This window comes from Staurois parvus, unplaced genomic scaffold, assembly GCF_062004578.1.
Source record: "Staurois parvus isolate SC_StPar_1 unplaced genomic scaffold, SC_StPar_1.0 ptg000188l, whole genome shotgun sequence".
NCBI lineage: Eukaryota > Metazoa > Chordata > Amphibia > Anura > Ranidae > Staurois > Staurois parvus.
Window position 1 is genome coordinate 967,802 of NW_028317984.1, and position 144,179 is coordinate 1,111,980.

General features: G+C 44.1%; 1 protein-coding gene across 1 annotated transcript; it reads right to left on the bottom strand.

Moving 5' to 3' along the window:
* Positions 1–22,160: 22,160 nt before the first annotated feature.
* Positions 22,161–116,743, bottom strand: LOC149462014 (platelet-activating factor acetylhydrolase 2, cytoplasmic-like). Its single transcript, XM_089677573.1, has 10 exons — positions 116,556–116,743; positions 116,310–116,460; positions 110,227–110,323; positions 108,136–108,204; positions 82,205–82,340; positions 67,500–67,613; positions 28,931–29,022; positions 28,668–28,838; positions 26,461–26,609; positions 22,161–22,370 (listed from the first exon to the last, which is right to left on the bottom strand). Exons 1-10 carry the CDS (start codon positions 116,643–116,645, stop codon positions 22,273–22,275), a joined length of 1,167 nt encoding a protein of 388 aa, XP_089533699.1. The 5' UTR covers positions 116,646–116,743; the 3' UTR covers positions 22,161–22,272.
* Between the last annotated feature and the right edge of the window lie 27,436 nt (positions 116,744–144,179).

Here is a 144,179-nt window from a genome sequence, read left to right on the forward strand (position 1 = left end):
TTGGTTTTGCCTTCAGCAAGTGAAATGCATGCTCAATTGGGTTGAGATCAGGTGATTGACTTGGCCATTGCAGAATATTCCACTTCTTTTCCGTCAAAAGCTCCTGGGCCTGTGCCTGTCTCCAAATAGACCCGTCGCTCCGCCTGGGGGTCCGGCGCCCGCCGCTCCGCCTGGGGGCCCGATGCCTGTCGCTCCGCCTGGGGGTCCTGCGCCCGCCGCTCCGCCTGGGGGCCCGAGACCTGTCGCTCCGCCTGGGGGTCTGGCGCCCGCCGCTCCGCCTGGGGGCACGAGACCTGTCGCTTTGCCTGGGGGTCCGATGCCCGCCGCTCCGCCTGGGGGTCCGATGCCTGTCGCCCCGCCTGGGGGCCCGATGCCTGTCGCTCCGCCTGGGGGTCCTGCGCCCGCCGCTCCGCCTGGGGGCCCGAGACCTGTCGCTCCGCCTGGGGGTCTGGCGCCCGCCGCTCCGCCTGGGGGCACGAGACCTGTCGCTTTGCCTGGGGGTCCGATGCCCGCCGCTCCGCCTGGGGGTCCGATGCCTGTCGCCCCGCCTGGGGGTCCGATGCCTGTCGCCCCGCCTGGGGGTCCGGCGCCCGCCGCTCCGCCTGGGGGTCCGATGCCTGTCGCCCCGCCTGGGGGTCCGATGCTTGTCGCCCCGCCTGGGGGCCCGATGCCCATCGCCCCGCCTGGGGGCCCGATGCCCGTCGCCCCGCCTGGGGGCCCGATGCCCGTCGCCCTGCCTGGGGGCCCAGGGCCTGCTGCTCCGCCTGGTGGCCCGGTGCCTGCTGCTCCGCCTGGGGGCCCGGTGCCTGCTGCTCCGCCTGGTGATCCGATGTGCCTCTGCCCGGAGTCCAGCCCGATGTGCCTCTGCCCGGAGTCCAGCCCGATGTGCCTCTGCCTGGAGTCCAGCCCGATGTGCCTCTGCCCGGAGTCCAGCCCGATGTGCCTCTGCCCAGAGTCCAGCCCGATGTGCCTCTGCCCGGAGTCCAGCCCGATGTGCCTCTGCCCGGAATCCAGCTCGATGTGCCTCTGCCCGGAGTCCTGCCCAGAGTCCAGCTCAATGTGCCTCTGCCCGGAGTCCTTCCCGGTGTGCCGCTGCCCGGAGTCCTGCCCGGTGTGCCGCTGCCCGGAGTCCTGCCCGGTGTGCCTCTGCCCGGAGTCCAGCCCGATGTGCCTCTGCCTGGAGTCCAGCCCGATGTGCCTCTGCCCGGAGTCCAGCCCGATGTGCCTCTGCCCAGAGTCCAGCCCGATGTGCCTCTGCCCGGAGTCCAGCCCGATGTGCCTCTGCCCGGAATCCAGCTCGATGTGCCTCTGCCCGGAGTCCTGCCCGGAGTCCAGCTCAATGTGCCTCTGCCCGGAGTCCTTCCCGGTGTGCCGCTGCCCGGAGTCCTGCCCGGTGTGCCGCTGCCCGGAGTCCTGCCCGGTGTGCCGCTGCCCGGAGTCCTGCCCGGTGTGCCGCTGCCCGGAGTCCTGCCCGGTGTGCCGCTGCCCGGAGTCCTGCCCGATGTGCCGCTGCCCGGAGTCCTGCCCGATGTGCCAGTCTTTGATATCCCGCCAGTTACCAGACCCGGGCGGTGGAACATTTTGCCCAGCTAGGACTGTTTGGAGCGTCCTGAGGCCGCTCCTTGAGGGGGGGGTACTGTTAGGAATGGACTTGCCAGTAATGGTGGGACTCACCTGCCTTGTGGGCTGCAGTACCAGGGCTGGCCAGCGGGTGCTCCCAGCAATCAGAGACTCAACCCTGCAGCCAGCCAAACACCTGAAACTGCTTATGCAGGTGTATTTAAGTGATGGCCAGACCTGCAGTCTTTGCCTTGGTGTGTGTGTTTTTCCTGGGCCCTGTATCTTGTAATCCTGCATTCTTGTTCCTGTTCCTGTGTTCCTGCTAGTACGTTTCCTTGTTGCCAAACTCTGCCTGTTCTGATTACGCTGACCCTCTCCTGCTCTGACCCCGGCTCGTTCCTGACCATCCCTCTGCCTGACCCTCTGTACCACGCTGCCCGCTACCCGCTGAATCTTGCTTGTGACCCCGACCATTCTCCGCTTGCTCCCCCTGTACCTACCTGCCCGATTGTTATTGACCCGGCCTGCCTGACGACGCTTGCATTGTATGTACTGTTATCTGTGGGTGGTTTGGTTTGGTTTGTTTGCACTGTGTTATGTTTTAGTATTGCACTGCGTTTATGTTTGTATTGTTAGTGTTAATAAATTATATTGTTTATAACATATCTGAAGTCTGCGTTTCCCTGCGTCAGTCACATACCTCTGTTCATACCCTGGAGCTCTGACAATCACATAGGGGACTTTGTCCCCTATGTAATGAAAAAAAAATTAAGTGTTTTAATTGTAAAAAATGAAAGTTACACCTAAGCACATAACATCCCTCTCCCAAAAAATTAAGCACCCCCACATATACGCACGTACAAACATAAATGCACACATTGGGGCGCCATACCATGTAAACGTTGATTATGATACACATGTTGCATATCACCATGCACGCCAGGATAAGAGCAATAATTATAGCACCAAAGCTCCTCCATAACACTAAGCTGATGACCTATAAGGGGCTTTAAAAGCATCACCTATAGAAAATTTAGGGTACTGAAATTCGTCGCCATTTCTCAAGTGCGCGCAAATTTAAGGTTTGACATGTTGGATATCTATTTACTTGATGCAACCTCATCTTTTATATTTTTCCAAAAAATAGGGTAATTTATTGCTTTTTTTTGTGCCGTAAAATTTTTACAGACATTTTGCAGTAATATCATGCGACATAAAAAATTGGAACTACCACTTTTATTCTCTAGGGTCTCTGATTTCAGAAAATATGTTAGGGGTTTTTTATGTAATCTTCAAGCCCAAAATTATTTTTTTAATATTGTACAAAAAAACACAAAAATGGCTCTGGCATCGAAAGGGATAAAAGATAAGCCCGGCACTCCCTTTCTTGAGGAGCAGCCAATCGGTGTTCATTACACTGCAAGGTCTCTCTCCTCCCTGCTAGTCCCCGGATGTGGTGCTGGAGACAGGTGAGGGGAGAGGAGGAGATAAACAATGCAGATGTTCAAAATGTTACACATTTAAGTCGCCATAAAACCCCTTTTGTTTTTGAAACAGTCCTAAAATCTGATTTAAATATGTTTTGGTTAAAATTATTATTTTGTTCATCTGGACAAGTAGATTGTCACGAAGGACAAGTAGATTGGCGCACAGATTTAGTCCCTGGACAAGTAGTTTTTTTGGAAAATTTCCACAGTCCGTATATATATAATATAAAGTTAAGATATATGCTTTTGAAGGCTAGTGTGAGTGTAATGGAGGTAGTAGTGCTGTGCATGTGTCTATAGTAAATGCAACCCCTCTCATTTACAACTCATTCTGAATTCTTCAACCTCAGGAGAAATTCATACAGTATATTTTAATCTAAACAAACTTTGCTAAATCTCTGCAGTTGACCTGAATTTTTTTCCTTACTGTTACTTACTCTGGGATGTTTCTTGTAAAATGTCATTAATACACAATCACATTATGCCTGCAGCTAAATCTAATTTCAATCAAATTAACACAATAAAGGATTCAAATTAGCTTCACAACTTTTGGGAGAGTCTCATGAGGCTGGCCATATATTATACAATTTTCTTGTACAATTTTTCTTTAGATTTACCAAAACCATATAATATGAGGACAAACCTAAACACTTTCAGCTTGTATGCAATCAGGCAGGCCCTTGCCCTACACAGTTGAATATAAACTGAAAGGAAATTGAATAAGAAAATTGTATAATGTATGGCCAACCTGACAGTGCACCTATCTATGCCATCTCTGAACCTACAATTTGGCACTTATTTTAATAAATGCCAGCAGCTTTAAGGTAAATCCTCTTTTCTATAATTCTAATCAATTTTGTGATGTGTATGTAGGTGACCTATTTTTTCTTCCTTACTGTTTCTTTGTATATTTTGCTTGGAATAAAAAATTGCATGATGCATTTTTGCCTGTAGCCAAAGTCAGCTTCCATGTAACTCCATAGAAAACGTCTGCATGTTCCTTGAACAGGTCATTTGGAATGGTGTACAGTGATTTAATCCTACGCAGACATCTGTTTTCTGAAAAAATTAAAAGGAGTAATGAGGCAGCACAGAGCAATGGTGATGTGCAAAGTACCGTAACCCAATCAGAAATTAGGTTAACTGACTTCAGTAAGCTGAATTTGGATTGGGCTACCCCCCTCTACACATCCCTGTTGCTGTTTTTATAATAATAATAATCAATATAATAAAGCTGAACATTGATTAAAACAGTTTTGACCTGCAGGGGATACAGCAGTCACTAACAGTTGCTATGGCAAAGTTACTCCAGCGGTTCTGATGATTAAAAAAAATAATAATAAAATAAATATGTGGGAAAAATAGTCCATACATCCTATAATTACTTACTAGATCTAGATAAAAATGATGGTGCACAATTAGATCGTACATTCTTGGACAGAAATCTAAAATGAGTGTTGGCTCACCTATTAGTGATGTCATTCTTTATTGACCGAAGATCATAGATTCCTTCAATTAAGATACTAAATTTGGAATATTAGTGTAAAGTAAAGTTTGGTTTGTTAAATATTCAGTTATAAACCATTTACAAGGCAATATCTCACAATATTTGTGATCTGACATGCCTTATTTCTAAGTTTAAGGGACCTGTTTACAATATTGAATTTCATGTTTCAGTGCATTTTATTGCCATTCATTTTGAAAGGCACCCTAGTATACCTTCATACTGTACCTGCATTGCAGCGCACTACAACAAGATGGTGCACTACCAGGGGAGGACTGACAACTCATGGGGCCCCCGGGCAATAGGGGATAATGGGGCCCCTGTGTCCTTGCCCAAACTCAAAAAAGCCTATGAAAAAGGTAACAGGGGCATCTCATGGGGCCCCCTACTGACCCTGGGCCCTCGGGCAGTGCCCAAGTTTCCAAATGGTCAGTCCACCCCTGTGCACTACTGTTTGCTGGGGTGCTTTGCATCAGAAAAATCTTTCAGTCTGCATACAGTCGACAAGTAAGTAAGTGGACATTACTTCACACCTTATTTAGGATTGCTGACATATTATAGGGCTGATGTCTGTGAAACATTTAGTATTGGTTCTTTGCAAAGACAAGGTTGTTAATAATGATGGGCTGCATGTTCGAGTTGAACGCAAGTTTGAGTTGAACATGGGCTGTTCGTGCATTCGCTGAACACACAAACGGTATGGCGTTTGGTGGGCTGTTCACCCACTGCACCCTAACAGTGCATTGTAATTGACCAAAACATTGCACCTGACCACAGGTCAGATGCAATGCTTTGGCCAATCATAAGGCATGATGACATCACAAGGGGCAGGGGTGACCCCGCCCCTTTGTGATGTGATCACTCTATTTAAGAACTGTCATTGCAGCGCAGCTGTCAGTGTTGAGGGCGGAGCAGATTTTTTGTTTTCTTTTTTTGGGTCGGTGGTGGCGGCAGGCATCGTAATTGACGTCGGATCTACCTCAGGAGGCATTTTTTTTATGTTTATTGTTAATAAAGGACTTGTCAAAGACTGTATCCTGTCTTTTTTTACACTACACTTTTTTTTGTTAATGGGTAGTGGTACTTTTCCTGACTTGCCAGGCTGCATGCTCGGATAAGGGTCTGGTTTTGGGGGGGACCCCCAGGCCATTTTTTAAAAATATTTTGGCATGGGGGTTCCTCTTCAAAATCCATACCAGACCAAAAGGGTTGGTATGGATGCCATGCTGGTTTTTCTTTTGTAATTTTTTTAATTGTTGGGCAAAGGCAACAATTCTTTTGACATTCAGCTGTCAGCAGGGAAGCCCACTGACAGCTGAAACATGAATGAATGAACATGAATGGATGTTTCACTACCAAAATACTGCATGACTTAAAAATAACATTCATGCAGTATTTTAGTAACTGAGTGGTATCTTACCGCATACTCAGTTGCGGTAAGATGCCGCTCAGTAAATTGTTCCTGTTCGAAGTTCGCGGCAGCTAAAAGGTTGTTTCAAATTTAAGTAAAATGCATGATGCATCCTTCTGAATGGAACTCTCATCAGTGTGGTGTGGTTTGGAAAAATGATGTTAAAAGCATTGGAAGTGCTTCTAAAAGCTACATAAATATTGAAATTATTATTATTATTATTACATCGAGTTTATATAGCGCCAAAGGGTTTGCTCAGCGCTGTACAATAGGGGGGACAATACATGGTACAGTACAACAAAAACAGACAGCGTACGAGGGGTAAGAGGGCCCTACTCTTTCAAGCTTACAATCTAGGAGTGAGGGGTTAGTGGAACAATAGGAAGTGGCTGAGGGGAATGAAGTGGCTGAGGGGGATGAAGTGGTGGGAGGAAAGAGGGAGGATGGCCGTTAGGTGAGGGTGGGGTAGGCTTCCCTGAAGAGATGGGTTTTGAGGGAGTGCCTGAATGTGGGGAGGGAAGGCGACAGTCGGATGGATTGGGGCAGTGAGTTCCAGAGGATACGGGAGGACCTGGAGAAGTCCTGCATGGGAGGAGGAGACCAGGGAGCAGGATAGAAGGAGGTCCTGTGAGGAGCGAAGGGTACGGGTAGGGTGGTACTTGGGGATCAGGTTGGTGAGGTAGTCAGGAGCAGTGTTATGAACGGCTTTGTAGGTCAGGATTAGAAGTTTAAATTTGATGCGTTGGGCAATCGGGAGCCAGTGGAGGGAGAGGCAGAGGGGGGTGGCAGAGGTGGAGCGGGTGGTGAGGTGGATGAGTCTGGCCGCTGAGTTCAGGATGGTCTGGAGCGGGGAGAGCCTGCACTTGAGTAGGCCAATGAGAAGAGAGTTGCAGTAGTCAATTAATGTAAACCCAACCAATGAACTTCTATTTGTTCCATTTTGGTTTTGTTTACCTACAATAGTTGCAGACTTTGGTTGTGTTTCACCCCCCCCTCCCCAAAAAAAAAAATGTCATCATTGTACACAGGATGTCTCCCAGTCTGTCTGTCCAGTCACCCTGCCTGTTTGCCAGGATCTCCTCCCCCTCTCCCCAGTAAACAACCATCTTGGATTAATCAAAGCTGGCATGGTTGTGTACAAAGAGAATGTTGGCAGCTTTAGGCCCCTTTCAGATGGGACAGACCTGTCAGCAGATCTGCCTGCTCAGCAGGGGGTCTCTCAGCTGATACCTGCTGAGTAGGTGGATGACAGGTCTATGTCCGCTCTGCTACTGCAGAGCAGACACAGCCCGTTGTTTTTTATGGGAGCCAGAGGTGATTAAATACCACCAAAATAAAGCTCTATCTGTCACAAAAAAAATGATAAAAATTTCATATGGGTACAGTGTTGCATGACTGCGCAATTGTCATTCAAAGTGTGACAGCGCTGAAAGCTGAAAATTGGCCTGGGCAGGAAGGGGGTATAAGTGTCCTGTAGGCTAGTGGTTAAAGGGATAAAACACAAGGAAATGTGCATGTACTGCATATGTTTTATTTTAAATTAAAACACATGTAATCCATGTTATACATAAATTATGTGAAAAAAGATCATGTTGGAAGTATATGTAAAATGCACCTTGATTAGGTTAAAAATGCAATAAAAGTATACCAGATTTGGACAATGTAACATTCACATGCAAACACGCATTAAAATGCAAATAATTTCAAATATATGTACATATTTTCAATTTAAAGGTCTGGGCTTGGTCTGTGAACTGCTTGCCCTCTTTGTGAACAAGAATACATTTCTGTATGGTCTCCTTAGTTAACACATAATGCTGTAGAAATCCTTTGTCGTTGCATCAAATGTTTTTTCATCTAAGCATCTAAGATCAGAGATATCACTTTCATGGAAACTGAACAAATAAGGTTCCTGAACAAATGCTACATGTTCCCTCCCTTTGTAAGGAAATGATTGAAATATGTCAATTAATATTATTATTATTATAAATATTTATCAACAGTTACTTTGTAGGTTCTAGGTATAATGCTGCAAAAACAGTCTTTTAACCACTAGGGGACCGCCCACAGTACATATACTGTGACAAAGCAGCCCCTGTGCGCAGGATCACGTTTATAAACGTCATCCTGTTTACATGCTAGGGGGCGCATGCGACCGCCCTACCCACAGCACCGATCGCGGCCGTGGGTGTCAATCACCGGGTCCCGGCCGGTGATTACCCGCCGGAGCGCGGCGATTGCCGGCAAACACTGACAGGGAGCACAGCTGCATTGTTTTCAACGCAACTCTCCCCCCTGTCAGTTTCCAGCACACTGTTCCGGAGAGCAGAGCTTAGCTTTCCAGGACAGTGTGTAACTGTGAAGCCCACACGCCGCCCCCTAGTAAAACACTCCCCTCACACAGTTAACCCTTTGATTGCCTAAAAATGTTAACCCCTTCCTCCCCAGTGCCATTAGTACAGTGTCAGTGCTTTTTTTTTGCACTGATCACTGTACTGGTGTCATTGGGGATGTCAGTGACCCCAAGTAGGTTCCCCCCCAGTGTCAGAATGTCCACCGCAGTCCCGCAGTCCCACCATAAGTCGCTGATCGCCAACATAAGTCACTGGTTGCTGCTATTATTAGTATACAAAAAAAAAATCCAGTATCTATACTGCCATTTGTAAATGCTATAACTTTGACGTAAACCAATTAATTTACACATGTTGGGATTTTTTTTTAGCAAAAACATGGAGCAGAATACATTTTGTCCGAAATTTATGGCAAAATGTGATTTTAAAATTTTTTCACTGGACATGTTTTATAGCAAAATTCCAAAATATTGTTTTTTTCTCAAAATTGTTGGTCTTTTTTTTTATAGTGCAAGTGCGAAAAATGTAAAAACTGCACAGGCGATCAAATACCACCAAAAGAAAGCTCAATTCGTGGGGAAAAAAATTACGTACATTTCATTTTGGTGCAGCGTTGCATGACCACGCAATTGTCAGTTAAAGTAACACAGCACAGTAACACAAACCGCTTCTTTAACCGCTTTCTGACCGCCCTATAGTGGAAATACTGCTACAGGGCAGCACGGGTGCGCAAAATCACATATATGTATGCGATTCACGCTCCCGTGGTTTTCACGCCCCTCCCAGATAGCGTCAGATTGCCCGTCAGTACACCAGTAATCACATTTAACCCCCTGATTGCCAGGAACATGCTCAATACACAATAAACCTCCATTGCTAGTATAGTGTCTGAACGGATCAATATCTTTGATCAGATCAGCACTATACCAACATTCACATTAGTATAGCGTCCCCAAAAACACAGCGTTAGCAGGATCAGCCCTGGCACCTGCGTTTAGCCCCCACATTTACCTCCCCCTTCTCCACCAGCAAGTGCAGTGTCAGTAGGTCACTGTCACTTGATACATTGCTCACATAACCGCAGTGTTCGCAGAATCAGTCCTGATCTCTGTTAGCACTTGTCGGTAAGTTTTGATGACTCTCATAAGCAGCAGAGTGCCAGTACTAGTGTCGCGCTACCTTTTGGTGAACTGTCGAGTTCTAGTGGCCTAGTACATCCTGGTCTTTCACATACATCTTAGATTGTAAGCTCCCAGGATCAGGCCCTCCTACCCCTCTTGTATTGAACTATATTGTTGCTGTATTGTCTCACATTATATTGTAAAGCGCTGAGAAAACTGTTGGCGCTGTATAAATCCTGTATAATAATAATAATAATACCAGCACTGCAGTATGACTTGGTGACGTGACGAGTCCCATAAGTGCAGTACAAGCTGGTGCTGTGGCAAGCACAAGTATTGTCCAGCATCCACCAAGAATTCACACACAGGCCCGTAGAGCCCCTAGTATCCTTCCGGATGTGCTTGCAAATCCAGATTGGCAGCCCACAAATTCTGCAGCATCGGTACTTCCCCCTCCACTGCCCCACCCGGAAATCAGGTGGAAGCAGCAAATTTAACTACTCCCCTTGATTTTTTGGAGCTGATTTTCACGGAAGATCTGTATGCATTGATTGTGGATCAAAGAAATTTATATGCACAACAATTTATCGCCACCAACCCAAATTCAAACCTTGCCAAACCATTCGCATGGAAACTCATTACAGTTTCCGAATTTACATTTTTTTTGGACCTCACCCTCAACATGGGCATTACTAAAAAAAAATTAATGCTGTTGTATTGGTCCACAGACCCGATTCATCATATGCCCGTGTTCTCGGCTGCCATGGCCAGGCATAGATATTATAGTAAAATGTGTTTTATGCATTTCAATGACAATACACTTTGTCGTCCTCAGGGTGATCCTGAATTTGACCGGCTCCACAAAATTCAGCCCCTCACAAATTACCTTAACCAAAAATTTGCAGATGTCTATACTCCCCAGCAAAAAATTCATCTGCATTGATGAATCCCTCATTAATTTTTCTGGCCGCCTTGCATTCAAACAATTTCTCCCCTGCAAGCGTGCCAGATATGGGGTCAAGATGTAGAAGACCTGTGAGAGGACAACAGGCTATACATAAAAGTTTTGGATTTACGAGGGAAAAGATAGTCACGTGGAGCCCCCCAGATGGCCAGACTACATGGGGAGTAGTGGCAAGATAGTTTGGGACTTGGTGTCATCCTCTTTCCATATGGGGTACCACTTATACGTGGACAATTTTTATTCAAGTGTGCCACTATTTAGACATTTGTACAATCTTGGAACTGGCGCATGTGGCACCGTGCAACCTAATGTGTGCCCATCATTAGAAGTGGGTGGATGCAGGGCGGTATATTCTAATGGTGGGCATACCGCACACTTTTTCTGGCCGAGATTTCTTCACTTTTTTCAATCAGCCCACAGGCTGCATATAAAAAAAAAAGAACAGAACATATATACCCAACAAGGATCAGTGATGTACTGGTACATCCTTGGACTTTGAATGGTTATACCAGGATGATGCCTACAGGTACAGGCATCATCCTGGTATCGTTTTTTTTCAGCCGGCAATTGACTTTCATGTAGAAGCAATCCTAGTGTCTAATTAGCTGCAAGATTGCTATTACAAGCAGCGGGAGATGATGTCCCCCCTACCCCGCTGCCTTCCACGGCCTTCTTAGGCAGTCCTCTGCCCTCGGGGGAACCTGAGAATGCAGCCGGTGTTTCTGCCAGCTGACCATAGAGCTGATTGGAGACCAGAATGGTGCCAATCATCTCTATAGTCTAAGAAATCGGAAGCTACGAGCATTTCATCAATTCAGTTTCACAGGATATAAACAGCACCATTTGTAAATTGGGAAAGCATTTGATCACACCGATCTTGGTTTGATTAGATAAGGTAAGGGCAGAGGAGAGATCTAGAGTCTAGTATAGCAAAAAAATTGCATAAATTGCAGTATCTATACCATAGTTTGTAGTTGCTATAACTTTCACACAAAGCAATCAATATACACTTTTTTTTTTTTTATAATTTAAATATTTATTCATTTTCAAATAAATCAATACAAAATTCCACAATAAAAATACAACATAACAGGATCTCATAAAGACACTTATTTCGTATCATTTTCTCCCCCTAATTCCCTTTCTTTCAGCCCACCCTCCACCCCACCCTATTTCTTTAAAGCCCTGACATCTATCTGCTCGACTAACCTCTCACATCTTCTGGATACAAAGATTTGAAAGAAGAAAAAAAAAAAAAAAAAAGAAAAAACGAGAGTGACGAATTACTATATTTTCTCCCTTTCCTCTTCCTTTCCCCTTTTCCCCTCCTATCTTCTCGTTCTCTCCTTCTCTTTACGTTTATTCACTCAGTACCTTCTTTTACCTTTACCTTAGACTTAAACTCCTCCCATTTCTCCCATTTTATATAATATGCCACCATTCTATCTTCCTGTGTATAATAAAGTTTTTCCAATCTAGCAATCTGGTCTACTCTATTCATCCAATCCTCTTCTCTTGGTGCCTCAACTTTGCGCCAAAACCTGGGAATCAAACTTTTTGCTGCATTTAGGTAGCACCATATACCCAGCTCTTTATATTTGTTTCCAGATATTATTGAATTATGAAAAAGGCAGGTTTCAGGGTCCAGTCTAATCTCCATTCCAGTAATAATCCTAATTTGATTTATAACTTTTTTCCAATATTCTTGTATTTTTAAACATTACCACCACATGTGGTACATCGTGCCCAACCCTCCACACCCTCTCCAACACCAAGGTTGCTTCTCCTCACTCATCTTGTGCTCTATCATCGGTGTAACATACCACCTTGTCAAACATTTAAAATTCATTTCCACCTCACGCATGCTAATATTTTCGTGTACCATTCTATATATTTTCCTCTGTGTGTGCTCTTCCCACTCCACTCCTAAATCCCTTTCCCATTTTTCTATATACTTTAATTTAAACTTACTATCTAAATCCGTGAGAGCTTTATATGCTTTAGCAGTGCTGTGTTTCCCATCACCTCGGTCTTCTAAGTATTTCTCAAATTCATTCCACTCTTTCCTAGCTCTAAGGGGCTTCGTCAATTTCTCCACAAATTGTTTCAATTGATTATACCTCCATATATCTATCCTAGTGAAAATCCTTCCCTCTTCCCTTTTCAAATCCTCCAGTGTTCTTAAGTTTATCCCCTCCATTACATCTCTCAGCTGAGCGTCTTCCTTCATAATCCATCTACCTGAAATTTCCTCTTTACCTGGGGGAAAAAACTCTGAATTTCTTAGTGACATTAATAGTGAATTAAAATCCCATTTCCTCTGTTTGTGCATTTTATCCCACTCCCTTATTAAAATCCTCGTGTATATACTCGTGCTCTCCTCTAATTCTCTGAACTGTGGTGGCACCCATACACTCCTACTCAGATCCTTTCTACTAAGTGTATTTTCAATTGTGACCCAATGTTTACTCTTTGAGTTATGTGTCCAGTCAAAAATTCTTGCTAAGATGACTGCCCTATGGTATCTTTTAAAATCCGGTACTCCCAACCCCCCTTTTTCTTTATTTCTGCTTAGCACTTCATATGATATCCTAGGTTTTTTATTTTTCCATGTATATTTAGTTACTATTCGCTTAATTGTCCTAAAATACACCTCTGGAAGATTAATGGGAATCATCTGGAATTTATACAGTATCTTAGGGAGAATTACCATTTCTATCAGGTTAATACGACCTAGCCAGGAAGGATTTCCTCCACCCATTTTCTTCAATTCCTCCCTAATCTCGTTTAACAATGGGATATAATTAGCTTTATAAAGATTTTTCTGTGAGGGAGTAAGTTTTACCCCCAGGTACTTTATTTCTCTATCTTTCCATATAAAAGGAAACTCTCTCTGTATATTTTCTTTTTCGCTCTTTGGAAGATTTATATTTAATATCTGTTTTGCTCGGGTTAATTTTTAGATTTGACATTTCCCCATATTCCTTCAGTGTTTTCATTAGGTTAGGAAGTGTTATCCTAGGGTTTCCAACATAGAATAATAAATCGTCCGCAAAAGCGGCTATCTTATGTTCTGTCTTTCCAACATTAATTCCCCTTATATCAACACTTTTCCTAATTGTTGATAACAGGGGTTCCAATGATAGAACAAACAACAGTGGGGAAAGTGGGCATCCCTGTCTGGTTCCATTTGACATAGAAAAAGTCTCTGATCTCTCTCCATTTACCATTACCATCGCGGACGGTCCTTCATACAACTTTCCAATCCACTTTCTCATCCTACTACCCAATCCCAGGACCTCCAGTGTGTCCATCATGAAACTCCAGTTAACCCTGTCGAACGCCTTCTCCGCATCTATCGAGAGCAGCACTACTGGATTTTTTTCCATTTTACTTTTCTGTATAAGCATCAGGGATCTCAACCCATTATCTCGACCCTCTCTTCCTCTAACAAAGCCTCCATGTCTCCATGTATCCAATCTGGCATCAGATCTTTTAACCTATTTGCCAATACTTTTGCATACAACTTCGTGTCTACGTTCAATAGCGATATCGGTCTATAACTTGAGCAGTGGGTGATATCTTTACCTTCCTTATGTATTAGAACCACCTGTGCCAGAAGGGATTCCTGTCTTATCTTCATCTCTCCCCCCAATGCCTCCATATATCTCTTTAACTTAGGTAACAGTAAATCACTATATTTTTTATAATACCTCACGGTGTACCCATCTGGGCCAGGGCTTTTTCCCGTCATAAAGCTTTTTAATGCTATTTTTAGTTCTTCCTGTGTGATTTCAGATTCTAAGGAGTTTAATAGTTCTTCACTTAATTTTGGTAATCCTGCATTTCTTAAATAATCCCTTCTTTTTTCAATATTTATCATTTTATCTTTATTTATAACATCCTTGGGGGCAATATTATATAATTTACTGTAGTAATCTTTAAATACCTTTGCAATGTCTTTGGTTGAATGGACTAACTCTCCCTTGGAGTTTTTTATTTTATCTATGTAGTTCCTATTCTTCTTTCTCCTCAAGGCTCTCATCAGATATTTTCCTGATCTATCTCCCCATCTATATCTTTCACCAATGATCTTATTAAAAGTTCTCATTTTTTCTTCCTCCATTACTTTCTCTAGTTCTTCCCTCTTTTTTTATCACTCTTTGCTCTATCTCTTTCCTTATGTTATTTTTATGTAGGAGTTCCATCTCAGCTATTTCCTTCAAAAGCCCACTAATCTCTCGTCTTTCCCTTTTTTTCTTTGCCCCAATCGCAATAAGAATTCCTCTTACATATGCTTTATGTGCCTCCCACACTGTAGCTAGTGATACATCCCCTGTTTCATTTTCCTCAAAGAACCTCTCTATCTCCTCCCTGATCTTCCGGTCAGTATCTGGATCCATGAGGAGTGTCTCATTCAACCTCCATGATAGGCCTCCTGACAACTTTCCTCCCCATCTTAATTTCATTACTACAGGTGCATGGTCCGAGAAAGTTATTGCTTCTATTTTTACTTTAACCAAATCCTCAACGAGTCGATGGTCCACCAAAATATAGTCCAATCTAGAGTATGTCCTATGTACACTAGAGAAGAAAGTGTAATCTCTATCTCTTTTGTTGACAATTCTCCAGCTATCCACCAGTTGACACTCTTTCATCACCTTTTTCAATAATCCCATGGACCTATTTCCCCCTCTCTGTACTACAGATGTTGTATCTATTTGTGGATCCATACATATGTTAAAGTCTCCCGCCACTATTAAATATCCCTTTCCAAAGTCCATCAATCTTCTCATAACCCCTTTCAAAAACATCTCTGGCTTCCTATTAGGGCAATATATGTTTGCAAGCGTACATTCTATGTCCTGTAGTTTACCTTTCAAGAACAAAAACCTCCCCTCCGGGTCCATCTTTCTATCTTCCAATTCAAACCTAATGTTTTTTGCAAATCCTATAGCTACACCCTTCGCTCTCTTAACTGGGGAATCTGCATAATACCATGTCGGGTGTTGTCTAGAGTTTAGCTTAATATTTTTTTTTAACTCTAGATATGTTTCCTGCAAAAATACAACCGAGGCCTCTCTATGTTGTAATTCTCTATATAGTCTAAATCTTTTACCTGGGCAATTTAATCCATTTACATTATGGGTTACAGACCATATTTCCTCCATATTTTATTTGTCTTCTTCCTATTTTACCATTTCCTTTCTTCTTCCCTTTCCCTATACCTCTTCTTTCATACAAGATGTCAGTTTTAAAACTCCCTATCCCCAGTCCCACCTCAATTCTCTCCCTCCCCTCCACCCCCCCTCCATCCACTTCCCCTCCCTCCCCCTCCCTCCTCTCCCTTGTTAAATACCCCTCCCCCCTGCCCCCTCTCCCCTGGTAGGCTTTTTGTTTGCCTATAAATCATTTGTGGAAAGAGTCCCACTTTTGATTCCAACCTGGGGGCTCAGCTCCGTCCATGTACAGCTCACCTTCCCCCCCTCCTCCCCGGTGTCCCTCTATCTTTTTGCTCTCTATTTTCTCTTCTAACTAGCTGCCATTCCTCTTTTCCCAACATATATGACTCTCCCTCCTCCTCTTCCCATCCCGGGATCTCTATTCTCTGCAGTTCAAATTTGTTACAGAAGTCTTTCATATCTTCAGGGGATCTCAAAAATGCTGTGACTCCATCTTTCCAACCGATTAAACATGCTGATCAACCCCATCTATATTGCACATTGTTTCTTCAACAATTCCAATAATGGTTTCAATGATCTCTTTCTTCTCAGTGTCTCAGCTGCTATGTCTGCAAAGATTTGAATATTTTTCCCTCCATATTTGATATTTGTTCTTCCTTTAATCTTCTTCCATATCTCATCTTTATCTCTATAATTATGGAATTGAACGATTATATCTCTTGATTTTTCTGGGCCTTTTTTTTGTTGGAACTTTCCTATCCTGTACACTCCATCCAATTTAAACATTTCCGCACCAGATCTATCCATTATGGAGTTCAAAATTTTTCCTGTGGTCTCCTTTAGGTCTTCCCCCTGTAGCAGCTCTGGGACTCCTCTTATTCTAATGTTATTTCTCCTATCCCTATTTTCTTGATCCTCCATCATATAAAGCAGTCTTTTCTGTTCCTTCCGAGTATCTATTATCAGTTTTTCTAATTTTGGGATAATTTGGGTGTGGTATTTAACTGTTTCCTCCGTTTCTTCCACTCTAGTTAACAACTGTCCCATTTCTTTCCGAATTATCCCCATCTCTTGCTTTATGGATTTTTCTAAGTTTTTAAACATCTCCGCCATTTCCTTTTTATTTGGTATTTGCAGTTCTTTTTCAGTTTCTCCCATCTCCATACTTTCCAGTGTTTGTTGGCTATTGTTAACTGATCCCAGGGAAGATCTTAAGCTATTATCTAAGCTTATTTCCAGTTCACTCCTATCACTTATTTCCTGGGATTTTACTGGAGTTAATTTCCTCTGCGACGTGTATTTTTTATTGTTCCAGTTTGGGAGTTCTTGGACATACTTCCTTTACTATTTTTTCCTTTCATGTCACAAATAGGATTTTTAGAGCTTTTTAAGACTCTGGGATATATACTTAAACTGTCACTTCTTTCTTCCAATCCTTCAGACCCTCTCTGGGAATTCCCTTCTTATTCTTTATGCTGGATATCAGATAGTCAGTAACACAGTCTGAAAAGCTAACACTTGGGCGGACCCACAGCTCTCACTGACCCTCCGCTATGGAGCAGCTTCCGAGTTGCAGTCCTGGGTTGCCCTTTCTCCTGCAGCCGTGTCCTCCTCTTCCAGGGAATTCCCTTGGGTCTCTTTTTCCTCCTCTGCTTATACCCCGAGATATCCCTGGAGACAGCTCTGCAGTGACTGTCGGCGCTTCCCCTGCCTCCTAGGACACCGGCCGGTCTCTTCCTCTCCCAGCTGTCCACCGCGGCAGCCCACGTGGTAACGCCACTCCTCCTCGTCGCCCGGCAACCCCACGCTCTCTCCGGGATCACCGCAGGCAGACCTCAGGAGGAAGGCAGACTCGACTCTCCGCTCCCCGACCGACCGCCGCACCACCGCCGGGATCTCCCCCTTCTCCAGGTTGGTCTCCAGCCAACCTCCGACACAGCTAGTTAGGCCCTCGGGACACCTTAGGGAGGATAGGTGGGGGAGGCTATCGGTGAGTTCCTATTCCCCGCTCTCCTGTGCCGCCATGTTCGGGCTCCGCCCCCCAATCAATATACACTTATTAGGATTTTTTTGTACTAAAAACATGTAGCAAAATACATTTTGGCCTAAATTTATAACTAACTTTTAGTTTACTATATATTTTTTATAGCCGAAAGTAAAAAATATAGTTTTTATTCAAAATTTTTGGTCATTTTTTTTGTTTATAGCGTGAAAAATAAAAAGCGCACAGGTGATCAAATACTACCAAAAGAGAGTTCTATTGGTGTGAAAAAAAGGCGTAAATTTAGTTTTGGTACAGCATTGCATAACTGCGCAATTATCAGTTGAATTAGTGCAGTGCCGAGTAGCAAAAAGAGGCCTGGTTATTAAGGGGGGTAAATCCTCTAGAGGGCAAGTGGTTAAAAAGGGTCTTTATCTGTAGAGACAAAGCTACAAACATGGCTGCTAAATAGCACTGTTACTAAAGACCACAGACACCTAATACATTATAAATATTTTACTGTAGGGCTTTAATTGGGACTTCAGTTGGTACTTTATCAGCTGCCCCTGACCAAGCCAACCACAAGGCATTTGTCTTCTTCTGTCTTCTGGTCCCACACTTCCAGCGAAATGGACCATCCCTTGGAAGTCAACCCCTCCAAAGTCAGCCCTGCTCAAGTAATGTGGTTTTGACTAGTGCCAGTGCTAAATATTGGTGGCTTATTTATATTGTACATGTGATACCTCAGAGGTAGTGAAATTGGAGAATAAAAAGAATACATGACACTGTATGTAGACCTTTTAGGTCAACTTGCCAGCTTGTTATTTATGTTTCTGTATTAAACTTGTGTTTATTTTATTGTTCCCTAAAAGCCTGTACATTTTACTTTGAAATTGTATTTACAACTTCAGCCATTTAGCACAAATGGTGAGGCTTTGCATTGTAAAATCACCCTCAGTCAGCTCAATGCTCTCTGCTTCCGACAGTAGACACCTAATGCATGCATTCACATAAAAATGATTTCAAATTATGTACCTTTTTCTTTTTTTTTTTTACTAGGTGTCACTGTACAAACACATTGAAAATTTAAAAAAAAAATCTTTTATCTTTGAAAGATGTTTCTATTTTATTGTTTACTTGCTCTACATTGCAATGAGGCACTTCTGCTGAGAGCAAAATGACCCTGTATGTGTTTATTAAAAGCTAATTAAGGCCCTGAAGTGCCAAGGCACCGAAATACCAAATTAAAATTGTATTGAAAAATAGGCTTAAAAGGAATTTGTTTTTGTGTAAAAAAAAAAAATATGGACTGCTTGCTCTGCTGAAAATAACTGGAGTTTAGCTATGCTTACAAAAACACTTTTTGTACACATTTTTATGAAAGAAGTCAACATTCTCAGATTTTTAAGACAATGACAGTATCTCTGTATTCTTCCACTAAAAATAAAGGACATCAAGGTTCTCCATATTCCATGATTATGAGGACAAGATAGTTCAAACTTCATGGATTGTATGAATGCTGACATTAAAAATATGTGGACACTTTTTAATGTATATAGATCCATATAATAAATCTATTGCACCCTTTTGACCTTTTAGCAATAAATCTTACTTTCTGAAAGTGTTGAACTGTTTCTAAAGCTCTTTAATGCAAACACAAATTCCTGCCGCTGAAGAGCGCTACTGTGTGTGTTGAACCCTCTGTATAACCTGCCTGCGGTGACAGTGGTATACAGACAATTATTTCAACCATCATAGTGTTATTGCTAATATTGCTGAGTTTCCTCTTTCTCTGTACAAAAAGGTGGTGGTGGCAGTGTGAAGAGTTAATTGCGTAATTAACCTGACCCAGTAACAATCGCGCTCAGGCTGCCGGTACATCGATTGTGGAAAATCATTGTGCAGGGTGCAGCTGGGCGTGACATTGTTACGCACGTGACATCGCGGTTTTAGATTGGCTAGTTCTTCGGTCACGAGTTTGGTGTGAAGGGCTGGGATCTGACGTCGCGATCGTCACAACTCCAACTCTTTATAGTTACACATTTTCCAGTTAAATGCTCTACCACCAATTAGAAAGCTGCCAGACCCTCAAAGGCATTTTGTTTTTGGGCTAATTAACATAACTGAATGCTTTATAGAAAACTATAAATTTTTTATATAAAAGATGAATATGAGGATGAGGAAATTCATTCTCCCTGAAAGTCTAGACAGTATAGAGATAAACACATGATTGAATATTAACCTGATCCACCAATCAGAAAAAAGGTTACAGGGCCAGCTTTCTAGAGGCTTTTATGAGTTGTGTTGTTTGCAACCATAAAAAATAGCAAGTCAGGTGACAGATAAGAAACTGGATCTGAGCATCAGATCACACCTCATCAAGAGAGGGATCATCTGACCATCTGACATAGTTCACTGAGGTCGGGACATACAGCTACAACATAGCTAGATGCTAGAAAACTACACCCACTGGCCAGCCACCATTTTGAAGGGTCTGGTTGACAGCCATGTTAAGGCAATCTATTCACAGCGTTCCACTCTATTGCTTCTGAGGGTAAATATAACGTATTATTCTCCTGTGATTTTTGTTTAGGCCAATTGTAATAATCCATGATATAACTTAGTATGTCTCCCACGATAACATGCATTAGACTGTTTTTTTTAAATTTATTTTTGTTATTTTTTTTCCCTCTGAGGCCACAATGAAGCACACTTTTAGGTATTTCAACACCTATTCTTTTTGCAGGAGAATAACAGAAATCTGTAAAATGCAGATGCCAAGTAGTTATAAATGGTTATGCTGTCCCTGAGGGGAAATTAATTATAGAATTTAAAGGATAAGTTCACCTTGTGGACAAAAATAATAAATGCAATTCATTGAAAACTACAAGCTGACAGCTGCTAAGCCTGCTGGGACTTGTAGACACTCATTCACAGAACACTGTGAATGAATGATGCGGCTCTGTGGGCGGGGCCCTGCACAGCCGCGCTGTTTTCAAATCTGACAGATAGTATGGGGAGAAGTTCCCCTGTACTATCTGTCAGAGGGAGGGTGGGGGTGTGGGAGTGGCAGGCGTGGCTGCAGCTATGGGAACATGTTACATGTTCCACCCTAAAAACGGGTGGAACATGTAACATGTTCCAGAGGTGAACTTATCCTTTAATCCAATATATATACTCTGCTGTAACAGATAATTTTAGAACGTCATTGCAAATATCATAGTATCTATGCATATCTCAATCTGACTATTATTTATAGTGTTTCTAAAGGGATTTCTGTCAAATAAATATTAATTTATTTTTCAAAGTCTCAGTCCATATTCACACCAATCTTATTGTGTTATTCAAAGAATTTCTGCATGGGCAAAATAACTCAGTAATAATGAATTCAGCTTAATTGGTTTTTATAAATTATTTTCTTATAGGAGGCATTGTTGGTCATTAATTGATTAAACAATTGATATAGCTGACTAAATGATTTGTTCAGATTGTTCTCAGATATCAAACTTGCAAGCAGATAGGACCTTTACTGCAGAAGTGTGTGTTCTTTGGATGGGAGTGGGTTGTAGACCAAAAAGGAGGGAAGTTGAACAAAGTGAAACCAACATCAGGTGGGCACAAGAACAAGGCTTTTCTGGCAAAAAATGGTAGTAGCAGGAACTTTACAGTACTTGATTTTAGACTTGTTGAGTTTTAGTTTTAACTGCTAAAACTGACTTACACATTTGCTCTAAGAAAGTACAGTCGATTGACAATATAGCAGCAAAGAAGGGAATTTAAATTGATCACCTATGTGAAAACAATATACAAGTCCGGTATTTTAGGTAGTTTAACAGCAAAATGCACCTAGCATATTCTGATCATCAATAAGATTTGCCAAAAAACTTCTACCCCCAGATATTATATATCTATGATAAGAAATTCTGGAATGCTGCCTCTACTGTACGTCTTTGAGAGATCATTGCAAAATTGAAGTGCGGCCGTTTTGAAAACCTTTTTTATTGTGCTAAGAAAACAGTTATTCATATTAACTGCATTTTAGGATATGGCCACTCATAGTCACAAATCACAGTGATTATGAATGATTAGGTAATCAGTAAACAAATTAAATACGATTATAAGAATTAACACTAAGTGGTTTAGTTGTAATGAGGGTAAAATACATGCATGACATGTGGGATGTGAATAATATGTTTAAATGAGGTTTATGGCATGAAGAGTACTAAATGATTTCAGTTTCACTCTAACTGGTTTCATTAAACATTTATATATTTGGCTACATAATCACATAGCAAATGATGTTTGGTGGCATCAGTATGCTCAGAATGAATCAGCAGGGATTTTCTGATTGTTTTACACACAATTCCCAGACATTGCATTTTTCTCCCTCTTACATGTTACCTCCCCTCCCTTCCCCAGTGCTTATATAATACTGTTGCACAATTGATGATGTTCTATGTTTGGCACTCACTCAATACGGGCAGCATGTCCTCTGCTTAGGATGTAGCTGTCAGAGCAATGAATGCAAGGAGTGCACGCGGCAGCTTCTCCGGGGCACAGAACGAGGGACATTGTACTAACACAAAATCTCTGCCATATCTTTATCAACAGTGCAGCATTTATTTGAATACAAGAGATTCTTAGTGCAACAACAAAGCACCATTCTCCTATTGTTTCCCTCAGACACAATGCCCCGAGAATGGCATAGTTTCACAGCTTGCTGGTGTTTACCACTGGGAAATCGAAAATTACATCAGCTTGGATCTCTTCACTTAGATTTTCCAATTTAGGACAGGTTATATTCAGGTCTGACAAAGAAAAACAACATATTTTTGTAAGTGTATGCTGTAAAAGATAAATGCAAACAATATAATAAACTGGCACATCTATTGGCTTAATCAGTAAACTGTTTATCCTAAGGGAAAATAGCAGTGATATTTCCATTTTGCATGAATCAAAGAGGTACATTAACAAATCCTATTATACAAAAAAATGTACATTTTATATTCCAAGAATTTGCCTAAGAATGCACTCCAGCACAATGTAAGAGGGAATTTGAGTGCCCTGGAAGGCAGCAGTGAAGCACAGTTTTTATTTTTCCATCATGAGCTGTCTTTTCCCACTGTTCTTTACTTGGAGGTTGGTCCCCCCGCGTGGCCTGCTTTAATTTTCAGCTTTCAGTGCTATCACACAATGAATGACAATTGCGTGGTCATGCAACACTGTACCCATAGGAATTTTTAGCATTTTTTGAGACAGATAAAGCTTTATTTTGGTGGTTTTGAGAAAAAGTGTTTTCCTTTAAAATTTTGCAAATAAATATTTCATCATAAATCTTGGCCAAAATTTATTCCGTTATCATTTTAATAAAAAAAAAAATAACCCAAATTAGTTTATAACCAAAAATTATAATTTTTAAACTTTTTTTACATTTTTCTTTTTTTTTATATTATATATTATATTATTATTTATGTTTTTACAAACTGTCACTCTAGCAGTACAGTGTCACCATGGTGACACTGTACTACTTGTGGGGGGTGATGAAGATTTTTTTTTTTTTTACACCGATTGCTTTTACATAAAGGCTGTAAAAGCAATAATTTCTCCTCCTCTCTGGCTGCATTCTTGCAGCCATTGAGAACTACTGTGTGAGCTGTGATTGGTCACAGCTTGTCACATGGTACAAGGCTGTTGTGAATAGCCTTGTACCATGTGACCTCTGTGATCATTCACAGATTTCACTAGTAGTGAGCAATGATGTCAGAAGTGACATCTTGCTTACTACTCTGCATGTGATCACTGATTGGCCAATCCCGTTCAAGAGGAGTTGATCTGTCGACACATCTTGAACAGGACCGTTGGTATATTTTTGTTCAACCAGCACCTGCAGCCAATCTGATCAGTGTATTCTGACAGCGCAGAATACAGTAACACAGTGGGGAAGGTTTCTCCATGCACTTCAAATGTGTGGATGGGGGAATCTGTTTCTTTGTTGTTTGTGTTTGGCTGGCTGATCACAAAAAAACCCAAAACATCCATCTATGGCCAGCTTCATACCTAAAGTAGTTTTTTTAGGTATTTAAATAGTAACTCCACTTTTGTTAAGAAAAAAACATTCCCCTCTGGGTGATCTATATACATAGTAAAGATTTTAAGGTGACTGTGGCCGAATTAGTGCACTAGTAGTAACAAAAACAATTGAGTACTATCACTGATACTTTTTAAATTGGTACTAACATCCAAATTTACAGGACAAGCTTTCGGGCTGTGTCCCCTTTTTTAAGGTTACTGCAGATCCAAGGATACTGCTTGGACCTTGAAGAAGGGCTTACACCCTAAAAGCTAGTCCTGAAAATGTGGCTGTTAGTGAAACTAAAAAAAAGTCTCAGGAATTTTAAGAAATGTTGTAGATTCCTATATTTTGTTATTCTAAAGAAATAGCTGTTTGCTGGTCTGTGTCCACATGCAAAATGAATGTGAATGGAAGTGATTTTATAATTATCAATCAGCTGTTGCACTTGCAGGGTTCTAATGAGGTAAATGGCAGGATCAGCAACCCTTTAGACATGACTACCCTTTGGGAGTATTTAAGCAAAACACAGAGTGCCTCCAGGCTGCCATACTGCATTCCATTTAAAAAAAAATTACAGCATTGCACATGGAAATATGGAATTTTTCAATTCATATTACAATATGACTTGTGTAGCAATTGTATATACTATATTGTGTTTTATTTGCTATGGTTTCCCATGAAAGTGGAGTTACCCTTTAAAAAATACCATAGTACCAACTTCATCTGGGTACTTCAGTAGGCTAGGTGAATTTAGGAAACGTTATCGCAGTCCATCAATGTTATATTGCATTGATAAAATGGTTTAAAATAGGTGTAAGTGGCTGTTTTGTCTTTTTGTTATTTTGACATTCTTTAGCTCCAAGAAAGAAATTTCTTTAACTACTTGCCGACCGCAGATAGCCGAATGACGGCTGCACTGCGGCCGGCCAGTTCTGAGTGGACGTCATATGACGTCCTCCCAGAACGCGCTCTCCTGCGCGCCCCAGGGGGCGTGCACCCGGCGATCTCCGTGATCGCTGTGTCTTATGGACACAGCTGATCACGTGATGTGGTAAAAGGCCAATCACAGCGGCCTTTTACCACCTGATCAGCGGTGTCCAATGACACGCTGATCAGAGGGAAATGCAAGTGCCGGTTCTCGGCTGCACTTTCCTCACGCTGTCAGATCGTGAGGAAAGTACTGCCGAGAACCGGCAGTTGTCAGAGCGGGGATCGGCACCGATCATCAGGGCACTGATGATCAGTGCCCTGATGATCGGTGCCCAGCAGTGCCACCCGCAAGTTCCGCCCACCTGTGCCCAGCAGTGCGCCCACTAGCTCCGCCCACCTGTGCCCTGTAGTGCACCCACCTGTGCCCAGCAGTGCACCCACCTGTGCCCAGCAGTGCAACCTACCTGTGTCCAGAAGTGCCACCTACCTGTGCCCACCAGTGCCACCCACCTGTGCCCACCCACCAGTGCTGCCAGTCAGTGCCACCCACCAGTGCAGCCCAGCAGTGCTGCCAGTCACTGCCACCAGTCAGTGCCCAGGGGTTGTGCCAGTCAGTGCCCAGCAGTGATGCCAGTCAGTACCGTCTATCAGTACCCATAATCAGTGTCACCTATCAGTGCCACCTATCAGTGCTGCATATTAGTGCCGCCTATCCGTGACACCTCATTAGTGCTATCAGTGCGGCCTATCCGTGCCACCTCATTAGTACTGCCTATCAGTGCCCTTTAGTGCTGCCTATCAGTGCCGCCTATCAGTGCCCATCAGTGCTGCCTCATCAACGCACATCAGTGAAGGAGAAAAAATACCTGTTTGAAAAATTTTATAATAGAAACAAAGAAACTTTTTTTTTTTCAAATTTTTTGCACTTTATTTATAGCGCAAAAAGTAAAGCGCCCAGTGGCGATTAAATACCACCAAAAGAAAGCTCTGTGAGAAAAAAATGATCAAAATTTCATATGGGTACAATGTTGCATGACTGCGCAATTGTCAATCAAAGTGCGGCAGCGCTGAAAGCTGAAAATTGGCCTGGTAAATAAGGGGGTATAAGTGCCTGGTAGGCAAGTGGTTACTCAAAACTTTCCTCCTGTTTCTACCACACCTTTGCCCACTTTTGTATCGACTTGCATTGAATGAGTAATGGGTTTTATCATATTACTAGAAGACATAATTTCAGTATATTTTTGCTCTCTTGAGTCTAAATGTTAATGATGGCTGTTAATGTTATCCATAAGCACTTCTAGATGAGTTCTTTGTGGACAAGCTTTAGGCCCCATGCACGCTGGGACTAAAAACTAAATTTTTTCAGCCTGTATTCATTTTTTTTTCAGTCTGTAAAAGCACCTCTATATAAGCCTGTGTCTAAGCGACATATGCCTTTACAAGCATATTAGAAGAGGAGCGTTTCCAGGCTGAAAACATCAAAAGCATGTTTAAGAGAGGAGCTGAAGAGCAGCAAAAATGCTGAACATGCCTAAATGCGTGTAACCATATCTAAACGCTAGAGTCTTGAGTGTTAATGCATTCCAGTGGCCAGAATAAATTAATATTCTAGCCATTGGAATCCATTAACTTGCAAATGATTGACGTGCCTTACACTTAAATGTGCCTAAACGTGTGGAATATACAGGTTTGGGTGCCTTTTTTAGCAGCTGTTCTGCTGCCAGGAGCTCTGGCATTTAGAGGAGCAAAGCAAAACACCCTGTGTGCAAGAGGCCTTATGGACAAAACTTTTGATATAGTTGCAATTGTTTCAATATCATTACATGGACATTTTATTGAAATGTGTACTGTAATACTGCAAGTCACTTGTCTTGTCATTCTCCTCAGCCTCTTACCCAGGTGCCTGTTGAGAAAGTGCAGTGATGAAAGAACAGAAATCTCCAGACAAGTTTTCGGATCCATTGTCCCTTGTGAGTTCAGAAATTTACTTGCCAGATAGCCACTCAGGAAAGCTACATCAGTTTGGCTACTATGGACACAGCCTCTAGCAGAAAAAAAAACAATGTTTGTATTTCTCTCCATCCAGTCCTAAGATTTGCACAGTCCTACTAGACAGTACAGCCCTGACTTCTTACCTTCTGACTTCTTTATTAATTGAAATTATAATGGTTTGGGGCTCATTTTTCATAAAGTTTATAGATGTGTGTTTATACATATACACATATATTTTTTGTTTTACAAATATCTGATACATTATAAAGGATGACCATTACACTGCAGGATTTCCAAGGAACAGCACAGTTGTTTCCTTTAAAACACTCCTTCTCTAACTGAAATAAAGCTGTAGAGGAGTGAGCATGAAGAAGATAAGACACAGTCCTAATTCAGTTGCATGTTGAAATTTCAGTTTGAGCTACTGAGCTCTGTACACAACAAGCTCCAACAAAGCAGATAAGAAAAGTTTTAAACAACATGTGAAACAGTGCCTATAACTCCACTTATATATGCATATATTTTAGTCTGGATTATATTGATCCACATATTGGTCATAATTTTGGTGAAGGTCTGAATTTCACACCATCATTTAGGACAATATTTGAATCAATAAAGAACACTGTCCTATATCTGATATGCAGCATGCAATTTATCTTGGCTGATCCCCTATTACACTGGTTTTCCACACAATGATCAAGGACCATGCTTGAACCAATAGATAGCATTGTCGTATATTGGATATACAGCACAAAATGTATCTTATTGATCTGCTACAGTGGTGCGTTGCCAAATATATTGGTTAAAATATTTGTTGCTGTATAAGTCACTATATGGATCATACATACTCTGAGTATTCAACATCAACAAAAGGGATGACTATAACTCCCTATGAGGATATACCTCTTATTAGGAATATTAAGACTATCTTGATGGAAATGGATCTGCAGAAGCGTTATACAAATTAAATTGTGCACTTTAAGATGGATTAAATATTGACTTCCAATACATGGACAGGGATTTGCATATGCAAGAGAATAATATTTGGTGCAATGTCTCCTTATTGATAAAGATAACATAGATAACCAGTTTCAGGTTTCTAATAAAATGTATGTTTTAACTTTTTCCTTTTTTGTGGTTGTAAATCTTTTTATGAATATTCCTTTTAAGAAAAACTTCTAGTTCTATAAAATATTTTACATCTGCTGGAGTTGGGCTTCTACTCTAGGAAGACTTCAAAAGTTGTGAGGGAAACAATTACTACCTGAGCAACATGAGGCTGTATCTATAAACAACTCCCCCACATACTCTTCATTTTAGTCTGGGCCATACAGTATCACTATTAAATCTGTTATGTTACTCTGAAATATATTTACAGAAAGTGTTTTTCTAATGGTGATTAAATGTCATCAAGTTAGTGAATAAATAAATTATTGTTTTATAAAGAATAGCTGCCATAGAAATAAATGTTGACCTAGAAAGTCCAGCCACTGGGGCCCATAGATACCTCTCCAGCATGAACAAAATACTGAAGCATCATTGTGGGGTTTGTCGATCTACATTTGTTTTCAGAAAATAGGACCATCAAAGTAATTACAGACATAAAATGATGGCAGGATAACAGCTAGACTATCTATTGGATATGAATATTTCAGAGTGTGCAGAATATCTCAGACGTCTGTGTTAGATATCAGTGGAAAGACTGCCTTCCACATGGAAATGTGGGTAAGCATGCTTCTGTGTTGATGAGCTTTTGTTCACTTGAAGTGGGTTTTACATTCCCTTACAAGTCTATAGGAATGCAAAACCAACTTGAAGCAAGTCAAAGGCAGGTCAAAAGGAAGTCAACTGTAGGTCAAATGCACCTGTAAATGAAAACTGAATAATCTCAGAAGCCTCTCAAACTGATGTCATTGACACAAGCACATAGGCCGCCCATACAGGCCTAAAAAAATTCAGTTGACCGAAATTGGAAAAGATACCTTTAGCAACCAATGAGATTTTTCTATCACAATTCCAGTGCATGTTTGTGAATGTAAAGAAAAATTGTACTAGCAAATAGACAGGTATGAGGCTAAGGAATGGTTTAACCACCAGTGCTGAAACGTACTTTACTGTCAAATACTTCAGCTCTGCTCCTTCTGAATTTAGTCTCATAATTTTCTGGATACTTTGGTTTGTCTGGAAGGTTTCAGTGTTGATAGATAAAATTGGCTTCTGAATGTGCTGGTAACAAGTGTCTTCAAGGGGAAACATCCAGGCATCTAATACCACTGCACACCTAAAAGTAGGAAACATATTGTTAATAATAATAATAATAATAATAATTATTATTATTATTATAAATTAATAGTGTATTTACAGATTACTTGCCTGAAAATGTCATCCTTCATCAGACTCAGTAAGGCAGTTGATCCTCCAAAGGAATGACCCATAATAGCCACTCTGTTAAAGTCTATCCTACCCTAACAAAAAAGAGGTTAAGCAATATGAATATTGTAGAACAGCACAAGCAAAAGAATAATGGTCACATAACAGAGACATATGGGGTTATTCAGGATTAGTCAATAAACAGTGCATGGAGCAAAACACACTAATGCTAGGCTCACATCTATGCGATTGCGATTGCCATGCCATCCATTGTATACAATTGTGTTGTTAGCTGTGACTGATCAAAGCAGTCACATGCTACAGACAGGGCCAATCACAACCCTTCCATATCTGAGTCAGTTTCATTAACAATGATTGCAAATATCAATTAATTACATTGGTATTAGCAATCATAATCTGTAAAAAAAAAAATCCTGATCACTTGCTAAAAGTAGTTCAATGCTACTATGGTAACATTGTATCGCTTTGGTCACAGTGTGTGGCAAAAAAAAATTTGTAAAAAAATTATGTAATAAAAAATTAAAAAAAAATAGAAAAATTAGAAAAAAAAATAAAAATAAATTATTGTTTTTATTTTTTTTACATACTGTCACCAGTGTCCCTGATCACCACCACATCAGTTATATAATAACGCTGCACTAGACAACATGTTATAAAATATGTTTAAAAAAAAATAGATTTTTTTTAATTTCTACATTTTCAAAAAAATTGTAACAAAAATTTACAACCTCCAAAAAACTCACCATGCTTCTTACTAAATAACTTGGACTTTCTATTTACCAAAAATGGGTAATTTGGGGGGTATGTGCACTATCCTGGCGTTTTCAGGCCTAAAGAAACTAGATGGACCGCCAGTACATCAGGATTGATCGACTGTCAGATATATATACCATGGTTTGTGGACTCTAACTTTCCTACAGACTAAATAATATACACTAATTTGGGGTATTCTCACCAAAGAAATGTAGAAGAATACATTTTGACCTACCTTTATGAAGAAATGTTATTTATTTGCAAAATGTTATAACAGAAACAAAGAAAAATGTGTTTTTTTCAAAAGTTTCGTTTTTTATTTTATAAATGATAAAAAAATTTGTATGGGTGCAGTGTTGCATGACTGCACAATTGTCATTCAAAGTGCGACAACATTGAAAGCTGAAAATTGGCCTGGGCAGGAAGGGGGTAAAAGTGGTTAAAGGTTGCTTACCCCTGCACTAAGGCTAAACATCTGAGCTGCAGCATACCCAAAACCCACAGTAGTGTGTTGCATTCCTGAAAAATATCATATGCAGTTTTTTTTCTCTAATCAAGTATTATTTTAATTCTTTTTTTTACCATTTTGCAAAAAAGAAAACACAACAACTGACAGTTTTCTCACAGTGTACTTTAGACTTTGTAAATTTAGCTGTAAGATGCTGCATATGCCTCACCTCTTTAATTCAATTCAATAAATCTTGTATAGCGGGGGGGAAGGGGGATTGTTACATAGTTACATAGTTAGTCCGGCTGAAAAAAGACAAAAGTCCATCCAGTTCAACCATAGAAAAAAAAAAGTTATAATCCTATACCCACAGTTGATCCAGAGGAAGGCAAAAAAAAACCCCAGCAAAGCATGATCCAATCTACACCTGCTGGGAAAAAAATTCCTTCCTGATCCCCCAAGAGGCAATCGGACACTCCCCGGACCAACTTTACCTATAAATGTTAGTATCCAGTTATATTCTGTGTATCTAAGAAAGAATCCAGGCCTTTTTTGAAGCAATCCACTGAGCTGGCCAGAACCAACTCTTGAGGGAGTCTATTCCACATTTTCACAGCTCTCACTGTGAAGAAACCTTTCCGTGTTTGGAGATTGAATTTCTTTTCCTGCAGACGTAAAGAGTGCCCCCTTGTCCTCTGTGTTGACCTCAGGGTGAATAGCTATACACCGAGTTCACTATATGAACCACTGATGTACAGCCAGGTCCATAAATATTGGGACATCGACACAATTCTAACATTTTTGGCTCTATACACCACCACAATGGATTTGAAATGAAACGAACAAGATGTGCTTTAACTGCAGACTGTCAGCTTTAATTTGAGGGTATTTACATCCAAATCAGGTGAATGATGTAGGAATTACAACAGTTTGCATATGTGCCTCCCACTTATTAAGGGACGAAAAGTAATGGGACAGAATAATAATCATAAATCAAACTTTCACTTTTTAATACTTGGTTGCAAATCCTTTGCAGTCAATTACAGCCTGAAGTCTGAAATGCATAGACATCACCAGACGCTGGGTTTCATCCCTGGTGATGCTCTGCCAGGCCTCTACTGCAACTGTCTTCAGTTCCTGCTTGTTCTTGGGGCATTTTCCCTTCAGTTTTGTCTTCAGCAAGTGAAATGCATGCTCAATCGGATTCAGGTCAGGTGATTGACTTGGCCATTGCATAACATTCCACTTCTTTCCCTTAAAAAACTCTTTGGTTGCTTTTGCAGTATGCTTTGGGCCATTGTCCATCTGCACTGTGAAGCGGTGTCCAATGAGTTCTGAAGCATTTGGCTGAATATGAGCAGATAATATTGCCCGAAACACTTCAGAATTCATCCTGCTGCTTTGTCAGCAGTCACATCATCAATAAATACAAGAGAACCAGTTCCATTGGCAGCCATACATGCCCACGCCATGACACTACCACCACCATGATTCACTGATGAGGTGGTATGCTTAGGATCATGAGCAGTTCCTTTCCTTCTCCATACTCTTCTCTTCCCATCACTCTGGTACAAGTTGATCTTGGTCTCATCTGTCCATAGGATGCTGTTCCAGAACTGTGAACACTTTTTTAGATGTTGTTTGGCAAACTCTAATCTGGCCTTCCTGTTTTTGAGGCTCACCAATGGTTTACATCTTGTGGTGCACCCTCTGTATTCACTCTGGTGAAGTCTTCTCTTGATTGTTGACTTTGACACACATACACCTACCTCCTGGAGAGTGTTCTTGATCTGGCCAACTGTTGTGAAGGGTGTTTTCTTCACCAGGGAAAGAATTCTTCGGTCATCCACCACAGTTGTTTTCCGTGGTTTTCCGGGTCTTTTGGTGTTGCTGAGCTTACCGGTGCGTTCCTTCTTTTTAAGAATGTTCCAAACAGTTGTTTTGGCCACGCCTAATGCTTTTGCTATCTCTCTGATGGGTTTGTTTTCTTTTTTCAGCCTAATGATGGCTTGCTTCACTGATAGTGACAGCTCTTTGGATATCATCTTGAGAGTTGACAGCAACAGATTCCAAATGCAAATAGCACACTTGAAATGAACTCTGGACCTTTTATCTGCTCATTGTAATTGGGATAATGAGGGAATAACACACACCTGGCCATGGAACAGCTGAGAAGCCAATTGTCCCATTACTTTTGGTCCCTTAACAAGTGGGAGGCACATATGCAAACTGTTGTAATTCCTACACCGTTCACTTGATTTGGATGTAAATACCCTCAAATTAAAGCTGACAGTCTGCAGTTAAAGCACATCTTGTTATTTATGGATATTTATGGACCTGACTGTATTTATACATGTTGATCATATTCCGCCTTAATCTCCTCTTCTCAAGAGAGAATAAATTCAGTTCCTCTAATCTTTCCTCATAGCTGATCTCCTCCATGCCTCACATCAGTTTGGTTGCCCTTCTCTGGACTTTCTCCAGTTCCCCAATGTTCTTTTTGTGAATTGGTGCCCAAAACTGAACTTCATATTCCAGATGATGTCTTACTAATGATTTGTACAGGGGTAGTATGATATCTCTCCCTCTGGAGTCTATACCTCTTTTAATACAAGAGAGGATTTTGCTCGCTTTAGAAACTGCAGCTTGGCATTGCATGCCATTATTAAGCTTGTGATCTACCAAAACTCCCAGATCCTTCTCCACCATTGATTACCCCAGTTGTACTCCCCCTAGTATGTATGATGCATGCATATTCATAATCCCCAAGTGCATAACCTTACATTTATCAACATTAAACCTCATTTGCCACAGTTGACCAATTAAACAGTGCATTGAGGTCAGCTTGTAAGTTGAAGACATCCTGTAAGGACATTATTCCACTGCACAGCTTGGTGTCATCTGCAAAGACTGAAATGGGATTTTTAATCCCAGACCCTATATTGTTTATAAATATATTAAAAAGTAAGGGTACACCACTGATGACCCCAGACCATTCAGAGTATGAATCATTAACCACTACTCTCTGAATACAATCTTTTAACCAGTTTTCTATCCATTTACATACAGATTTTTCCAAGCCCGTTGACTTTAACTTACACATTAGCCGTGTGTGGGGAACTGTGTCAAACGCTTTTGCGTTTATAAAGTAAAAGTAAGTAAGTAAAAGTATAAATATTTTTTTTTTCCAGCAAGAACTCATTTATGTCGTCTTTTATTAAAGTCTCCAGTATCTTCCCAACTATAGAAGTTAAACTAACAGGCCTATAATTACTTGGTAAGGAGTTTGACCCCTTTTTAAATATTGGCACCACATTGGCCTTATGCCAGTCCAGTGGTACTATGCCAGTCATTAAAGAGTTCCTAAAAATTAGAAACAATGGCTTTGAAATGACAGAGCTCAATTCTTTAAGGACCCGGGGGTGTATGCCATCCGGACCAGGTGCTTTATTCACCTTTATACTGTCTAAATAGTTTTGTATCATATCAATTGTGAGCCAATGTGGATCAGCTGGAGCTGTGTCAATACCATGCCCATTATGGACAAGAGCTCCCCCATACTCCTTTGTATACACAGAGCTGAAGAAGGTATTAAATAAATTTGCCTTCTCTTTATCCCCAGTCACCCACTCTAGATTATTTTGTAAAGGGCCTACATGCTCGGACCGGACCTTTTTACTATTAATATATTTGAATAATTTTTTGGGGTTGGTCCTGCTATCTCTTGCAATCTGTCGCTCGTTTTCAATTTTTGCGGCCTTTATTTCCTTTTTGCATATTCTGTTATATTTTTGTAATCTTTAAAGATAATAGCATTCCTTCGTTTTTATATTGGATAAAAGCTCTTTTCTGATTATCTATAGCCTTTTTAACTTTGGCCGTAAGCCACATAGGTTTGATTTTTAGCCTTTTAAACTTGTTGTCCATGGGAATATATTATGCAGTGTGTTCACATACAGTCTTTTTGAAGAACTCCCATTTATGTGTTGTGTTCATCAATGCCAATATTCCCTCCCAGTCTAAGTCTTGGAGAGCAGCTCTCAGCCTTGGAAAATGACCTCTCTTGAAATTGAGTGGATTTATTTTTCCCGTATGTGCTTGCTGTTTACAGCTAACAATAAATGAAATCATGTTATGGTACCCAGATGTTCTTTTATATGGACATTCGTAATAAGCTCTGCATGGTTTAAGATTACCAGGTCCAGCAGAGCGTCATTCCTAATTGGGGCCTCTATGAACTGTACCATAAAATTGTCCTGTAGTAGGTTTAAAAATGTTTGCCCTTTAACTGTTTCTGCAGTACCATTACTCCAGTCAATTTCCGGGTAGTTAAAATCCCCCATTATTATCACTGTCCCAGCCCTTTCGATATGTGCAAGGAGCTGAGTCTCCACCTCCTCATTAACACTGGGAGGCTTATAACAAACTCCAATTATTACCTTTGTAGTACGCACCCCCATGTGCAGTTCCACCCATAATAATTAATATAATATAATGATATGTTTGTTGTCTCCGTTTAGTGGGGAACAAACGTCTTATCACTGTATAAATATGGGACAACAATTTTTTTAATTTTTTTTTTCTACACCTATTGGGAGACCAAGCAGATGTTTCAGTGATTCAAGTGGAATGGAAGTTTCTGCTAGTTTAGACAGCAGGGAATTAAAGCGGAGCTCCAGTTAGCAGCTACAAAAACTAGAGCTGCTGACTTTTAAAAAACAGCCACTCACCTGTCCAAGGATCCAGTGGTGTGTTCACACCAGCTGGGTTCACTAGGTACAATGCTGTAGAGCAGAGTTTCTCAACCAGGGTTCCGTGGATTTCTGCTTCTCAGATAAGTTCCAAGTGACACCATTGATCCTTTTAGCTACATGTAAAGGGGTTATTCTTTCCAATGACCACAAGTGTAAGGAGCATTCTTCCCATTGACCATCACACTAATGTATCATTTGTTGTTGCTATAGTCATTTATAGCAGGGGTTCCCTGAGACTGAAAAGTTATTTCAGGGGTTCCTCTGTGTTGAAAAGGTTGAAAAAGGCAGCTGTAGAATGAACTCTACAGAGTTGCTGCCCCTCGTACATACAACACTAATTAGGCACCAATTAGGACAACAGGTCACCCCTTTAACATATGCTAATTGATGAGACCCAGTACTCAACACCTCAGCTTTAGAGTGGAGCTCTGCTTTAACTTTACCCCAAAAAGATACAATGCCTGAGCAGGTCCTCAAAATGTGATACAATTTCCCCACCTTATTGTACCTTATTGTACCTAATTGTACCTTACAGACAGAGGGAAAAAGTACAAAAACTCAGGAGTACAATACCAACACGATACTATTTTGTATGCATTTTCTTTATAATTTGTACATATGGAGCTCTTATGGGCTTGTGACCAGATTGTTTATGATGTCTCTATAGAAAGTTTATGTCCCAGAACTTTTTCCCACTTCAACATATACTAAATGCTAAACTAATAAAATGTGGGCAAGTTTTAAAAATGCCAAAATGTTTAACAGTATGTTTTCTATACTAAGTCAGGATGGGCTACAATTGGGCTTAGGGTCCTTTCACACGGGCATTCCGTTTTTTTCATCAGTTCAGTCAAGTTTTTCCAAGAAAAAACAGATCAGTTCACATAGGTTTTTCATCAGTTTACATCTGTTTTTTGTCTGTTTTCATATCTGTTTTTCATCCATTTACATCCGTTTTTGTCTGTTTACATCCTTTTTATTGTCCATTTACATCCATTTTTCATCCGTACCATTTTTTATTAACAGAAGAAAAATAGGTTAACCACTTCCTGTCCGGACACTTTTACCACCTTCCTGTCCAGGGCAATTTTCAGCTTTCAGCGCTATCACACTTTGAATGACAATTGCGCGGTCATGCAACACTGTACCCATAGGAATTTTTTAGCATTTTTTTAGACAGATAAAACTTTATTTTGGTGGTATTCACCGCTGGGATTTTTATTTTTTTTGCTATGTAAATGAAAAAGTCCAAAAATGTTGAAAAAAAGTGTTTTTCTTATAACATTTTGCAAATAAACAATCTTTCATCATAAATCTTGACTGAAATATATTCCATTATCTTTTTAGTAAAAAAAAAAAATAAGCCAAATTAGTTTATTATAACCAAAAATTATAATTTTAAAAAATTTCTTCTACATTTTTATTTATTTTTTTATATTATTATTTATGTTTTTTTTTTTTTTACATACTGTCACCCTAGCAGTACAGTGTCACCATGGTGACACTGTACTACTTGTGGGGGGGTGATGAAGATTTTTTTTTTTTACAGTGATTGCTTTTACACCCATATAGGATGTAAAAGCAATAATTTCTCCTTCTTTCTGTCTGCATTCTTGCAGCCATTGAGAAATACTGAGTGAGCTGTGATTGGTCACAGCTTGTCACATGGTACAAGGCTGTTGTGAATAGCCTTGTACCATGTGACCTCTGTGATCATTCACAGATTTCACATGTAGTAAGCAATGATGTCATCCATTTACATCCACTAGTCCATAGAAATACATGGGTGTCCGATTTTCATAAGTAAACGGACAGATGAAAAACAGACATACCAAACACCCGTGTGAAAGGAGCCTTAGAATATACAATGAACATGAAAGGAACTGATCAAACACATCCTATTCAAACAATACATAAGATTTCCTTACACTCTGGTATGTGCACTCTGTCATCCACTACCAAAGCAATAAATGGGACATATTTTGTGTGATTCAGTGGCATTTTTTGGAGAAAGCATTGTCCAGAATAAAAGAAGGTTCCCTCAAAGGGAAGTAGATTTCACTGTGGTCTGAGCCATAAATCCTGGAAGGTGGGAAGATTTCAATGTGAAGTGACTCGAGTGGCAGCATTTAATGGTACAACTTTTACATACAGTGACAAGCTGAAGGGCAGGTAGCAGAGGATGCTTTAGCAAAAGAGGGGTGCAAAAAGGGCAGGACCTGCAACTTAGTTCAGCTCCCAGCTTCAAAGTGGAAGTGATGAGGCGGCTCTATAGCCACCAATCACTTGCACAGAACGGGCAGCAAACCTGCTCTTTGAAAGTGAAATCTGACAGCCCTGTCAGACTTTCGCTTTCTTGGTCAGCGCTGCTGGCTATAGCCTGCAACGCTGACCAGTGTATTCTGATGACATATGTCAGAGTACAATAGCTCAGCAGGAAGGATTCCCCCATCCACAATGAGTATGTGCATGGGGGAATCGTGTCAGTGATTTTGATTCAACCATTTGGTTGAACGAAAAAACTCATCCATCTATGGGCCGCCTCTTAATATGTGATACTGTACTTGCGGAGTCTGAAACAGGGCTAAAATACTTTGCTCCCATGATACAATGGGAGCTAATTATAGTGTGCCATTAGCTACCTGAGTAGCCAGTGAGCATGCTGCAGTGGAAAGGAAGAGTGCGGACACATTACTTAGGCTCCATGTACACTGCAGCTGATAAACTCACGTTTAGGAGCTGTTCAGCTTTTTTCAGCAGCCCCTGAACTCACCCTAATGTTTTCCTATGTGTCCATGTACACATCTTTGTTTACAGTTATTTACAATTGTTTTTTTGAATGCAGAAAAAACTTGCATTCAGCGTTTTGAATGCAAAACGCTTGTAAATGCATCTAAATGCGGCAAATCGCACTTACAGTGGGGATCGAAAGTTTGGGCACCCCAGCTAAAAATTTGTATTAATGTGCATAAAGAAGCCAAGGAAAGATGTAAAAATCTCCAAAAGGCATCAAATTACAGATTAGGCATTCTTATAATATGTCAACAAAAGTTAGATTTTATTTCCATCATTTACACTTTCAAAATAACAGAAAACAAAAAAATGGCGTCTGCAAAAGTTTGGGCACCCTGCAGAATTTATAGCATGCACTGCCCCCTTTGCCAAGCTGAGACCTGCCAGTGTCATGGATTGTTCTCAATCATCGTCTGGAAAGACCAGGTGATGTCAGTCTCAAAGGTTTTAAATGCCCAGACTCATCTGACCTTGCCCCAACAATCAGCACCATGGGTTCTTCTAAGCAGTTGTCTAGAAAACTGAAACTGAAAATAGTTGACGCTCACAAAGCTGGAGAAGGCTATAAGAAGATAGGAAAGCATTTTCAGATGTCAATATCCTCTGTTCGGAATGTAATTAAGAAATGGCAGTCATCAGGAACAGTGGAAGTTAAAGCAAGTACTGGAAGACCAAGAAAAATATCAGACAGAACAGCTCGCAGGATTGTGAGAAAAACAATTCAAAACCCACGTTTGACTGCACAATCCCTCCAGAAAGATCTGGCAGACACTGGAGTTGTGGTACACTATTCCACTATAAAGAGACACTTGTACAAATATGGTCTTCATGGAAGAGTCATCAAAAGAAAACCTCTTCTACGTCCTCACCACAAAAATCATTGTTTGAACTTTGCAAATGAACATATAGACAAGCCTGATGCATTTTGGAAACAAGTTCTGTGGACCGATGAGGTTAAAATTTAACTTTTTGGCCGGAATGAGCAAAGGTACGTTTGGAGAAGAAGGGGCACAGAATTTAATGACAAGAACCTCTGTCCAACTGTTAAGCATGGGGTTGGATCAATCATGCTTTGGGGTTGTGTTGCAGCCAGTGACACAGGGAACATCTCACGAGTAGAAGGAAAAATGGATTCAATAAAATTTCAGCAAATTTTGGATGGTAACTTGATGCCATCTGTGAAAAAGCTGAAGTTAAAGAGAGGATGGCTTCTACAAATGGATAATGATCCTAAACACACCTCGAAATCCACGGGGAATTACATCAAGAGGTGTAAAGTGAAAGTTTTGCCATGGCCTTCACAATCTCCTGACCTCAACATAATTGAAAATCTATGGATAGACCTTAAAAGAGCAGTGCGTGACAGACAGCCCAGAAATCTCAAAGAACTGGAAGGCTTTTGTAAGGAAGAATGGGCAAAGATACCTCAAACAAGAATTGAAAGACTCTTGGCTGGCTACAAATAGCGTTTACAAGCTGTGATACTTGCCAAAGGGGGCAGTACAAGATATTAACTCTGCAGGGTGCCCAAACTTTTGCAGACGCCATTTTTTTGTTTTCTGTTATTTTGAAAGTGTAAATGATGGAAATAAAACATAACTTTTGTTGACATATTATAAGAATGTCTAATCTGTAATTTGATGCCTTTTGGAGATTTTTCCATCTTTCCTTGGCTTCTTTATGCACATTAATACAAATTTTTAGCTGGGGTGCCCAAACCTTCGATCCCCACTGTATAAGCGTTTGCGTCTGAATTTTTTTTTTTTAATTCTTCCAATGCCCAATGCTATCCAGAGCCTTTTTTTCATCATGAAAAATGCATGCAACGCATTTTCAAGGTACTCAGATGGACAAAACACTGAAAACAGGATGTTCCTACCAAGCTTGTCACACATTGTAATGACCAATTCACACCTCAGACCTCTCCCACCCTTGGAAACAAAAAGATATCTTAAGGACCATTTACACCTCAAATTCCTCAAGAAGACCCCTGCAAGGAGGCCTTAATGACTCCATCAGACACCTTTCCCCACTTGGAAACAAAAGAAATGTTAATGAGCAACTCACACCTAAGCTAATCTCAACACATACTGCTCTCTCTGCTTCTACTCTCTGTATTTCTCTGAAACAGTCTGAAATAGTTAATAATTTACCACTTTTCAGTGCATTCTGGGCATTTGGGAGGTTCTCCTGTGCTTATCTTTAAAAAGCGCTTCTAAATGCAAACGCACATAAACGCGTCTAAACAGACGTTTTTAACCTACGCTTTCCAGCAGTCAGTTTCCATCGTTCAGAAGTGCCCCGTGTACACGGGGCCTTAGACTGTCAGGTCTTAGCTTCTCTTTGATCTCAGAGGAAGTAGCTAAAAGGGTTTGTAGTTATATTCAGTAATTTCAAAATACATTTGCTGTTCATGTCATGCTTTTCCATTCTAAGAAAGTTATTTAAATGGAGGCAAGCTACTTTATATTAGTAAAGGAGCTATTCAGAGTTCCCAACTGAGTGAAAATAAAATGCTTATAAATATGGAACAATTGATACATTACAAAAAGGTCTTTTTCTAGCAACTTGTTCTAAAATAAGACCCGTAGATGTCACAAAGCTTTCTGATATGATCTTGTTAGAGAGCTGCATTGTAACTAGTGCAGGAAAATATCTGATAAAGCTTTTAAACATAGACAGGCTGTTTCCTGACAGCTATGTTAACAGCAACGGTCTGCCACAGCTGGCAGAGCCAAAGTTATTTGATGTTTTCAGTAGTTCAGTATCTCAGCAATGTGCACAATCAGGATGTGAGTTTTAAGCAAACAATCTTGGCCTGACATTTATGTAATGGGACCACTAAATATATATGTCCACTTTTTGTACGTTTATCAGATATGATTGCCTAATTTGTATTGCCAGGTTGGCCCTTTTTATATATATTTTTCTATAATCAGTACAGATATTCAATGTGCCTGTTGGTCTCTTAACATGAAGCCTATTATCTTTTGATCCTCATGATCAATTCACATTATCATACTGCATTTTTTGTACACTTAATATTGTATAGTCCCTGTAGCAAGTGTTTTGATTTGTATCCATCACCGGTTTATCCACCCAAAATCCCATACTTTATATCCATTCCTTTTATGCACACGTGTTCATCAATTAATATTTTTAGGAGTATAATTGTATATAATTCATATTTGTTATGTATAATCCCTCTATAAATCTTATATGATCTATTTTTGTTTTATAATACGTCCAACCATAGTGTATTTCTACCTTCTATTATTTTTAACCTTACTCTTTTTACTCAACATTCTTAGCCCACAGCCATTATATATTATGACCACTTTTTTAGGACCATTTTTTAAATTGATTATACACTATATTGCCAAAAGTATTGAGACGCCTGCATTTACATGCACATGAACTATAATGGCATCCCAGTCTTAGTCTGTAGGGTGCAATATTGAGTTGGCCCACCCTTTGCAGCTATAACAGCTTCAACTCTTCTAGGAAAGCGCTCCACAAAGTTAAGGACTATGTCTATGGGAATGTTTGACCATTCTTCAAGAAATGTATTTGTGAGGTCAGGCATTGATGTCGGACGAGAAGACCTGGCTCACAGTCTCCACTCTAATTCATCCCAAAGGTGTTCTATCAGGTTGAGGTCAGGACTCTGTGCAGGCCAGTCAAGTTCCTCCACCCCCAAACTTGCTCATCCATGTCTTTATGGACCTTGCTTTGTGTACTGGTGCGCAGTCATGTTGGAACAGAAAGGGGTCATCCCCAAACTGTTCCCACAAAGTTGGGAGCATGAAATTGTACAAAATATCTTGGTATGCTGACGCCTTAAGAGTTCCCTTCACTGGAACTAAGGGGCCAAGCCCAACCCCTGAAAAGAACCCAACACTATAATTCCCCATCCATCCAACCTTTACACTTGGCACAATGCAGTCAGGCAAGTACCGTTCTCCTGGCAACTGCCAAACCCAGACACGTCCATCGAATTGCCAGACAGTGAAGCTTGATTTGTCACTCCAGAGAACACGTCTCCACTGCTCTGGTGGCATGCTTTACACCAGTGCACCTGACGCTTTGCATTGCACTAACAGTTGACAGTGGACTATTTAGTAACAAGGAAATTCCTTGGATGGACTTATTGCACAGGTGCAACCTATCACAGTACCACACTTAAATTCACTGAACTGCTATGAGCGACCCATTCTTTCACAAATATTTGTAGAAGCAGTGTGCATGACTAGGTGCTTTATTTTATACACCTGTGGCCATGGAGGTGATTGGAACACCTGAATCCAATGATTTGGAGGGGTGTTCCAATACTTTTGGTAATATAGTGTATATATGTGATCATTTAAGGGCCTGTGTCCCTATAAGCTCTATAAATAGGTGGCCCGGTTCCCTGCTCAATACACAGCAGTTCCCCCCTCAGCTTGACAAAGGAGTGTGCCTGTGTTATGATCCCAGTGTGCATACTCAGGAAAAGTGTCACATTACGGCACACCCGATGATGTCATCATGCCGGCATGCATTCCACATGCGCTTGAATGCAGAAATCCGGGTTCCATCCTCCTGCCAGCTCCAGCCAGGACTACCCATCGCGGTTTCCAGTATTCACGGCGGTGAATTGGACAGCAACACTGGGGCGTCAACCCCCCCCTCTTGACAGACTAGATGTGCCTTTTATTCTCTCCCATCCTATAAGTCTGTTTACTTATGTGCAATAAACATAGTGTTACATCTATACTTGGAGGCACCTTTTTTTCTATTTTACATGTAGTAGTGTCTTGCAGCAGATTAGGCAGTGCCAAAACAAGGTCCTCTGGCACCCAAGAACAGTATGCAAAGCACAACTGAGATGGATGAAACATGTGCAATCAAATGTACAATGGCCAAGCTGCTGCAGGGCACAGAAATTACACTTTTTTTCTTTTTCTTGTTATTTTGTTCAAATTTGGGATGTGGTGCTGTTGAGCTCCTCTCTGAACATTGCGACTATTGACACGTATTTCCAGTTTGACCAGATATAATTTTCAAATGCTTTGTTCTACAATTTGTTTTGTTTATTTTGACACCAAAATAATTTACAGCTAAGATAGCTACAGACAGCCGTTATGAAAAAATTAGGAGGTCTGCTTTTTTTTTTTTGTACACATAACAGCAATGTATGTATGCTTGCTAACAACGAAGGCTTTCTGTCATGTATCCTGTCAGCTCAGTCTTACAGATCACTTAGGGCTTTCTCTGTGTGATCAGTGGAGCTCTGCTATCATTTTGAAAGCCAGTCTGTCTGAAATTTATCAGGAGTTATATCACAGCTCCTGATATGAAGGATGGCTATCACATTAAGAGTGAAACCGATTACACAGATAGAAAGCCGCACTTTACCTAAGCAATCTACAGGACTGAGCTTTCACTTTTAAAAGCTTGGTCCTGCACAATGTAGAATGCCCAGTGATGTGGAGTTTGGCTCCCACTCCAGCTCCCCCCCCCCCTTCCCGGCAACATGACACCCAGGGCCTGGAGGTTACCCAAAATGTGGATATGGCTGGTTTACGAATAATCATGGCAGGACATATGTTGGACTACAGTAGAACACCACTGCAATCCAGAATGGGAGAGTCTGCCATGCTACTGTCGCTTTAGTGGTATGGCTTAGTGAGCAAAGCAGTGCTTTGCCCTACTTCACTGTACAATACCAACAGCTAGGGGGTCTGTGCTAAGCACAGTATATTACTGACTTCTTCTCACAATTATTTGGCTTGTGATGTCACATGACTGAACTCAAGAAGCTACTTACAAGCCTTCCTGTGTCATTTAGAGCTAACGGTGAAAGCAAGTTACAAAATATGCTGCACACTTACTGGGCAGCCTTTTTCTAAAACGTGGCAGTCTCTTTTTGTGTGCAGCCGTGTTTGTATTAGGACAGCCTGGCTTGTGGGTGCAGAATTATTACTATAGTTGAGGTGGTGAAACAAAGTACCACATCTGCAAATTTAAAAGAATGCTTACAAATAGAAAAATCAGCCTTTTAAAGGTACCAAACCACAACTGGATGTACAAAATACACTTTTTATTATATCACATATATTTTTTTAAATTACATAGGATCACAGATCATAAAATAATATTACCAGAAAAACAAGTGAATAAATGGTACAAAGGCCTCAATGTACAGCACCCCCAAAACCACTGAGCAGCTATAACAAAATACTTGAGTTTACTTTTTACACAGATGTGTTATATTGGAATTACGCCCACATCAAAGTGCTAATTGTTCAGACGCAGGGGTCTTCAAACTATGGCGCTCCAGATGTTGAGGAACCGAAAGTCCCATGAGGCCTTCCAAGACTCTGGCGGCTACAGGCAAGACTCCCAGAGGCAGAGGCATGATGGGACTTGTAGTACTTCAACAGCTGGATGGCCATGGTTTGGAGACCCCTGGCCCAGAGGAATGGGGTTAGAGAGACACATTTTGTAGACACAGTTTCTGCATCCTCAGCAATGTAGCAAGGGTAAATATTGTATAAGGTAATTTTTTGTTGGCCAGTCACACCATGGGTAGGACCATAAATCTTCAACCAGTGAATGCAGGGGCAGTTAAAGAAAGAGTGGAACACCAGAGTTCTTAGGCCACTTATAGTGACTTAATAAAGTAATGGAATAGACAAATCTAAAAGCCTAACAAAAGTGGTATTATTACATAACACCTGATATAGTAGACAACTCAGATGGATCCTTTAAAAGTAACATTTAGGCCAAGGTAGTGCAATTGTCCAGCTCAGACTGGGAACACAGAAGCAATTCCTCATTGCTTCTGTGCACCCAACCTGAGCTGGACAGCAGGACTACCTTGGATATACTCTTATGTTGGGGTGTCCAGAAAGCAGTATCCACTGCACTATTTCATGACCCATATTGACTCTTTATTTTCTGGTCAGGATCATGTTTCACTAAGACTTATTATATTGTACTATAATGATACCTTCCCCTGATGGATCCCCCCTTTTTGACTACTTACTATGCTATATGGCAATGATATTCCTATTGGACTCTTGGATGTAACCATATTTTTCAGTTTAATAAGTTCTTAAAAGTGGGCTAACAGTACTGTCACGCACCTGTGGTAGTGAGCCCTTGTAGATCGCCAACTTGGGGTTCCCCGGGGCACAGAGTCTAAGCCCCAGCCTGCTTCTTCACCAGAGCCCCTGATGGTGGGGACGGACTTGCAGCAAGCTAGAACGAGGTCACGACCCCCAGGTACGCCCAGCTGAGGATGCAGAGACCACTCGCGTGAGCAAAGTGTAATGGCAGGAGACAACAGGAAAGCCAATAGACAAGCAAAGGTCAGAACGGGTGGAAATCAAGCACAGTCATTGGACGAAGCCGGGGTCGGTACACAGGTAGTCAGATACAGGAGTAGCAACCGACAGGAGCTCAGAGAACAAAGAAGTTGCTCAGGCAAGGTGGGCTAGACTGAGCATGTCTTATATAGACAAGTAAACTAGGAGGTGGGCCAGGAAGTGATGGAAGGGAAGGAAATAAAACCCAGAGAATAGCAGACAACGCCCATAGGCGAGCACAGACAAACCACACATGTGAAAGGAATCAGGAACAGCACTGCCGCAAGTAGGCAAGAATACACAAACAAAAAACTGCAGGCTAACTTCTGGCAAGCACCTTCTAAAGGATTCTTCTGAGTGACCTGCCATATAAAGGATGTTACTATACCCCCCCCCCCCGGCAGGTGAAAGGAGCTCATCCAAGACACTGCATCTAACCAACAAATGGTCTTCATCAAAGCTCCTGATGCTGGAGATGGGCTTGGTACCCTTATCCTCCCAGTGTACAAACTGAGACCAGGTCGTGGCCTTCAGGACTGCACCACCAAGGTGGAGGTCTAGACAGGCAGCAAACAAGAAGATGGGCAGGTCAAAACAGGTCAACAACAAACAGGCAACTTGCAGGCAAGTATTATAGCTGATTAGCTCTTAGGTGACTGGCAAAGGGCACAGCAGCAGTCACTTCAAAAGGAAAGCATGAAATACAGGACTCACAGGAATGGCAGAAGTATAGTGCAACACTGGGGTGCTGGTCTTGATGGCAGTAGGGCATGGAATTATTTGTAAGACACACTTAGTGCACTGAGGTTCAGGGCTCACAGGGGGACAGGAATACAATAGCATCTTAGCAGCAAAGCTAACAATATGTTTGAGGAACACTGAAGTGCACAGGCAAGATACAGTTGAGGCACATGAGGAGTCTAGGATAGGTGGGGTACTGGCGGGAACAGCCCAGCCAACCCAGCTAGCCCATGCATACAGCAAAGTTGAGAACCCTCAGAGGGCTAAGGCTCCTGAAGGAGTAGATGGTTTGTGCTACAGACAATTCCCGGGTTGCAGTTCTATGACTCACCCGAAAAAGCAACTACTGTCAACTAAGGGCCGATAAGCCAGTAAGAATCTCTTGCAGAACGAGGTGCAGGGATCACAGGACAGTAGGGAGTACAGTCCAAGCTGGCAGGAGTGAATTGAGATACACAGACACTGGGAACAGGTGCACAGGGACTCACAGGAAAACCAAGAGTGAGTAGCAATGCAAACAGGATTCTCCAGAAGCAGGAGGAAGTGCATGGATACACAGAGCAGGAAACAGACTAGAAATATGCTGGGTGACACTGAAGTAGACTGCAGACTCAGCTGATACTAACAATTAGCACACAGGAATTCATAGGGGATCACAAAGGGGCTGGAAGGCTAAAATCTGGCAAAGGTAAACAGAGGCACAAGGACACTGTAATGCTCAATGACACAACATGGATACAAGTTGAAAACAGGAACACATTGAAAGAGACTGGAGGTAAAAGGGATCACACTGGAAGGCATTGGGAGAGACATACAAAGAGACACTAGAAACAAGGGAGGAAGGGGGGGGAGTGTCTACCTACATGATCACTAGAAGTCTCCCAGAATGTGTAGTGTAGGAGTCACTTGGAATACTTTCAATAAGCCAGGGACACTAGGAAAAGTTTTCACTAGGAAACACAGGGGACACATTCTTCTCTGCTTGGAATGGGGGGTATGCTTGGGAATGCTGTGGACACTGGCAACCTTATCCACCAAGAATGGAGGTAGGAATCTTCTCTGCTAGGAATTTTCTTGGAAACCTCTGGAAGCCCGAGTGCTAGGAACACTAGCTGTTGCTCAGGCAATGCCTGAGGGAATGAGCCCATCCTAAATATTGGGACATGGCCTGGCTGGGCTCGGTGTGTAGCTAAATGATTAAACAGCAGGTGGTTAACCAGTCTTGAACACAATGGGTAACAGCAGTACCTTGAAAGTTAAACTTATGAAACTACATGTACCAGTATGTCTGTTGGTCTTTGGGAATAGAAGAGACAGATCCTCTGAGTACTTTTAACAGTGTTGTGTGGTTATTCTGCTTTTGTTAGACGTTTTGATCTGTCCACGTCTAACCTCTTTGGATCTTTTGATCTGTCCACTTAACCTCTTCACGCTGGACATATGCAGGGCTGTCTTAATGCATGAGCACCCCTGGGCTAAGCCCAGGGGCCCCAGGTCCATAGTGGTTCCATGGTAATCTTTGTTGGGACAGTCATGCTTTTCACTAAGATAAGCCAAGGGATCAAGCGCAAAAAAGTACCATCTAGTCAAATACCAATCACTGCCACTTTGTAAACACTAATATAGTGAAGCCATGTGTCCAGAAAACAAACAGCGCTGTGAGAGTGAATAATGTATTTACCTCCCACAGAGGTGTACCTTTAATAGGAGTTTATTTAGATAAAAACATCCAGATTCTGGTGACAAGGGCAATGTGAGAGAACTGTCCGCTCCTCAGGTGTAACAAGGGACAAGGGAGAGAGTGCTCCGTGAACAGCTGGAGTCACCGGAGCTCGTGGTGTCCCAGAACTGACATCACCGCAATCTCTGAGGAAGCGGAAGGAGGATCCTGCCTTTGAGCGCAAACTGGGTGTCAGGGATCCCGGCCGCTCAGCGTCGCGCGCATGCGCAGATCGCCGACTCTTCCTGGCCGGCGAATACAGAGATCGCGGCGGCGGCCGCGCATGCGCAGTAGCGATCGCGGCCGCGCCAATGGAAACTCAGGGCGCCCTATTTAAATCTGCCCTGTGCATTTCCAAAGTGCCGCAAGGTCTTGTTCCTGTTCCTGTGTTCCTGCTAGTACGTTTCCTTGTTGCCAAACTCTGCCTGTTCTGATTTCGCTGACCCTCTCCTGCTCTGACCCCGGCTCGTTCCTGACCATCCCTCTGACCGACTCTCTGTACCACGCTGCCCGCTACCTGCTGAACCTGGCTTGTGACCCCGACCATTCTCCGCTTGCTCCCTCTGTACCTTGCTGCCCGCACGATACCGACCCGGCTAGTCTGACCTCGCTCACTCCTAGCAGTCGTCCATCCATCCCGCTCGGATCGGGATCTGTCATCCCATCCATCCCGCTCGGATCAGGGTCTGTCATCCCCTTCACAGCAGACTCATCCCGGGCACATACCCTCAGCGGGACCCCTCTGCCACCGCCGGGGGTGCCCAGGGACGCGACCTGGTTCCAGTCTTGCACCAAGTCCATCCCCACCATCAGGGGCTCTGGTGAAAAGGCAGACTGGGACTTAGACTCCGCGTCCTGGGAAACCCCGTGCCGTGGACCACTAGAGATCCCGCTGGGCGGAGCCTGACAGTACCTTGCGGCCATGACTGAGTCTGGAAGGGGAACCTTCCCCCTGGACGATTTGTGCCAACACATTGCCACCCTCACAGAGGGGGTTAGGCTCCTCCAGGAGGGCTATACAGAATTAGGTGACCGTTTGCAGACCTTAGCCACCCCTACCGGGCAGGTTAAAGAGCGCCCTGGGGAAACACTAGTTCTGACATCTGCACCGGAGCCCCGAGTTCCCTTACCAGAACATTTTTTCGGGGATCGAGGTAGATTCAGGAGGTTTCGTATTTCCTGCCAGTTATACTTCGACCTCCAGCCTCGAACGTTCTCATCAGAAACCATAAGGGTCGGGTTCATTATTTCTTTATTACAAGAGGAACCCCAAGCCTGGGCCCACCGACTACTAGAAAACCGAGACCCTCAGTTGGGTTCAATAACAGCATTTTTTAAAGCGATGGCGCTCTTATATGACGACCCAGATACGGCCACGACGGCCGAAATGTCCCTACGTACCCTAAGGCAAGGTAATCGGGCAGTGGAGGAATACGCCGCCGAATTCAGGCGTTGGGGTGGTGACACCAAATGGAATGAGGCGGCCCTGTCTCACCAATTTCGCATGGGGTTAACCGAACCACTGAAGGACGAGCTGGCCCGAGTTGACATGCCTGAAACTCTTGAGGGCCTAATAACCTTATCTATCCAGATTGACCGCCGGTTGCGGGAACGTAGGAGGGAAAGGTCCAGCCAAGAGCAGGGATCAGCCAGGCGACTTCCAGTCCAGACCAAGTCTCCACGGGTCAACCGGAACCAGGAATTCACGAATACGTCAAATCTCAGGTCAGCAGGAGGGGTTCGGTCTCCACTAACGTCTGAGGAGCGCCAGAGGCGTCAGGTAAACCGGCTTTGTTTTTATTGTGGGGAGGCGGGCCATATAGTACATACCTGCCCTGCCAAGAGGAGGAGGTTTCCTGCGATATTTTCCACGGTTACTCCTAAGGTTAAGAACGACACCAGTTATCTAGCAGTATCTATCTCCTTGCAGCTGCCAGGGAGAACTGTGGTAACTACCGCAATTATAGACTCTGGAGCATGTAGTTGCTTCATAGATCTGGATTTCGCAGCTCAGCAGCAGATTCCTTTACAGTCAAAGGAGACAGGGTTAAATATCTTCTTAGCTGACGGGTCCCAAATTAGGTCAGGGGTAGTGGACCGTGAAACTCCACCTATTTTTACTACCGTGGCCAACCATCACCAGGAGCTTCTCCGCCTGGATGCCATCGCATCCCCCCTGTTTCCGGTGATCTTGGGCCTCCCTTGGTTACAAGCCCATGACCCGCAGATTAATTGGAAGTCTGGCTCAGTTCACTTCACGTCATCCTATTGCCAGCAGCATTGCCTCCCTAGTGCGTCTCCGGCACCGCAGGCTTTGCTCTGTCTGGATATGGAGGCAGAATTGGCTCAAGCCATTCCTTTAGCCTACCATAGTTATTTAGATGTATTCAGTAAGCGGGGGGCAGAGGTCCTGCCCCCGCACCGAACATATGACTGCCCGATTGATTTGCTCCCAGGCTCGGAGATACCTTTTGGGCGAATATTTCCGTTAACTGAACGGGAATTAGGGGTTCTAAAGGAGTATATTGACGAGAGTCTCCGCAAGGGGTTTATTCGGCCCTCCACTTCGCCAGCTGGGGCTGGTATCTTTTTTGTGGAAAAAAAAGACAAATCCCTACGACCCTGTGTAGACTACCGAGACCTGAACAAAGTAACTGTCAAGAATCGTTACCCGCTACCTCTAGTCCCTGAGCTCTTTCAGAGATTAAAGTCAGCTTCTATCTTTACTAAACTGGACCTGAGGGGAGCATAAATCTAGTCCGCATCAGAGAGGGGGATGAGTGGAAAACAGCATTCCGCACTAGATTCGGGCATTTTGAATACTTGGTCATGCCCTTCGGCCTATGCAACGCGCCCGCCACTTTCCAACACTTCATTAATGATGTATTTAGGGACTATCTGGACATCTTTGTTGTCGTATACCTAGACGACATCTTGATCTTTTCCCCATCCTTAGAGGTCCATAGGGGGCATGTGAGGTACGTTTTGGAACGACTCCGCCAACACGGTCTATATGCTAAGGCAGACAAGTGCTGCTTTGAGCAGCATAGCATTTCCTTTTTGGGTCTGACCATTTCCACTACAGGTATAGCCATGGATCCCCAAAAGGTGTCAGCTATCTTAGATTGGCCTATACCCACTGACAAGAAGGCGGTCCAACGATTCATAGGCTTCGCAAACTTCTATAGAAAGTTCATTAAGAACTTTTCATGTTTAGTTTCCCCGATTACTCAGTTAACCAGACAGGGGGTCTGTTTCCAGTGGACACCAGAAGCGCAGGAAGCGTTTACCACTTTAAAGAGGTTATTCACTGAGGCCCCTATCCTGAGCCATCCTGACTCATCTATGCCCTATATCCTGGAGGTGGATGCGTCTGAAAACGCAGTGGGGGCGATTTTGTCGCAGAGGAAGGGCGTTAAAGAGCTCATGCACCCAGTGGCCTTTTTCTCTAGAAAACTGACTTCCGCAGAAAGGAATTACGATATTGGGGACCGGGAGCTTCTAGCAATCAAGGTGGCACTAGAGGAATGGAGGTATTTATTAGAAGGGGCAGTACACCCAATATTGATATTCACAGATCACAAAAACCTGGAATATTTGAGGACAGCAAAGCGCTTGAGACCACGTCAGGCTAGGTGGGCACTTTTTTTTTCGCGATTTGCTTTTCACATTACCTATAGACCAGGATCAAAGAATACTAAGCCCGACGCGCTTTCCCGTATGTTCGGGGACCCTGAAGAGACGCCCCGACCCGACACAATCTTGTCCTCAGGGAACTTTTTGATCCTACAATCTGAGCTCCGCTCCAGACTGCAGACCGCATCCATAGGCATGCCAGGCACACCCGGTATTTCCTTAGTGAATCGGGAGGGGCTTCTTTGGAAAGAAGGCCAGATTGTAGTTCCCGAGGAGACCCGTACCTTGGTACTTGGATACTGCCACGACCACCCGTTAGCGGGACATTTTGGAATACGCAAGACCCTGGAACTATTGCAACGCACCTTTTGGTGGCCCACTATGGCCAGGGATTGCGAGAAATATGTTAAGACTTGCACTGTGTGCCAGAGGAATAAAACTACCAGAAACAAGGCCTGGGGCCTATTACGCCCACTACCAATACCTGACAGACCTTGGAGCATGATCTCCGTTGACTTTATTGTAGAGCTTCCCCCCTCCCAGGAACACACAGCAATCTTTGTGATCGTAGACCGGTTGTCCAAGATGGCTCATTTTGTACCCTTAAAGGACACACCGACAGCCCATGAGACCGCACAGGTTTTTATCAGGGAAGTGGTAAGACTCCACGGAATCCCCAAGGATATTGTGTCAGATAGGGGGGTTCAGTTTACGTCTAGATTTTGGAAAGCTCTATGTGAGACGCTTGGGATTAAACTGTCATTGTCCTCTGCATATCACCCACAAACAAACGGCCAGACAGAACGAACGAATCAGACACTTGAACAGTACCTCAGATGCTACACTACCTTCCTCCAAGACGACTGGTTGACCCTCCTGCCGCTAGCGGAGTTCGCCTATAATAACGCGAGTCATTCTGCTACAGGCCAGGCTCCTTTTTTCGCAAATTATGGGTTCCACCCCACTTTTTTGCCGGATTTGATTCCGGAAGTCACGGTTCCGGCCACGCAGGACATGCTGAGCTTTTTATCCTCTAATAGCAAATTGCTCCAAGAGGCGATGGCAAAGGCCCAGGAGAGCAATAAGAGGGCTTTTGATAAAAAGAGAAGAGGGGAGTTGAGTTTGCGGCCGGAGGACCAGGTTTGGTTGTACACCACAAATTTAAAGATGTCCTGCCCATCGAAGAAATTGGCTCCCAAATTCCTGGGTCCATTTCGGGTCAAACGCAGGATCAATGAGGTAGCATACGAGCTCGCTCTGCCTGAATCTATGAAGATTCATCCGGTCTTCCACGTATCCCTACTGAAACCAGCAACTCCAGACCCCTTCCCGGACCGAAGGTCTAAACCACCGGAGGCAGTAAACGTGGATGGGGAGGAGGAATTTGAAGTTGAGGCTATCCTGGATTGTAGGAAAAGGGGAGGCCAGACTCAGTTTCTGGTGAAATGGAAAGGGTATGGGGCGGAAGAAAATTCGTGGGAGCCGGCCCAAAATGTGCACGCCCCAAGACTTGTGCAGAGATTTTTTCGGAACCAGGCATTAGGAAGGGGTCGGTTGGGCATCCGGAGGCTGCCCGTAGGAGGGGGGCAATGTCAGGGATCCCGGCCGCTCAGCGTCGCGCGCATGCGCAGATCGCCGACTCTTCCTGGCCGGCGAATACAGAGATCGCGGCGGCGGCCACGCATGCGCAGTAGCGATCGCGGCCGCGCCAATGGAAACTCAGGGCGCCCTATTTAAATCTGCCCTGTGCATTTCCAAAGTGCCGCAAGGTCTTGTTCCTGTTCCTGTGTTCCTGCTAGTACGTTTCCTTGTTGCCAAACTCTGCCTGTTCTGATTTCGCTGACCCTCTCCTGCTCTGACCCCGGCTCGTTCCTGACCATCCCTCTGACCGACTCTCTGTACCAAGCTGCCCGCTACCTGCTGAACCTGGCTTGTGACCCCGACCATTCTCCGCTTGCTCCCTCTGTACCACGCTGCCCGCACGATACCGACCCGGCTAGTCTGACCTCGCTCACTCCTAGCAGTCGTCCATCCATCCCGCTCGGATCGGGATCTGTCATCCCATCCATCCCGCTCGGATCAGGGTCTGTCATCCCCTTCACAGCAGACTCATCCCGGGCACATACCCTCAGCGGGACCCCTCTGCCACCGCCGGGGGTGCCCAGGGACGCGACCTGGTTCCAGTCTTGCACCAAGTCCATCCCCACCATCAGGGGCTCTGGTGAAAAGGCAGACTGGGACTTAGACTCCGCGTCCTGGGAAACCCCGTGCCGTGGACCACTAGAGATCCCGCTGGGCGGAGCCTGACACTGGGCCGGTAATCTAGACAACGCGTTTTGCGTGCATGCGCCTTATCAAGTCTAGGAACAATTGGTTACCAGCCATTTTTATAAGGAGTTTGACAGGCACGGAGGCTGGACAGGGACAAAACAGAGAAGAACAAAGACCGAAACTGACGGTTCACCCTGCATAGCATACAATTCAAAAATACAGGATGTGCACCAATTCTAAAATGACAAACGAACAGAAAATTAAAAATTTAAACCAGAATTAAAATTAAAAAAACTTAATTCACTAATTTTTAGAGGAAAGTTTTTAGGAACAAGTAAAATATATAAAAACATATATGTACTATTGTATGGGTAAACAATTCTAATGGGAGCATTACTACTATTGCTCACCCAATAACTCTATAGGGAGAGTATCTTAATCACAAGGGATCCTATAAACAACAAATGGTCATAGATTAATAGATAAAATGATGAAAAATATGTATATAAAATACTGTATATCACATAATTGTAAAACATATAATAATCCTAGGTATGATGTTCATTGATAAATATTTAAAAGACCTTTAGCATGACCAGAGGATTAAACTCCAAGTAAAAGAGTAAAAAATAAAAAAGATGAAAAAGGTATAAAGTGACTGACAAATAGGGCAATTTGATGAAATTAATGATAATTAAACAATACTGTGAATCTCTAGATCCTCGTTCAAACCATTGGGGGTCATGGAGCCCAATTCAAAAATCCAGAAAGTCTCCCTTTTGCAAAGTAGAGAAAACCTCTCGTCTGTTAGGGATCTTTTCTCTATATGTTCGATCGCCATAACCTCTAGGCAACCAAAGTCCTTATTATGGGCATGTAAGAAATGGCGAGGAACATTATATTTATTGCAAACATCCTTAATTCAGTCTCTGATGTTCATCTATACGTTTACGCAAAGGGCGTGTAGTGCGACCCACATACAGTAGCTTACAGGGACAAGACAGCACGTAGATGACATGATCAAGTGATGAACTGTCTGATCTGAAAAACATTGCCTCTGTGATCTACGATGTTAGAACAGCCATGCGTGATAAATTGGCAAGTGAGGCAACCTCTTTTTTTGCACTTAAAAATGCCAGTTCTGTCATCAAAATATCAACGAATATTCATATTGTGACAGTGTGGCGATCTGTCACGATGTTGAAAGGTTATTTAACCCAGGATTCTCAACAAGGCAGGTTGAGGGGCTCCAGGGTAAGTGTTTGATACAGAGGAAAATGTCTTTTCACTTTCCTCATTTGTTTGTAAGATCCACTTTGGGACCTGGAGCCTGGATATTTCAAAGTGATTTGGGAGGGATGAAATCTCCAATCCTGGGACCAGGTTTTGGGAATGGCCAGGAGACTGATTGCACAGGTGTGTGCAGGCCTTTTCATAGAGGCCTTTTCATGGAGCCCAGAACCAGGGTTTCCGATCCGTTCCGATCTTTGTTCTCTTCCATTTTGTCCCTGTCTGGCCTCCGTGCCTGTCAAACTCCCTAAAAAAATGGCTGGTAACCAATCGTTCCTAGACTTGATAAGGCGTATGCACACGAAACGCACTGTCTAGGTTACCGGCTCCAAGGCAGGATCCTCCTTCCGATTCCTCCGAGATCACGATGACATCAGTTCCGGGACATCACGAGCTCCGGCGACTCCAGCTGTTCACGGAGCACTCTCTCCCTTGTTACACTTGAGGAGCAGACAGTTCACACACCTTGCCCTTGCTACCAGAATTTCTGGATGTTTTTATCTATATACACTCCTATTAAAAGGTACACCTCCGTGGGAGGTAAAGACATTAGTCACTCTCACAGCAATGCTTTTTACTGTGCTGTCCCGAGATGGTCTGGGAAATCCCAGAACCTGTACTGTGCCCTCCTGATCCCAGCATTGTGCCCTTCTGCCTCCTCCATACTGTGCCCTTTTTGTTGATTAGTGTTTGATTGGCATGTTTTCTTATTGTTTAAAATCAATTTTATTGAAAGTACAAAAAATATATGTTTAGTTATATCAACTACTTATACTTTAACTCTTGAGAGTAGGTGTGTAAATTAGGGCAGGCTGGTAGGGGCCTCAGTACATTACTTTGCCCATGGGCTCATAGTGCTAATAAGATGGCCTTAGCCATATGCATATATGCGGCCGCTTGGCTGGGGTGGGCCTTAACGCCGAGCGGCTGCATATAAACAACTCACCATGCAGAGAATGCACTCCCTGCACGACATCCATCAGGGATCGGTAAGCTCCAGATGTATACTCGCAATTGTAAGCTTTCCGATCATGTGACCGCTATGACAGCCAATCACAGCGGTCACATGATCTTAAAAGGCCGGGAGGCAGTCGGTGAGATAGGGGTTAATTAGCCACTACAAGTAGCCCAGGAGCTCTGGTGTTGCCACCTCATTCCTTTAAAACCAAACACATATTAATTACAGAGGTTCAGTGGCTGATTAAGGTGGTAATTAAACTCACTTAGTGCCTTATCTGCATTAAATTAGCCTCAGAACCTGTGTGATTACTGTGTGTTCGCTTTTTAAAGGGGATGAGGTGGCAACCCTAGGTACAAGTGGTTTGAAATATCAGGTTGTAGGTCACATGTCAAGACAGTTAAAAAAATCTACAGTGACAGATTCACAAAGGTTAATGAGTGGTGCTCAAGAAGATATAGTGGTGCCACCCTTCTTCTGTACGTATTCTCTGAATGCTATAGTATAGAAATTAGCCATTTTATATGAAACATGATATCACAATAAACAAGGTAAGAATGGAATTGTTACTGTTAATAATCTTTAATGTGTATAGTAATGAATTCCCTGTGTTAAGGTAACAAATGTCCCAGTGTTCATACTGCACCCTCACCAACCTTATATATATATAAAAATTCTATCTCAATCCAATGCTGTGCCTATTTCCTCTCTCTCTGTTCATAGTGGACACAGAGGCAGCAGCGGGAGCCACTGGCTCCTGCTGCTGTCAATCAAATCCTGTGAGCAGAGAGAGGGGGGCAGGGAAGACCTGTGCTGTGTGTGTCTATAGATGCACACAGCCCAGCTCGGGAGTGAGCTGGCTGGTGTGCCCCTATAGCAAGGGGCTTGCTATGGGGCACATACATAAGAGGAGGAGCCAAAAGCGCTGGCATAGGACCACAGAAGAGGAGGTTTGGGGCCGCTCTGTGCAATACCATTCTACAGAGCAGGTAAGCATAGCCTTTACACACCACCTTTACAGCCCTTTAATAAAAAGAAAAAACCCTTTACAACCACTTCAAACTTCACTTTAAACAAGCCTAGACTGACCTCTGTAGATGTACAGTAGTCATTGTGGAGAAATCAATCTTAAAAGCTCATAAAAAAGGTACTGGAAATTCTCCCTCTTTATTTTCTCTAGCAGCAGAAAGTTGGCTGATGTAAACAAACAGCAGGTGCTTGTAATCAAATGGTTGAAATTCAACTTCAGTGTCTGTGATCGTTGACGAGGAACTACTGTACTTCATAGGGCATGCAGCTAAAGTCAGTAATGGCTGGGTTTACAGCTCTCTCACTACTACTCTTATCACCACCCTTATAACCTACCTGGAATGGTGAGTCTTGCACTAGAGTAGCTTCTAAAAGTTTTACATTTTTTAAAGGAACATGAAGCAGCATGAAAAAATGAAAGACTGAAGTTAGCAAACAAATATGTTTTCTCTCTATTAGGAAGCAAGTGAACACTTGGACAAAGGAGTGGCTGTGGATGAAGGATACTTGGAATTTGCAAAAGCACTTGACATAGTTCCCCACACATGGCTAATGTGCAAGTTGATGTCTACAAGAATATAAAAATCTGTATGTAAATGGATAGAAAACTGGCTAAAAGATGGTATTCAGAGAGTAGTGATTAATGATTCATACTCTGAATGGTCTAGGGTTATTAGTGATGTGCCCCAAGGATCAGTGTTGGGACCCTTACTTTTTTCTATGCTGTATTTCTAAATTATATAGAATCTGGGATTAAAAGTACCAATTCAGTCAAGGCTTCAATTCGCCTCAGAAATGGGCTAAAGTTTTTCATCACCTCAAGTCGCAACAAATTGATGTGGTATGTCTACAGGAGACCAGGTTTTCTCAGTCCTCCGCTCCGCGTTATCTTTCACCTCACTATCCCATCTTTTACACGGCCTTGGCTCCTGAGAAGCGTCGGGGTGTTCTGATAGCTTTTAAATGCAATCTCCCCTTTGTCTGTGCTCGGAATATAGCAGACCCCACGGGCAGGTATTTGCTTCTGCAAGGCACCCTCTGGGACCAGGAGGTTACCTTTGTCTCTTACTACGCGCCTAACCGTTTCCAGCATAAATTCTTTTCGCATCTTTGCACCATTGTTTCTCAACACTCTAAGTGTCTTCTTCTTGTTATGGGGGATTCGAATGTTACCTTGGATTCCACACTGGATAGGCGCTACGCACAGGGAGCAACTCCCTCTCATGACTTGGTGCTGGAGGAACGTATGCGCTCTCTTTTGCGGACGGCGGGGCTAGCGGACGTCTGGAGGGAACTTCATCCAACTGAACGCGACTTTACGTTCTATTCTAATCCTCATGACAGTTTTTGTAGAATTGATCATATATTCATGCAGGTCCAGCAACTCCCCTCGGTCCGGCGGATAACTATTCCCTCCTCACCCTGGTCAGACCATGATCCTTTGGTACTCCTCCTTGCCCTTTCTGGGTCAGAACGACGCCCTTTTCATTGGCGCATCAATGACTCTTTACTGACCACTCAGGCTACCTGCCAAGAAATAGAATTCTTCTTACGGACATACTTTGCGGAAAACTCAGGATCGGTCTCTTCAGCAGTGCCCCTATGGGAAGCACATAAGGCCACGGTGCGGGGTCATGTTATACAGCGGGCTGCAGTCCGGAAGCGGGAGCAGGAACGCCGACTCTTGGAGCTTCATTCTCTCCTGGCCTCTGCGGATGCGCGTTGGAAGTCATCTCCATCCGTGGCCCATAAACGCACTCGGGACGCTCTGGCGACAGAATTGGACCTCCTTGCCTCTTCGGAGGCGGAACGGGCCTTGCGTTGGACCAAACATAAATTCTATTCCTGTGCTAATAAGCCCGATCCCATGCTAGCCAGGAAACTCAATTCTGTGGGGAAACCCCATAAACCGATTCGGCTTCGACTTTCCACGGGTGGCTGTACTTCTAATCCCCAGCAGATTGTTTCCCGATTCTCGGACTTCCTTTCGTGTCTCTATGCTGCCCCAGATCCCTTCCCTGTGGCCCAGGCAGAGGCATTCTTTCAGGACCTCCATCTTCCTGGATTAACCGAGGCAGCACAGGCGGCCCTCAACGCAGGTGTCACCGTACCGGAAGTGCTACAAGCAATCAAATCTTTACGGTCCACCGCGGCCCCAGGTCCAGACGGCTTCTCCGGTCTCTATTATAAAAAATTCTCAGCCCTATTGGCGCCCTTTTTAGCTGCCTACTTTAATGAGTTACGACAGGGCTCCTTGCCCTCTCCGGACGCACTTAGGGCACATATCTCTGTGATTCCTAAGACGACTGATGATGTCCAGGAACCGCAAGCCTTCCGGCCCATCTCTCTTCTTAATGAAGACTTGAAGATATTGGGCAAGATCCTTAGTTTTCGCATCAATAAATATTTGTGTAGCTTGGTCCACAGGGACCAAGTAGGGTTCGTCCCCGGGAGGCAGGCGGGTGATAACGTCCGTAAGGTGGTCCATCTTATACATTTTCTGCAACAACGGAAAATCCCAGGTTTCTTACTGTCCTGGGACATATATAAAGCTTTTGATTCCCTATCCTGGGAATATCTGCGGTTTGTGCTGTCTCACTGGGGTTTCGGGGATTCTATTCTCTCTTGGATTCAAGCCTTGTATTCCTTTCCTTCGGCTTCCGTTAAATACGCTGGGTATTTCTCGGATCCCTTTCCTGTTGGGCGAGGGACGAGGCAGGGCTGCCCGCTGTCCCCGGCGCTCTTTGTCCTGGCGCTTGAGCCACTGGCTTTAGCGCTCCGGACCGACTGCAATGTATCGGGGGTTCCATACGCGGGACGGGAGTTTAAGCTGAGCCTCTTTGCGGACGATGCCCTCTTGACCCTTACTAATCCTCTGACGACGCTTCCTAATTTGCAACGGGTTCTTGAGCGCTTCTCCTTGATCTCGGGTCTACGTATTAATTTGGATAAAACCGTTGCTCTCAATATTACTTTGGCTTCAGATTTGGTTTCGCGCCTACAATCCCACTTCCCTTACCGGTGGGCTTCCTCTTCTCTTGAATACTTGGGCATTCACTTGACCCCCACCTATGACTCCCTTTTTGCTGCAAATTATTATCCTTTGCTTAGCTCCTTATCTTCTCTTATGCATTCCTGGCAATTTCCGCACCTGTCTTGGATAGGACAGGTTCATTCAGTGAAAATGACCATCTTGCCGAAATTGTTATATTATTTTCGCACCCTCCCAGTGCGGGTTCCCCCTCATTTTCTTCGGTTGCTTCAGGCGAAGTTTATGCGTTTTATCTGGGCCAATAAGCATCTCAGAGTCTCTAGAAATACGCTCTTTGCTCATAGACTCCAAGGTGTTCTTGGGGTACCCAATGTAACTAAGTATTATCAGGCGAGCCAAATTGCCCCGCTGTCTATGTTGCACGCTTCCTCCGATGTTCCTCTCTGGGTCCTGCTGGAACTATCTAATTGTGCCCCTATCGCACTGTCGACACTTCTATGGCTTCCCCCTGCCCTGCGCCCTATGGCGCTGAGTCCGATGTTGCTCCATGGCCTACGAGTCTGGGACTCGGTACGTTACTCCAGTGGCCTGATGTTACCCTTTTTTCCCTTGCTTCCAATCGTTAATAACCCTCTTTTCCCGCCGGGACTAGATCACCCGAGGGCATTTTCTTGGTGGGTGGCTCATGGTTTCTCACAGGTGCAACACTTTTTGATTTTTCGGTCCTTTCCCACCTGGAATGTCCTCCGAGAGTCTCGGGATGTTCCCCCAGCGGAATTTTTTTGGTACCTTCAATTGCGGCACTGGCTACTCTTGCTGAGGGCCACTTCTGCTTTCCCATATCAGAAATCTGCCTTTGAACGGCTTTGCCAGCAGCGTCCGGGCGCCCCGGGCCTTATCTCCCTTCTTTACGCAGCTTTGAACAGATGCTCGTCGCACACTTCTCTTTCATATGTAGTTCAGTGGGAACGCGACCTGGGAGTGGCTGTGGATCGGGAGGACTGGAATAAAGCCTGGTCACTCATTGCTAAATATTCGTTTAATACGACCACGCTGGAAGCAGCCTATAAGGTATTGTTTCGTTGGTATTGGGTGCCGGTTCGTTTGGCCCAGGATAACCCTGCCTGTAGTGATTGATGTTTTCGGGGTTGTGGCCATCGTGGCGATGTACTGCATATCTGGTGGTCATGCCCGAGATTGGTTCGTTTTTGGTCTCGTGTGTTTGGCCTCCTTTTCACTTTGTTTCATCTCTCCATACGCCGGGATGCTCGGTATGCTTTGCTTCATTGCCCCATACCGGGCCTCTTGGCTCGTCAGCAGCGGTTGGCTTCCTATTTGTTTTTATCGGCCACTAGGACTATTGCTCAGGCCTGGAAGAGTCCGTTTGTACTTTTTCAGGGGGTGCTGGATCGTATGACTACTATGATGCTCAATGAACAGATTTCGAGTATATGCAACAACTCTCAACATAAATTTTTGAAAATATGGGAGCCGTGGTTGCAATATGCCTTTCCCCCCGGCCAGTATAGGGAGGTGATGGAGTTTTGTATTGGCGCTCCTGGACCCTTGCTCTTTGGTGTGTGTTTTTGTTTTTTTTTTTTGTTTCTTTCTCTTTCTTTCTTCTCTGCTCTTCTCTCCTTTTCTGTTTGTTTTGATGTGACAGTGGACAGCTGTCTTTAGTTGCGATAATCTGAGTTTCACTGATGTTATTGTAACCTATGTGCCATTGGTAGCCCCTGCGTGGGCATACGTTTTGCCTTATTGGAATTAGAGCGTTGTCTGCTCTATTATGCATTTTCTATCGGTGCAATTGATAGCCCCTGCGTGGGCGTGTTTTGTTGCCTCTGTTTTATACTGTTTAAAATTAATAAAAACCATTGAAATACAAAAAAGTACCAATTCAGTAATTGCAGATGATACCAAGCTATGCAAGGGAAAAACATCCTTAATGCCTTAAAGGTTGTTTCTAACCTTCAAGCAGACCTTAATTCACTATTCGATTGGGAACTATGTAGCAAATGAGGTTTAACATTGATAAATGTAAAGTTATGAGCTTGGGGGAAACAACTGGGGGAGTCAAGAAGGATCTGGGTGTTCTGGAAAATCCTAAACTTATAGCGGTTGTAAAGTTGCAAAAAGAAAAAAAAAAACAAAAAAAAAACTTTCATCCCTACAGGGTAATGGCATAATGTGCTAGCATGCATTGAATACTAGCACATAATGAAAAGCTTACCTCAAAACTAAGGTTGCACCGATACTGGTGCCGATACTAAGCATTTGCACGAGTACTCCTACTCCTGCAAATGTTCCAATACCTGAAACACATACCTTTGCGATGAATGGGCTCAAAACACACTGCAAAGAATCGAATGCGATTTGAACTGAAATTGCACTACTTCAGCTGAAGTAGCAGTGTGATCTCTGTTCAAATCGTATGCGGTTTCCCTGTGGGTGCAGTGCGATTTGCAGTGTGATTTGAGCCATTCATTTTTATATGTAAAAAAATGGTATCGGTGCAACCCTACTGAAGCCCGAATGTGATTTCAAAGTGGTGCGATTTGGTCCCATTTAAAGCGCGACTTCAAAGTAGCGCCGATATAGACACAGGTGTAATTTCAGTGCCATTTACCTTATAGTCTATCGGAGTTAAATCACACTGAAGTGGTAAAAAAGTAATGCAGGAACTATTTTTCAAATTGCACTACCTGAAATCACACTTATTAAGACAGCGCCACAGAAATACATTAGATGCGACTTCAGGTGTGATTTGTAAATTGCATGTGTTGTGGTAGTGCATAGAAAGATCAGATTTGGTCTGAACTAACCTCCCTAAAAATAAAAGATTGGTTTAACCGCCTCCCTCCCGCCATATAAGGAAATGACGGGTGCAAGGCGGTTCTCTTGTTCTGGGAGGACGTCATATGACATCCTCCCACTCTAACTGTGCGTGCGCACCGATCGGTGCTGCGCTGTGTCCCTGGGACACAGCGGATCACCGATTAACTGAAAGGACCGATGACGTCGGCTCTGTCATGTGATCAGTGGTGTCCAATCACAGCTGATCACATGTAAAATAAGGAAATGCCGGTTATCAGCATTCCTCTCCTCATGAGCTGTTACGCTGACAGCTCATGAGGAGAGTGAGCAGGTAATCGGCATTACTCAGAGGGGACATGTACACTGATCAACAGGGCACTGATGATCATTGTGCCCTGATGGTCAGTGTAGCCCCATCAGTGCCACCTGTCAGTGCCCATCAATGCCACCTGCTAGTGCCCATCAGTGCCACATCAATGCCACATATCAGTGCCCATCTGAGCTGCCTTTCAGTTCCACCTATCAGTGCCAGACGTTGCCGCCTATCAGTGCGCATCAGTGCCGCCTATCATTGCCCGTCAGTGCTGCCTATCAGTGCCCGTCAGTGCCACCTAACAGTGCCAGTCAGTGCCACCTACCAGTGCCGCCTATCAGTGCCATATATGAGTGCTGTCTTTCAGTGCCCATCAGTGATGCCTGTCAATGCCCATCAGTGCCTCCTCATCAGTGCCTATCAGTGCCCATCACTGCAGCCTTATTAGCGCACATCAGCGAAGGAGAAAAATCACTTATTTACAAAATTTTGTAACAAAAACTAAGAAACTTTTTTTCAAAATATTCAGTTGTTTTTGGTTTGTTTAGAAAAATAAAAACCCAGAGGTGATTAAATACCACCAAAAGAAAGCTCTATCTGTCTCAAAAAAATGATACAAATTTAATGAGTACAATGTTGCATGACTGTGCAATTGTCATTCAAAGTGCGACAGCACTGAAAGCTGAAAATTGGCCTGGGCAGGAAGGGGGTATATGTGCCCGGTAGGCAAGTGGTTAAAACAAAGAAAAAAATTATCTGTTTAAGCGTGAATGCATTATGTCTGCCCTAGATTTCTGTTAACAGAGAAGCAATGGAAAAATACTGCATTTTCTCAGGATAATGTATATGATATGCAGTGTACTAGAACTGTCAACCAAGTTGTGTCACTGAAAAAAAATGTTCTGCAATGTATTTAATTTTTAATTCAACAATTCAAAGTAAACACATAGGATGCTTCTTTCATGGCAGAATGGTTTTGTTTGCCTAGGAACATCCTGACTGATAATATGAAGAACAGCTGGAGAATAATGTAGCCTGCAATTATGTTAAAGTGAGTACACTGATGGAAGTGTGGCTTTGCTGTCCATTTAGGCACGCACTTCTGTAAAGAGCTCCACTGATCCCCTGCATTGGAGATATTCTGCCAGATTTCCTGCAAACTGCCTCCCTCCCTATAACCGAACTTGCAACAAGACACTATTCTAACGGGAGATGATGGCCAAAAGAATAAAGACACAATCTGAGCGTGTGGCAACTCCCTCTCTCCACAGTAACAGAGGGACAAGCAAAGGAAGGTCGATGCAAGGTTGGAACACTATGCTCACACTCCAGCAACAGACTGGTCCCAGCATTGCCCTCTGGTGCTACCAGATTGTACACCATAAAAACAGCCAGGATTTGTGAATGGACAATATGGAGGTACTGCTTTTGTACATGACACTGCTCCACAAACACAGGCTGCTGTAGGAAAAAATACGCCTACAATAACAGAGGTTTTAGTGCCAGTTCATACCTGTGGGGCATCTCTCAGTACTCCTACAGATTCATTTAAAGGCATTAAATATATACAGTTAATTAGGTATGATATGAAAACAAAATCTGTGAAAAGGCCAATGTGTTAGAAGGGCATGTGTATGTGATTGAGGATGACATGCTTTGCATTGAGGACTTGGAAAATCGTCTACAAAATAATTTCTGTATCATTGGAATGCCAGAAAAAGCCGAGGGTTAATCACCCACAGCTAACTTCAATGCAAGTTTTTCAACTGAGAGCACACAGGATGTCCTCCCACCCTCCACCACTGGGGGCCCCCCAGACCATTCATGTTGAAATAGCTGGTTTACAAAGCTAAGTAAACCATCTTGAGACTTGCTAAAACTAAATGAAACCTTTAAATAAATGTGTAAGGGTTGTGCACACTGGCACTTTGATGAAATAATGAATATTGGTGCATGAATTTTCTTCCATTGCATCCTATGAACCCCAACACAAAGGGTGGCTCATGTCAATATACTTTACTCAAAACAGGACTTCAGGCAGATTTAAAAGTCAGTATTCAATCAGTAAATGTATTTTTAAATGCAGTTAACTGAATTAAAATTGATATCAACTACCCAATACAGCAGCACTCGGACTGGAGAAGGGAGAAGCAGCACACAGAACTGTTGTGTAGTTGTGTTGCAGTGCTAATGTGTTGACAAGAAAACTGATTGAAGAGGGAGTAGAATGAGCAGACAAATAACCTCATCTATCTTCTACTGCTCCTTTACAGTCCAATCAGCACGCTGTGGGTAGAGATTTGACATAACTTTATTTCTATTTCTGACTAATAGGGAGGAAAGAAGACTCCTGAATCAAAAGAAGACCTGGTGGAGATGATAGTGACTGTGACAGAGTGAAAAGGGGGGGAGTGTGGATCTTGCATCACTGGAGGAAGGCCTTTGGGAAGCAAGTCTGCCATAATGTTTTGCATACTTGCACATTGTGGGAAGAGCCCTGGGAACCTATAGCTGCTTTAGATCCACTTTAACTGTAATAGAAAAAGTGTGTCAGCTGCCAGACTGTACTTTCTATCAGGGCTGTGTATATCTCAAAATTGGATGAACATAAATACAAATAATTTGTTAGGTAGAACAGCTTCCTCATATGTACAGTACTTCAGCTGTTTGCATAGAGTTCGGCTTTAACACAACTACAGGTACATTCTAAGGGTTACATTTAGAAAGCAGTAAATGTTACAGTCACCAAACATTCACTGAAAGTGTATCTTCCTGTGCATGTGTTATTTATGGATAAAGTAACATTCATATAATAAAGTAAACAGTCATATAATAGAAGTAAACACCACAAGCTTATTTTTTACTGCCATAATCTGACCTTGAAGGATTGGTTTTGTGGGGGTATGAGGTTACCCATGAGATATCATGAGTAACAGAGGATGAGGACTCCATAATACATTTTGATCCAATTCAATGGTAGTTTACTGGTCAGAGATTGAATTCAGACACGGCTATCTTGCAAACATATTGAAGTAAAATAGAAAGGACCTTTTTATCAAATAAGTTTGTATGGGTATTTATTTTCTTAGCCTCAAAATAATTTCAGTGAAGATAGGTTGGATAGTGCCTACTAATAGAATAAAGAAGGGTAGCAGACATTGGCTAATGAACGAGACAAGTAGGCATATGCATAAAGATGGAGGTTAATGAGCATTTAGAAATGTAAGGATGGTAGTGACCATGGAAACATGAAAAATGAAAATATAGCATGTATAAGCTGAATAGGATGAATGGAGTATGGGAGAGTGAAAGAAGACCTTGGGACAGAGATACAATGAATGGAGGAGGAAATTCATTAGTCCATTAACAGAAATGTTAACACTCAGAAATACATTTGTTTCATATATATTCCTTTATATATACTTTATATATACTTTATAACAAAGTATGTGGCCCTTAAAAAGCAAGTATAAAAAACAGAAGCAACTTCAGGATGAAAAAACTAATATTATTTATATATATATATATATATATATATATATATATATATATATATATATATACATATATATATATATACACACACACACACTGAATTCTGATAGAATTCTGTAGAAAGAGAGAAATCTAGACTGCCATCGTGGACTTTCGGCCCAGCAGTCTCACTGATCCACTGGCTTCAGTACTGAATTAATGACCCAGAAAAAGTATGCAGATCATAAGTTCTGACTTCATCAGCTGCACACTTGTCCAAAATAAGGATTCACAGGGGTAGATTTACTAAAACGGGAGCACTCAAATCTGATGCAGCTTTGCATGTTAGCCAACCAGCTTCTAACTTCAGCTTGTTCAATGAAAGTGTTACTAAACCCAGGACCCTGCTTTCACTATATTTGGTCTCCCACAGAACACAGAATATGGAAATGCAATAACTGTAGTACATATAAACTGCTAAATACCTTTTCTCATTAGCAGTATATAGCAGTCTTCTTTCAGTGTCCAGCCGAGCACTGGTCAAAGCTTGTAGGAGGAGTTTTCATTCTCCTCTGACTGTCTCTCATGAGGCTGCATGACCCCAACCCTCTGTCTGGACAGCACTGATTGGCCCTGTGCTGATCACATGCACCCTCCCCCCCAAGAAAAAAAACTTGAGCAATACACACCAAACTGAGTATGTGCAGAGTTCCTCCTAGGGCTTTGTGTTATCAGCAGAAGGATTAGGGACTCTGGAAGCAGGAGAGGATCAGAGAAGGCAGGATCAAACAGCCTTTTTACACAATGTGTAAGACTAACCCCTTCAGCAGTGAGTATAACAAGAATGCTTTACTGCATATACAAACTGATTTTACTGTTGTGAATTTAGTAACACTTTAAGCTTTGACAATAAAACCAGGAAGCTGACTGGTTTCTGTGCAGAGCTGCACCAGATTTTGCATGCTCCAGTTTTAGTAAATACCCCCATAAAGTATTAAAGCCAGAGAGAGAGAGCAGAAAATTAGTATTTTTTAAAGGATATCAGCAATGACAGCCCCTATATTTTTTTCAATATAGGATTCCTGTAATGGAGCCGTTTTATTAATAGTGACATGCTTAAACCTTTTAACTGTATTTCTACTAAACTGTAAAAAACCACCTGAAGTCTTCAAGCATAGCAATGTTTGACATTAATTATTAAAATAAGTACCTTTAGAAATTCCAGATTGAAATCTGGATCCAGGGTATTGGTTGCTGCCCTCCCCATGTCTATGTCCCGTAGAATTCTCACAGCTCTGACGCATTCACTTGCTCTTTGATGAACCTAATAATAAAAATTATTTTATGCAAAGTATTATATTTTGTTAGTGAACTGAACACATAACAATTAAAGAACATTACTATACATTTTCTACTAGCAGGCATTCATTATTATTTATTTTATTACAGGTACTTTTATAGTGCCATCAGTTTACATAATGCTAAGACACCTGCCTTTGCACATACATGAACTTTAATGGCATCACAGTCCGTAGGGTTCAATATTGAGTTGGCCCACCCTTTATTAACTATAACTGCTTCAACTCTTCTGGGAAGGCTGTCCATAAAGGTTTAGAAGTGTGCCTAAGGGAATGTTTGACCATTCTTCCAGGAGCACATTTGTGAGGTCAGGCACTGAAGGCCTGGCTCACAGTCTCCACTCTAATTTATCCCAAATGTGTTCTATCGGGTTGAGGTCAGGACTCTGTGCAGGCCGGTCAAGTTCCTCCACCCCAAACTCGCTCATCCATGTCTTTAAGGACTCTACTTTGTGCACTGGTGCACAGTCATGTTGGAACAGGAAGGGGCCATCCCCAAACTGTTCCCACAAAGTTGGGAGCATGAAATTGTCCAAAATGTCTTGGTATGCTGACAACTTAAGAGTTCCCTTCACTGGAACTAAGGGGCCAAGTCCAACCCCTTAAAAACAACCCCACATCATAATCCCCCCTCTACTAAACTTTACACTTGGCACAATATAGTCAGGCAAGTACAGTTCTCCTGGCAGCCACCAAACCCAGACATGACCATTGGATTGCAAGACAGTGATTCGTCACTCTAGAGAACACGTCTCCACTGCTTTAGAGTCCAGTGGCGGCGTACTTTACACCACTGCATCCAACACGTTGTATTGCACTTGGTAATATAAGGTTTGGATGCAGCTGCTCGGCCATGGAAGCCATTCCATGAAGAGCTCTACACAGTGTTGTACTAATATGAAGGCCACATGAAGTTTGGAGGTCTTTAGCTATTGACTTTGTAGACAGTTGGTGACTTCTGCTCACTGTGCGCTTCAGCATGCACTGTCATTTTACCTGGCTGAATTACTGTTGTTCCCAGTTGCTTTCACTTTGTTATGCCACGAACAATTGACTGTTGAATATTTAGTAGCAAGTAAATTTCATGGATGGACTTATTGCACAGGTGGCAACCTATCATGGTACCACACTTGAATTCACTGAGCTCCTGAGAGCGACCCATTCTTTCACAAATGTTTGTAGAAGCAGTCTGCATGCCTAGGTGCTTGATTTTATACACCTGTGGCCATGGTGGTGATTGGAACACCTGAATCCAATGATTTGGAGGGGTGTCCCAATACTTTTGGCAATATAGCGTGTGTGTGTATATATATATATATATAAATATAACATTCACATCAGTTCCTAACCATCAAGGAGAGCACAATCTAAGGTGCCTAACTCACATTCATACATACACATAATTACATAGTTAGTCTGGCTGAAAAAAGACACAAGTACATCCAGTTCAACCATAGAAAAAAATTAAAACATAAAAAAAAGTCATAATCCTACACCCAAAGTTGATCCAGAGGCAAAAAAACCCATCAAAGCATCCAATTTGCTTCTGCAGGGGAAAAAATTCCTTCCTGATCCCCTGAGAGGCAAATCGGATATTCCCTGGATCAACTATACCTATAAATGTTAGTATCTAGTTATATTCTGTGTAACCAAGAAAGAATCCAGGCCTTTTTTAAAGCATTCCACTGAACTGGCCAGAAACAACTCTTGAGGGAGTCTATCCCACATTTCCACAGCTCTTACTGTGAAGAAACCTTTCCATGTTTGGAGATTAAATTTCTTTTCCTCCAAACGTAAGGAGTGCCCCCTTGTCCTCTGTGATGACAGCAGGGTGAATAACTCTACACCGAGTTCACTATAGGAACCACTGATGTATTTATGCATGTTGATCATATCCCCCCTTAACCTCCTCTTCTCAAGAGAGAATAAATTCAGTTCCTCTAATCTTTCCTCATAGCTGATCTCCTCCATGCCTCATCAGTTTGGTTACCCTTCTCTGTACTTTTTCCGGTCCCCCAATGTTCTTTTTGTGAACTGGTGCCCAAAACTGAACTGCATATTCCAGATGATAAATTACTAGTGATTTGTAGAGGTGTAAAATTATATCTCTTTCTCTGAAGACTCTACCTCTTTTAATACAAGAGAGGATTTTGCTCACTTTAGAAACCGCAGCTTAGCATTGCATGCCATTATTAAGCTTGTGATCTAACAGAACTCCCAGATCCTTCTCCACCATTGATTCCCCCAGTTGTACTCCCCCTAGTATGTATGATGCATGCATATTCTTAGCCCCCAAGTACATAACCTTATATTTATCAACATTAAACCTCATTTGCCACATAGTTGCCCAATTAAACAGTGCATTGAGGTCAACTTGTAAGTTGGAGATATCCTGTAAGGAAGTTATTCCACTGCACAGCTTGGTGTCATCTGCAAAGACTGAAATGGGATTTTTAATACCAGACCCACATACTAGGGCTAATTTAGACTGGAGCCAATTAACCTACCAGCATGTCTTTGGAGTATGGGAGGAAACCCACGCAGGCACAAGGAGAACATGCAAACTCCAGGCAGGTGGTACCGTGGTTGGGATTTGGACCAATGACCCTAGTGCTGCCAGGTGGAAGTGCTAACTATTTAGCCACTGTTGTTTTCCTTCTCCTCCCTCTGTTTCTACCATTTGATTGTTCTCAGTAATTTGTGCATTGTTCATGAAAGATTCTCTAGCATGTTAATTCTTGGATCACTCGTTAACACTGTATATTAGGGCAAAATAATTACAAAAAGCATATTTTGTACATCTGGCCAACATATATTTCCCCACATTTTATAACTTAAATGCTGAAAGTAAAGAAAAATACCTACTGAGCTGCCAGAAATACAGCATGTTCCTAAATTCCTGCTTAGACTGACAACATAGTACCTTTAACGAGCTACAATCTCAATCACTGTTGCTAGCCCTGCCTGCCCAGTTACAGATCTCTGTCTATTCCACCATTTCTCACAGTACAACTCCACATGCATACATCAACTGCTTTACAGGCAAATTAGAGCTGCTGTCTTGACTCCCAAGTGCCTGCTCACACACTGTGTGTAGGGATGGGCTCTTGGGAAGTGGAGTTCTAGGGCCTACCTTAGTTAGTAGAAAGTATTAGCAAAGCTTGGGTCAAAATCAGTTTGGGCCAAACCACAGGAAATTGTAGCATGATAACAGTCCACCAGCCCAATTAGCTGCAGTTGTGGAATTCCCCATCCCGCGGCCTCAAATAACAAAGGGAAGAGAATACTGGTGACCTCATTGAACAAAATATGGCCAAGTTAGGTCAATGATAGCTAGCATCGCTTCCCTTTTGTTACATGCAGGTGTGGGGAAGGGATGCATCATTAACCTAACATGGCCATATTCGGTCAATGAGACTGTGCAAATATGACCATGTGGCCACATTAGATCAATGATGTCACCAGTTATGTGTGGCTGCAGATTGGGGAATTCCACCGCCCAAACCTCACCAATTACAGCGATCACATGCCAATAATACACAATGGCTTTCAATCATAGCCATTCATTGTGTACTATTATGATCTCTGTGATTTGGTACAGTGAAAACATGGTACTGACAGGTCCAATCACAGCTCCCTGTATCATGTGATAGCTGTGGCCAATTACAACTATCACAATTGTACACAATGGCACATGAATAGATTCAATACATGAAAATGATTGTTTATAACAGTGATAATAACCATAATAAGCAATCATAGTGTAAAAAAACAAATCCTGAGCACCTTCCCAGAGCAGTACAGCGGCACTATGGTTACACTATACTGCTCTGGTCACAGTATGTACAAACAAAAAACTTAAAAAAAAAATAATACTTCCTTTTTTTTTTTTTTACACATACTGTTATTACTCAGTGTTTCTGATTACCACTACACCAGTCATATGATAATGCTGTACTGGTCTGGTGACAGTATGAAAAAAACAAAATTTAAAGAGGAACTGCAGTCAAGCCTGCTGAATAAAAAAAACAACAGTATGCAGTTTAAACATTGTAAAGCTGAATTAGGAAATAGTAGTAATTAACAGCTTACAACTACTTGCCCAAGGGACTAAATAGGGGTCCCAATCTACTTGTCCCTCATGACAATCTACTTGTTGTGATAAAAAATGCACCAATTGGGTGCTCGTCAGGAAATGGGAGTATTGGGCTCCTTTAACGCTTAGCAAAAGCGCATCTGCTGAGCGAGTAAATTTGCTGGCCCCAATGAGTAAAAATAAAAAAAGACTGAACCCCAACAAGCAGCTAGTGAAGCCCCCTGCTGCAGTGGGATCTACACTGGAGCATCCCTAGGGCACCAAGTACAGCCCAGCTCACACAGAAGAACCGGATCTCTGCTTGCCCACAGCAGGGCTAAATTTTAGAAAACACCACCTGCCCCGCACCTGGCACTGCATGTCCTGGGCATCAGGTGATATGATTTGCACATCTCTGGCTTACCTTTTCTGTGTCAGAAACAATTGAGTGCTGTCCGTGACTTTTTTTATTTGCACTAACATACAATTTTGAGGACAAGCTTTCGGGGAATGTCCCCTTCTTCAAGGTCCAAGCAGTACTACTCACAAAGTTTTAGCAGAATGTTAGAAGAGATAAAAAAGAAAAAAAAAAAAAAAAAAAAGAGGCTAGAGATAAGACACAGCAAAAGCAAAGGGGGGGGGGGGAGAGACAACACTCACACAGAGGGAGTCACGCTTGAGGTGATAGTCATAAAACTGTTGGATAATGATTGAGGAATCCCATGTCCAAATTAAGGCCGTTATCTCTTGTGTCAAATAGAATTATCATTCTTAGTTCAAAAGTTTTTCTTTCCTGAATGGATTTGAAATTTCCTTTAAGAACTAAAATATTGAGGTCTTCCACAGTGTGGTCTGGTTGTGCAAAATGGTGTCCTACAGGTGTGCAGAGGTCATCTTCTTTATGTTCCTTGATGGTATGTCTGTGCAAATTTATCCTTGTTTGCAACTTCTGTCCTGTTTCACCAACGTAAGATCCTTTGCTGCATTTTCTGCACTGGAATAGCCTGGAATACTTCGCCTCTCGGGCTCGGTGAAATCTCATGCATGCATGGTAAAAGGGCTCAGGCGGTATTAGAAACAGCACTTTTGTTCCAAAGTGTACAGGTCTCCTATCTCCACCCTCATCTGGCCCCCTCCAGCCCTGCAGCCCTCCTCGGCTTTCCTGTGACTTCCCACAGCCCTGCTTCACTCTCCTCGCCCCCCTCTCCTGCCAGCAAACTCTCAGAGAATGAGAAAAAAAAAAGAAACAAGCATTCCTGGAATACCTGAAGATTCTATCCCCAAGTCAGTGCAAAGGAAGAAAACCATGTCACTCGCCTAGGCGATTTACAAGCAACGAAAGAGGAAGTATAGAAAATAAGGTATTTACTGACACCAAACTACAGTTTTGCTTTCCAATGATAACACAGTAAGGTCAGAAGATTTTATAGAAAAAATTAGATGGAAAAATTACTGAAGGTCTGCCTAAATTCCAAAAAAATCACAACTTCAAAAAACTCATGTCTCTTACAAATACCCCTCCCCCCCAGGGAGGGGTTATTGGGGGGGAGGGGTATTTGTACTGTCCTGCCATTTCATGGCCTCAAGAAATGATAAGCAATCAGTACATCAGAACTGATCAATTTTCAAATATACTGTATATACCATAGTTTGTAGATTCTATAACTCTCATACAGACTAAATATTATGCACTCAATTGGGTTATTTTTACCAAAGAAATGTAGCAGAATACATTTTAGGAAGAAAGATTATTTATTTGCAAAATTGTATAACAGAAATGAAGGAAAATATGTTTTTTTGCAACATTTTTGGTATTTGTTTGTTTATAAAGGGAAAAAAACAGTGTTTATTAAATTGCACCAAAAGAGAGCTCTAGCTGTCTGAAAACAAATTGATAAAATTTGGGTACAGTATTGCATGACTGAGTAGTTGGCATTCAAAGTGTGACAGCACCTGAAAGCTGAAAATTGGCCTGGTCAGGAAGGGGGGGAGGTGAAAGTGTCCAGTATTGAAGAGGTTATATAAGGTACTGATTTTCTCATTTTTTAATTTCTCCTCTGTTTTTATATATTTTTTATTTTATTTTAATATTATAATTTTTTATAATAATTTTTTATAATCATTTTTTTTGGTTTACAAACGGTTTTATTTTTCAAGGGTAGACTTTAAAACAACAGTACAGTTACAAGTGATGCGTACATTGGTAACAAGGCACACTTGAAAAGTACATTTCAGAAGAGTACATATACGTAAAAAAGATGGATAGGGAGGAAAAAGAAAGAGAAAAGATTTCAAGTACATGAATAACATAAACGATAAAGTTGGTCGAAAGACACATCTGTCAATAGCATATGCCAAATAACCTTCAAACGGGATGTTTTTTAGTCATGTAATGAATGTTTATAACCCTTCCATAATTCCCATTTTTTATCAAACAAGTGCATCTTGTCCAGCAAAGTATAATGAATACGCTCCATGAGCATCACAGCGTCAACTCTATGTAAAACAGAGGTCAAGGGTACCGTGGTGGATTTCCAATGTAGGGCAATAGCCCATAAAGTAGCAATACAAATGGTATGTATCAATCTCATGACAGCATCAGTGGCCTCCGGCATAAGAGCTCCCAATAAACGGGACTGTATAGTCAGACGTATCGGGGCGCCTACCAAGGAAGCAGCTACTTCCGATATCCTACGCCAAACCAAGGATATAGTTGGGCAAGCCCAAAACATGTGAACTAATGTACCTGTAAGGCCACAGCCCCGGAAACATAAAGGGGACGTTTGTGGGTACAATACATGTAGTCATGACGGGGTATAATACCATCTGGTTAATACCTTGAGGGCAGTCTCACGGACAGAAAGGCACCTCGAACTCTTACATATGTTATCCACCATAGAATCCCATTCCTCATCTGTGTAAAAGATACCACTATCCTCCTCCCACCTTTGTCTATATAAAGGGGGTGTGGGAGAGAAGCTGATCAAAAATTGATGATAAAGATCTGAGATAAGACCCCTACCCCTAGGAGAGTCACGGCTAATATGTTAAAAAAATGAGATCGGAGAGGAGGGTATGAGGCCAAAATGTGACTGAAAAAAATGCCTAATTTGTCGATAACGGTGGTACTCGCTAAGCGGAACCTCAAAAAGTACTCGCAGCATATAAAAAGTAATATAAGATCCTCCCCTTTGAAAATCAGATAATCTAATAGGAGATCTATCATACCACCAATGAAACGTTTGAGGGGAAGAAAATGCTGTAATAAAATTTGGATCACCAAAAAACGAAACACCCGAAGGAACCGAAGAGACCAGATTTAATTTAAGTGTATATTTGGACCAAAGTGTCAATGAATGGGTAACTATAGAATTGTGAAAAGTGAACGATCGAGGGGGGATTTTGGACCACAAAACACCACGTAAATAAAATGGGCGTATAGACTGAGATTCAAATCTAATCCATGGGATCTGAGAATTTACAGTTGCCCATTGTGATAATTGTGCAAAACGGGCTGAGAGGTAATATAGCCAAAAATTGGGAAGACCTAGACCTCCCGTCCGTTGTGAGCGGTACAGAACAGATGAGGTAAAGCGTAGACGTTTATTACACTAGATAAAATTATTAATAACCCGCTGAAAGTGATCCAGAAATGTTTTCGAAACCTCATTGGGTACCTCTACCCAATGTAAAAAAGTCAGAGTTACAGCCGGGAAGCCTTATTCTTGTTTTCGGTGAGTCATATAAGGCGTGCATACCAGACAAAAACTCATCATTGAAGCCCATTCTCTGCAGCAATGTAAACAAGTAAGGCCAAAGAACACTATCAAAGGCCTTATTAATGTCCAGACTTAGCAATAAAACCTCTTTAGAATGCAAATTGGCATCTTGAATAACGTTTAAAGTGAGGCGAATAATATCAGTGATAAATCTGTCTGGGATAAAACCTGATTGGTCAGGAGAGACCAAAGAGGAGATGACAGGGGCCAATCTGTCTGCCAAAATGCGTCTGAATATTTTCAGATCGTTATTCATTACTGACATTGGCCTATAGTTTTGTGGTAAATGGTGGTCTTTCTGTGGTTTGGGCAGTAAAGTCATATTAGCCAGCAGCATCTCCTCAGGAAACTTACCTCCCTGCAAAACATCATTAAATAAAGTTATCAGATAGGGAGCCAACGTAGAAGCAAGTGCTTATAATAATGAGCAGTATATCCGTCAGGACCCGGGGCAGTAGAGCTTTTGAGCGCGCTAATCGCACGGGTTATTTCCTCTAAAGTACAAGGGACATTAACCTCCCTGGCGGTCTGAAAGCGGTACCATTATTTTGCATGGAAATATATAGTTTTTTTATTGTAGGCCTGTAATATTTAGGAATAACTCCCTGAAATCTGTCCGAACAAGAGTCTATTAAACATCCCGGGTATGATAAAATTTGAAACACGAAATCATAAATTATAATTTAATAAATAATCATAAAAAATAATAATATAATAATAATAAATTTAATTCAATAATATAATCAAACCAAAAACACTGAAATGTGAAATATAGCGCCAAGTTCGCACATCGCTGAGCAAAGTCGCAAAATCGTTTTCAGTGTCTGATGACGAATTTCCCCACGAGTCATTATCACTCAATTCTGCAAGTAGTTCTAATTTACTATCGCTGTTCTCTAGCTGATCTAAACCGCTTTTGACCTAAAGGGACACTTTTTGGACGCCATGGACGTTTCTCAGTTTCCAGGCAGAAAGAACAGACAAAATGCAGGCAGGACGCAGAACAAAGCACTAGGGACAAAATGTATGTGAAATTGGTTGAGACAGCAATGTTTTACTATGTAAAATGTAGAAAAAAAAATGACATTTTTTAAAATTTTTAAATTTCCCGCCGCTGGCGGCGGCGCCCGTACGTCCCGACGTCACAGGGACAGGACACAGAAGCCGGATGCCGGCATCGGCCGGAGGAGATGGCCGGGGACGCTGCAGGGGACACATCGTGGGAACGCTGGGTAAGGTAAGTGAAGAACAAATGCCGGAGCAGTGCCGCATGGTATTCCCGAGTGTAGCTCGGGGTTACCGCTCTTGGTACTGAAATGTTACCCCGAGCTACACTCGGGAATACCGCCAAGGAGGTTAAGAGAGGCTAATTGAGAAAGTGAGAGAGCAGGGAGGGGTATATAACCCAGCCACGAGTTGGGTGGTGGAACAGAATTCGACTGTGGAGAAGCTAATAGATTGGAATAAAAATTTTCAAAAATACAATTAACTTCTTGAAGAAGAGACGATACAGCGCCAGAGTTAGTGCGTAACTTATAGATATGTGGGGGGCGCAAAGAGTGATTCAACTTCCTTGCAAACATAGTGGACGCGGAGTTGCTGTGTAATAAAAACGAGGCCTTCGCCCAGCGAAGAGCTTTTTCAGTCATTTGAGAAAGTAGAGTATTCAACTCTAAACGCTTTTGAGATAATAGCTGTTTATTGAGGAGAGATGGGTTCCCAATGTGACTTCTGTGATGTGCTTCTAATTCTCAGGTAAATAGTAGAATTTTCTGCCATTGCTTTCTATTTCTGGAAGAAGCCATGGAGATAAGGCGGCTGCGTAGGACCGCCTTATGTGCTACCCAAAGTGCGGCTGGAGATACTGTATATCAGGAGTAGAATTAGATTGAAAATATTCTTGAATAGAAGTAACCACCTCTTGGCGAGAGTTAATATCAGTGAGCATAGAGTCATTAAGTCTCCAAGAGTAGGGGGTAGGTGCCAACCCTATAAACGTGATAGATAAGGCTATTATATTGTGATCTGACCAGGGACTCAAGTGAATGCAAGCTTTCCTAGAATTAGCTAGTAAAATGGGGGTACAGTAAATCTAATCTAATCTAGCATAAGAGTCGAGTGGGTGAGAATAGAATGAATAATCCCTGGCTCCCAAATTATGTGCCCTCCAGGCATCCACCAACTGGAGGGCATCCAGTTTTTTAGTAAGGGATTTTGGGAAAGCTTGGGAAGATTGCGAGGGGGAGCTACGGTCCAAAAGCAGGTTTGCTACCAGGTTAAAATCACCACCCACCAATAGATGGGGGGATAAAAACCTATCCAGAACATTAAAAATTGAGAAAAAAAAAGAAGCTTGTGCCGAATTAGGTGCATAGATATTAGCAATCGTAAGTTCACGACCCGAAAGGGTGCCTTTAAGAATAATAAACCTACTGTCCGGATCACGGTACACATGTTGAACCTCAAAAGGGAATGAATTATGCAAAAAAATGGCTACACCTCTGCTTTTAGAGGAATGTAAAGTGTAATAGCCCTGCCTATAGGATTTATGAAAATATGTCGGGTGTTTTGCTGCTGCAAAGTGGGTCTCCTGTAGTAAAATAATTTTAGCCCCTAATCGCTTGTATTGAAGAAAGGTTGTTTTGCGCTTATTTGGTGAATTGAAACCCTGGACATTATGCGAAATACATTGAATAACCATGGCAAACGGAAATAATACCTATCAGCATAAAAGTACATTTTGACAGGACATCTCTGAGAACTATTTGGTTAGACTTTAGAATCAGCAGATCCACAACAAACAGAGCAATAATCTGTAGTGACAATTGAAGGAGCATCCAGACCCCAGCGTGGGCGCCAGGACATCCACAAATCATCACAAAACCAATATCATGTACTAAAGCTTTGTAAAAAAAAAAGATAGAAAGCAATAGAGGTAAAGCTTTAAGAGCTTCTAAAATAAAAGGTTAACTAGAAAACATGGATCAGGTGGGCCATGTGTCATACCTGAAAAAACAGAAAAATCAAACATCAAAGGGCCAATCAGGCCCAAACCCTGACGCTGTGAAACATGGAAACCAGAGCTGCCACTCATCAATCGGGCGGTGACATCTCCGGCAATGCCAAGCGCCAGGGTGGGGTCACGTGTCCAAGAGTCTTAAGACCATTAACATACGGGCGGTGTAATATAGGTCCAAAGACCTTAGTTAAACTTTAACACATCCAGATATAAATACCAAAAACGCAACATAATATGCAGGGATATAGAGACATCTCAGCAGTAACAATGAAAACCATCCAAAGGATGTATGAGATACAAACGGGCAAAATCCATTTAAACGGTTCATCCTGGTTCTTGTCTGACTCTCCTCCGTTCCCTTCTCGGAGATGGAGTGCGCCATATTGGAGATACCCAAGGAGTGGAAGGAGGGCATCGAGGGGAAGGAGGAGCAACCAAGCCCAATTTGGCCAGAATATCCTGGCCCTCAGGAAGAGATGTAGCTGTATATGCGCTGCCATTGTGGGGGACTATGCACTTAAAGGGGAAGCCCCATTTATAGCGGATACGAGCTGAAAAAAGGGTGGACGTAATTTCCTTCATTTTTCTACGTCTCTCCAACGTAGCCGGAGAGACATCTGGGAATATTGGCAAAATGGAGCCTTCAAAGGTGATTGTTGGGGTATTGCGGGCAGCCCTGAGTATATTTTCTTTAATCAGGAATTCCTTCATACAAAGGACAATGTCTTGAGGAGGTTTATCGATAGAAGGTTTTGGACGCAGGGCTCTGTGAATGCGGTCACAAGCAAAGGAACCAGTGTCATGGTCTGGGAGGAGTGATTGGAATAGCTTGGTCATGGCTTTTGGAAGCTCATTCACAGACTCCGGGACTCCTCTGACTCGCAAATTATTCCTGCGGTTACGATTATCAAGATCTTCAACTTGTGCCTGCAATTGTGCAAAGGCTGTCTGTAAATGTTCATGATCCCTGGAAAGCTCACCATAAGCCCGGCTGAGTTCATCATGTTTGGTTTCCAAGCGGTCAGTTCTGGAACCCAATGCTGCTATTTCCTGGGATAGAACATTCGTGCTCTTGTGGAGTTCTGATTGGAATTTAGCAGCTAGCTTAGTGTACATAGTTTCCAGGCAAAATTCCAAGTCCCCCTTTGTAAGTTGCTGTGCACATTCATTGTCCTGAGTTAATGGATGAACTACGATATCCTGCGTGGGACCGGATGGAGATGCTCGTTCCGTATTCTCTTGAGACATGTTGCTTATCTCGTGCGTTTTAAGTAGGTATGTTGTAAGGGACTTCTGAGCTTGTCCCTTTTTTTTTCTTGGTGGATGGCATAAAGGAAGTCCCTTGGGGGTGATCAGCTAAAAATTAGATGGCCAAGGAAAATAACCCCAGGAGACCTATAACGCCCTAAGCAGGTACAAGAGAGTAGTTACATGGATGCGGTCAGGCACATCGGCAGGATCATTATATTGTAAAAATGATAATTAAACCGTAGAAATGCAGAGTTTGACATAGGCTGCAAGAGGCTCCCCTGACTAGGCCAGGGATCCAATTCCCACCCCAGGAGGCCCTTGGGCCCAGCAGGGGTCATATTCACAGGGGGAGGAGCACGCGGACCAGAGAATGGGAGCCACGGACCACCAAAAGTTGGAGGGGGACCAGATGACCAGTACTCGCCCTCCCTATACTGCTTGAACTCACTGTGATCCATGCGCAACTCGGATTTTACCATTACCTTCCATCACTACAAGAAAATGGCCACCACGCGTCTACTGCGCATGCGCGATTTACCCGCGATAACGCGGCGATAGCATAGAGTGCAGGCGTGCCAATTATTATTTAATGGATCTGTTGTTACATACACACTCCCTTTGATAACGTGTATTACACACGAAACGCGTCAGAGAGTGCCCTCTATTGGACTGCATTGTTACTACACTGCATGGCTTGCAGTGTCTTTCCTTGTATGCTTATTACCACCAATATTAGAGTTACTGCACTATCAGAAGCTTTGTCTGGGGCTCTGTTTACTCCATGTGAGCCCCATTCTTTGAAGGTCTGCCTGATTCCTACCTACTTGATATCTGATGTTTGGGATGAATACCCCCTCTGGTGGCTGAAGTTGGCATCACGGGAGACCTCTGATGTATTCCAGACCTACAACACCTGGTGGCTGAGGCATAGATGACTACTATCCATCCCAGTGATTCACATCCAGAGTACCAGGAGTAGGTCTTATATACTCCATGCGCAAGCATTTCATCTATCTGGTTAGTGTAAATCTATACTCTTCTCCACCATCACAGGAGTCACGGAATCTCCACCCTGCTCTGCATTAATTGTTTCTGAACTTTTATTTGACATCTATTGAATCAATTTTAATTTAATTTAATTTTTTTGATACATCTGAGAGTGTCACAGATTTACTAGCGCTGCATTTCATTATACATCTATTATTATTGCTTGGTCTTGAGGTGACCTTTTATGCCAGCAGCTAGCGTGTTTCCCATTCACTCATTTATTTGTATTATTTCTTATACCCAGCGCTTGATTCCATATATTTTGTATTCCCCCACAGCAAGCTGCTTGCTATGGGGGCACTCGTGTATGCTCACTCTTGAGCCAGCACTGTGTGTCCATGGACACATACAGTGCAGCTTGGCCCCACCCCCTCTCTGACTCCTGGTGCTGTTTCTCTGTCCAAAGAGGAGAGAGAGAGCCGCCGAGAGAGATGCTGCTTTTAAACACATCACTGGACGGAGATCAGGCTCAGGTAAGTATTTAGGAGGGGCTGAGAGGGAGCTGCACGCAGAAGGTTTTTTACCTTAACGCATTGAATGTATGAGCTATGGTTCATATATATGCGAATTCGGATGCATTTTGAACTGCACTGCTTCACATGGCATGTGAACCAAAAGGCTTTTCTATGGAGCCCATTCACATATGTGCGGGTCGGCCGCACAGCGATTTGAAAAAGAATCCTGTGCGATTTTCAGTTTGGTTCAGGTGCATTTTACAATCTCACACACTTTACCAATTCAATTTGGAATCGCACCTAAATTGCTGAACAAAATCGCACCAGACCAGGCTTTTAAATTGCACTGAAAACTGGCCTGCACATATGTGATCCCAGTCTTAAGGTAAAAAATGTTCTGTCTTTAGAACCACTTTAAATTAAATACAGAGATCTTTATACATAAATAGAAAGGATAATGGCAATTTAACATTGCATGTTTAGTATCATTTTAAGAATGATCAGTTTAGGCGAGCTGGCATAAAGACAATAGTAAACAATAACTTAAAATATACTAATGGTCTGATGACATTTACAAACAAACAATTAAAGATTACAGAAAATGTACAACGCCTCCATATATTTGACATGGTGTCCTCCTAAGCAAGGAATTTATCTTCCTATCCACAATGGACTATTTGTCAGTGCTGACACTTTAACAACACTGAAGTCCTGCACCGTTTGTCTCAACAACTGCTGACAAAAATTTGAAATCCTTGCAGATTTGTTTCTTATTTTTGGAAGAATACTGTGAAAGGAAAAAGGTAACTGATGCAATAAAAATATTTTGTGAATATTAGTTGTTTTGTATTTTCCTACAGCGTTTTGGTGGGTAAATACTTTGGCAAAAATTAACAATTATGGAATTTATTAAAAAACAGAAAAACAGTACCTGATAGTTTCTGAGATAAAATTCTTTCATTCCAGGCTGCAATTTTTTATACGGGACCCAAAACTCCTGAAGTGTTGAACTTGCATCTCCTGAAGATACTTCGGAGAAATGGAATGTAGCACAAGCTGAACCGTCCCTGTGATATGATGACAAATGTCCTACTGATAAATATAATAAACTGTATTCTTAGATACTGCATGTCAAATTCTTTATTCAGTGGCCCCCAAGTTTTTACAAGAGAAAACCGCAAAGTAATGAAACATCAAATGCTTGTGATACATATCAACATACATCACCAAATGTATCATCATGCACCATCAAATGCCTTGCGGGCTTTAACTCATCAAACCAGGTGAAATATAATAAAACCAATTGAAACTATTCAATTGTAAGGAAAATAATTAGAGATGAGCGAAGTATTCAAAAATTCGATTCGACTGATTCGGCGAATTCGTGGAAAAATTTTGATTCGAGTCGAATATATTCGCTGCGAATTTAACTTATAAAAGGGTGTTTCTAGGCTTCAGAGAGACTTTATATTAGTGCAGAACACTGTACCTTTAATTTAAATGCCCTTGGAATCTGCTGGGGAAGAGAAATAATACTGACAGTCAGTATGACATGCAGATGAGTGCCGTCGATCTTAGAATCACCGCACACTTCACTCATTTGGGCAGTCACGGGGCCAAAACCAGAGTGTGGAGCCACAGTGTGGCGGTGGAGGCAGCAGCAATGGGAGGCCATACAGCACCCTATGACAAAAATGGAAACCACCAGCAGTGTGAGGAGACCTGAAAGTGGCACATGGCAGAGTGTGGTGATGGAGACAGCAGCAATGGGAGGCCGTACAGGGACCCATGACACACTCTGGACCTGGCAGCAGCATGAGGAGGCGGTACAGGGGCGCATGACAGATTACGAGCCTGGCAGCAGCAACTTGGACAGGAGGACGTTCAGCTTCTGCACCGTCGGGTGCGTGCTCGCAAACTGTTGTCTCTTGGAAACGGATTCCAAGAAAGACTGCTGACAGAATCCGTGAAGAGGAGTAGCAGGAGAAGGAGCATCTGAACGAGCGGAATATGCCAACAAGCGACAACAGGGGCCCATGACAGATTACGGGCCTGGCAGCAGCATGAGGAGTCGGTACGGGGGCCCATGGCAGATTAGGGGCCTGGCAGCAGCTATGGGAGGCCCGTAATCTGCCAGCACCCTATGACAAAAAATGGAACCCACCAGCAGTGTGAGGAGACCTGAAAGTGGCACATGGCAGAGTGTGGCGATGGAGACAGCAGCAATGGGAGGCCGTACAGGGACCCATGAGAGACTCTGGACCTGGCAGCAGCATGAGGAGGCGGTATAGGGGCCCATGGCAGATTAGGGGCCTGGCAGCAGCTATGGGAGGCCCGTAATCTGCCAGCACCCTATGACAAAAAATGGAACCCACCAGCAGTGTGAGGAGACCTGAAAGTGGCACATGGCAGAGTGTGGCGATGGAGACAGCAGCAATGGGAGGCCGTACAGGGACCCATGAGAGACTCTGGACTTGGCAGCAGCATGAGGAGGCGGTATAGGGGCCCATGGCAGATTAGGGGCCTGGCAGCAGCTATGGGAGGCCCGTAATCTGCCAGCACCCTATGACAAAAAATGGAACACACCAGCAGTGTGAGGAGACCTGAAAGTGGCACATGTTTGGGGCATGATTCATGGCGGATTTAGTCAGTTGTGTCAGGAACTGGTGGTTTGAAATCCAGACTAATCCACGCCTGATTCATTTTCACAAACGTGAGTCTCTCCACACTTTGGGTGGACAGTCGTGTCCTCCGCGGAGTTGCAATACCTCCTGCCGCACTAAACACGCGCTCCGATGCCACGCTACTGGCCGGGCATGACAGCCTTTCAAGGGCAAATTCAGCTAGTTGGGGCCAAAGGTCAAGTTTCGTTGCCCAGTAGTCAAGGGGATTGTCTACCTCGGTTGGCAGGGTGCTGTCCAAGTAGGCCTAAGCCTGTTGTTTGAGGTCCTGCTCCAGGTCCACCTGATGCTGCTGCTGCTGCTGCGGCTGGTTAGTAGTTTCCTCACTGCGCTGGTGAAGAAAGCTACTCATCATCGACTGCAGACTGAGGCAGCTGCTGCTGGTGGAGCTGCCACTGCTCCTACCACCCCACCCCTCCCCTGCTGCCATGGCAGCGGAACGCGAGCGCACAGGGCCCACAGTGTCTGAGGATGGACGTTGGCGCAGACAGGCAGAGACCAGCTGACTACATAGGTGGTTTTTATAGTACGTTATTTTGGCCTCCCTCTCAGCAGGTGTGAAAAAGGCCACCATTTTTGAACGGTAGCGAGGGTCCAACAAGGTGGACAGCCAAAAGTCATCCCTCTGTCTGATGGTTATTATTCGGCTGTCGGTACGCAAGCAAGCGAGCATGCTATGGGCCATTTGTGCCAAGGAATGCGAGGGACTCCCTGCCTCCATCTCCACAGCATACTGCCACGGTGCGTCTGGGTCCTCTGTCTCCTCTTCCTCCTCCTCTACCAGATGCTCCTGCTCCTCCACTCCTGTCCGCTGAGTGGAAAAACCACCCATTTCACTCAATAATTCCTGAGCACCAATGTCCTCCTCTACCTCCTCCTCTTCTTCCTGTCCTGCCCCCACAGGGGTCATGTGGCGTTGAGATCTGTGCGCCACGTCTACCGCACCCTGACCAGCCATTGTTAACAGCATTTGTTCCAGGACGTGCAACAGAGGAATGACGTCGTTCATCCCATAGTCCTGCCGACTCACGAAAAGCGTGGCCTCCTCAAAGGGCCTGAGCAAGCGCAGGTGTCACGCATGAGCTGCCAATGGCTGACATCTAAGTTACACAGGGAGTACCTTTATCCGCTTTTAACATCAGGAAATCTGTGATGGCCTTTTGCTGTTCGTAAAGGCGGTCTAACATATGTAGGGTTGAATTCCACCTTGTTGCAACGTCACAGCATGAGGAGTCGGTACGGGGGCCCATGGCAGATTACGGGCCTGGCAGCAGCTATGGGAGGCCCGTAATCTGCCAGCACCCTATGTCAAAAAATTCAACACACCAGCAGTGTGTGAGGAGACCTGAAAGTGGCACATGGCAGAGTGTGGCGATGGAGACAGCAGCAATGGGAGGCCGTACAGGGACCCATGAGAGACTCTGGACCTGGCAGCAGCATGAGGAGGCGGTATAGGGGCCCATGGCAGATTAGGGGCCTGGCAGCAGCTATAGGAGGCCCGTAATCTGCCAGCACCCTATGTCAAAAAATTGAACACACCAGCAGTGTGAGGAGACCTGAAAGTGGCACATGGCATGAGACACTGTGGACCTGGCAGCAGCATGAGGAGGCGGTACAGGGGCCCATGGCAGATTAGGGGCCTGGCAGCAGCTATAGGAGGCCCGTAATCTGCCAGCACCCTATGTCAAAAAATTGAACACACCAGCAGTGTGAGGAGACCTGAAAGTGGCTCATGGCATGAGACACTGTGGACCTGGCAGCAGCATAAGGAGGCGGTACAGGGGCCCATGGCAGATTAGGGGCCTGGCAGCAGCTATAGGAGGCCCGTAATCTGCCAGCACCCTATGACAAAAAATGGAACACACCAGCAGTGTGAGGAGACCTGAAAGTGGCACATGGCAGAGTGTGGCGATGGAGACAGCAGCAATGGGAGGCCGTACAGGGACCCATGAGAGACTCTGGACCTGGCAGCAGCATGAGGAGGCGGTATAGGGGCCCATGGCAGATTAGGGGCCTGGCAGCAGCTATAGGAGGCCCGTAATCTGCCAGCACCCTATGTCAAAAAATTGAACACACCAGCAGTGTGAGGAGACCTGAAAGTGGCACATGGCATGAGACACTGTGGACCTGGCAGCAGCATGAGGAGGCGGTACAGGGGCCCATGGCAGATTAGGGGCCTGGCAGCAGCTATAGGAGGCCCGTAATCTGCCAGCACCCTATGACAAAAAATGGAACACACCAGCAGTGTGAGGAAACCTGAAAGTGGCACATGGCAGAGTGTGGCGATGGAGACAGCAGCAATGGGAGGCCGTACAGGGACCCATGAGAGACTCTGGACCTGGCAGCAGCATGAGGAGGTGGTATAGGGGCCCATGGCAGATTAGGGGCCTGGCAGCAGCTATGGGAGGCCCGTAATCTGCCAGCACCCTATGACAAAAAATGGAACACACCAGCAGTGTGAGGAGACCTGAAAGTGGCACATGGCATGAGACACTGTGGACCTGGCAGCAGCATGAGGAGGCGGTACAGGGGCCCATGGCAGATTAGGGGCCTGGCAGCAGCTATAGGAGGCCCGTAATCTGCCAGCACCCTATGTCAAAAAATTGAACACACCAGCAGTGTGAGACCTGAAAGTGGCACATGGCATGAGACACTGTGGACCTGGCAGCAGCATGAGGAGGCGGTACAGGGGCCCATGGCAGATTAGGGGCCTGGCAGCAGCTATAGGAGGCCCGTAATCTGCCAGCACCCTATGACAAAAAATGGAACACACCAGCAGTGTGAGGAGACCTGAAAGTGGCACATGGCAGAGTGTGGCGATGGAGACAGCAGCAATGGGAGGCCGTACAGGGACCCATGAGAGACTCTGGACCTGGCAGCAGCATGATGAGGCGGTACAGGGGCCCATGGCAGATTAGGGGCCTGGCAGCAGCTATGGGAGGCCCGTAATCTGCCAGCACCCTATGACAAAAAATGGAACACACCAGCAGTGTGAGGAGACCTGAAAGTGGCACATGGCAGAGTGTGGCGATGGAGACAGCAGCAATGGGAGGCCGTACAGGGACCCATGAGAGACTCTGGACCTGGCAGCAGCATGAGGAGGCGGTACAGGGGCCCATGGCAGACTAGGGGCCTGGCAGCAGCTATGGGAGGCCCGTAATCTGCCAGCACCCTATGACAAAAAATTGAACACACCAGCAGTGTGAGGAGACCTGAAAGTGGCACATGGCAGGGGCATGATTCATGGCGGATTTAGTCAGTTGTGTCAGGAACTGGTGGTTTGAAATCCAGACTAATCCACGCCTGATTCATTTTCACAAACGTGAGTCTCTCCACACTTTGGGTGGACAGTCGTGTCCTCCGCGGAGTTACAATACCTCCTGCCGCACTAAACATGCGCTCCGATGCCACGCTACTGGCCGGGCATGACAGCCTTTCAAGGGCAAATTCAGCTAGTTGGGGCCAAAGGTCAAGTTTCGTTGCCCAGTAGTCAAAGGGGATTGTCTACCTCGGTTGGCAGGGTGCTGTCCAAGTAGGCCCAAGCCTGTTGTTTGAGGTCCTGCTCCAGGTCCACCTGATGCTGCTGCGGCTGGTTAGTAGTTTCCTCACTGCGCTGGTGAAGAAAGCTACTCATCATCGACTGCAGACTGAGTCAGCCGCTGCTGGTGGAGCTGCCACTGCTCCTACCACCCCACCCCTCCTTTGCTGCCATGGCAGCGGAACGCGAGCGCACAGGGCCCACAGTGTCTGAGGATGGACGTTGGCGCACAAAGGCAGAGACCAACTGACTACATAGGTGGTTTTTATAGTACGTTATTTTGGCCTCCCTCTCAGCAGGTGTGAAAAAGGCCACCATTTTTGAACGGTAGCGAGGGTCCAACAAGGTGGACAGCCAAAAGTCATCCCTCTGTCTGATGGTTCTTATTCGGCTGTCGCTACGCAAGCAACCGAGCATGCTATGGGCCATTTGTGCCAAGGAATGCGAGGGACTCCCTGACTCCATCTCCACAGCATACTGCCACGGTGCGTCTGGGTCCTCTGTCTCCTCCTCCTCTACCAGATGCTCCTGCTCCTCCACTCCTGTCCGCTGAGTGGAAAAACCACCCATTTCACTCAATAATTCCTGAGCACAAATGTCCTCCTCTACCTCCTCCTCTTTTTCCTGTCCTGCCCCCACAGGGGTCATGTGGCGTTGAGATCTGTGCGCCACGTCTACCGCACCCTGACCAGCCATTGTTAACAGCATTTGTTCCAGGACGTGCAACAGAGGAATGACGTCGTTCATCCCATAGTCCTGCCGACTCACGAATAGCGTGGCCTCCTCAAAGGGCCTGAGCAAGCGGCAGGTGTCACGCATAAGCTGCCAATGGCTGACATCAAAGTTACACAGGGGAGTACCTTTATCCGCTTGTAACATCATGAAATCGGTGATGGCCTTTCGCTGTTCGTAAAGGCGGTCTACCATGTGTAGGGTTGAATTCCACCTTGTTGCAACGTCGCAGATCAGGCGATGCTGTGGAATTCCGTTCTGCCGCTGCAGCTCAAGGAGGGTGTGCTTTGCGGTGTAGGAATGGCTGAAATGCATGCAAGGTTTACGTGACATTTTAAGGATGTCTTGCAGTGGGATGGTGCATTTTAGGAACCGCTTGACAACCAGATTGAACACGTGAGCCATGCATGGCGCATGGCACAACCTTCCTTGACGCAGAGCAGACACCATGTTCTTTCCGTTGTCGGTCAACATGGTTCCAATTTTCAGTTTGCACGGAGACAGCCATCTGTCGATTTCTCTGTTCATTACACTGAGAAGTTCCTCCCCTGTGTGACTACGTTCGCCTGGACCTGGCAGCAGCATGAGGAGGCGGTACAGGGGCCCATGGCAGATTAGGGGCCTGGCAGCAGCTATAGGAGGCCCGTAATCTGCCAGCACCCTATGTCAAAAAATTGAACACACCAGCAGTGTGAGACCTGAAAGTGGCACATGGCATGAGACACTGTGGACCTGGCAGCAGCATGAGGAGGCGGTACAGGGGCCCATGGCAGATTAGGGGCCTGGCAGCAGCTATAGGAGGCCCGTAATCTGCCAGCACCCTATGACAAAAAATGGAACACACCAGCAGTGTGAGGAGACCTGAAAGTGGCACATGGCAGAGTGTGGCGATGGAGACAGCAGCAATGGGAGGCCGTACAGGGACCCATGAGAGACTCTGGACCTGGCAGCAGCATGATGAGGCGGTACAGGGGCCCATGGCAGATTAGGGGCCTGGCAGCAGCTATGGGAGGCCCGTAATCTGCCAGCACCCTATGACAAAAAATGGAACACACCAGCAGTGTGAGGAGACCTGAAAGTGGCACATGGCAGAGTGTGGCGATGGAGACAGCAGCAATGGGAGGCCGTACAGGGACCCATGAGAGACTCTGGACCTGGCAGCAGCATGAGGAGGCGGTACAGGGGCCCATGGCAGACTAGGGGCCTGGCAGCAGCTATGGGAGGCCCGTAATCTGCCAGCACCCTATGACAAAAAATTGAACACACCAGCAGTGTGAGGAGACCTGAAAGTGGCACATGGCAGGGGCATGATTCATGGCGGATTTAGTCAGTTGTGTCAGGAACTGGTGGTTTGAAATCCAGACTAATCCACGCCTGATTCATTTTCACAAACGTGAGTCTCTCCACACTTTGGGTGGACAGTCGTGTCCTCCGCGGAGTTACAATACCTCCTGCCGCACTAAACATGCGCTCCGATGCCACGCTACTGGCCGGGCATGACAGCCTTTCAAGGGCAAATTCAGCTAGTTGGGGCCAAAGGTCAAGTTTCGTTGCCCAGTAGTCAAAGGGGATTGTCTACCTCGGTTGGCAGGGTGCTGTCCAAGTAGGCCCAAGCCTGTTGTTTGAGGTCCTGCTCCAGGTCCACCTGATGCTGCTGCGGCTGGTTAGTAGTTTCCTCACTGCGCTGGTGAAGAAAGCTACTCATCATCGACTGCAGACTGAGTCAGCCGCTGCTGGTGGAGCTGCCACTGCTCCTACCACCCCACCCCTCCTTTGCTGCCATGGCAGCGGAACGCGAGCGCACAGGGCCCACAGTGTCTGAGGATGGACGTTGGCGCACAAAGGCAGAGACCAACTGACTACATAGGTGGTTTTTATAGTACGTTATTTTGGCCTCCCTCTCAGCAGGTGTGAAAAAGGCCACCATTTTTGAACGGTAGCGAGGGTCCAACAAGGTGGACAGCCAAAAGTCATCCCTCTGTCTGATGGTTCTTATTCGGCTGTCGCTACGCAAGCAACCGAGCATGCTATGGGCCATTTGTGCCAAGGAATGCGAGGGACTCCCTGACTCCATCTCCACAGCATACTGCCACGGTGCGTCTGGGTCCTCTGTCTCCTCCTCCTCTACCAGATGCTCCTGCTCCTCCACTCCTGTCCGCTGAGTGGAAAAACCACCCATTTCACTCAATAATTCCTGAGCACAAATGTCCTCCTCTACCTCCTCCTCTTTTTCCTGTCCTGCCCCCACAGGGGTCATGTGGCGTTGAGATCTGTGCGCCACGTCTACCGCACCCTGACCAGCCATTGTTAACAGCATTTGTTCCAGGACGTGCAACAGAGGAATGACGTCGTTCATCCCATAGTCCTGCCGACTCACGAATAGCGTGGCCTCCTCAAAGGGCCTGAGCAAGCGGCAGGTGTCACGCATAAGCTGCCAATGGCTGACATCAAAGTTACACAGGGGAGTACCTTTATCCGCTTGTAACATCATGAAATCGGTGATGGCCTTTCGCTGTTCGTAAAGGCGGTCTACCATGTGTAGGGTTGAATTCCACCTTGTTGCAACGTCGCAGATCAGGCGATGCTGTGGAATTCCGTTCTGCCGCTGCAGCTCAAGGAGGGTGTGCTTTGCGGTGTAGGAATGGCTGAAATGCATGCAAGGTTTACGTGACATTTTAAGGATGTCTTGCAGTGGGATGGTGCATTTTAGGAACCGCTTGACAACCAGATTGAACACGTGAGCCATGCATGGCGCATGGCACAACCTTCCTTGACGCAGAGCAGACACCATGTTCTTTCCGTTGTCGGTCAACATGGTTCCAATTTTCAGTTTGCACGGAGACAGCCATCTGTCGATTTCTCTGTTCATTACACTGAGAAGTTCCTCCCCTGTGTGACTACGTTCGCCTGGACCTGGCAGCAGCATGAGGAGGCGGTATAGGGGCCCATGGCAGATTAGGGGCCTGGCAGCAGCTATGGGAGGCCCGTAATCTGCCAGCACCCTATGTCAAAAAATTGAACACACCAGCAGTGTGTGAGGAGACCTGAAAGTGGCACATGGCAGATTCTGGCGATGGAGACAGCAGCAATGGTAGGCCGTACAGGGACCCATGAGAGACTCTGGACTTCGCAGCAGCATGAGGAGGCGGTATAGGGGCCCATGGCAGATTAGGGGCCTGGCAGCAGCTATGGGAGGCCCGTAATCTGCCAGCACCCTATGTCAAAAAAATTGAACACACCAGCAGTGTGTGAGGAGACCTGAAAGTGGCACATGGCAGAGTGTGGCGATGGAGACAGCAGCAATGGGAGGCCGTACAGGGACCCATGAGACACTCTGGACCTGGCAGCAGCATGAGGAGGCGCTATAGGGGCCCATGGCAGATTAGGGGCCTGGCAGCAGCTATGGGAGGCCCGTAATCTGCCAGCACCCTATGACAAAAAATGGAACACACCAGCAGTGTGAGGAGACCTGAAAGTGGCACATGGCATGAGACACTGTGGACCTGGCAGCAGCATGAGGAGGCGGTACAGGGGCCCATGGCAGATTAGGGGCCTGGCAGCAGCTATGGGAGGCCCCTAATCTGCCAGCACCCTATGACAAAAAATGGAACACACCAGCAGTGTGTGAGGAGACCTGAAAGTGGCACATGGCAGAGTGTGGCGATGGAGACAGCAGCAATGGGAGGGCGTACAGGGACCCATGAGACACTCTGGACCTGGCAGCAGCATGAGGAGGCGCTATAGGGGCCCATGGCAGATTAGGGGCCTGGCAGCAGCTATGGGAGGCCCGTAATCAGCCAGCACCCTATGTCAAAAAATGGAACACACCAGCAGTGTGTGAGGAGACCTGAAAGTGGCACATGGCAGAGTGTGGCGATGGAGACAGCAGCAATGGGAGGCCGTACAGGGACCCATGAGAGACTCTGGACTTCGCAGCAGCATGAGGAGGCGGTATAGGGGCCCATGGCAGATTAGGGGCCTGGCAGCAGCTATGGGAGGCCCGTAATCTGCCAGCACCCTATGTCAAAAAAATTGAACACACCAGCAGTGTGTGAGGAGACCTGAAAGTGGCACATGGCAGAGTGTGGCGATGGAGACAGCAGCAATGGGAGGCCGTACAGGTACCCATGAGAGACTCTGGACTTCGCAGCAGCATGAGGAGGCGGTATAGGGGCCCATGGCAGATTAGGGGCCTGGCAGCAGCTATGGGAGGCCCGTAATCTGCCAGCACCCTATGACAAAAAATGGAACACACCAGCAGTGTGAGGAGACCTGAAAGTGGCACATGGCAGAGTGTGGCGATGGAGACAGCAGCAATGGGAGGCCGTACAGGGACCCATGAGACACTCTGGACCTGGCAGCAGCATGAGGAGGCGCTATAGGGGCCCATGGCAGATTAGGGGCCTGGCAGCAGCTATGGGAGGCCCGTAATCTGCCAGCACCCTATGTCAAAAAAATTGAACACACCAGCAGTGTGTGAGGAGACCTGAAAGTGGCACATGGCAGAGTGTGGTGATGGAGACAGCAGCAATGGGAGGCCGTACAGGGACCCATGAGACACTCTGGACCTGGCAGCAGCATGAGGAGGCGCTATAGGGGCCCATGGCAGATTAGGGGCCTGGCAGCAGCTATGGGAGGCCCGTAATCTGCCAGCACCCTATGACAAAAAATGGAACACACCAGCAGTGTGAGGAGACCTGAAAGTGGCACATGGCATGAGACACTGTGGACCTGGCAGCAGCATGAGGAGGCGGTACAGGGGCCCATGGCAGATTAGGGGCCTGGCAGCAGCTATGGGAGGCCCCTAATCTGCCAGCACCCTATGACAAAAAATGGAACACACCAGCAGTGTGTGAGGAGACCTGAAAGTGGCACATGGCAGAGTGTGGCGATGGAGACAGCAGCAATGGGAGGGCGTACAGGGACCCATGAGACACTCTGGACCTGGCAGCAGCATGAGGAGGCGCTATAGGGGCCCATGGCAGATTAGGGGCCTGGCAGCAGCTATGGGAGGCCCGTAATCTGCCAGCACCGTATGTCAAAAAATGGAACACACCAGCAGTGTGTGAGGAGACCTGAAAGTGGCACATGGCAGAGTGTGGCGATGGAGACAGCAGCAATGGGAGGCCGTACAGGGACCCATGAGAGACTCTGGACTTCGCAGCAGCATGAGGAGGCGGTATAGGGGCCCATGGCAGATTAGGGGCCTGGCAGCAGCTATGGGAGGCCCGTAATCTGCCAGCACCCTATGACAAAAAATGGAACACACCAGCAGTGTGAGGAGACCTGAAAGTGGCACATGGCAGAGTGTGGCGATGGAGACAGCAGCAATGGGAGGCCGTACAGGGACCCATGAGACACTCTGGACCTGGCAGCAGCATGAGGAGGCGCTATAGGGGCCCATGGCAGATTAGGGGCCTGGCAGCAGCTATGGGAGGCCCGTAATCTGCCAGCACCCTATGTCAAAAAATGGAACACACCAGCAGTGTGTGAGGAGACCTGAAAGTGGCACATGGCAGAGTGTGGCGATGGAGACAGCAGCAATGGGAGGCCGTACAGGGACCCATGAGAGACTCTGGACTTCGCAGCAGCATGAGGAGGCGGTATAGGGGCCCATGGCAGATTAGGGGCCTGGCAGCAGCTATGGGAGGCCCGTAATCTGCCAGCACCCTATGACAAAAAATGGAACACACCAGCAGTGTGAGGAGACCTGAAAGTGGCACATGGCATGAGACACTGTGGACCTGGCAGCAGCATGAGGAGGCGGTACAGGGGCCCATGGCAGATTAGGGGCCTGGCAGCAGCTATGGGAGGCCCGTAATCTGCCAGCACCCTATGACAAAAAATGGAACACACCAGCAGTGTGTGAGGAGACCTGAAAGTGGCACATGGCAGAGTGTGGCGATGGAGACAACCCACCGACTGTTTTGCTCGCTGCCAAGCTGCCACCCTCTTCTCCTGATGATGCGGAAGCAATAGCCTGATGACGACGAGGCTGCTAAGTGCGATCAGCCTCATCATCATCAATTAGGGTCTCCGCCTCACTACTAGCCCCCTTGGCTGCGTGTGGGTCAGGAGACAGACCTGTCTCTAGACCGGCTACCGAGCCACTCTCCTCGCCACTACTTCTTCGCCTGGCTGCTGAAGAGGCGGATGTCTCCCCCCGTTCCTGACCGCCCTCTGTTAGCTCTTCCTCACTGTACTGGATGACACCGGGAGCACTGGCCTCTGGCTGCGAATAGTGCTGCCTCGACCCCTTCCTCTGCTGCCACGTCTGCTTGCTCCTAAAACATTGCCTCCTCTGCCACTCCTCTGCATGTTGTCTGACATACTCTTTAATTCAACGATTCTGTGTCCCTGAGTAACAATTCTGTGTCTGTCCCTGAGTAACAATTCTGTGTCCCTGAGTAACGTTTCTGTGGCCCTAAGTAACAGTTCTGTGACCCTCAGTAACAATTCTGTGTCCCTCAGTAACAATTCTGTGTCCCTCAGTAACAATTCTGTGTCCCTCAGTAACAATTCTGTGTCTGTCCCTCAGCAACAATTCTGTGTCCCTGAGTAACAATTCTGTGTCCCTCAGGAACAATTCTGTGTCCCTCAGTAACAATTCTGTGTCCCTCAGTAACAATTCTGTGTCCCTCAGTAACAATTCTGTGTCTCTCAGTAACAATTCTGTGTCCCTCAGTAACAATTCTGTGTCTGTCCCTGAGTAAGAATTCTGTGTCTGTCCCTGAGTAACAATTCTGTGTCCCTAAGTAACGTTTCTGTTGCCCTAAGTAACGTTTCTGTTGCCCTAAGTAACGTTTCTGTGGCCCTAAGTAACGTTTCTGTGGCCCTCAGTAACAATTCAGTGGCCCTCAGTAACAATTCTGTGGCCCTCAGTAACAATTCTGTGTCCCTGAGTAACAATTCTGTGTCCCTGAGTAACAATTCTGTGTCTGTCCCTGAGTAAGAATTCTGTGTCTGTCCCTGATTAACAATTCTGTGTCCCTGAGTAACGTTTCTGTGGCCCTAAGTAACAGTTCTGTGTCCCTCAGTAACAATTCTGTGTCCCTCAGTAACAATTCTGTGTCCATCAGTAACAATTCTGTGTCCCTCAGTAACAATTCTGTGTCTGTCCCTGAGTAACAATTCTGTGTCTGTCCCTGAGTAACAATTCTGTGTCCCTGAGTAACGTTTCTGTGGCCCTAAGTAACAGTTCTGTGGCCCTCAGTAACAATTCTGTGTCCCTCAGTAACAATTCTGTGTCTGTCCCTCAGTAACAATTCTGTGTCTGTCCCTGAGTAACAATTCTGTGTCCCTCAGTAACAATTCTGTGTCCCTCAGTAACAATTCTGTGTCCCTCAGTAACAATTCTGTGTCCCTCAGTAACAATTCTGTGTCCCTGAGTAACAATTCTGTGTCCCTGAGTAACAATTCTGTGTCTGTCCCTGAGTAAGAATTCTGTGTCTGTCCCTGAGTAACAATTCTGTGTCCCTAAGTAACGTTTCTGTTGCCCTAAGTAATGTTTCTGTGGCCCTAAGTAACGTTTCTGTGGCCCTAAGTAACGATTCTGTGGCCCTAAGTAACGATTCTGTGGCCCTCAGTAACAATTCTGTGTCCCTCAGTAACAATTCTGTGTCCCTGAGTAACAATTCTGTGTCTGTCCCTGAGTAACAATTCTGTGTCCCTAAGTAACGTTTCTGTTGCCCTAAGTAACGTTTCTGTGGCCCTAAGTAACGTTTCTGTGGCCCTAAGTAACGATTCTGTGGCCCTCAGTAACAATTCTGTGGCCCTCAGTAACAATTCTGTGGCCCTCAGTAACAATTCTGTGTCTGTCCCTGAGTAAGAATTCTGTGTCTGTCCCTGATTAACAATTCTGTGTCCCTGAGTAACGTTTCTGTGGCCCTAAGTAACAGTTCTGTGTCCCTCAGAATTGTTACTGAGGGACACAGAATTGTTACTGAGGGACAGACACAGAATTGTTACTGAGGGACACAGAATTGTTACTGAGGGACACAGAATTGTTACTCAGGGACAGACACAGAATTGTTACTCAGGGACAGACACAGAATTGTTACTGAGGGACACAGAATTGTTACTGAGGGCCACAGAACTGTTACTTAGGGCCACAGAAACGTTACTCAGGGACACAGAATTGTTACTCAGGGACAGACACAGAATTGTTACTCAGGGACAGACACAGAATTGTTACTGAGGGACACAGAATTGTTACTGAGGGACACAGAATTGTTACTGTGTCCCTCAGTAACAATTCTGTGTCCCTCAGTAACAATTCTGTGTCTGTCCCTGAGTAACAATTCTGTGTCTGTCCCTGAGTAACAATTCTGTGTCCCTGAGTAACGTTTCTGTGGCCCTAAGTAACAGTTCTGTGGCCCTCAGTAACAATTCTGTGTCCCTCAGTAACAATTCTGTGTCTGTCCCTGAGTAACAATTCTGTGTCTGTCCCTGAGTAACAATTCTGTGTCCCTCAGTAACAATTCTGTGTCCCTCAGTAACAATTCTGTGTCCCTCAGTAACAATTCTGTGTCCCTCAGTAACAATTCTGTGTCTGTCCCTCAGTAACAATTCTGTGTCTGTCCCTCAGTAACAATTCTGTGTCTGTCCCTCAGTAAATATTCTGTGGCCCTAAGTAACGTTTCTGTTGCCCTAAGTAATGTTTCTGTGGCCCTAAGTAACGATTCTGTGGCCCTAAGTAACGTTTCTGTGGCCCTAAGTAACGTTTCTGTGGCCCTAAGTAACGTTTCTGTGGCCCTAAGTAACGGTTCTGTGTCCCTCAGTAACAATTCTGTATCCCTCAGTAACAATTCTGTGTCTGTCCCTAAGTAACAATTCTGTGGCCCTAAGTAAAGTTTCTGTGGCCCTAAGTAACGTTTCTGTGTCCCTAAGTAACGATTCTGTGGCCCTAAGTAACGATTCTGTGGCCCTAAGTAACGTTTCTGTAGCCCTAAGTAACGTTTCTGTGGCCCTAAGTAACGGTTCTGTGGCCCTAAGTAACGGTTCTGTGGCCCTCAGTAACAATTCTGTGGCCCTCAGTAACAATTCTGTGTCTGTCCCTAAGTAACAATTCTGTGGCCCTAAGTAACGTTTCTGTGGCCCTAAGTAACGTTTCTGTGGCCCTAAGTAACGATTCTGTGGCCCTAAGTAACGTTTCTGTGGCCCTAAGTAACGTTTCTGTGGCCCTCAGTAACAAATCTGTGTCCCTCAGTAACAATTCTGTGTCTGTCCCTAAGTAACGTTTCTGTGGCCCTAAGTAACGGTTCTGTGGCCCTAAGTAACGGTTCTGTGGCCCTCAGTAACAATTCTGTGTCCCTCAATAACAATTCTGTGTCTGTCCCTAAGTAACAATTCTGTGGCCCTAAGTAACGTTTCTGTGGCCCTAAGTAACGATTCTGTGGCCCTAAGTAACGTTTCTGTGGCCCTAAGTAACGTTTCTGTGGCCCTCAGTAACAATTCTGTGTCCCTCAATAACAATTCTGTGTCTGTCCCTAAGTAACAATTCTGTGGCCCTAAGTAACGTTTCTGTGGCCCTAAGTAACGATTCTGTGGCCCTCAGTAACAAATCTGTGTCCCTCAGTAACAATTCTGTGTCCCTCAGTAACAATTCTGTGTCTGTCCCTAAGTAACAATTCTGTGGCCCTAAGTAACGTTTCTGTGGCCCTCAGTAACAATTCTGTATCCCTCAGTAACAATTCTGTCTGTCCCTGAGTAACAATTCTGTGTCCCTAAGTAACGTTTCTGTGGCCCTAAGTAACGTTTCTGTGGCCCTAAGTAACGATTCTGTGGCCCTAAGTAACGATTCTGTGGCCCTAAGTAACGTTTCTGTGGCCCTTAGTAACAATTCTGTGTCCCTCAATAACAATTCTGTGTCTGTCCCTAAGTAACAATTCTGTGGCCCTAAGTAACGTTTCTGTGGCCCTAAGTAACGTTTCTGTGGCCCTAAGTAACGTTTCTGTGTCCCTCAATAACAATTCTGTGTCTGTCCCTAAGTAACAATTCTGTGGCCCTAAGTAACGATTCTGTGGCCCTCAGTAACAAATCTGTGTCCCTCAGTAACAATTCTGTGTCTGTCCCTAAGTAACAATTATGTGGCCCTAAGTAACGTTTCTGTGGCCCTAAGTAACGTTTCTGTGGCCCTCAGTAACAATTCTGTCTGTCCCTGAGTAACAATTCTGTGTCCCTAAGTAACGTTTCTGTGTCCCTCAATAACAATTCTGTGTCTGTCCCTAAGTAACAATTCTGTGGCCCTAAGTAACGATTCTGTGGCCCTCAGTAACAAATCTGTGTCCCTCAGTAACAATTCTGTGTCTGTCCCTAAGTAACGTTTCTGTGGCCCTAAGTAACGTTTCTGTGGCCCTCAGTAACAAATCTGTGTCCCTCAGTAACAATTCTGTGTCTGTCCCTGAGTAACAATTCTGTGTCCCTGAGTAACAATTCTGTGTCTGTCCCTGAGTAAGAATTCTGTGTCTGTCCCTGAGTAACAATTCTGTGTCCCTAAGTAACGTTTCTGTGGCCCTAAGTAACGTTTCTGTGGCCCTAAGTAACGATTCTGTGGCCCTCAGTAACAATTCTGTGTCCCTCAGTAACAATTCTGTGTCCCCGAGTAACAATTCTGTGTCTGTCCCTGAGTAACAATTCTGTGTCCCTAAGTAACGTTTCTGTTGCCCTAAGTAACGTTTCTGTGGCCCTAAGTAACGTTTCTGTGGCCCTAAGTAACGTTTCTGTGGCCCTAAGTAACGATTCTGTGGCCCTAAGTAACGATTCTGTGGCCCTCAGTAACGATTCTGTGTCCCTCAGTAACAATTCTGTGTCCCTGAGTAACAATTCTGTGTCTGTCCCTGATTAACAATTCTGTGTCCCTGAGTAACGTTTCTGTGGCCCTCAGTAACAGTTCTGTGTCCCTCAGTAACAATTCTGTGTCCCTCAGTAACAATTCTGTGTCCCTCAGTAACAATTCTGTGTCCCTCAGTAACAATTCTGTGTCTGTCCCTGAGTAACAATTCTGTGTCCCTGAGTAACGTTTCTGTGGCCCTAAGTAACAGTTATGTGGCCCTCAGTAACAATTCTGTGTCCCTCAGTAACAATTCTGTGTCTGTCCCTGAGTAACAATTCTGTGTCTGTCCCTGAGTAACAGTTCTGTGTCCCTGAGTAACAATTCTGTGTTCCTCAGTAACAATTCTGTGTCCCTGAGTAACAATTCTGTGTCTGTCCCTGAGTAACAATTCTGTGTCCCTAAGTAACGTTTCTGTTGCCCTAAGTAACGTTTCTGTGGCCCTAAGTAACGTTTCTGTGGCCCTAAGTAACGATTCTGTGGCCCTCAGTAACAATTCTGTGGCCCTCAGTAACAATTCTGTGTCCCTCAGTAACAATTCTGTGTCTGTCCCTGAGTAAGAATTCTGTGTCTGTCCCTGATTAACAATTCTGTGTCCCTGAGTAACGTTTCTGTGGCCCTAAGTAACAGTTCTGTGTCCCTCAGAATTGTTACTGAGGGACACAGAATTGTTACTGAGGGACAGACACAGAATTGTTACTGAGGGACACAGAATTGTTACTGAGGGACACAGAATTGTTACTCAGGGACAGACACAGAATTGTTACTCAGGGACAGACACAGAATTGTTACTGAGGGACACAGAATTGTTACTGAGGGACACAGAATTGTTACTGTGTCCCTCAGTAACAATTCTGTGTCCCTCAGTAACAATTCTGTGTCTGTCCCTGAGTAACAATTCTGTGTCTGTCCCTGAGTAACAATTCTGTGTCCCTGAGTAACGTTTCTGTGGCCCTAAGTAACAGTTCTGTGGCCCTCAGTAACAATTCTGTGTCCCTCAGTAACAATTCTGTGTCTGTCCCTGAGTAACAATTCTGTGTCTGTCCCTGAGTAACAATTCTGTGTCCCTCAGTAACAATTCTGTGTCCCTCAGTAACAATTCTGTGTCCCTCAGTAACAATTCTGTGTCCCTCAGTAACAATTCTGTGTCTGTCCCTCAGTAACAATTCTGTGTCTGTCCCTGAGTAAATATTCTGTGGCCCTAAGTAACGTTTCTGTTGCCCTAAGTAATGTTTCTGTGGCCCTAAGTAACGATTCTGTGGCCCTAAGTAACGTTTCTGTGGCCCTAAGTAACGTTTCTGTGGCCCTAAGTAACGTTTCTGTGGCCCTAAGTAACGGTTCTGTGTCCCTCAGTAACAATTCTGTATCCCTCAGTAACAATTCTGTGTCTGTCCCTAAGTAACAATTCTGTGGCCCTAAGTAACGATTCTGTGGCCCTAAGTAACGTTTCTGTAGCCCTAAGTAACGTTTCTGTGGCCCTAAGTAACGGTTCTGTGTTCTGTAGCCCTAAGTAACGTTTCTGTGGCCCTAAGTAACGGTTCTGTGGCCCTAAGTAACGGTTCTGTGGCCCTCAGTAACAATTCTGTGGCCCTCAGTAACAATTCTGTGTCTGTCCCTAAGTAACAATTCTGTGGCCCTAAGTAACGTTTCTGTGGCCCTAAGTAACGTTTCTGTGGCCCTAAGTAACGATTCTGTGGCCCTAAGTAACGTTTCTGTGGCCCTCAGTAACAAATCTGTGTCCCTCAGTAACAAATCTGTGTCCCTCAGTAACAATTCTGTGTCTGTCCCTAAGTAACGTTTCTGTGGCCCTAAGTAACGGTTCTGTGGCCCTAAGTAACGGTTCTGTGGCCCTCAGTAACAATTCTGTGTCCCTCAATAACAATTCTGTGTCTGTCCCTCAGTAACAATTCTGTGGCCCTAAGTAACGTTTCTGTGGCCCTAAGTAACGATTCTGTGGCCCTAAGTAACGTTTCTGTGGCCCTAAGTAACGTTTCTGTGGCCCTCAGTAACAATTCTGTGTCCCTCAATAACAATTCTGTGTCTGTCCCTAAGTAACAATTCTGTGGCCCTAAGTAACGTTTCTGTGGCCCTAAGTAACGATTCTGTGGCCCTCAGTAACAAATCTGTGTCCCTCAGTAACAATTCTGTGTCTGTCCCTAAGTAACAATTCTGTGGCCCTAAGTAACGTTTCTGTGGCCCTTAGTAACGATTCTGTGGCCCTCAGTAACAATTCTGTATCCCTCAGTAACAATTCTGTCTGTCCCTGAGTAACAATTCTGTGTCCCTAAGTAACGTTTCTGTGTCCCTAAGTAACGTTTCTGTGGCCCTAAGTAACGATTCTGTGGCCCTAAGTAACGATTCTGTGGCCCTAAGTAACGTTTCTGTGGCCCTTAGTAACAATTCTGTGTCCCTCAATAACAATTCTGTGTCTGTCCCTAAGTAACAATTCTGTGGCCCTAAGTAACGTTTCTGTGGCCCTAAGTAACAATTCTGTGGCCCTAAGTAACGATTCTGTGGCCCTCAGTAACAAATCTGTGTCCCTCAGTAACAATTCTGTGTCTGTCCCTAAGTAACAATTCTGTGGCCCTAAGTAACGTTTCTGTGGCCCTAAGTAACGTTTCTGTGGCCCTCAGTAACAATTCTGTCTGTCCCTGAGTAACAATTCTGTGTCCCTAAGTAACGTTTCTGTGTCCCTCAATAACAATTCTGTGTCTGTCCCTAAGTAACAATTCTGTGGCCCTAAGTAACGATTCTGTGGCCCTCAGTAACAAATCTGTGTCCCTCAGTAACAATTCTGTGTCTGTCCCTAAGTAACGTTTCTGTGGCCCTAAGTAACGTTTCTGTGGCCCTCAGTAACAAATCTGTGTCCCTCAGTAACAATTCTGTGTCTGTCCCTGAGTAACAATTCTGTGTCCCTGAGTAACAATTCTGTGTCTGTCCCTGAGTAACAATTCTGTGTCCCTAAGTAACGTTTCTGTGTCCCTAAGTAACGTTTCTGTGGCCCTAAGTAACGATTCTGTGGCCCTCAGTAACAATTCTGTGTCCCTCAGTAACAATTCTGTGTCCCCGAGTAACAATTCTGTGTCTGTCCCTGAGTAACAATTCTGTGTCCCTAAGTAACGTTTCTGTTGCCCTAAGTAACGTTTCTGTGGCCCTAAGTAACGTTTCTGTGGCCCTAAGTAACGTTTCTGTGGCCCTAAGTAACGATTCTGTGGCCCTAAGTAACGATTCTGTGGCCCTCAGTAACGATTCTGTGTCCCTCAGTAACAATTCTGTGTCCCTGAGTAACAATTCTGTGTCTGTCCCTGATTAACAATTCTGTGTCCCTGAGTAACGTTTCTGTGGCCCTCAGTAACAGTTCTGTGTCCCTCAGTAACAATTCTGTGTCCCTCAGTAACAATTCTGTGTCCCTCAGTAACAATTCTGTGTCCCTCAGTAACAATTCTGTGTCTGTCCCTGAGTAACAATTCTGTGTCCCTGAGTAACGTTTCTGTGGCCCTAAGTAACAGTTATGTGGCCCTCAGTAACAATTCTGTGTCCCTCAGTAACAATTCTGTGTCTGTCCCTGAGTAACAATTCTGTGTCTGTCCCTGAGTAACAGTTCTGTGTCCCTGAGTAACAATTCTGTGTCCCTCAGTAACAATTCTGTGTCCCTCAGTAACAATTCTGTGTCCCTCAGTAACAATTCTGTGTCTGTCCCTGAGTAAGAATTCTGTGTCTGTCCCTGAGTAACAATTCTGTTGCCCTAAGTAACGATTCTGTGGCCCTAAGTAACGATTCTGTGGCCCTAAGTAACGTTTCTGTGGCCCTAAGTAACGGTTCTGTGTCCCTCAGTAACAATTCTGTATCCCTCAGTAACAATTCTGTGTCTGTCCCTAAGTAACAATTCTGTGGCCCTAAGTAAAGTTTCTGTGGCCCTAAGTAACGTTTCTGTGTCCCTAAGTAACGATTCTGTGGCCCTAAGTAACGATTCTGTGGCCCTAAGTAACGATTCTGTAGCCCTAAGTAACGTTTCTGTGGCCCTAAGTAACGGTTCTGTGGCCCTAAGTAACAGTTCTGTGGCCCTTAGTAACAATTCTGTGGCCCTCAGTAACAATTCTGTGTCTGTCCCTAAGTAACAATTCTGTGGCCCTAAGTAATGTTTCTGTGGCCCTAAGTAACATTTCTGTGGCCCTAAGTAACGTTTCTGTGGCCCTAAGTAATGATTCTGTGGCCCTAAGTAACGATTCTGTGGCCCTAAGTAACGTTTCTGTGGCCCTCAGTAACAAATCTGTGTCCCTCAGTAACAATTCTGTGTCTGTCCCTAAGTAACGTTTCTGTGGCCCTAAGTAACGGTTCTGTGGCCCTAAGTAACGGTTCTGTGGCCCTAAGTAACGGTTCTGTGGCCCTCAGTAACAATTCTGCGTCCCTCAATAACAATTCTGTGTCTGTCCCTAAGTAACAATTCTGTGGCCCTAAGTAACGTTTCTGTGGCCCTAAGTAACGATTCTGTGGCCCTATGTAACGTTTCTGTGGCCCCAAGTAACGTTTCTGTGGCCCTCAGTAACAATTCTGTGTCCCTCAATAACAATTATGTGTCTGTCCCTAAGTAACAATTCTGTGGCCCTAAGTAACGTTTCTGTGGCCCTAAGTAACGATTCTGTGGCCCTCAGTAACAAATCTGTGTCCCTCAGTAACAATTCTGTGTCTGTCCCTAAGTAACAATTCTGTGGCCCTAAGTAACGTTTCTGTGGCCCTAAGTAACAATTCTGTGGCCCTCAGTAACAATTCTGTGGCCCTCAGTAACAATTCTGTGGCCCTCAGTAACAATTCTGTCTGTCCCTGAGTAACAATTCTGTGTCCCTAAGTAACGTTTCTGTGGCCCTAAGTAACGTTTCTGTGGCCCTAAGTAACGTTTCTGTGGCCCTAAGTAACGATTCTGTGGCCCTAAGTAACGTTTCTGTGGCCCTAAGTAACGTTTCTGTGGCCCTAAGTAACAATTCTGTGTCCCTCAATAACAATTCTGTGTCTGTTTTTAAGTAACGATTCTGTGGCCCTAAGTAACGTTTCTGTGGCCCTAAGTAACGTTTCTGTGTCCCTCAATAACAATTCTGTGTCTGTCCCTAAGTAACAATTCTGTGGCCCTAAGTAACGATTCTGTGGCCCTAAGTAACAAATCTGTGTCCCTCAGTAACAATTCTGTGTCTGTCCCTAAGTAACAATTCTGTGGCCCTAAGTAACGTTTCTGTGGCCCTAAGTAACGGTTCTGTGGCCCTCAGTAACAATTCTGTGTCCCTCAATAACAATTCTGTGTCTGTCCCTAAGTAACAATTCTGTGGCCCTAAGTAAAGTTTCTGTGGCCCTAAGTAACGTTTCTGTGTCCCTAAGTAACGATTCTGTGGCCCTAAGTAACGATTCTGTGGCCCTAAGTAACGTTTCTGTAGCCCTAAGTAACGTTTCTGTGGCCCTAAGTAACGTTTCTGTGGAACTAAGTAACGGTTCTGTGGCCCTCAGTAACAATTCTGTGGCCCTCAGTAACAATTCTGTGTCTGTCCCTAAGTAACAATTCTGTGGCCCTACGTAACGTTTCTGTGGCCCTAAGTAACGATTCTGTGGCCCTAAGTAACGTTTCTGTGGCCCTAAGTAACGTTTCTGTGGCCCTAAGTAACGTTTCTGTGGCCCTCAGTAACAAATCTGTGTCCCTCAGTAAGAATTCTGTGTCTGTCCCTAAGTAACAATTCTGTGGCCCTAAGTAACGTTTCTGTGGCCCTAAGTAACGATTCTGTGGCCCTAAGTAACGTTTCTGTGGCCCTAAGTAACGTTTCTGTGGCCCTCAGTAACAATTCTGTGTCCCTCAATAACAATTCTGTGTCTGTCCCTAAGTAACAATTCTGTGGCCCTAAGTAACGTTTCTGTGGCCCTAAGTAACGATTCTGTGGCCCTCAGTAACAAATCTGTGTCCCTCAGTAACAATTCTGTGTCTGTCCCTAAGTAACAATTCTGTGGCCCTAAGTAACGTTTCTGTGGCCCTAAGTAACGATTCTGTGGCCCTCAGTAACAATTCTGTATCCCTCAGTAACAATTCTGTCTGTCCCTGAGTAACAATTCTGTGTCCCTAAGTAACGTTTCTGTGGCCCTAAGTAACGTTTCTGTGGCCCTAAGTAACGTTTCTGTGGCCCTCAGTAACAATTCTGTCTGTCCCTGAGTAACAATTCTGTGTCCCTAAGTAACGTTTCTGTGTCCCTCAATAACAATTCTGTGTCTGTCCCTAAGTAACAATTCTGTGGCCCTAAGTAACGATTCTGTGGCCCTCAGTAACAAATCTGTGTCCCTCAGTAACAATTCTGTGTCTGTCCCTAAGTAACAATTCTGTGGCCCTAAGTAACGTTTCTGTGGCCCTAAGTAACGGTTCTGTGGCCCTCAGTAACAATTCTGTGTCCCTCAATAAAAATTCTGTGTCTGTCCCTAAGTAACAATTCTGTGGCCCTAAGTAACGTTTCTGTGGCCCTAAGTAACGATTCTGTGGCCCTCAGTAACAAATCTGTGTCCCTCACTAACAATTCTGTGTCTGTCCCTAAGTAACAATTCTGTGGCCCTAAGTAACGTTTCTGTGGCCCTAAGTAACGATTCTGTGGCCCTCAGTAACAAATCTGTGTCCCTCAGTAACAATTCTGTGTCCCTCAGTAACAATTCTGTGTCTGTCCCTAAGTAACAATTCTGTGGCCCTAAGTAACGATTCTGTGGCCCTCAGTAACAAATCTGTGTCCCTCAGTAACAATTCTGTGTCTGTCCCTAAGTAACAATTCTGTGGCCCTAAGTAACGTTTCTGTGGCCCTAAGTAACGATTCTGTGGCCCTCAGTAATGATTCTGTATCCCTCAGTAACAAGTCTGTCTGTCCCTGAGTAACAATTCTGTGTCCCTAAGTAACGTTTCTGTGGCCCTAACTAACGATTCTGTGGCCCTAAGTAAACGTTTCTGTGGCCCTATGTAACGTTTCTATGGCCCTAAGTAACGATTCTGTGGCCCTAACTAACGTTTCTCTGTCCCTAACTCTCTCCCTGCATACAGCCAGGTCTGCCTCTGTTGAATGACTGGAGGCAAATGGAGAATTCTAAAATGGCCGCCATTTATAGCTCGACCATTACACTGTGCTGGCTGGCTGGCTGCTGATTGGCTAATGCGATCACATGTCATGAATGAATGCATTATGGGTCAGCGCGCCTTCCCAGACATCCCCGCTCCGTCGCCGCACATGTCGCCGCCATTTTAGGAAAAATTTTGATTCGCGCATCCGAAGTCTGCTTATTTTCGGATTCGACGCGAATCGAAATTTTCCTAATATTTGAAACGAATTCCACTTCGCCTACTTCGATTCGCTCATCTCTAAAAATAATCTACAGGTGGTCTAGTCTTCAGACAACTGCTAATTTGTCCAGCCCAGAAAAAAATGACCCAAGAGCTGATCATTTGATGCTAAAAGTAGAACCGTAAAAGCATCACTGCAAGCTCTGCTGGTAACTTTTGAAAAATGTGCTGTGGAATGGTGAATTAAAGAGAGTTTTGTTTGTCCATTGTAACAGTAGACATGCTTGACACAAACTTAAAAAGGAGAAAAACCTCATACCAACTGTGAAGCATAATGAAGGAAATATTATGTTGGAGGTTGTTTTGCTGCGTTAGGGCCTGGGGAGCTTGCAGTCATCAAGACAAGTGTCATATTAAACTGTGCTTGAGGAGAATGTGAGGTCATCTGTTGAAAGTCACTAACTAGCAAGTCCACCAAGAAATGGAGGGCTATGGATTGGCCAAGTTGAAGCCTTGATTTGAATTCCATTGAAGAGTAGTGGGCGATTTGAAACTGGCAACTCATGCACAGAAACCCATGAGCATCTTAGAACTGAAGGAATTTTGCATGGAGGTTTGGTCAAACTTGATGTTTCACCAAGTCCATTTTAGAGACTGGTGGGCAGTTTAGCAAAAATTACTTATTGTAAGTATCTTGCAATACCAGCTTCTGAGGTCAGAGGTGTACTTACTTTTCCCACAGAAAACCATTACATTTACTGATATTTTTGCTGAATAAATAATTGCAAAAGAAACATTTCCTTGTGATTTTAAAGTATCACCTTTATCTGGAGACACTATCTGATCTGAAAGGTCTAATGTTTGACCCATCAAATTTACTGAAAATGTCATAAAGTTCCATGAGGTGTGTATACTTATCATTACTGAATATTGCTTTTTTTGGATAAATCTAGAGTACTTCTTTAAAATGGTTCTAGAGGTTGAAGTTTTTTTAACTTGATGCATTCTATGCATTAAAGTAAAAAGCCTTCTGTATGCAGCCCCCCCCCCCCCCCACCTTAACTTATCTGAACCCAATCTCAATCCAGAGCTGTGCTCGAGAGCAGCGTCTCTCTCAGGTTTCTCTTCACTGGATAGAGAGGCAGCAGGAGGAGCCATTGGCTCTTGCTGGTGTCAATCACAGACAGTGAACAGGGGGATGGAGCCAAGCCACACTCTGTGTGTCAATGGACACACAAAACAGGTTTCAAGATCGAGCCTGCAGGTGTGCAGTGATAGGGAGGAGCCAATACCACCAGCGGGGGGACCAGAGAAAAAAGCTGTTCTATGAAAAAACATTGAAAACAGGTAAGTTTAACATGTTTGTAATTTAAAACAAAAAACCTGTTGTGGTCTATCTTCCCCTTTCCCCTCATTTTTTCCATTTCCTTTCCTTCTCTTCACCAACATACTTTAAAACTCTCACACAACACGATGTTTTGCCTTATCATGCTACTCCCATCTGTTGTTTCTCTCTACAATGGAAATTGAAGACCTACACTTAAATTTGTTTCAATGTTACCTGTTGATTGTACTTTTTGCATTCTCCTGTACAACTTGTACTCCCATTGAGACTAAGACAAATGTTCTCATGCCTGCCAAAGCTTAATGATGTATACTATGTCTTATGAAAATTCAATAAAAACCATTGAACAAGAAAAATATTTCTGATATACTTTAAACAGAACACAACAATGTATTCTATAACAAAGCTAGAAATAGAGTAAATACTAGAGCATAAATTATGCCTACACACCTGTGTTCCACTGCAGCCACCAGAAAGCCATAGGATGCCAGTTCAGAGCACAATGAAGAACATACTGATCTGGAAAGAAAAGGAAATATGCAAAAACATGATGATAAAGGCACAAACTAACAAAACATCAATAGCGAGAAGCTGCTGTCCCACATTTGTATACTCACTTAAAGTGATGTGAGAAAATTTAACTTATGCCGCAAGCTAAATATTCAGTCTTTGAGTCTTATAATTGTACAGGCTTATTGATGCAAGGTTTATGGTATATCATTCTTGATAAATTTAACTTAAATTTTCTGAATGTGACACTTCAGCTGAAGCTTCAAGGAGCTCAGGTGTGACTTTAAGTCAGACAACTGCTGCCTGTCTAATTCCTGACTTTATATACTCTCAGAAGATGGGAGGGAGTGTGTGAGCTCAGGCAAGCAATCCCTCTGATTATGCAATGGCATACCCAATATTTTTATTTTAGGATTCCTCAAGATTGGGATGCACAGTTGGCTCTGCTTTTTGACTACATGCCTTTGTTTTCTTTGTCTTCTTTGGAGGACAGCTTGTCAGGACAGGCCAGTACTATCTATGGGTCTACTATTGGTATCTGTGGCCATCTAGCCATTACCTCTTTGTGCTAACTCTGCCCCTTTTGTTTGTTGGGGTTCTGGTTCCTCCACAGCTCCTGGGGCAGCCTTCCTGGTTACATCTCACTTGGAAGATTACAGTTTAATTCAAGCTGATTTACACTTTGTCAATAACATCCTCTCCTGATGAAGTGAATCAGGCAATGCATTGAGAAATGTGATGCATTATTCCACTCACTGGAATTGTGTGAGAACACTCATGAAATTAACTGCGTGGAAATGATATGGCACGGGTGTCAAACTGGCGGCACTCCAGCTGTTGTCAAACTACAAGTTCCATGAGGCATTGCAAGATTGACAGTTACAAGCATGACTCCGAAAGGTAGAGGCATGATGGGACTTGTAGTTTCACAACAGCTGGAGGGCCACCAGTTTGACACCGCTGTGATATGGGATTAAAATAACCATTTATGTAATGTAATTAAAGTGTTTCTAAAGGCTCAAGGTTTTTTACCTTCATGCATTCTATGTATGAAGGTAAAAATGTTCTGTGTGCATCTTTCCCCCCCGCTGCCCCCAATCCTTACCTGAGCCCCCTCCGATCCAGGGATGTTCTCAACAGCCTCTGCTGTCTGGGGACTCTTCCTCATTGACTGAGACAGCCCATTGGCTCCTGCTGCTGTCAATCACAGCCAGTGAGTAAATGAGGAGAGTGTGGTGGCAGGGCCGAGCAGCAGCTCTATGTATCTTATAGACACATGGAGCAGCAGCTCGGGGATGAGCATGCAGCAGTGCCCCCGGGGTGAACAGCTTTCTCTGGAGGCACTAGTCAAGGTGAAGGAGTGCCAGCAGTGACCCGAAAAGAAGAGGATCGGGGCTGCTCTGTTTAACCACTTGCCAACCACAGATAGCCGAATGACGGCTTCACTGCGGCCGGCCAGTTATGGGAGGGCATCATATGACATCCTCCCAGAACGGTCTCTCCTGCATGCCCCCAGGGGGGGGCGCACCCGGCGATCTCCGTGATCGCTGTGTCCTAAGGCACAGATGTGTGATATGGTAAAAGGACAATTACAGCAGCCTTTTACCATGTGATCAGCTGTGTCCAATGACACACTGATCACCGGGAAATGCAATTGCCGGTTATTGTCTACAATATCCATCACTTCTTTTAGTTTATTTCCTGAGTTAAGTGAAACAATGTTTCCTTTTAGTTTCTTAAAAGAAACAAAGTTTACGTTAATTCCGAGGAAAGTGACAGCCAATTCTGTGAGCTATAGTGAAGAAAAAAAAAGCCGGCAATTGCATTTTAAAAATCGGCACCGACATACACTTCGTATTGCGAAAACAAATTTGTAAACCGAGGCATTATTTTAAATGGATTTTCATTTGTAAACCAAAAATGACGTTAACCAAGGCAGTTGTAAACCAAGGTAAGACTGTAGCTTTAAATTAGTGAATTATATCATAATAACTAAACATTTAAATCATTTAGCAATAACAGTTGGCTTACCTAAAGCTCCCAAGCCCATGAGTAAAGATAACAAGCGGTATCCTGTCCTTGCCTGTCATAAATTCTCCATTCCATATGACAGGTATCTGAGGATTACCTTTAAAAAGTGAAACATAACATAAACAACAAGGTAAAATACTGCCAAATCAGCAACTTCTATGCCATTCATGAGTCAACTTTATTTACTTTGTAGAACCTTACTAAAAATAAAGACTGGCTCATCACCCTCCACTACTTCCTCTTTTTCAGGACATGGTTCTGACAATTTCCTCCATCATTGCCCTGTGCCCAATCTTTGTTGCCTGACAGGGAAATTTTGCGCTTAAGGCAACCACTCCAAGCTACACCAATGGGGAATCAAATAAACGCACATTGTGTCTGATTTTTAAAGGCTAGGGGAGCTCAGGAGCTCAAAAAGGAGGATTTTCCATATTAGTCATTCAAGCATAATATTTTACCCTGTGGTATAAAAATGAGCCCCGGAATTTCTTTGGTTTCATTCACTGGCACAAAATATTTTTGCACCCATAGTTTAAGGTACCATGGAAAAACTTAGACTTTTTAAGTATTTCTTACTTCCTGCCCCACTGAGTGCACAGGTAGTGAAGAGAATTCCCCCAGCTGTCACACTGGCATAAATTACCTGACAAATTCTGAACCTTATCATTATTCTGAAAGTTTTCCATTTTATAATTTTTTGAAGTGCCATAAAAGATTGAATGAAAAAGAACATCATTCAATATACTTTAGATTAAGGTGGCCATAGATGGATTGAAATTTGGCCTGTTCAGCAGGGACGCTTGATCTACGTCTGCAGTGCTGATGAGTGTATTCTGACAGTGGAGATGTCCCCCCTCTGTCAGAATACAATATCACAGCAGGGAGGATTCCCCCATCCAGCCTGAATGTGTGGATGGGGGAATCAGTTCAGTTTTTTTTTTTAATTTAACCTGCTGGCTGAATGGAAAACAGTGAAGCATATATTGCCAGCTTTGCATGGGGTACAACACCTTCTTAGATTAGAAGGTGTTTGCATATTTCATTCCATCACATATGCCAAAAAGGTCCAAAAATACTCTTTTTTTAACAATGGTGGGTGGAGCCAAGCAAATTATTCCTTTACACTCCATGGCAAACTACATCTACATATATGTATTTTCCATATCTACTTCATCTGTGTATTTTACTGTGTGCTCAGTCTATTAAAGACAATGCATTCTAAGTATTATAGAGAACGGTTATTCTGGAATGGTACAATTGGAATCTAAAATTCTGGACATACTGTATATTAAAGGGTCTCATATGTAGATGGGGCCACTGAAACATTTTGTGAACTTTTGGGAACAGGCGAATAAGCCCCCATTCACACTTGCAAATGGGGCCATGTGTGTTTAACTGCTGGAAGCCCCATTGAAAGCAATGAAAGGGTCTCATATGTAGATGGGGCCACTGAAACATTTTGGGAACTTTTGGGAACAGGCGAATAAGCCCCCATTTACACTTGCAAATTGGGCCACGTGTGTTTAATTAACTGCTGGAAGCCCCATTGAAAGCAATGAAAGGCAGACAGCTCCCACAGCTATTCACATGTAATCGCTCATGGAGTCTTCATCTAGAGCAGATCATTTGCAGGTAATCACTGCTTGAGCAATCACATGTGATTGGCCATGACTAGCTGTGGGAGCTGTCAGCCTCCTTTTGCTTTCAATTGCCTTTTTCCTGCAGCTAATTGCTGGGGTCCCATATGTAGTCACGCATGGCCTCATTCCTTAAAGTGTTACTAAACCCACAACAGTAAAATCAGTCCATTTATGCAGTAAAGCATGCTTGCTATACTCACTGTGGAACCTAAGGGGCTAATCCTCCACATTGTGTAAATAGGCTGTTTGATCCTGTCTTCTCAAATCCTCCCCTTTTTCTGTTTTCCCCAATCCATCTGTTGATAATAAAGAGCCCTAGGAGGCACTCTGCAAACTCTCAGCTTAGTGTGTATTGCTAGAAGGATTTTTTTTTTTCTTCGGGAGGGTGCATGCGATCAGCACAAAGCCAATCAGAACTGTCCAGACAGAGAGTCAGGGGTCATGCAGCCTTATAGGACAGTCAGAGCAGGGTGAAAACTCCTCCAACAAGCTTCACCGCCCCCCTGCCCGCCATATAAGAAAATGATGATTGATTGTTCTGGGGGGACGTTATATGACTCTAGCTATGCGTGCGCGCCCCAGCAATTGGTGGTCCGCTGTGGCCCTTTGGATACAGCGGATCACCGATCGCATTAAAGAGCTGATGACACAGTCTCTATCATGTGATCAGCTGTGTCCAATCACAGCTGATCACATGTAAACAGGATATACAGGTTATCGGCAATCCTCTCCTCACGCTGACATTGTATGAGGAGAGGCAAGCCGGTAAGTGGCATTCCTCAGAGGAAACATCTACAGTGATCATCAGGGCACTGATCCTCAGTGCCCTGATGATCAGTGTAGCCCCATCAGTGCCAATCAATGCCACATACCAGTGCTCATCAATGCTACATATCAGTGCCCATCAATGCCACATACCAGTGCCCATAAGTGAACATATCATTGCCCATCAGAGCTGCCTTTCAGTGATACCTATCAGTGACCATCAGTGCCGCCTATCAGTGCCCATCAGTGCCATCCAACTGTGCCAGTCAGTGTTGTCTAATAGTGCCCAGGGGCGTTTGCCTAGGGTGGCAATTTTTAGGGAGGCAGCACCGCCCACCCCTTCCCCACCCCAAAGAAGGAAACCTTTGAGCAGCAGCGGACATCAGGAAGATCGATGAGGGGGAGGACAGCTGCAGAGCGACAATCCTGCACCTCTCCCTCGAGCAGCTGACAAGCCAGGACCAGGGGAATGCCTGCAGCAGGGAGAGAAGCGATGAAAGAGCCCGGAAGAGGTGAGCTGTGTTGTCTTCTGTGGGCTCTCCCTCCTGTCACCCATCCAGCAGATTACACTGACACTGATCACTGACAGATCGTATGGGACTGCACACCTCCCCCAGATCTGAAGCCCTTAAGAGGGGAGAGGGGTGGGTGTGGTGTGTGTGTGTGGTCCCATACGATCTGAGGAAGAGGGGGAGAGAGAGGGGGGAAGAGAAAGAAAGGGAAGAGAGAAAGAGGGAGAAGGAGAGAGAGGGAGAGGGAAGAGAAAGAGAGAAGGGAGGGAGGGAGGGAGAGAAGTGGGGCGGAGAGAGAGAGGGCAGAGAGAGAAGGAAAAGAGAGAGAGTGGGAGAGAGGGAGGGAAGGGAGAGAGGGAGGGAAGAGAGAGGGGGGGTGAGAGAGGGAGAGGGGGGTAAAGGGAGAGGGGGATAAAGAGAGAGAGGGAAGAAAAAGAGAGGGAGAAAGAGGGGGAGAGAGGGGGGGAGAGAGAAACAAAAAGAGGAAGAGGGAAGAGAGGGGGGGAGGGGGGGAGAGAGAAGGAAGAAGAGAGAGAGGGAGAAAAAGAGGGAGGAAGAGAAAGAGAGAGGGGGAAGGAGAGAGAGAGGGAGAAAGAAAGAGGGAGAGAGAGGGGGAGAAAGAGAGAGGGGGAGAAGGAGAGAGAGAGGGGGGGAGAAAGAGAGGGGGAGGGAGAGAGGGGGGAGAAAAAGAGAGGGAGAGAGGGAGAGAGAGAGAGAGGGGGGGAGAGAACAGAAAGAAAGGGAGAGAGAGAATCATATATACATATACACACTTATTGAACTCTCTGGCTCTCTCATTGGGGAGGATGGGGGGTGCAAAATTTTTTCAGTGTGCTTAAACTGAAGCACACACACAGCACATAATGTGAAACAGCACAGTTAACCCTTTGATCGCCCTAGATGTTAACCCATTGCTGCCCAGTGCCATTAGTACAGTGTCAGTGCTTTTTATTAGCACTGATCACTGTATTGGTGTCACTGACACCATGTCAGTTACCCCCAGTGTCAGAATGCTCGCCACAGTCACGCTATAAGTCGCTGATCGCCGCCATTACCAGTAAAAGAAAAAAAATTCCAGTATATATACCGCCATTTGTAAACGCTATAACTTTCACGTAAGTCAATTACTTTACACGTATTGGAATTTTTTTTAGCAAAGACATGTAGCAGAATACCTTTGGTCTAAATGTATGACGAACTTTGATTTTTTAAACTTTGTTACTGGACATGTTTAACCATTAGCTGCCCGGCCAATGGCCGTTTGGCGGCTTCAGATGTGCCTCTTCATTCCGGGTGCACGCCATTTGACATGCTCCCGCACATGCGCCGTTTGCGGCAATGCAGAGCGGCGCAGCAGCGGGATCTGTCACGGGCCGTGCACCTCGGACACGGCCGATGACAGATCCGAGTACCGGCTCCCGTTGCTGGTACCATGTGACCTGCTGTGACCAATCACAGCAGGTCACATGACAGTTGTATACAATGGATGGCTTCATTCATGATGCCATCCATTGTATACTAGTGCCTAGCTGTGAATGGTCACAGCTAATCACATGCACATGTCATGTGATTAGCTGTGACCAAATCACAGCTAAGCACAAAAAAAAAACAAAAACCTGAATGAATCGATTTCATTCAGGTAAATGCTTGCTTATAGCAAAGTAATTCTTTGCTATAAGCAAATTGTGTAAAAAAAAAAAATACTGATCACTTCCCCAAAGTAGTACAGTGTTACTATGGTAACATTGTACTACTTTGGTCATAGTAAAATATGAAAAAAAAAAATCTTAAAAAAAATTAAAAAAAATGTAATAAAAAATTAAATATAATAAAAAAAAAATATATATATATATATATTTTTTTTTCATACTGTCACCAGTCAGTGTCCCTGTTAACCGCCATGCCAGTTATATGATGACGCTGTACTGCACTGGTGACAGTATGTAAAAAAAAAAAATAGTGAAAAAAAATTTTTTAATTTCTGAAAAATTATGACATAAAAATACAACTTCAAAAAACTCTCAATGCCTCTTATGAAGTACGTCGGACTGTCTACTCTGCAAAAAGGGGTCATTTGGGGGATATCTGTACTGTTCTGACATTCTTGGACCTCAAGAAATTAGATTGGCTGTCAGTACTTCAGGATTGATCAATATTCAGATCTATACCATAGTTTGTGAACTCTATAACTTTCCTACAAACTAAAAAATACATCCTAATTTGGGTTATTTTCACCAAAGACATGTAGCAGAATACATCTTGGCCTAAATTTATGAAGAACAATTATTTATTTGTAAACTTTTATAACAGAAACAAAGAAAAATTTGTTTTTTTTTCAAAATTTTTGGTCTTTTTTTGTTAATTTAGCAAAAAATAAAAACCCCAGCGGTGATTAAATACCACCAAAAGAAAGCTCTAGTTGTGTGAAGAAAATGATAAAATTTTAGTTTGGGTACAGTGTTGTATGACCGCGCAATTGTCATTCAAAGTGTGAGAGCGCTGAAACCTGAAAAATGGCCTGGGCAGAAAGGTGTAAAATTGCACGGTATTGAAATGGTTAATAGCAAAAAGTCAAAAATATTGTTTATTTTCTCAAAATTGTTGGTCTTTTTTTGATTATAGCAGAGAAAATAAAAAATGCACAGGTGATCAAATACCACTGAAAGAAAGCTCTATTTGTGGGAAAAAAAGGACAGAAATTTAATTTGGGTACACCGTTGCAGTTGAATGAGCGCAGTGCCGTATCGCATAAATGGCCTGGCCAGGAAGGGAGTTGAAAATCCTCTGGAGGTAAAGTGATTAAATGTGAATTGGGCCTTACACAAAAAGCTCCATACATTTCTTCAGTACTTAGAAAATAACTTCAGTTAAATGAACCAAAGTCTCACCTATTTAATCTAAAAGAAATATTGGCTCTGAAAACCTCCACTTCCCCCCGTGACGTCATTCTGATCAATGGAGTGAATTAGTGGAGCCCAGAAGGCGCATGTCCACGCTGGAGGTAACAATCCAGTACCTAAGATAGCCAGCAGCGCCACCTGGCGGCACGTGAGGAGTTCGCGCCTCTGAACTCCGGCACACAAACAAACCGCCCGGGTCGTTCACCGAGACATTACAGACATCGCCATTACAGCTTACAGTTCATTAGAGCTGAATTCTTAGTTACCGCTGATGACTGACGCTCCATACTGGGCAGTTTTGCTGGTCCAGCCGCGTGCAGCGATGAAACCAGCGAGGTATTGAGGTCGGGGAATCCAGGGAGCCTGCCTCTGACTAGGAGCGGCTTTGCAGGGGTAGAAGAGCCGGAAGAAGCTGCCCTGTACACAACATACAAAGACATGAATCACGACAACATTACATCGAGGTGGCTACTAAACTAATGTATGGCTTAGCCCCGCCCCTCTGGTGTCACCTCTTTGCCAGGTCCCACCATGACGTCTGTACATCCCACCAGGTGCGGACCTGTGGCAGGGGGTAGCTTTAGGGACAGCAAGTTCCCCATGTCTGTGTAGCTGGGAGTCCTGAACAGAGCAGAGTCCAGGACACAGCACAGCACAAAGTCCACACAAGTGCCTGCATTTCCTTCTCCGATGGAGGGATGGACTTCCAGAGTCAAAGGCAGACACCCAGAAGCACGACATGCCGGCACTAGCACCAAGTGCTTTCACAGAACATGATCTATGGCATCGAGTCCCCTGTGCCCCTGCAACACATGGCTGGATTTTAGGCTCCATGCACACTAGCATTTATTTTAAGCATGAAAACACGCTGATAATGGCATTTTTTTAACCACTTGCCTATTTGGCACCTTCCTGCCCAGGCCAATTTTCAGCTGTCGCGCTTTGATAAGTGCACGGTCATGCAACACTGTACCTAAACCAAATTTTTATCATTTTTTTGAGACAAATAGAACTTTCTTTTGATGGTATTTAATCATTTGTGTTTTTTATTTTTTGCTAAACAAACTAAAAAATACAAGATTTTGGAAAAAAAAAAAACAAAAAACGTTTTTCTTAGTCTCTGATGTAAAATTGTTCTCCTTCACTGATGTGTGCTAATGAGGCTGCACTGATAGTTATTGATGGGCACTGAAAGGCAGCACTATGTGGCAGTGGCATCCCGCAGGGGGTGCGGCCCGCTCCGGGTGACACCGACCGCATGGGGTGACACCGGTCCCATTCCACAAAAAGGTAAGTTGTTTACAACTTACCTTTTCTTGGAGCGGGTCCGGTGTCACCCCGTACAGGTTGCATGCTGATCCTCGTCGGCATGCAACCTATACGGGGTGACACCGGACCCGCTCCAAGAAAAGGTAAGTTGTAAAGAAAGCCGAAGATCCCCGCAGGATGCATCGGATCTGCGGATTGAGCATAATGTATCTGAGTCCGATCCATTATGCTCAATCCGCAGATCCAATCCATTCTGCGGGGATCGTCGGAGGGGGTGTCACCAAGTGATACCACACTGGGTGACACCTCCCCTAGGGACGCCTCTGCTATGTGGCACTGATGGGTATTGAGACTGCACTGATGAGGAGACACTGATAAGTGGTACTGATGGGCATTGACAGGTATCACTGATGGTCAAGGATATACGGTACTGACTGGCACTGGTAGGTGGCACTGAAAGGCAGCTCTGATGAGCACTGATATGTGGCATTGACAGGCACTGATTGGAGGCACTGATGGGGCTGCACTGATCATCAGGGTATGATGATCAGTGCCCTGATTATCAGTGTAGATGTTCCCTCTGTCAACTTGAGGAGAGGACTGCTATTAACCAGCATTATTATTATTATACAGGATTTATATAGTGCCAATGGTTTGCTCAGCGCTTTACAAAATAAAGGGATACAATCCAGCAACAATACAGTTCAATAGACCATCTTCAGTCCCTCCCCTCATGCCAGGGTACTAGGTGTAATCCTAGACTCCCATCTGTCCTTCTAGCCCCAGATCCAATCACTGTCCAAATCTTGTAGACTTCATCTCCGCAACATCTCCAAGATACGACCGTTCCTAACCCCAGAAACCACTAAGCAACTTATTCACTCCCTTGTCATATCATGCCTCGACTACTGTAACTCCCTCCTCATTGGCCTACCTCATCGCAGGCTATCCCCCCTCCAGTCTATCATGAATGCCGTTGCCAGACTCATCCACCTCACGAACCGTTCTGTATCTGCCATCCCTCTCTGCCAATCCCTTTACTGGCTCCCAACGGATAAAAAAGCCATCCACAACACTGCCCCAATTTACATATCCGATCTTATCTCTAAATGTCACCCAAACTGTACACTCCGCTCCTCGCAAGACCTCCTACTCTCTAGCTTCCTTATCTCCTCCTCCCATGCTCTTCTCCAAGACTTCTCCAGTGCGTCACCCATCCTCTGGAACTCCCTACCCCAATCTATCAGACTCTCACCTACTCTACTTGCCTTTAGGTGATCACTGAAATCCTATCTCTTAGGGAAGCCTATCCCACCCTCTGCTAATTCTGGAATCCTCTACTCTTCCAACCACTCCATCCCGCACAGTTACTACCTACTGTACCATTCACCCCTCCCTCCTAGATTGTAAGCTCCAAGGAGCAGGGCCCTCAAACCCCTCTTGTATTGAAACTGTATTGTCTCCCACTATAATGTAAAGCGCTGAGCAAACTGTCGGCGCTATATAAATCCTGTATAATAATAATAATACTACAAGAGGGTTAGGAGGGCCCTGCTCCTTGGAGCTTACAATCTAAGAGCATTTCCTGTTTACCTGTGATTGGGCACAGCTGATCACATCGTAGAGCCTTTGTCATCGGCTCTTTACCACGATTGGTCATCCACTGTGTCCTAGAGACACAGCGCACCACTGATCGCTGTGTGCCCCACCCCCCTGGGGGCATGCATGCACAACTAAAGTGGAAGGATGTCATGATATCCTCCCAGAACAAGAGAATTCCCGCCCATCTGTCATTTCCCTATACAGCGGGTGGGAAGCGGTTAATAGCATTTTATGAGTGTTAGCATTTTCAAAGTACATATAGAGGAGGAAAAAAAAAGCTGTTTTAGTAGCGTTTAGCTTTTTTTCTGCTTGAAATATGCTCCAAAAAAACTCCACAAAAACATTTTCTTCTACTCCTAGAAGCTAAAAAAATGCTAATGGCCTAAAGTAGTGTGCATGGACTCATAGGATAGTGCTATTTAGCTTCTATAAACAGAAAAAAATGCTAATAATAGCTTCTGGGCGTTAAAAGAAAACCCGCTATTGTGCATGGAGATCTACACCTGCAAGACCATGATGTTGTGATAAATTCCTACCTATGGAGTCTGGGTTCAGCCTCTCCCAGTCGCAGTCCTGCATCTTAGGTTGCTAAATGCACCAACAAGGTGGGGAGCTCCTTCTGGTGCTCTTTTGGGGCTGAGGAGTTCTCTAACCAGAGACGTCAGAACCTCATGTGCTGCACCTGAGCTGGTGTTTGCTGCAGTCCATGCTGCATGTGTTTCTCTCCACATCTTGAGCAGGATCATGGTGCTGGAGTTAGTGCTGCCTTTTTCTTTTCTCCCACAGGTATCTTCCGGTAAAACCTAGCCCACTCTTGCTCTTGCTTAAGGTCAAGCTAAAATAGCGTTGCCATGGCATGACGTTTCCAGTGGCTCTTCCAGCCCTGCAGGGCTCACCCAGGATGGACATAAAGTTCCCAGTGAGTGTTGTCCTCTCTGCTTCCCTGACCTCTAAGAGTGACAAAGATTAAAGAGTGCTGAGCCTGCGGCGTGGACCTAATACCAGACTAACAAGTCCGATTATATTGCCGCTGAAACCTCTCTTAAGGACAAAGGAGGATGGGAGCTGACAAGTCATAGTCCTTCATGGACAAATAGTTAATGATCCTCTGAGTTCTCCAACTATTTATGCCAGCAGACCCCGAGCACAATGTCAAGGACGCAGCCCTGCACAGGAGTACAGGGCACCACAGTTAGCCCTCCTTACCAAGGAGGCCCCAAGCCCATCATAGCCATGTTTATTCCTTGATCTGGAGGCACCTTTATCCAAGCCATTCACTTTTGCCTTGCACCTGGCTTCACCAGAGGTAGAAGAAGGCCAATCATCCTCTGAAAAGGCTAAGCAGGATTCAAGTGTCTCTTGGGTCCAGTTCATTAGCGTAGCAGGCCCAGAATGGGATGACCAAGATGAACATAGTTCATGTTTTCAAGGCACAGCCTTCCATTCTCCCCGATAAATGGAAAAATGAAGACGTTTCAAGAGTAGTGGTATGAAGTTTTTCATTAGTAAGCAGCTGCAAAATGATACCCTATCTAGGAGGAAAATGCCACTTCTCTGTTGAAGATAATGGCACTGGCACATGCTAACTTACTTAACATGCATTTCAGAAACACACATTACAGCATTGCACAGATATGGACAATACTAAACTAACTGTTAAATGCCCTATGAAAAGCGACTACGTGGGATCACTTTTCAGAATAGCGGCTATGTTATCTGCACATGCAAACAAGCCCTAATGCTCATGTTTGACAGGCAGCTCTGTATACCAATCAGTGCCCCTACGCTAAGCACTGGTTAGTCTGGCCTTCCACTTCATAGGAGGTCAAAGCTCAGGTGAGTTCTCTAGGCTAGTTTGGCCCAGTTTACATTTGAAGACTCAAGACTATTTCGCCAGAATGAGAAACTTCAAGAGCTGGTGGAAGAGTGTGTAACGGCACCTTTCTGAAGAAAGAACAGACGTGGTCCATTTCGTTCCTTGCAACCCCTACAGGAGTTTTGTTGAGAGGACCCCCTCCCCTAGGCTAGTGTGGCTGATTCAGCCACAGATGGTAAATTTTTGGAATCCATGGGTGCCTTCTATGGTAAAACTCAGACATCGCCCTCTAGAATTATTCTTCATCCAGACCAGAGTAACATTTTCTGCTCAAAAGGTGGATATCCTCTTTCAGTACATCAATAATATGACTGCAAAGGGCATTGATTCTAAGTCCTCCCTCACAGGCTTTTTATTCCCTTCGGTGTCTGTACAAAGAAGACTGAAGATTCAACTGGTGCTGAGTTTAAAGAAACTGAGTCTCAGTGGGGGATTGACAATACCAGTTTGCATACCTTCCTTCATGGCTCTCCACCTCCCAGATGACCTTTACGAAAGTCCTAATCTCTGTGTAGCCCCTCTGAGGAAATGGGGTGCTTTGCATCCATCATTACTTAAATGGTATTCTACTGTTGGCCCAGAGCCCAGATCACCTACTAGTTCAAAATGGTATGAATCGAGCCAGCCTGAGAAGTTTTGGCTGGATTGGAGGTGTCAAATCAGTGGGAGCAGACCCATCTAGTCATCAATACGGAAGCCCAGTTCAGTGCTCGAGTGAGTACTTTTCTGCTGATTCAAAGTGCTTCTCCGATGTGCAGGAGTCTGGTTATGGGTGTGACGGGATCACTCGATTCCGTGTGGTAGGTTCATTATCTCGGACTATTGTCACCTTTGATGCCTGTGCGACAAGGTGGATCGCCACCTGCAGTGCGCTGTCACCTCACATTCAGGCTTGACTGGTTATTCTGCATGATGTTAATACAACAGCAGTGTCATGCATTTCAATGGAAGTGGAGCTATCATGTCCATGACCGAATGTAATCTTCAGAGGCTGCGGGCACCCAGGATGCCAAAAGGGGCTGTGGCGCCAGGTGCTTTTGGTTCCCAATGAATGGGTCTTTAATTGAAAAGTTCTTGCCCATATCACTCAAGCATGGGGCCTCCCTCAGTTGATCCTGTTTGCATCACCATCCTTTTACAAGGTGACTCCCAAGGAATAGTTGCCTAGCAAATGGCTTTCCTCTACTGCCTTTGGTCGTGAAGTTCCAGGGGGGCTGTTGTCCGAGAGTCTCACTGTGATAACACGCATGCCCGATTAGCCTGCAGGTTTAGGTTTTACCCTAGCCATGGAACTGGAGTCTGGACCAAGCACCTCAGCTACCAGTGTTCCACAACACCTGGCCCAGGACGGATTGGAAATTGAGAGGGAAGGATTAGGGTCATCCTCTTTCAGTGGTAAATCCTGCAGGGTTTCAGGAAGGATGCCAACAAATGCCATTTGCTCCGAAGTTTGGAACAGGTTCACAGTCTTTGCAGCTGAGCAGGATTTTGATCCTAGCAACCCGGAGGTCACCCAATTGCTATAATTTCCTCACACAGATCTGGATTTGGGGCTCAGCCTAGTTCTGTAAGGACTCAAATTTCAGTCATTTCAGCTTCATCAGAGAATATGAGTGTGTGAGCTACCAGGGGAGTGTTTCATGAGGTTGATGCTGAGACTTTGCCCTGAGGTGGAAAAACATTTCCCCTGTGGGATTTTATTCTGGCACTTGATTTCCTTGCCAGGACTCTGTTTGCACCAATAGAAAGGAGTCTTCAATAGGACATCATTAGAGAAGCAGTGTCCCTCGATAACTTCAGGGGGCAGAGTTTTGGAAATGCAAGCGCTTCAAGCTACAGAGTCCTACATCTTTCTTCTGAACAAATTAGGGCTTATGCACCTCAAGCACCTTTGTCCCCAGGTGGCTTTAGATTTCATCTTATAAATTGGTGATTCCATTATTTATGGCACAGGAGGTACCTAACCTACACAAGCTGGATGTACCAGGTATCTAAGATGCCTACCTCTGGGAGGCTGTTCGTGTTTCCATCAGGCAAATTCAGAGGAGGAAGCTGCAGCAAACTTTGTAATCTTGGAGTGTCAAGGTCATCCTGCAAAATAATGCAGTCAGGCAGGAGCCTCCAGAAGTGGTAGAGGCTCATTCAGCCAGGCCCATCTCTACATTCAGGACAGTGCATGCAAAGTGTCTATGAAGACTTTTGCAAAGTAGCAGGCTATTTACCACAGTGCACCTGCCTCAGGTGCTACAGGGAAGATCCAGGGGCTTATACATCAATGGACTTCCAACAGAATGGTAGTCTAGGCTTCTATGTCCATTGATTATACAGTTTAGCCCTCCCTGTTTAGCTAGTTATTTATCACATGTATGCTGCCATGTTGGCGTCAGGAAAACGGAAAATTGTATCATACTTAACCGGTTCCCGCCCGGCCTATGGTCGAATAGCGGCCGGCAAAAAACCCTCACCATTCCGGGTGGGCGCCATATGGCGTCCTTTCGGGCATGCGCAGTTTGCGCGCCTGCAGAGCCCCGCAGTGGCGCGCTCTGTCACCGGCCGTGTACCTCGTACACGGCCGATCACAGATCTGAGTACTGGCCCTGTTGCCGGTACCAAGTGACCTGCTGTGAATCACAGCAGGTCACATGACAGTTGTATACAATGGATGGCTTCATTCATGCCATCCATTGTATACTAGTGTGTCTAGCTGTGAATGGACACAGCGATCACATGCACAAGCTGGGCCAATCACAGCCCAGCTGTGTCATGTGATTAGCTATGGCCAAATCACAGCTAAGCACAAAAAAAAACAAAAATCCTGAATGAATTGATGTCGTTCAGGTAAATGCTTGCTTATAGCAAAGTAATTCTTTGCTATAAGCAAATTGTGTAAAAAAAAAAATACTGATCACTTCCCCAAAGTAGTACAATTATTATTATTATTATTATACAGTATTTATATAGCGCCAACAGTTTGCTCAGTGTTGTATATTATAATGGGAGACAATACACGAGACAGTACAGTAACAATACAATACACGAGGGGTTTGAGGGCCCTGCTCCTTGGAGCTTACAATCTAGGAGTTAATATGGTAACATTGTACTACTTTGGTCATAGTGAAATATGAAAAAAAAATCTTAAAAAAAAAAATGTAATAAAAAACTAAAAATAATAAAAACAAAAAAAATGTATATATATTTTTTTTTTTTCATACTGTCACCAGTCAGTGTCCCTGATCACCGCCATGCCAGTTATATGATGACGCTGTACTGCACTGGTGACAGTATGTAAAAAAAAATAGTGAAAATTATTTCTTTTATTTTTTCATTTTGCGAAAAATTATGACAAAAAAATACAACTTCAAAAAACTCGTCATGCCTCTTATGAAGTACGTCGGACTGTCTACTTTGCAAAAAGGGGTCATTTGGGGGATATCTTTACTGTTCTGACATTCTTGGACCTCAAGAAATTTGATTGGCCGTCAGTACTTCAGGATTGATCAATATTCAGATATATACCATAGTTTGTGAACTCTATAACTTTCCTACAAACTAAAAAATACATACTAATTTGGGTTATTTTCACCAAAGACATGTAGCAAAATACATCTTGGCCTAAATTTATGAAGAACAATTATTTATTTGCAAACTTTTATAACAGAAACAAAGAAAAACGTGTTTTGTTTTAAACATTTTCAGTCTTTTTTTGTTAATTTAGCAAAAAATAAAAACCCCAGTGTTGATTAAATACCACCAAAAGAAAGCTCTAGTTGTGTGAAGAAAATGATAAAGTTTTAGTTTGGGTATAATGTTGTATGATCGCGCAATTGTCATTCAAAATGTGAGAGCGCTGAAACCAGAAAAATGGCCTGGGCAGGAAGGGGGTAAAAGTGCCCTGTATGGAAGCAGTTAACGTAATTTTCCTTTCCTGACACCAATCCATGGTAACATACGAACCCTCCCTTGTTTGATCTTGATTGTACGGAGAATGGGGAAGGTTGCTCTCAGTCAAAATTTTATAGGTATACGCAGGTCCTATGGGTGGATATTGGGGTGGAGCTATATCACATGTGTGCTGCCATGGATTGGCGTCAGGAAAGGAAAATTGCGGTAAGTATGATACAATTTTCCGTTTTGTTTTTTTTTCATGTTGGATAGAGAAAGGGAGGGTGATAAAATAACATATTCTAATACATATCCATTCTATCCAAAAAAAAAAAATTGCCTTTACTTATACTTTAAGGGCCAGTTCACACCACATGCAGTGTGTGCTTTTTTTCTGCATGGAAAATGTTACACAAGTTACAATGGTATAGTTCACACCAGTGCATGTCAGTTCCAGGAAAAAAAGTACATGCTGTTTTTTTCCTGCACAGAACTGTACTGGAACTCACCAAAAAATACACCGGAACCCAGTACAGTGACAAGAACAGGAAAAAGATGTATTTTAACTCCTCCCATGATCTCTTCTGGCATGCACATCTAGACAAGATGGAGCATGAGCACTGATAGGCTCCATCAACCGTGGATATGCCCAATAACGCATTCTCTTGTGGGCATGCAGTCTTAGCAATGCAATAGCCATAAGTCTGTCAGTGCAGACATCTTCTCTACACAGTAGCACACAGCACGCAAAGGACACTTCCAGAAGAATAAATAAGAAGTGATTTGACAAGAAACGTGATCTGAAAGCATTGTCTTGATGAAAATAAAGGTTTTGCAGTTGAAATGACCCAGAAAAAAGCATCTGGAATGCATCTGGAAATGCATCAAAACCATGTTAAAAAGAAATGCACTTGGAACAGATTTGGTGGATGTTTTTTTGGTGTGAACTGGCCCTAATCCAAAAACATGTTATAGCGCAGTTTACCAATCCTATTTATTAGGTTTTTTTTCTCTTTATTTGCACCTGGTGATCCAGCCAGTAAGGTCTGATTCACACAGATGCAGAGGCCCGCACAATGGGGCACTTGTTCATGCATCTGGAGCCTCCAAATGCTGTGTGCAGGCAGACCTTGTAAAGCTAGGTGCACACTGAGGTCATTTTTTTTTTCATTCCCTCAGCAGGCTGAATGAAAAGAAAAACTAATTCCTGAATCCACACAAGTAAAATGGATGGAGGAGTCTCCCTAGCTGCATGACTGTGTTCTGACAGGGGGAACGTCTCCCCCTGTCAGAACACACTGAATAACGCTGTAGCCATTGGCTGTGTGCACTGTTGCTGGTTTCCAGCAGGATCAAAATAAATGGCACCACAATAAGTCAACATGCATTTTGGTAACACGCACATTACTTCATTGTATAAGGCCCCTTTCAGACAGGGTGGATCCATCAGTGTGATCCGCCTGCTCAGCCTGGGATCTCTCCGCTGATCCCTGCTAAGCAGGCAGATGACAGGTCTGTGCCAGCTCTGCTGCTGCACAGCGGACACAGACACTGCCCACTGATTTCAATGGGACAATTGGATTGAAACAGACCACCTGTCTGTTTCCACACAATTGTCATCTCATCCGATGCACTGGATGGATGGGAAATGGATCTGCATCTGTCTGTTTTTGGTGTACAGGATCAAATCAGATGCTGGTGGACTACTGTCTGCTGACACCCGCCAATCCATGGAAGTCTTTGGATGGACCGATCAGGTCTGCCTAAAAAAGCAGACAGGCGGGACCCCATTGGTCCGCTCATGTGAAAGGGGCCTAAGTGGGATTTAGTCCTCAGTTTTTATTTATTCCCATTGGTGGCCTGTAACCAGATTTCTTATTGTAATAGCATGCGTTTTTTTTTCACATCAAATGAGCTATAGTGCTTTCTTTGTATGTTGTGTGCAAAAAAACCCAAACTGATTTATCCAGGTCATGGTAAAGGTAGTACTGTTCATTAACATCCCACTTGACTTTTGTACGGTTACAGATGTTCTGCCAATCATCCAAGCAAGGAACATGCGCTAGCATTTACCCATTTTTGTTCAAGTGTAACTGTATTGTACTCCTTAAAAACAACCACACCATCTTTTTCCAGAGCAGCCTGTATTTCTTTTGAGGTTGCTTGTGGGTTTTTCTTTGAATCCCAGACAATTCTTATGTCAGTTATGGCTGCAATCTTTCTTGGTCTACCTGACCTTGGCTTGGTATCAAGAGATCCCAGATCTTTCCACTTCTTAATAGGTGATTTAACAGTACTGACTGGCATATTCAAGACTTTGGACATCTTTTTATGTCCTTTTCCATCTTTATAAAGTTCCATTAGCTTGTTAAACAGGACGTTTGACAGTTCTTTTCTGATCCCCATGGCTCATTATCTAGCCTAGTCAGTGCTTTCACCTAAGAGCTAACAAACTCATTGACTATTTATACACGGACACTAATTGCAATTTAAAAAGCTACAGATGTTTGACATTAACCTCTAATTGGCATTTTAACCCGTGTGTGTCACCTTGTGTGTCTGTACCAAGGCCAAACATTCCAGGGTATGTAAACTTTTGATCATGGCCATTTGGGTGATTTCTATTATCATTATGATTTAAAAAGGAGCCAAACAACTATTTGATAATAAATGGCTTCATATGATCATCATACTTCAATAAAAGAGCATTAATTGGCATGATCAGTCATATTTTCAATATCAATGCCAAAATTTCACAATTTCTGCCAGGTTATATAAAGTTTTGAGCACAACTGTACAGTCAGGTCCATAAATATTGGGACATCGACACAATTCTAACATTGGCTCTATACATCACCACAATGGATTTGAAATGAAACGAACAAAATGTGCTTTAACTGCAGACTGTCAGCTTTAATTTGAGGGTATTTACATCCAAATCAGGTGAATGGTGTAGGAATTACAACAGTTTGCATATGTGCCTCCCACTTGTTAAGGGACCAAAAGTAATGGGACAGAATAATAATCATAAATCAAACTTTCGCTTTTTAATACTTGGTTGCAAATCCTTTGCAGTCAATTACAGCCTGAAGTGTGGAACGCATAGACATCACCAGATGCTGGGTTTCATCCCTGGTGATGCTCTGCCAGGCCTGTACTGCAACTGTCTTCAGTTCTTGCTTGTTCTTGGGGCATTTTCTCTTCAGTTTTGTCGTCAGCAAGTGAAATGCATGCTCAATCAGATTCAGGTCAGCTGATTGACTTGGCCATTGCAAAACATTCCACGTCTTTCCCTTAAAAAACTCTTTGGTTGCTTTTGCAGTATGCTTTGGGTCATTGTCCATCTGCACTGTGAAGCGGCGCCCAATGAGTTCTGAAGCATTTGGCTGAATATGAGCAAATAATATTGCCCGAAACACTTCAGAATTCATCCTGCTGCTTTTGTCAGCAGTCACATTATCAATAAATACAAGAGAACCAGTTCCATTGGCAGCCATACATGCCCACGCCATGACACTACCACCACAATGCTTCACTGATGAGGTGGTATGCTTAGGATCATGAGCAGTTCCTTTCCTTCTCCATACTCTTCTCTTCCCATCACTCTGGTACAAGTTGATGTTGGTCTCATCTGTCCATAGGATGTTGTTCCAGAACTGTGAATGCTTTTTTAGATGTCGTTTGGCAAACTCTAATCTGGCCTTCCTTTTTTTGAGGCTCACCAATGGTTTACATCTTGTGGTGAACCCTCTGTATTCACTCTGGTGAAGTCTTCTCTTGATTGTTGACTTTGACACACATACACCTACCTCCTGGAGAGTGTTCTTGATCTGGCCAACTGTTGTGAAGGGTGTTTTCTTCACCAGGGAAAGAATTCTTCGGTCATCCACCACAGTTGTTTTCCGTGGTCTTCCGGGTCTTTGGATGTTGCTGAGCTCACCGTTGCGTTCCTTCTTTTTAAGAATGTTCCAAACAGTTGTTTTGGCCATGCCTAATGTTTTTGCTATCTCTCTGATGGGTTTGCTTTGTTTTTTCAGCCTAATGATGGCTTGCTTCACTGATAGTGACATCTCTTTGGATCTCATCTTGAGAGTTGACAGCAACAGATTCCAAATGCAAATAGCACACTTGAAATGAACTCTGGACCTTTTATCTGCTCATTGTAATTGGGATAATGAGGGAATAACACACACATGGCCATGGAACAGCTGAGAAGCCAATTGTCCCATTACTTTTGGTCCCTTTAACAAGTGGGAGGCACATATGCAAACTGTTGTAATTCCTACACCGTTCACCTGATTTGGATGTAAATACCCTCAAATTAAAGCTGACAGTCTGCAGTTAAAGCACATCTTGTTAATTTCATTTCAAATCCATTGTGGTGATGTATAGAGCCAAAAATGTTAGAATTGTGTCGATGTCCCAATATTTATGGACCTGACTGTATATACTGATTGTATTTTTTTTTATACTACTATTGGGCGGTGATCAGCAACTTATAGTTCAGCGGGAAATCTGACAATGGGTGGAAACTAACACGGACATCACCAGTGACACTCATACAGTGATCAGTGATAATACTAGACACTGTCACTGTACTAATGACACTGGCTGGGAAGGGGTTAACATCTCTGGTAATCAAGGGGTTAAGAGTGTGCCTAGCAAGTGTGTATTACATGTGTATTATGTGCTGCTTTTTACTAAAATTATATTTGTTCCTTTTCCCTGTTCCCCTCATGTTAACCCCTTCCTGCCCAGTGCCATTAGAACAGTGTCAGTGCTTTTTTTTTAGCACTGATCACTGTAGTGGTGTCACTGGGGATTTCAGTGACACCAAGTCAGTTCCCCCCAGTGTCAGAATGCCCCCCGCAGTCCCGCTATAAGTTGCTGATTGCCGCCATTACTAGTAAAAAATTTTTTTTTAAAACGTTCCAGTATCTATACCGCCATTTGTAAACGCTATATCTTTCACTTAAACAAATTAATTTATACATATTGGGATTTTTTTTTTTTAGCAAAGACATGTAGCAGAATACATTTTGGCATACATTTATGACGAAATGTGATTTTTTTACTGGACATGTTTTATAGCAAAAAGTAAAAAATATAGTTTTTTTTTTATAGAGCAAAAATTAAAAACCGGCGCAAAAAGGACGTAAAATTCATTTTGATGCTGCATTGCATGACCGCGCAATTGTCAGTTAAAGTAACGCAGCGCCGCATCGCAAAAAATGGCCTGGTCAGGAAGGGGGGGGGGGTAAATCCTCAGAAGGGCAAGTGGTTAAAGCAATCTACTGAGCTGGCCAGAACCAACTCTTGAGGGAGTCTATTCCATATTTTCACAGCTCTTGCTGTGAAGAAACCTTTGCGTATTTGGAGATTATATTTCTTTTCCTCCAGAAGTCAGAGTGCCCCCTTGTCCTCTGATGACCTCAGGGCGAATAGCTCTACACCGAGTTCACTATATGAACCACTGATGTATGTATACATGGTGATCATATCCCCCCTTAATCTCTTCTACTCAAGAGAGAATAAATTCAGTTCCTCTAATCTTTCCTCGTAGCTGATCTCCTCCATGCCTCGTATCAGTTTAGCTGCTCTTCTCTGTACTTTCTCCAGTTCCCCAATGATCTTTTTGTGAATTGGTGCCCAAAACTGAACTGCATATTCCAGATGAGGTCTTACTAATGATTTGCACAGGGGTAAAATGATCTCTCTCTCTCTGTAGTCTATACCTCTTTTAATACAAGAAAGGATTTTGCTTGCTTTAGAAACTGCAACTATTAACCGCTTCTTGACCTCCGTATAGCAAAACTACTGCTGAAGGGCGGCAGGGGTGTTCAAAATCACATATATATATATACGGGCAGTACAGTGGCTAAATGGTTAGGACTTCCACTTTGCAGTACTAGGGTCGTTAGTTCGAATCCCAACCATGGCACCACCTGCCTGGAGTTTCCATTTTCTCCCTGTGCCTATGTGGGTTTCCTCCAGGTACTCTGGTTTTCCTTCCACACTCCAAAGACATGCTGGTAGGTTAATTGGATCCTATCTAAATTGGCCTTAGTATGTTTATGTATGAATGTAAAGTATGGACTTTAGATTGTACGCCTCTTAAGGGTTGGGACTGATGTGAATGTACAATATATATGTAAATTGATGGCGCTATATAAGTACCTGTAATAAGTAAATATATACATGATTTTGTATTTCCGGTTAGGGGGAGTACGTGCCATTGGCGGCTACGGCTGTCAATCACTGGGTCCCAGACGGAGATTCCCCATTGACACCTGACGATTGCCAAGGAACACTGATGGGGTAGAGGTCTGTATGTAAACAACACAGATCTCTCTCCTGTCAGCTCCAGCACACTGCTTTGTATTGCTCTGCATAGCATAGCAAAGCAATACAAAGCAGTGTGCTTACACCGTAAAACACAACACACAGTAAAACGCACACAGTTAACCCTTTGATCGCCCCAGATGTTAACCCCTTCCTGCCCAATGTCATTAATACAGTGTCAGTGCTTTTTATTAGCGTTGATCACTGTATTAGAGTCACTGGGGATGTCAGTGACAGTCAGTTCCCACCCAGTGTCAGAATGCCTGCCGCAGTCCCGCTATAAGTCGATGATCGCTGCAATCACTAGTATAAAAAAAAATCCAGTATATATACCGCTATTTGTAGATGCTATAACTTTCATGTAAACCAATTAATTTACACGTATTGGGATTTTTTAAGCAAAGACGTAGCGGAATACATTTTGGCCTAAAATTATGATTACATTTTTTTACTGGACATGTTTAATAGCAAAAAGTAAAAAATATTGTTTTTTTTTCAAAATTGTTGTTCTTTTTCTGTTTATAAAAAAAAAACACAGAGGTGATCAAATACCAGCAAAAGAAAGCTCTATTTGTGGGAAAACAAGGATGTACATTTCATTTGGGTGCAGCGTTGCATGACTGTGCAATTGTCAGTTAAATTAACACAGCGCTGTATCGCAAAAAATGGCCTGGACAGGAAGGGGGTAAATCTTCTGGAGGGCAAGTGGTTAAGCTTGTGATGTACCAGAACTCCCAGATCCTTCTCCACCATTGATTCTCCCAGTTGTCCTCCCCCTAGTATGTATGATGCATGCATATTCCTAGCCCCCAAGTACATAACCTTACATTTATCAACATTAAACCTCATTTGCCACATAGTTGCCCAATTAAAAAGTGCATTGAGGTCTGATTCAGGCTGGAAGCGGTGAAGTGGTATATACTGATACAATATAGCGATTGCACCTCTAAGTTTAGAGGCTAGATCTCCGAAGAGTGTGCCATTTACTTGGTCAGTGTTAGGACACACACTGGAAGACTGATTTTCACGTTTGTAGAAGATTATTATGGAATCAGGATTCTTACCAGATCTGTTGTTTGCATATTTGGACACTTGCTCTTTACAGTAGGTTCACACTTGTGCAGGTCTTGTGTGTGTGTTTGGGTGGGTAAAGCAGCCCATTCATTTGAATGGACTGCTGTACCTGCAAGAAATGTAGGGAAAGAAGCCCCCAACCCTTTTTTAAACATACGGTCACACAGAACCACATGGTGCTGCAGCACGGACATGTTTTCCAATGCATTAAGAATCAATGGCACCCTTGCACCTCTACTAAAGAGCAGAATGTTTTTCCTGTGGGTCAGGAACAAGTGCATTTATGCACACGTTCCTGACCCGCACATGTGAACCTAGACTTATTGTGGTTTAATGACTAGACTATGTTTTTTATCTTTTTTGTACATGTTGCTTTTTACAAACAAAAATTTCATCAGGACTTTTTGTTGTTGTTTGCACATATGGATATGGACAGATGCCCCCCCCCTCCCCAAAAGGTAATTACAGAAGTCCTCACCTCCCCCACCAGGTAATGACAGATAACTCCCTTCCCCCCACCAGGTAATGACAGATGGACCTCCAGCAGGTAATGACAGATGACCCCCCCCCCACCAGGTAATGACAGATGACCCCACCTCACCAGGTAATGACAGACAATCCCCCCCCCAACAGGTATTGACAGAAGACCTCTCATCCCCTACCAGGTAATGACAGCTGACCCCCCTCACCCCACCAGTTAAACCCCCTACCAGGTAATGACAGCTGACCCCCCACCAAGTAATAAGAGATACACCCCTACCAGCTAATGACAGAAGACCTCCCCTCCCCCACAAGGTAATACCGATGACTCCACCTCACCACCTCACCAGGGACAGGCAGATGATCCCCCCCACCAGGTAATGACAGAGTATCCCCCCCCACCAGGTAATGACAGAAGACCTCCTGCCCCCCACCAGGTAATGACAGCTGACCCCCTCACCCCACCAGTAATGACAGACACCCCCTACCAGGTAATGACAGATGACCCCCCCACCAGGTAATGACAGCTGCCCCCCACCAGGTAATGACAGCTGACTCCCCCCCACCAGGTAATTGCAGCTGACTCCCCACCAGGTAATGACAGATACCCCCCTACCAGCTAATGGCAGAAAACCTCCGCTTCCTCACCAGGTAATGACAGCTGACCCCTCACCAGGTAATGACAGATACCCCCTACTAAGTAATGACAGATGACCCCCCACCAGGTAATAACAGATGTCAGATGTCTCCCCTCCCCCCACCAGGTAATGACAGATGGAACCCCAGGAGGTAATGACAGATGGACCCCCTCCCCCATCCAGTTAATGACAAACAGACCCCCTGCCAGGTAATGACAGATTACCTCCCCTCCTCCACCAGGTATTGACAGATGACTCTCCTCCCCCCACCAGGTAATGACAGATGGACCCCCAGCAAGTAATGACAGATGGACCCCTCCCCAGTCCAGGTAATGACAAATGGACCCCCCACCAGGTAATGACAGATGACCACTCCCCCACCAGGTAATGACAGATGACCCCACCTCACCAGGTAATGACAGATGCCCCCCCCACCAGGTAATGACAGATGAACCCCCTCCCCCACCAGGTAATCACAGATTACCACCCCCCCACCAGGTAATCACAGATGACCCCACCTCACCAGGTAATGGCAGACGATCTCCCCACCAGGTAATGACAGACAATCCCCCCCACCAGGTATTGACAGAAGACCTCCCATCCCCCACCAGGTAATGACAGCTGACCCCCCTCACCCCACCAGTTAATGACAGATACCCCCTACCAAGTAATGACAGATGACCCCCCGCCCCACCAGGTAATGACAGCTGACCCCCACCAAGTAATGACAGATGACCCCCTTCCCCCCACCAGGCAATGACAGATACCCTCCTACCAGCTAATGACAGAAGACCTCCCCTCCCCCACCAGGTAATGACAGATGACCCCCCCCACACTAAGTAATGACAGATGACCCCACCTCACCAGGGAATGGCAGATGACCCCCCCCGACTAGGTAATGACAGACTATCCCCCCCACCAGGTAATGACAGAAGACCTCCTGTCCCCCACCAGGTAATGACAGCTGACCCCCCTCACCCCACCAGTTATTGACAGATACCCCCTGTAACAATTGTGCATACAGAGATGGACGCGGTCATATATTTTGCTAAGGATCCTCCATCTTGTATCTCTCTCTCTCCTCCACATCCCCCCTCCCTCTCTGTTGAGTGACACGTGGTCCCTGGATGCTGAGTTCAAAAAGGCATCAAGGCCCAGCAGGAGAGCTCATGGCTATAAACCCCAATTAGCCTGGCCCCCATATGTTTGCGAGACTTTGCTTGGAAAAGGATTGTAAAACCATAAACCAGTCCTTCACTGAGCTTCAAAGACATTCCAGATAAGCCATAAAGCAGACATCACATTCCAAATCCACTTTCCCCTATGATTACATATCTTGGAATATGAAAGACTTAAATAAAAACCAGGCATATATTCAGACCGGTAACAAGTCGTCTAATATATTACACCCCCTAGCTGACACAAACAGGAGAGCAGAAAATGATATCTCCTTAACCATCCCAGCAGGTATGTCATATTTCATATCTAGACGTTCAGCAGATGATTCTGCATATTAATCTACCCATGGATAGAATGTACCTAGGAAAAGTTATTAACCATAGTATCATTTGTGAGGGATTTGGTCATAGCCTGAGCTCCTCGCCTACAACACCCCTCCCCCAATGAGGCGATTGGTTCTCTGCTTTAAGGAGACACCCTGCTGAGTTCCTAGAAAAAGGCTGTTATGCTTGAAGTTAAGCTAAGCTGAGTTGAGTTAAAGTTGAAGAAGCTCCCTTTTAACATCGGAACGAACTTTGGGAGATAAGGCCCTTTTGCTCTAACACTTGAAAGCTGCTTAAACCAAGGCTGACGGCAAGTACTTTATCCCTCTAAACTTCTCCCTGTTATCTCTTTGCTGTGTTATTGCTCTCTGTTTATTTTATTATTATTATACAGTGTTTATATAGCGCCAAAGGGTTTGCTCAGTGCTGTACATTAGCGAGGGGGACAGAACATGAGACAATACAGTACAATACAATACACGAGGGGTTCGAGGGCCCTGCTCTTTCAAGCTTACAATCTAGGAGGGAGGGGATAGTGGTACAGGAGGAAGTGGCTGTAGGGGATGGAGTGGTAGGAGGAGTGGAGTAGATCGGTTGTTAGGTGAGGGTGGGGTAGGCTTCCCTGAAGAGATGGGTTTTCAGGGTGCGCCTGAAGGTGAGGAGGGTAGGAGAAAGTCTGATGGATTGGGGTAGGGAGTTCCAGAGGATGGGGGAAGTCCTGGAGAAGTCCTGCAGTCGGGCGTGGGAGGAGGAGACCAGGGTGCTAGAGAGGTTTTTTTTTCTCTTGGGAGAGTGCATGTGATCAGCACAGGGCCAATCAACACTGTCCAGACAGAGGTCAGGTGTTCTGCATCCTGCCACATGAGAATGAAAACTCCTCCTACAAGCTGTAACCAGTGCTCTGCTGGACACTGATAGAAGTCACAAGACTGCTCTACCTGCTGATGAGAAAAAGGTATTTAGCAGTTTATATTAACTAAAATAATTGCATTTCCATGTTCTGTGTACTGTGGGAGACCAGATATAGTGAATGCAGAGTACTGGGTTTAGTAACACTTTAAATCTTATTCTCAGTCTGGAGAAGTCACTGCAGCTTTCTTTTCTTTCTGCAGTGGTGGAGGTGGACTGGCATCTGGGACTGAGCAGTACTCATGTAATGACATTGTGACACTGCTCAGTCCTGGAATACTGTGAGCCCAACCTTTGTGATGATGCATCCCCTGGGGGGGGGGGGTGTAAACAGCAGGCTGAGCTCCTAGAAAATATAAAGAAAGATGCCAGTGCTGCTATGCCCGTAGAGTACTACCAGGACTGACTGAGGAGGAAGTAGGAGACAGTTCTGAAGTATGAAGAAGGTAAGTGCAAATTTTTGTGTTGTGTGGGAGGATGGGAATCCATAGAAAAAAACAAGGTGGAGTTCTACTTCAAATATGTTTCTTAGGTACTTTTTATGTTATTCTAATCTACTTTAACATGACAAAGTTGTAAAAAAATAATAATAAATATATAGGACACTTTAGTTGTGTGTGTAACATAGTACATGCCTGAAAAGCTAGGTTCCCTTTATGTTTGTGATATATGTGTACAGCGCTGAGCGAACTATCGGCGCTTTATAAATACTGTATAATAATAATATGTGTTTAGAAAAAAAAAGTCTTAGCCTCCACTAGGTGCACTTTGAGAATATTTGTTTCATTACCATTGGGGGTAGAAAAACAGTTTTCAACTTTTAAAATAGATTGTTCTTCATCAACATAAATCGAAACAATACATAAGTAGAGGTATTTTCCTATAGGTACTGTATTGTATTTATTGTTAGCAAAATATTTTAATTTGTTACAGTCAGATCTTTAAGCAGTGGTAGAATTAATGCATTTTATATTTATGAAGATCGCTGAAAATATGTTTTAATAAAGTTTATTTTATGAATAATTTTTTTTGTGTTATATAATAAAATTATTTATTTACATAGAAAATCATTTTCTAATATAGCCTCGCAAAGCAAGGTTCCTTTAAAACATTATACAAAAATGGTTCTCTCTTACTAATGGAAAAAAGATAATTATTTATGTGGTTAATCACAGCAATAGGTTATATTACGTTCTTTTGTTTGATGTAAGTAAGAGTGCAGGAAAAACTATAGGGACACATTTTCTCCAGAACAGTATGCTGCGTGGAGCTAAACATAGGCAAACAGTATACAACCACAATAATTCCTGGAGGTAACTAGGCCTGCATTCACATCTGACCAGAGCAAAGTCCTAGTGATTCTGAAGAATTTTTGTATTTTTTACGGACGGTTTACATCAAGCTTTAGGTGTTTTTGCATGTATATCAAGCTTCAGTCATTTTGTTTTCTGCGCTCAGCAAAGGAAGAAGAGCAGTCCTAGAGGCGGAGAGGAGTTTTCATATGTACAAAGGCATGCAAAGCCATGTATCTCTCATGTACTTTTTTAGCGTACTTCATAGGGCTGCTGAAAAGTGAGAACAGGGACTATTAGAATGATTTGGATACTGCATGTTGAGCATAGTCAGGCCTAGGGAAATAGGCTGGAAATTGCTCAAGTGTGAATGGGGGCTAACTGCATACAGGGAATAGTTAAGTCAGAATTTTAACAACAAAGGCATATATGCACTTTTGTAACTGTCAACGCAAACACTACAGCAAAGAAAATGCTATCAAATGTTACATTAGTTTTTCCTTGGGCCCCTTTTAGAAAGGCATCATCCATTCAGTCACGTTTTTTTCAAAGAAAAATTCAGATACAGTTCACATCAGTTTTGAAATAAATTTTCAGTTCAGATCAGTTTACATCTGCCCGCCGGCAATCTTAACAGCATTGGCTCATCCCTACTATCCGTGGAGGATTCCCCACTGACAGCAGAATGTAAACAAAAGAGTAAACATTAACCACTTGTCCTCCAGAGGATTTACCCCCCTTCCTGACCAGGCCATTATTAACCACCTTCCGCCCACCCTATAGTATAATGACGGGCACAAGGTGGTTCTCTCGTTCTGATAGGACGTCATATGATGTCCTACCATGCTCACTGCGCATGCGCGGCTCAGGGAGCGCTCAGCACGGCGATCGCCAGTCCGCTGTGTCCATCACGGAAAGAGCCGAAGATGTTGGCTCGGTCATGTGATCAGCTGTGCCCAATCACAGCTGATCACATGTAAACACGGAAATGCCGGTTATCGGCATTTTTCTCCTCTCGAGCTGTCACGCTGACAGCTCGAGAGGAGAGCCAGTAATCGGCTTTCCACGGAGGGGACATGTATACTGATCATCAGGGCACTGATGATCAGTGTGCCTTGATGATCAGTGTGGCCCCAGAAGTGCCACCTGTCAGTGCTCATCAGTGCCACGTGCCAGTGCCCATCAGTGCCACATCAATGCCACATATCAGTGCATACCAGTGCACATCAATGCCACATATCAGTGCCCATCTGAGCTGCCTTTCAATGTCACCCATCAGTGCCAGTCAGTGTCGCCTATCAGTGCCAGTCAGTGCCGCCTAACAGTGACAGTCAGTGCTGCCTAACAGTGCCAGTCAGTGCCACCTATCAGTGCATATATCAGTGCCATATATCAGTGTCATGTATCAGTGCTGCCTTTCAGTGCCCATCAGTGATGCCTGTCAATGCCCATCTGCAACCTAGCAGTGCCTCCTCATCAGTGCCTATCAGTGCCACCTATCAGTGTCCATCAGTGCAGCCTATCAGTGCCCATCACTGCACCCTCATTAGCGCACATCAGTGAAGGAGAAAAATCACTTATTTACAAAATTATATAACAAAAACTAAGAAAAAACATTTTGTTTTTCAAAATTTTCAGTGGTTTTTGGTTTGTTTAAGAAAAAATAAAAATCCCAGAGGTGATTAAATACCACCAAAAGAAAGCTCTATCTGTCTCAATAAAATGACAAAAGTTTCATATTGGTACAATGCTGCATGACCGCGCAATTGTCATTCAAAGTGTGACAGCGCTGAAAGCTGGAAATTGGCCTGGGCAGGAAGGGGGTATAAGTGCCCTGTAGGCTAGTGGTTAAGTTATAGCATCTACAAACAGCATCTACAGCAGTATATATACTGGAATTTTTTGTTTTCGTTTTTTTATACTAGTAATGGCGGCGATCAGCGACTTATAGCAGGACTGCGGCGGGCATTCTGACACTTACGGTCACTGCCATCCCCAGTGACACTAATACAGTGATCAGAGCTAATAAAAAGCACTGACACTGTACTAATGACACTGGAAAGGAAGGGGTTAACTTTTGGGAGGATCAAAGGATTACCACGTGTGTGGTTTTACTACGGAGACATGCTGCTTTGTATTTCTCTGCTGTGCAAAGAAATACAAAGCAACATGTCCTTGATGACAGGAGAGAGACCTGTGTTGTTTACACACAGGTCTCTCCCCTGTCAACTTAACATGACAATCACTGGGTGCCGGCGGGGAATATCCGGAATGGCCCGGTTATTGACATCCCTAGCTGCCAATGCGGCACGCGTGTTCCCTACCCGTAAATGCAAATCAGGTGTATATTTACATGATTTTGCGCAGCCCTGTGGCCCTGCAGCAGTACTTCTACTATATGGCAGTGGTCAAGTGGTTAATCAGATCCTGGTCCCACTTACAAGTGACTGAGTATGCAGTACATAGTACACAACACAAAAACACAACACAGCTTTTTGTTTTTTATTTAAAAAATGCCCCCCCAATGTAGATCCATCATCAATCAAGACAGCCAGTGATGTAGGTCCACCTCAGTCATGATGAACGATGGCTGCCAACCTGCATGAAAAAAAAACAACCTCCAAACCACCGAGCCCAAACTCTCCTGTCCCATGCCGGTGCCAATTGACATTGTCAGTTCTCCCCACCGCAAAAGTAAACAAAGGGGCAAGGTCATTTTCATCATCAGTGGGTAGGGTCACCTGGGGATGTAACTAGGTGACCCGCTCCTTTGTTTACTTCAGCGGTGGGGCAGAATGACAGTTCCCCTACTCTAAACTAAACAAAGAAGCAGGGTCACTGGGTGACCCTGCCCCTTATGACATCATTGAGCATATGTGATGGCACAAGGGGGCAGGGGTCACCTGGTCATGTCCCAGGTGACACTTGTCCATTTGTTTAGTGGTGGGGAGAACCAGCTTTGTCAACTGGTGCCTGCAAGCGACAAGAGCAGTCAGGTTTGCTGATTGGTGTATTTTTTTTGCATGAGGGAAAGCAGCCAATGATTGCTGGATGATGTGATTGACAATGATTCGGGGGACTTTCTTTTTAATAAAGGACTTGTCAAAAACTTATGTACATTTGTCATTTCATGAATGAGTAGGGGTACTATATACTCCATATTCATTCACTTGGGGGGGGAATGGGATCTTGGGGCCCCCTTGTTAAAGAGTGCTTCTGAATTCTGAAAAGTAACCCTCCACACCACCACAAGCCACTGGGCCAGGGTTTTGGGAAAGAAACTCCTGTCCTCCTTAATATGGGGACATGGTCCTATGCCAAGGAGAGCCCCTCCAGCAAAGTACCCCCCATGTTAAGAACATGTGGCCTGGAATGGTTGGGGGGAGTAGCACGCTCCTCTCTCACTCCTTTCCTTGCTTGACAGGCTGCATGCTCAGATAAGAGCCTGATATAGATTGGGGTGGACCTCATGCCATTTTCTTTTCATATTCAGCTGCTTTGTTACATTCTGCTGTCTGCAGGGAAGCAAGGAATTTGCCAGGGAATCCCCTGCTGACAGCAGGGATGAGTCATGGTTGTTAGGATGCTGGCGAGTGTTGGCTCCTTAACAACCACTGACTGTCACTGGTTTTTAGGTTTTTTTATGCAAAAAAAACTGATGCAAAAACAGACCGTTATCCATTTAGTTCTGTTTAGGTCCACTTCCATTTTTTAATCAGAACAAAATTAGACACTTGTTCCGTTTTAAAAAATTGGATCTGAACGTATCTGGATGTAAACTGATGATCATCCATTTACATCCCTTTGCTGTCAATGGACAGATGGAAAACAGACACATAGAATCCCTGTGTGAAAGGGACCCTATACTCTGATTATTAAGGTGAGTCAGTTGTTGTTACAAAATATACTACCCAACTGTTGCACTCAAAATCTCTGATCTCGTTAGCATTGGAGAAGACAGGTAGAGGCATATAACACAGGATTTTCTTGTACAAGAAGAACTAAAGCAAGGAGATACACTTTTACCCCAATTCCCTTACACCTACTTCCAATGTTATAATCAAAATGTGTTTCAAAGTTAAAATGGACAATATTTAGCAGAATGGCTTATCTACTAGTGTACAATATAGGTATAGTGGCAAGCATCTAAGAAAGTCTTGGAAGAGAAATGACTATGTAATAGTTTTTAGGAAAAAAAAAACAAGACAGAGGAACACTGATGAGCTGAAAAGACCCATTTTGGGAACTTCTGTAGAATTCATTCTTTCAAGTATCTGGGAACTGTGATAAAAAGACAAGGAAAAACACAGCATAGAATAGCTGCAACATATTACTGGTATTTGGGACTGGGTGATATAGAGTATATGGTAAAAGTCTGTATCCAGAACAATGAACACTACTACATACAGCATGGTGAAAGCCAATATTGACTTGGCACTAACAAGGAACCTAAAAAGTTAAGATCAGATAGGTAGCTGTTTACAAGAAATGCTTTAAATTGTATATATTTGTGAGAGACACAAGCATATTGTAACTTCAGTGTAGGTGATTGTATTGCAGTTTCTGTCACTTTTGTTAGCTAGCTGTCAGCTAACCATTAGTAGGATTATGGTAGAACCCAGATGTTGTAGAGTTTCCCTTTAAACTTTAACACTTCTAGCAGCCTGTGTTTGTAGAAGCAAGGTTTTTGGCTCATCTTCCCCCCTCCCTTATTTCCTGTGTATGGATCTGCAGCTGGTATTTTCTTATCTCTAGTTGCTGGCCAAGGTTATTCTGTAGAGTTTAGGAAGCCTTTTGAGTGTACAGAAAGTAGAAACAGAATGTATGCTTTGTGGTGTAATCATTGGTATATAAGCTTGTAAGACGTTTTCTACAACTCACTTAGCAGATGAGAGCGGCTTGCCGTCTGCTGGGTCACTACAGCGCCGTTTTTAATAAATTAGTTGCTTCCTTCAGAAGTCCAAGTCTGGAGTTTTATCTGGTTTTGTGAAAATTGCTACTACATTTTTGGTGCATTGGCCAGGAAACCAGGTGTTACTACCGAGACAGGTGGTTTTCCCACCCTGACCCGCAGGGCTCGGTCCGGAGCTGGCCCCTGGGATCTCCATGTTATTTCAGGCGCCACTGGACATTTGTCTGGGAAATCGCACGATATCCTAGTCGTCTGCTCCGAGGAACGACCTGCTGGAGTCCAAAGATTCCGGACTGCGGAACCAACTGCTAAATAGTGCAGCTTCACACATCGGGAACAGGTGAGATCTTTGCCTTTTGGGTTATAACAGTCAGTCAGGACCTCTCGACGGTATTCGAGAGAAGGGGAGCTTGATCTCCTCCCGAGGTGCCCTTGAATTGGATGATTGTGCATCCTTGGGCCATACCTCCAGGTAGTCAGTAATTTTGGGTTGGAAAGTCTGGTGTGTATGTGAGTGAATGAGACATTGCTCAGCAGCGAAGCCAGAGTTGACCCTGTGTAGGTGCAGTTCTTGGTACTTGGGCTGATATTGTTCTGTACCGAGTCACCGATAAGGGGAAGTGTTTGTCTTTTAACCCTCTTGTGTTGAGAACTTTGGACCCCTTTACCAGGTTCTCAATCTAATCCCCTATCCCTCTGTGTCTGTCTTGGTGTCTCTAAGGAAACAATGTGGGTGGTAACCAGTCAGTCCAGACCCCCTTGGAGTGCCTTAGAGTGCATGATCAGTACTTTCAGGAGTGGGTTTTGCAAGACCTGCAAACTGAAACTCAGTTCTAAAAGATTAGAAACACTGTACAAGAAAGGCTGGCCCCGTTATGGAAAATGTTGGCCGCCCCAGGATACGTTTGATTTATAGAGACCATTGACCAATTGTAAGTAATATCAGGTGTACAGAACACTAAGGAAATGTATATAGTACAGTATATATATAATATACACGGATCTCTCAGGGCACATTACCTGTATATTATATTGATGGAATGTATAGATAACATATGAGTTATGCAGGAGATGTACAGAGGATAGGAAAAGTACCGATGACATACACTATGAAATGTATAGATGACAAAGATAACATTACAGCCTAAAAAGTAACAAGTGCATATTTTCTCAGCCTGAGGAGACAGATCTGCCTCCTCCATATGTACAGGGACATACCGTGGGTGAACGAGGGACAGATTCTGAGACCCCTAGTTATGACACTCTCAGTACTAGCAGTAGGATGGGAATTGGGGACACAGCAACAACTAATGGGAGCATAGATCAGGTGTCCACTTCCACCCTGAAGGACTCCAGTGCCAGAAATCAGACTCTTGTCCTATCCTTCAATTTATCCATGCAAATGCCCCTAAGGGAGCAATTGATAGGAGGAGGACTCTAGTCTACACTCCCTTCACCACAACTGATTTACTGAACTGGAAGACCTATAACCCTTTTTATAGTGAGAAACCACAGGCTGTGACAGACTTTCTCTGTGTGATAATCCAGACGCATAACCCCACCTGGACTGACTTCCAGCAATTTCTACTGACTCTCTTTAACACAGAGGAAGGACACAGGATAACCCAGGCATCTTTTAAGTATGCTGGAGAGTTGGGAAAAGACAGAGATGACTCCTAGACCTGGGACAAACGAGCCAGAGCAAAAAGAATTTCCATAGTGTAGTAACTCTTTATTAAGTAAAGGGGTAACAAAAATAGAGGCAAAATAACTCACATTTAAAAAGTCACAATGACAGTAGTTTAAAGATGACCGCCAGCCATCCACATGGGCCGTGCGGTGTGACGTCACTCTATGAGGCAGCTTTGTTACCCCTTTACTTAATAAGTAACTTGAGTTACTACACTATGGAAATTCTTTTTGCTCTGGCTCATTTGTCATGAGCCTTCCCTATAAGGATACCTATTTTAATTTGGCATTAACGTGTGGCTCCCCCTGGTGGCTGAATAAGTGTAATCCTGGTGCCTGGATGCTCTGATGGTGTGCTGCTTATCCTACTGATGCCCACTAGTTGACCCGGTGTTCCAGTAACCTGATGCAGATGACCAGGAGTTGGTCCTAATTTACTCAAATGCGCATTTACTTGCTCTTTCTGGTTAGTGCAATCTACATCCATATATTCTAACACCATCACGGATTTCCACTGAGTATACCTTAATTGAATATTGCTTCACTTTATGCAGCTTTAAACGCCAACTTGGAACGTTTACCACAACTCTATTTTGCAAAACGCCTTAGTGCGTTCATTTATTTATTTTACTCATTTTGATATGTTTTGATTGCTACTATAGACTATGA

Bases quoted from the DNA above. Each gene is read 5' to 3' on its own strand.
- LOC149462014 (XM_089677573.1), bottom strand. From the start codon at position 116,645: ATGGGGAACTTGCTGTCCCTAAAGCTACCCCCTGCCACAGGTCCGCAC. The intron at 116,461-116,555 runs GTGACACCAGAG...TGTTGTGTACAG, and splicing joins TGGTGGGACCTGGCAAAGAG to GGCAGCTTCTTCCGGCTCTT. The intron at 22,371-26,460 runs GTAAGAGGCTGA...TTTCTTTGTCAG, and splicing joins CTTTCTCAACAGGCACCTGG to ACCTGAATATAACCTGTCCT.